Source organism: Nicotiana sylvestris, chromosome 6, assembly GCF_000393655.2.
Source record: "Nicotiana sylvestris chromosome 6, ASM39365v2, whole genome shotgun sequence".
In the NCBI taxonomy this organism is placed as follows: Eukaryota; Viridiplantae; Streptophyta; class Magnoliopsida; order Solanales; family Solanaceae; genus Nicotiana; species Nicotiana sylvestris.
In genome coordinates, this window is record NC_091062.1 from 16,356,359 (window position 1) to 16,500,537 (window position 144,179).

General features: G+C 39.9%; 2 protein-coding genes and 1 pseudogene across 2 annotated transcripts; 1 reads left to right on the top strand and 2 right to left on the bottom strand.

Annotated features, from left to right (window-relative positions):
• Positions 1-6,846: 6,846 nt before the first annotated feature.
• On the bottom strand, positions 6,847-83,777 carry LOC138870303 (3-hydroxyisobutyryl-CoA hydrolase-like protein 5; annotated as a pseudogene).
• Positions 83,778-113,277: 29,500 nt separating this feature from the next.
• On the top strand, positions 113,278-120,369 carry LOC104235047 (DEAD-box ATP-dependent RNA helicase 53, mitochondrial-like). Its single transcript, XM_009788716.2, has 8 exons — positions 113,278-113,737; positions 115,207-115,334; positions 115,524-115,935; positions 116,039-116,137; positions 116,284-116,508; positions 117,913-118,074; positions 118,689-119,128; positions 119,955-120,369. Exons 1-8 carry the CDS (start codon positions 113,342-113,344, stop codon positions 119,989-119,991), a joined length of 1,899 nt encoding a protein of 632 aa, XP_009787018.1. The 5' UTR covers positions 113,278-113,341; the 3' UTR covers positions 119,992-120,369.
• Positions 120,370-120,698: 329 nt separating this feature from the next.
• Positions 120,699-128,810, bottom strand: LOC104235048 (uncharacterized). Its single transcript, XM_009788717.2, has 12 exons — positions 128,694-128,810; positions 128,297-128,428; positions 126,900-126,982; positions 126,725-126,800; positions 126,537-126,604; positions 125,191-125,275; positions 124,699-124,817; positions 124,435-124,518; positions 123,646-123,792; positions 122,031-122,139; positions 121,832-121,951; positions 120,699-121,105 (listed from the first exon to the last, which is right to left on the bottom strand). Exons 2-12 carry the CDS (start codon positions 128,382-128,384, stop codon positions 121,032-121,034), a joined length of 1,053 nt encoding a protein of 350 aa, XP_009787019.1. The 5' UTR covers positions 128,385-128,428; positions 128,694-128,810; the 3' UTR covers positions 120,699-121,031.
• Positions 128,811-144,179: the final 15,369 nt, after the last annotated feature.

Below are 144,179 nucleotides of genomic sequence, written 5' to 3' on the forward strand. Positions count from 1 at the left end.
TTTCGGGATACGAATTTTTCTCTATGCCTCGTTATCAAACTTGTGTAATTACGATATCATGCTAAAATGAAGGAAAAGCTTAGCCTTAACATACCTATTCCCGGAATAATTTGAACGAATCTATTTCTGCGAAATACAGACGAAACTCACACTTGGACAAACTTGAAATTTTGGACAACTTACTCTACCTTTAACGTTTTTTGAATGAAGTATTGGTTAAGGAATGAATTTGTGTGACATGTTCCTGCTCCTTCACGTTTTGGTCATTCAACAGAATGTAAAAGTTGTTCTTGATCTTCAAATGAAATGTTTATCCCTTTTGATTGATAAAGCTCACAAAAATAGTCTTGATAAGACTATAAAATTTCAACGTTTGACACATGTAAAGCTCAATCAATGACTCCCCTTATACTAGGGGAGGGGCTGCCACGTTACTCTTTGGGGGGATGATTTTGTTAACCGGGTAACGTTTCGTTACCCCGTAATTAATCTATTACCCGCATAATTTAAAAATTACCAAAAATTACTTAAAATTTTATTTATTTTCAAAATACTTTATATATTACACTACCGTGGTCAAATGGTACTTTGCATGGTACTAGTTCATAATTATCGGGTATTATCGCTCGACCCGTATTTTACTCCAAATTGTCCATTTTTAACGAAACTCATTTTCTTTAATCAGTGTACCCTTTTATCATTCATAATACTTATTTATCGCTTGTTATAAATAGTGTAAGTACGTCAAGATGATCTCATCCCCACATCTACGTCGGTTAACTGAAAACAAAATTATAACGTACGAAAATGCGAGATGTAACATCAGATTCATGAGAAGAACTATCCAGTTCATGACTTGGAGTTAGCAGCCATTGTTCACGCGTTGAAGATTTGGAGGTATTATATGTATGGCATGGCATGTGAGGTGTTCACGGATCACAAAAGTCTTCAGTACTTGTCCAAGCAGAAGAAACTAAATTTGAGGCAGAGAAGGTGGTTGGAGCTATTGAAGGACTATGATATCACCATCTTATATCATCCGGGGAAGGCCAATGTGGCGGCCGATGCTTTGAGTAGAAAGTCAGCCAATATGGGCAGTCTTGCATATATTCCGGTCGGTGAAAGACCGCTTGCTTTGGATGTTCAGGCTTTGGCCAATCAGTTCGTGAGGTTGGATGTTTCTAAGCCCAGCCGTGTGTTAGCTTGCACGGTCGCTCGTTCTTCTTTATTGGAGCATATTCGAGATCGGCAGTATGATGATCCTCATTTGTATGTCCTTAGGGACACAGTGCAACACGGAGGCGCCAAGCAAATTACATTAGGAGATGATGGAGTTTTGAGGCTGCAGGGTCGAGTTTGTGTGCCTAATGTGGATGGACTCCGAGAGTTAATTTTAGAGGAGGCCCATAGTTCCCGGTACTCTATTCATCCGGGCGCCACTAAGATGTATGAGAATTTGCGGAAGCATTATTGATGGAGGAGAATGAAGAAGGATATTGTTGCATATGTGGCCCGGTATTTGAATTGTCAGCAGGTTAAGTACGAGCATCAGAGGCCTGGTGGTTTATTCCAGAAGATTGAGATTCCTGAGTGGAAGTGGGAGCGTATCACTATGGACTTCATTGTTGGACTCCCATGGACTCAGAGTAAGTTCGATGTTGTGTGGGTTATTATTGATAGGCTGACCAAGTCAGCACATTTCATTCATGTGGCAGTCCCCTATTCTTTCGAGAGGTTAACTAAGATCTATATCAGGGAGATTGTTCGTCTTCATGGTGTGCCCGTGTCTTTCATTTCGGATCGAGGTACACAGTTTACCTCACATTTCTAGAGAGCAGTTCAGCAGGAGTGGGGCACATGGGGTTGAGTTTACAAAAGTGTTTCATCCTTAGACGGATGGGTAGTCCGAGTGGACTATTCAGATTTTGGAGGATATGCTACGAGCTTGTGTCATTGACTTTGGAGGCTCGTGGGATTAGTTTTTTCTCTTAGCAGAGTTTGCCTATAACAACAGCTACCAGCCGAGTATCCAGATGGTTCCTTATGAGGCTTTATATGGTAGGCGGTGTCGGTCGCCGGTTGTATGGTTTGAACCGGGAGAGGCTCAGTTGTTGGGTATGGATCTAGTACAGGATGCCTTGGACAAGGTCAGGATTATTCAGGATAGGCTTCGTACAGCTCAGTCCAAGCAAAAGAGTTCTGCCGACCGTAAGGTTCGTGATTTGGCATTCATGGTCGGTGAGCAGGTGTTGCTTCGGGTGTCGCCTATGAAGGGCGTGATGAGATTTTGGAAAAGGGGCAAGCTTAGCCCTAGGTTTATTGGCCCGTTTGAGATTCTTGATCGAGTGGGAGAGGTGGCTTACAGACTTGCGTTTCCACTGAGCTTATCAACTGTGCATCCAGCGTTTCATGTGTCCATGCTTTAGAAGTATCATGATGATCCATCCCACGTGTTAGATTTCAGCACTGTCCAGTTGGACAAGGACTTGTCTTATGAGGAGGAGCTGGTAGCCATTCTATACCGGCAGGTTCGTCAGTTGAGATCAAAGAGTTTCCCTTCTGTTCGTCTTCAGTGGAGAGGTTAGCCTGCTAAGGCATCGACCTGGGAGTCCGAGTCCGATATGCGGAGCCGTTATCCCCATCTTTTCCCCGACTCAGGTATATCCTTCTTATGTCTGAGGCCTTAAAACTACCTTTTTGTCTCACCTCGATTTGTGTGCGCAGTCCGGGCGCATATCTGGAAAACCATTATGTGAAAATCTATGAAAAATGATAAAATTTGCCTTTAAAATAAATTTAAGTTGACTTCGGTAAATATTTTGGGTAAATAGACCCGGACCCGTGATTTGACGGTCCCGGAGGGTCCGTATGAAAATATGGCACTTGGGCTTATGCCCGGAATCGAATTCCGAGGTCCCAAGCCCGAGAAATAAATTTTTAAAGAAAATTATTTTCTGGAATATATATATATATGAGTTTTTGAAAATGAAATATGTTTGAATTTGATGGTATATATATATAAGTCTTTGGAAATGAAATGTGTTTGGAATTGATGGTATCGGACCCGTATTTTTGTTTCGGAGTCATGTATAAGTCTTATATGTGATTTAAGTTGAGCCTGTAAAATTTGGTAAGAAACGGAGGTCATATGACGTGATTCGGAACCTTATTTGTAAAATTTGAAAGTTTGGAAGTTTTTGAGATTTTCTTTGATTTTGATGCTAAATTCATAGTTGTTGATGTTATTTTGGTGATTGGATTGCACGAGCAAGTCTGTATGATGTTTTTGGGTTAGTGTGCATGTTTGGTTTGGAGCCCTGAGGGCTCGGGTGAGTTTTGGTTAGGCCACAGAGTGAAATTTGGACTTAGGAATTTCTGGTATGTTGTAGGTCTGCAACACCCGAGCCCGCAAATGCGAATTCTTATCACAAATGCGAAGACGACCTAGGTTGCCATGGGTCACAAATGCAACGTATTTATCGCAAATGCGAATGTCCCTTCGCAAATGCGAAAATGCCCTGAACTCCCCAGTGTCGCAAATGCGACAATCCTATCGCAAAAATGAGTTCGCAATTGAAAACGTTAATCGCAAATGCGATGACAGCAGTCTTCTAAATGGTTCACAATTGTAAACCCTGGTCGCAATTGTGACATCTGCAACCTGCAAATTCATAACTTAGCCGAAAATCTTTCATTTTTCAAACCCTTTCAAAACCAAAAGCCCTTTGGACGATTTTTCAAAGACAAGTACTTTTCCAAATCGATTGTAAGTCATTTCTAACTTGTTTTCTTCGATCTTTAACATCTTTTCTTATGATTTCAACTCAAATCAAAGGTTTTCATGGGGGGAAATTGGGTGTTTTGGGTAGAACCTAGGTTTTTAAAATTTTGGAAATTTGGACCTCGATTTGAGGTCTGATTTCAAAACAAATTATATATTTGGGTTCATGGGGGAATGAGTAATCGGGTTTTGGTTTGAACCTTAGGTTTTGACCATGTAGGTCGGGGCGATTTTTGACTTTTTGGGAAAAACTTTAGATGACCTATTTTCATGCATTGGAATTGATCCATTTAGCATCTATTGATATAGTTAAGTAACTTGTGGCTAGATATGAGCGAATTGGTGGTGAAATCGAGAGGTAAAGCGGTAGTTGAGACTTGAATTGTATTCGTGGCATCGAGGTAAGTGTTTGGTCTAACCTTAGCTTGAGGAATTAGGTGTTTTGTCCTATTTGCTACATGTTAATTGTTGAGTACGACGTATAGGAATGGTGATGAGTATCTAGATGTTGGTGTCAAGCATGCCTGTAAGTCTTATACTATGATTAATGTGACTCCGTTTGTATTGTTCATAACTTATGTGATGATTTCTATTGTTGAACAAAGCTTGTAGAAGTAATATTGGTATTTGAATATTGAAGGGCATTGGCTCAAGTTGTAAAATGAATTGTGGAAGTATAATTGATGATTGAACCTTATAGAGCATTGGCTCAAATTGCGAAGTAAATGTGAAAAAAAGAAGAGAATTATTATATTGTCTCCCTTGCCGGGATATCGTTGCTTTTAATGCTATCTCCCTTGCCGGGATGTTGATGCTTTTGATATTGTTCCCTTGCTGGGATTCGATTGTTGTACCATTATTCCCTTGCCGGGATTTTATTGTGATTTTATTTATTTCCTTTCCCAAATTGCTTTGTGATTGTTGCTTGGGTGAGGAAGAGTGTTAAAGCACGAAGGGTGATGCCGTGCATTGTTTTGGTAAAAGAGTGTTAAAGCACAAAGGGTGATGCCATGCCGCACGATGTACAATTCTGTGCCATTTATATTGATTTTATGGTGGGGACGAGAGTAAAAGCACGAAGGGTAATGCCGTTCACTTGTCCTTGGTTTTCCTGATTTTTACTGATAATTGAGTTATGTTGTCCTTTATGTTTATTTATTAATTTTCTGTTGTTACTTGATTTTATTTTGATGTTATTGATTCCCTGGCCCAAATTGCTTTGTGATTGCTGCTTGGGTGAGGAAGAGTGTAAAGCACGAAGGGTGATGCCGTGTACTATTTTTGATAGAGTGTGTTAAAGCACGAAGGGTGATGTCGTGCACTTGTCTTGATTTCCTAACTTTTATTGATAACTGAGTTATGGCTTCTCTACGTTTAATTGTTGGTTTTTTGTTGATACTTGTTGTACCCCGCAGCATGATCCCCCTATCCTATCTTCAATTGAACTGTGGTGATCCTTATATTTATTTGTTGTTCTTATATTATTATTCGATGTCCCCGCAACATGTTTTCCCCCTCCTATCCTTAACTATACATTTCTGCTTTTATTTTCCCTTTTATATGATTTAACTGCACAGGTTTATTTGGTAGTCTGGTCCTAGCCTCGTCACTACTTCGCCGAGGTTAGGCTAGGCACTTACCAGCACATGGGGTCGGTTGTGCTGATACTACACTCTGCACTGTGTGCAGATCCCAGTGCTGTAGCTTTTAGACCGCAGTGAGATTTGCTGCCTTCAATCCATTCGGAGATCTAAGGTAGTCCTACAGGCATCCGCAGGCCTTGGCGTCTCCATCTATCCTTTCATCCTGTTTCATTTATGTATTTCAGAAATAGTGTTGCATTTATTTCTCGGACCTTTTTGGTAGTATTCCTAGACCGTCTGTGAAGTTATGACACCAGTTCTTGGTAGTATTTGTTTAAGAAATTTTATTGAAAATATTTAAATGGTTTTATTTGTTTCTTCTGGTTGTTTAAATTCCGCTATTTATAAACTGTTGGTTCATAATTGTTAAACGATTAAAAATGGGAAAAACGTAAATAGTTCAAACGGTTGGCTTGCCTAGCTTTCACTAGTAGACGCCATCACGACTTCTGAGGGTGGAAAATCCGGGCCGTGATAATTCTGCACATGTTTTTCGTGTGCAGATCCAGGTACCTCCTACCAACCTCGCTTTTAGTTGCACAGTCGTTGCTACTCCGGAGGCTTCAAGGTGCATCTACCGCATCCGTAGACCTCGGAGTCCCCCTATCTCCTTGTATTGATTCTTCCTTTACTTCTTTTAGATACTGGTATGTAGAACAGTAGACAAATTCTTAGAAGCTTGTGACTTATGATGTTCCGGGTCTTGGGAGAATTTTGTGTATATTTTTAGAGTTGGTTATTGTACATGTCGAGCGGCATTTCTATCAGTATTTAATTATCTGTTGTAGTTAGCTATTAATTTTATACTTTCATTTTTATTATTCCGCAAATGTTAGGCTTACCTAGTCGTAGAGACTAGGTGCCGTCAGGACATCTTACGAAGGGATATTTGGGTCGTGACATTATGTCTACATTGTAGATCCACAACAATGTATTTTCCATTTTCCTCTTCACAATAACAAACGTTTATCATCTTAGACCTATTGTACATGTACGGAAATTATTTTTTGGAAAAATATTATTTCCACAAACACATATAAAAAAGATTTTTTTCCGATAGCAGTATCAGATATTCAGATGATACCCCTTACCAAATCGTCTTTGCCTCAAACATACGTTTCTATAAATAAAATAGAATTTGTTATCTAATAATCTCATAATGCAGATTGTCTACGACGAGTTTCAAGAGCAATTGATTGGGATATTCCTCTTTGATTCTTCTCTTGGTTAAGTTGATAATATACTGAATTTTCATATTTTCAATCCCACCTGTTGATCATATTATATGAATTATTACATAATCATATAATGTAAGGTAATTTTTGAAGCAAAAAAGAACAATTTTGAATGCTTACAAACCTGAACTCTTCTTTGTCTGGAATTTAGAGCTCCAAATGTTCTTCAAATGGCTTGAAAATCAAGTTAGAGTTGCTCATCTTTCACCTTCTCAAGAGTTGGAGAGTACCACTGAGAACAAATCAAGTAGCAACATAATTAGTTAGTTTAATTAGGTTCTTCTGTAATAGTTTAAATAAAAGATTGGACTAAATCCATTCTAATGCACTTCTAGAGTAAATAATCCATAGAACCATAGTTAGCATAATCTGTCACTTCTTTCTCATTTTACCTGGAGCCGTGGGCCTATTAGAAATAACATCTCTACCTTCTCAAGGTACAGGTAAGGTCTACCTGCACACAACCTCCCCCTACCTCAAACCCCACTTATGAGATTGCATCGGGTTTGTTTGTTGTTCTTTCTTATTTTCGTAAATCTTTGCACGACTCAATACTTCCTCCAGTCACGCAAATTAGTTGTTTTGACATATTAATTTTGTTCCAAAATATGTGACGTTTTAGAATAATTAGAAGTATTTGTTACTTTTCTTCTTCGAATTCCCATTACTGTTCAAATTAGTGGAGTGTTAATTAAGTGAAACATTTAAGAGAAACAACGGTCTAGTTCTATACTCTTATAATTAAGGCTATTAGATATCTTTCTTAATTGTACGCGATAATCTTATGATACAGATAATATGGACCGGATGTAGCATAATATATTTAAATTAGGTTGCCGATAATAACAAACATGAATGTGTGATGTAAACAGGGAACGCGATACACAAAATATTCCGCATTCATATGGGGTTCGGAGAAGGGCCACCCCCATATGGGTGTGATGTAGACAACTACCCTAAAGCAAGCATCAGTGGCTGCTTCAACGACTCTAACTCATGATCTACATGTCATACAAAAATAACTTTAGTGTTGCTCTAAGGTTCTCCTAAAGAGGAAGAGAAACATACCTTTGGAGAATTATCCTTGTTAATTGTGATAGCCCGTATGCCCTTATAAATGGAACAATAACTCAACTAATTAGATTCAAAAGGGGGATATTATTACAATTCAAATTTCTTAATACAAATAATTGAGAAATATGTACATATTTAATTACTTCATAGATATCGCTAGATATGATTGTTCTCAATATGTTTATTGAAAGTCTAAATTCTTGCTTGAGGCATTCAGACAACGTTAGTTTTCTTCCTTCTCGAATCTGAAATATTTGAGATTATACATAATTAGGTTACTTATAAGATATTACATATAAATTTTTGGAATGAATGTGGTAACCTACACTAATATAGTGCAAAATATTTATATTGTCAATGCATATAATTAAATCCTTTGGTCTTTAAAATGTATAGAAGTCAAAGCAAGTTTATTTTGGTAAAAGGTAAAGAATTACCGATCTTTTTAAGCTTCCAAGCACTGCTACAATCCAATCATTTCCTACCTTCCTGAACATGAGATAAGCATTAAATAATAAGAATTGTGGTAGAATGGTGAGTACTCCTTTTTCTTTAATCAGATGTCTCGGGTTTGAGCCTTATGTATGAAGTCGCTTTTGTTAGAGAGCGCTTTACCCCTCAATATGAGACTTTCCCGCACGAATCCGAATTTAATCGGATCCCAATGCGGGTATCGGACACCAGATAGAAAATAAAAATAATTACTAAATTTTTTTATCATCATAACGTGCAGTAAGACTGAAGAATTATCTTACAAGTGATTTCATAATGTCCTCCCAGGAATCCTTGGAAAAGCACTCATTGATTATGGAAAGCCTAAATATATATAATGCATATATAACTCAGTTCATATCAAAAGATTATATAAATAAAGATTGCATTACATTAATATAAATGTATTACTTGTTCAAGATACTTCTTTCATCTATCTCAATTTTTGTTGAGAATTCTTGAATGGCTGATCTGATAGCCTTCTCTTCTCCAGTTGTTAAGCTCAACAAGCTCTTCTCCAAGCAAACCAATTTCTAACATTCATAGAAACACAAAATACTTAAAGATGACTATGAAATTAAATTAATATAGATTTTATGTTCTTTGTACTGGCAATCAGGTTAAGTTGACCTACATAACGCATGTAATTTTTCATATCAAGCCTAATATGCATGATAACCAAAATAACGGTAGTCCGGTGCACAAAGTATCCTGTGTTTATATATGCTGGGTCCGTGGAAGGGCAACACCCCAAGGGAGAGTGATGTAGGCAGCCTACCCTGATGCAAGTATCAGTGACTGTTTCAATGGCTCGAACTCGTGAGACAACCTTACCGTTGCTCCAAGACTTCCCTTATGCTATGAATTACACTGATAGTGTAAATTCTTTACACTCTTTGTGCATATACTCAAAGAAGGAACAAAAAGTATACACTACAAAGTCAAGGCTAACATACATCTCTATTTTGGTTATCAGTTGAAACAAGAAAAGAAAAAGGTCAGAGAAAAATGAAGCTTGAACTGACATCAGAAGGAACAAAATGAGTGGCAAGTCCAGCAGAAACAATTTCTTTACCCTTCAGCTTTGCCCCTGTTAAGCCCAAGTATTCTCCTACATATACACATTATCACTTGAATATATCAACAATCCCTCCTTAATTCATCATAGAAGAAACACAAAATAGTCAAAAATACTCTCCTACGATACAAATATCTTAATTTTATCGTCCGTTATATTTTAGGTTCATTCATATCTTTGTTATTAGCAAATTCTCATTTTTGCCTCATACCTTAACAATGTTTGAAAGTAGATAGGCAAATTTGGACCATTTTTCCAGAGTTTTTTGACACGTGAAATCGATCTATCTAGTCCATGTTGGTCATCTATTAAGGTCAAGGAAAAATACAAGAGGATTTGCTAAATTTAAGTGATTGAGTACCCCTTAAGGGATCATTTGGTTGGATGCATTAGAGAAAATAATGCATGTATTAACTTTGGTATTACTAATCCCTTATTTGGTACATGTTTCAACCTATATGTTACTAATACAAGTATTAGTTATACAACCTATTTGGTATTATCCTATGCTTAACTAATACATAGCAAACTATGATATTAGCAATACCAAAACTATTAATACATGTATTAGCATGGTTAAGGATAAAATTATCCTTAAAGTCTCTTAAAACAAAAGAATATGAAGAGCATTTTTGTAAACAATTAATTATCTTAAAAATTATGCAATGTATTTTAATTTTTAATACACCACACCAAATAGTGATTAAGAAATAATCTCTGCATTGTACTGTTGTATTACTAACCCATACATTATTAATCTGTACATTACTAATATACATTATTCAATACTATTCTTATACACTGTACTAAACGACCCCTAAGTATAATAGAGGATAAATGTCACGTCCCAAACTACTCCCTAGACGTGAGTGGCACCCGGCTAACACCACCTGCCGGGCGAACCATACTTTCTTACCTTAGCCATTTATTTGCAACATTTGATTAATTAAATGAGTATCCAAATAATCTAATAACTATTATGAACAATTAATATCTCAAAATATTAGATTAAAACTCTAACCCAAATCTCACACTAGACCATGGAGCATCTAAGAGAATTACAAAAGACCTCATATGAATAAATGATAAAGACTCTTTGGACAGACTCCACGAACAATGCGGCGGCTCACCTCAATAACTTAATCAACTCTAGCGAACTCGTCGGCTACTATCACCTTCTTCACCAATAGTATATGCATGGACATGCAGGTAAGGAGTGAGTTATACGTAAATATAACCCAGTAAGATCATCGACCCGCAACTCTGATTACCTCTGGAACAAGTGTTAGAAAAACAAACACACAACGAGCACACAAATAATATGTACAAAATTTAAACACTATATAAGGTCCAAACAATTATTCAACAACAATACTATATATACCTCAACACAATCTACACTAAGGACTTGTCATTAATGACAGTGTAGAAAATTAACCAAACACCCCCAACGAGTCCACGACAGCATACACAATGCCCCAAATCTATCACGGCAGCATATGCAATGCCCCAAATATATAGCGGCGGCATACACAATGCCCCAAAATCTATCACGGCGGCATACACAATGCCCCAAATATATAGCGGCGGCATATACAACGCCCCAAATCTATCATAGCGGCATACACAATGCCCCAAATATATAGCGGCAGTATACACAATGCCCCAAATATATTACGGCAACGAAGAAATAATTTCTAATGCTCCAACGCCATAGCACAAGGCTACGCCACATCACACTACACTACAAATCACTTATTAAATAATTTTAGCTATTAAAAAAATAATATATATATTTGCGGCTAGTCAAAGACCGCCGATTTTGCCAAGTGAACGCTCGTTCCAACACATGGACCAGGCAAAAATAAAACATACTTTCAAACGGATTTAGAAAAGCAAGTACCCAAAGCTTAAAGTCTCACTTACCTCACAAATGACAAGTTTCCCAACCTTGCGACTTCTAGAACACCAACCAAACAGCCTCTAATTGACTCAATCTATCCAAAATATTAATTAACAATATCAACTATGCTAAGCAGGTTAATTTCTTATATTAGAGTACAATTTGATAATCGGCATGTGGCATGTTAACTACTCGACTAATCTTTTAGTTACATGGATATTCAAAAGCACATTAAAGCTCATTCAAACTAAATTTATTCCTAAGTAGAATATGATAGTGTCGGTTTCATAGATACATGTGAATCTTTACCTGAAGAATGAATATATCTCATGAATATATATAAATACAATTAGTCCAATATTGTATGAAGTTTTCTGGAACAGATTCCTATGCCAAGTATTCTGACTCCATAATACCAATCTTAAAGAGCTTTGTTATTATTAACTAATACTAAGGTTCTATTATAAGATTCTATGTATTTTTCCAAGGTTTTCTAAGTATATATCTGCCATGATCAGTATGTATCCAAAGTAATTCTTGTCAACATTACAAATAGCTTTAATTACCCCTAATATTATCCTAGGAACTAGGAATGTGAAGTTAATCTTATACCTGGATAGCAAATTTGAGTTGCAAAAGCACACTCAGTCTCCTAATTCCCGATTTCGACAATGCACTCCACCAAAGAGACAAATTATAGCCTTTCTTGCCAAAACATGAGCGCCACCGATTAATCTCTTATGTATATGCATTAGATAATGGCCTTACCCTCTAACTTAAGTCATTGCACGTAAGCCAGCACAGAAATAATGTGGGCCTAGCCCATTTTTTTTATCAGTATTTATTATTCTAATTATTTATTACCCAACTAATATGTGTAATATAGGCTCACTAATTATTTAATTAATCTCAATCTCACAAATAATAAGTATATCAAAATATTTTGGATTGTTACATTCTCCCTACTTAAAGAACATTCGTCCTCGAATATTAAGCAAGCAATACTCTAGAAAAGAGAGGTATGAATACCTCATCGTTAAGCTCATCTTATATTTGCATATTTACCCTACATATGCCTTTTGTAACTCATTTGGAAACTTATTAGCAACTACCACTATCCCAAGGGTCAGAATCTTTACCCTATTGTCTTAAATCATAATTAGATATGTTGAACACCTTTGTATTCATCACTTATAAAACTTTCGTATTAGGAAATTCCTCACCTATGGCAATCGCTAAGATCATAAGGAACATCAAATCTAATATCTTTTACCCGACAATTGTGCATCGCATAGTACGATACCGATCAATCCGTGCACATAATAACATTAAAGACAGACCTCGGCAACACTGGTAGATCTACTATAGTGTTCCATCCATGAACAAATATCACACATTCTCCGTATACTCTATCCACAAATATAGTCTTCTTACTAGGATCGTCACCACGTATGGCACATTAGGAGTACTAAATATGACAAAACCAGTCAATTCAGGCCCAAGTTCACTTAAATATCAATAGTTCAAACCATAATGAATTCGCAATCATCCCTCTGTCCTAACTGTGTGTGACGACCCAACCCGTCGTCTCCTGTAATTCCGTCCCATATTCCCCATTATATTCTTATTCATTCTTCAATATGTGTACTTGATGAATTTGAGTCAATTCGGATCGAGTTTGGTAGAAATTGGGACAAATAGTCTCTTTAATGAAGAATTAGTTTGGAAAAGTCAATCGGAAGTTGACTTGTGAGTTAGAGGTCTCGGAATTGATTTCCGATGATTCAGTTAGTTTCGGGGGATGATTTAAGGATTGGTAGCGCGATCGAAAGTGATTCGGATATCCGGAGGTCATTCTGAAGTCATTTGGCTAAGTATAGAAATTTGAAGGTTTTTGAGAAAAATTCGACCGGAAGTGGAAATTTTGATATCGGAGTCGGAATGCGAATCCGAAATATGGGGCAAGTCCGTAATGTCGAATGTGACTTGTGTGCAAAAGTTGAAGTCATTCCAGAATGATTTTGGTAAGGTTTGGGACACTTAGTCTCTTTTAAGGAAGCTTAAGTTGGAAAAGTCAACCGAATATTGACTTATGTGTTAGAGAGCTCGAAATGCGAATTTTATAATTCGGATAGCTTCATTAGGTGATTTGGGACTTAGGAGTGTGTCCGGAATATTTTTATGATGACCGGTGTAGAATTAAGCTTGAATTGGCAAAGTTAGTATTTTGGCGAATTCCGGTTGATAGGTGAGATTTTGATCCGAGGGTCGGAATGGAATTCCGAGAGTTGTTGTAGCTTAGTTATGTCATTTTGGACTTGTCTGCAAAATTTGAGGTCATTCGGACTAGTTTTGACGTTTTCCGCATCGGATGTGAAAGTTAGAAGTTTCAAAGTTCATAGGCTTGAATCCGATGATGATTTGATGTTTTGATGTTATTTTGGATGTTCCGAAGGTTGGAACAAGTTTGAATGACATTGTGGGAAATGTTGATATAATTGGTTAAGGTCCCGGGGGCCTCGGGTGGATTTCGTAAGGTTAACAGAATGAAATTCGGACCAAAACGAAAAAAAAAAAGAAAAGTGGTTGCAGAAGCTGTCTCTGCACAACAAAAATGCAATCGTGTAGCATACTTCGGAGGCCTATATCTTTTGATATATAAGGAATTTTGAGATTGCTCAAAAAACAAAAGTTGTATCCCTTCATGTCTAGTTTCCAGAAAGCTAAAGAAATCATAATTTGGACATCTGTAGAGAATGTTATGGTCGATTGAATATGACTGGTGGAGCTCGTTCTCCAGAATTTTCTGATTTCGGGGAGCCTAATTTAGAAGCTCATATCTAGGTATATATAAAGAGTTATATGGTGTACAACCTATCAAATTAAAGATCTTCGAGTCTAGTTTCTAAATCTTCAAACCGTTGGTCATTTGGATATTTAAACAAGGCGTTATGGGTGTTTAAACAGAAGGTATCCGACAAGGAAAATTTTTAATAGGATGTACAACTTGTATAGCACAAGTGCAAGGTACAACTCGACGAAGCACGGGCAGATTCTTTTAAACACGGATTTGGCTTATTTCTTTCATTTCTTTCATTTGGCTTGGATTATTTTGGAGAGAATTTCAAGGGGGATTTCATCAAGCATCAAAGGTGAGTTGTTTCTACTTATTTCCAAGTTAAATATATGGATTAGAGCTGAAAACTCAAGTAATTTATGGACAAAAATGGTGGTTTAGGGCTTGAAACTTAAAAGAATTAAATGGTGATTTGAGGGGTCAAATGAAATCCGATTTTTGTGAATTTGGTATGTATAGACTCGTGGAGAGATAAGGGTCGTATTGATGTAAAAATTTCTGAATTTCGAGACGTGGGCCCGGGGCTCGAGTTTTGCTAATTTCGTGATTTTCGACATTTTTCGAGTCTTTTCGATTGGGTTATATTCCCTTAGCCTATTGTAACGTATTCATTGTGGTTTTGACTACATTTGACGCGCGAAGAGGTCAATTCAAGAGGAAAGGGCATTGCGGACTAGTCTACGGTCGGTTAGAGGTGAGTAATAGATGTAAATGTTGTTCTGAGGGTTTGAAACCCCGGACTTTCACATCGTAACGCTATATTGAGGTGTGACACGCACTCCATGGTGAGTGCGGGGTCAGATACTATTGGGGATTGTGACTTGGTCCATCCCGTGTGATGTTTATACTATACTGGTGATTGATACACACACTTTATTGATATTACTGGGCTTGATGCCATGTTTGGGGCCTTGTGCCGACTTGAATAATACTTCGAGGATTTACATTACTGCTTAGCATGATTTGCATATCATTTAATTTCAGTCCAAGGTTTTAAATGCTGCCTGGCAAACTCAGCCATAATTCTAAGTGTTGAAAACTTAAATGACATTTTAAATGTATTTCGGGCTGGGAACTTCTACTTTGTAAATGCCCAAGGGGATTACTATATTATTTTCTGGACGGATTATAAAGTGACTTGAAACAGTGGCAATAATGACACCGTATGTTATACTTGAAACAGTGGTAACAATGACACTATAATATATACTTGGAACAGTGGTAACAATGACACTGTAATATATACTTGGAACAATGGTAACAATGGCACTTTGTGATATAAATTGGTCAGGTAATAATGGTTGACCGGTCAGGTAACAATGACTGACCAAGATATTGCGTTTGGGCTGTAGGAGCCCCTCCGGAGTCTGTACACACCCCCAGTGAGCGCCGTCGATGATAAATAAATATGGATGGCTCGGGCTGCACGCCGCAGTGGGTACTGGAATGTACCATCATATGCATTGCATTGCATTCATGTATTTGCCTTTATACTGTTGTTTAGCTGTTCAGTTCCATATGTTGCTGTATATTTAGATTTTAGCTTACTTTGTGTATTTACTGGATTTTCTTATCTTCGGACTGTAGTTACTTTTACTACTCACTGGGTCGGAGTACTCACTTTACTCCTTGCACCTTGTGTGCAGATCCAGGGCAGTCTCAGGCATAGTAGATCCAGTTGATCAACGGATTCCAGCATTTCGGGAATATCAAGGTAGCTGCACAGCGTTCGCAGCATTTATTTCTTCCCTCCTATCCTATCTTTTTTATTTCTGCATTATCAGACTTTGGATACACTATGTATTAGGGTGATATTTTGTATTCTAGAGGATCATATTCGTGACATCGGGTCCTAGAGAGATCATGTCGTGTATTTTGTTAAACTCTTCAGTACTTTGATCGTGAATTAATTGATATTTCCATTCGCTATTTTTGACAAATTGGGTTAAGTGTGACTAATAGTCGGGCTTGCCTAGTAGTGTGTTGGGCGCCATCACTACCGGGATTTGGGTCGTGACAAGTTGGTATCAGAGCCTAGGTTACTTGGTCTCACGAGTCATGAGCCGGTTTAGTAGAGTCACGCGGATCGGTACGGAGACGTCTGAACTTATCCTCGGGAGGCTGCAGAACCTTTAGGAAAATTTCATATTCTTGGAATTCTTATCGTGCGACTTTGTTGATCCCAAAAAAACTGAATTTTGCTGTTCTATTCTCTCGCAGATGGCGAGAACACGAGCTAATGGACAGGACGGACGACCAGCATTGCCACCTACTGAGGCCACCAGAGGCCGTGGACGCAGTCGTGGTCGAGGCAGAGCCGCAGGGGCAGCACATGTTGACCCACCAGTTGCCCCGGCATAGGATCAGGCTCCAGCTGCAGAGATTCCAGCAGCACATGGTCAGGCACCAGCTGTGCCTATTGTTATTCCGGGTCTTCAAGAGGCCTTAGCACAGATCTTATCAGTTTGCACTGACCTGGCTCAGGCAGTTTCAGCTACCACTGCAGCAGCTACTTCACAGGCAAGGGGAGGTAGTCAGACCCCCGTTGCTCGCACACCTGAGACGATAGTGCAGAGATTACAGACCCCAGAGGCACCACCAGTACATCAGGTTGTCCTAGTTCAGCCGGTTGCCCCAGTTCAGGAGGTTATGGTCCCAGTTATGCAAGACGATGAGCAGCGTCATCTTGAGAGATTCAGCAAACTTGCACCTCCTCCTTTCAGTGGTGCTCAGGGCGAGGATGCCCAAGGTTTTCTAGACAAGTGTAGACGCATGCTGCGGATAGCAGGGATCTTGGAGACTAGCGGTGTATCCTTTACTACTTTTCAGTTCTCAGGTGCAGCCTTTACTTGGTGGGAGGCATATAAGCGGCGTAGGCCGGTAGGTTCAGCGCCCTTGTCATGGCAGGAGTTCTCCACTCTCTTTCTGGAGAAGTGGGTACCGCGATCTTAGAGAGAGCAGCGGTGCAGGCAGTTTGAGTATCTTCGTCAGGGAGATATGACCGTATCTCAGTACGAGGTGAGTTTTTCAGAGTTAGCTCGTTATGCTCCATGGATGGTCCCGACTGATCGGGAAAGGATTAGGAGGTTCGTGGATGGGCTCATTTATCCCATCCGTATCCTGATGGCTCGAGAGAGGATTCTGAGCCATACTTTTGAGGATGCAGTCGATATTGCCCGAGATATTGAGGCAGATCGTCCTCAGGTGAGAGAGGAGAGGGAGGACAAGAGGCCTCGTGGATTAGGTAGTTTTAGTGGTGCTCCGTCTAGGAGCCAGTTTCAGCAGAGCAGGGGTCGTTCTTATAGGCCTCATCAGTCGGCTCGTTCCGAGTATCGAGGGGCATCTTTAGGTCGTGGTCATCAGGGATTTCAGCAGGGTCAGTCTTCTTTGGGTGCCCTTCCAGCACAGAGTTCATCACATGCTCCTTCAGTCCAGGGTTCTTCGGCACCGAGTGCATCAGCTAGTCACTTTGGTACGAGGGGTTCCTATCAGTTCCCTTATCCAGCGTCGGGTAGTTGTTATGAGTGTGGAGTGTTTGGTCACATGAAGAGGCATTGTCCTCGGCTTCGTGGCAGTCAGTCTCAGCAGAGGGGCCAGTCCTCATCTTCTGCACCATTTACTTCAGCACCCACTCAGTCAGCTAGGGGTGAGGGTCATGCATCTAGAGGTCGCCCCAGAGGGGGAGGTCGATCGGGCAGTGGTCAGGCTCGGTTTTATGCTATCCCAGACCGAACAGATGCTCTTGCGTCAGATGCTGTTATCACAGGTATTATCTTAGTCTGCCACACAGATGCCTATGTCTTATTTGATCCCGGATCCACCTATTCTTATGTGTCTTCATATTTTGCTCGTTATTTGAGTATACCCCGGGAGTCTCTTGCTTTACCTGTTCATGTGTCTACCCCGGTGGGCGATACTGTTATTGTGGATCGTGTGTATCGGTCGTGTATTGTGACTATTAGGGGTCTGGAGACCCGAGTTGATCTATTGCTGTTGAGAATGGTAGATTTTGATATTATTCTGGGCATTGACTGGCTATCTCCGTGTCATGCTATTCTAGATTGTCATGCTAAGACAGTTACTTTGGCTATTCTGGGTGTTCCGAGGATCGAGTGGCGTGGTATTACTGATTATGTTCCTAGTAGAGTAATTTCTTTCTTGAAAGCCCAACATATGGTTGGGAAAGGCTGTTTATCATATTTGGCCTTCGTGCGTGATGTGGGAGCTGAGACTTCCAGTATTGATTATGTCCCAGTTGTGAGGGACTTTCCTGATGTATTTCCTGCAGACCTGCCGGGCATGCCGCCGGACCGGGATATTGATTTTGGTATTGACCTGGTGTCGGGCACTAAGCCCATTTCTATTTCGCCATACCGCATGGCACCAGCGGAGCTAAAAGAATTGAAAGAGCAGCTTCAGGAACTCCTAGAAAAGGGGTTTATTCGGCCTAGTGTGTCCCCGTGGGGTGCACCTGTGTTATTTGTGAAAAAGAAAGATGGCACAATGAGAATGTGCATTGATTATAAGCAGTTGAACAAGGTAACAGTGAAAACAAGTATCCTTTGCCTCGCATTGATGACTTATTTGATCAGCTTCAGGGAGCGAGGGTGTTTTCTAAGATCGACCTTCGTTTGGGTTATCACCAGTTGAAGATCATGGATTCAGATATTCCTAAGACTGCCTTCAGGACTAGATATGGCCACTATGAGTTTCTAGTCATGTCTTTTGGGCTGACCAATGCCCCAACAGCATTCATGCATCTAATGAACAGTGTATTTCGGCCATATCTGGATTCTTTTGTCATTGTATTCATTGATGATATTCTGGTATACTCGCGTAGCCAGGAGGAGCACGCCCGGCATTTGCGTGTAGTGTTGCAGAGATTGAGGGAGGAGAAACTTTATGCTAAATTCTCCAAGTGTGAGTTTTGGCTAAGTTCTACGGTATTCTTGGGACACATAGTGTCCAGCGAGGGTATTCAGGTTGATCCAAGGAACATAGAAGCAGTGCAGAGTTGGTCTAGACCGTCCTCAGCCACAGAGATCCGGAGTTTTCTTGGGCTGGCAGGCTATTATCGTCGGTTTGTTCAGGGATTTTCATCCATCGCATCGCCCTTGACCAAGTTGACTTAGAAAGGTGCTCCATTTGTATGGTCAGACGAGTGCGAGGAGAGCTTTCAGAAGCTCAAGTCACTTTTGACCACAGCTCCAGTGTTGGTGTTACCATCAGCTGCAGGTTCATACATGGTATATTGCGATGCTTCCAGAGTTAGGATTGGTTGTGTGCTAATGCAAGAGGGTAGAGTTATCGCTTATGCTTCTCATCAGTTGAAGCCCCATGAGAAGAACTATCCTGTTCATGATTTAGAGTTGGCTGCTATGGTTCGTGCCTTGAAGATTTGGAGGCACTATTTGTACGGCGTATCTTGTGAGGTATTCACTGATCACCGCAGTCTTCAGCATTTATTTAAGCAAAACGATCTTAATTTGAGGCAACAGAGATGGCTTGAGTTGCTTAAAGACTATGATATTACTATTCTGTATCATCCGGGTAAGGCCAATGTAGTGGCCGATGCTTTGAGCCGAAAGGCAATCAGTATAGGGAGTTTGGCTTACATTCCAGTTGGGGAGAGACCTCTTGCAGTTGATGTTCAGGCTTTGGCCAATCAGATGGTGCGGCTAGATATTTCTGAGCCTAGCCGAGTGTTGGCGAGTGTGATTTCTCGATCTTCCTTATATGATCGCATCAGAGAGCACCAGTATGATGATCCACATTTGCTTGACCTTAGAGATCGGGTTCAGCGAGGTGATACCAGAGATGTGGCTATAGGTGATGATGGTGTATTGAGGATGCAGGGCCGTATTTGTGTGCCCGATATTGATGGGCTTAGAGATTTGGTTCTTGAGGAGGCCCACAGTTCGCGGTATTCCATCCATCAGGGTGCCGCGAAGATGTATCAGGACTTGAGACAGCATTACTGGTGGAGGAGAATGAAGAAAGACATTATGGGATATGTGGCTCGGTGTCTCAACTGTCAGCAAGTGAAATATGAGCATTAGAGGCGGGGCGGTTTGCTACAGCAGATGGTTATTCCTGAGTGGAAATGGGAGAGAGTTACTATGGACTTCGTGACTGGTCTTCCTCGGACTTTGAAGAAGTTCGATTCGATTTGGGTCGTTGTGGATCGACTGACTAAGTCAGCGCATTTCATTCTAGTATGTACTACATATTCCTCGGAGCGGCTGGCGAGAATCTTTATTCGGGAGATTGAGCGGTTGCATGGTGTTCCAGTTTCCATCGTTTCGGATAGAGGTACTCAGTTCACTTCTCAGTTTTGGAGGACTTTTCATCACGAGTTGGGTACTCAGGTGGAGCTGAGTTCAACATTTCATCCTCAGACGGACGGACAGTCCGAGCGTACTATTCAAATATTGGAGGATATGTTGCGTGCTTGTGTGATTGATTTTGGAGGTTCTTGGGTTGAATTTTTACCACTTACAGAGTTTGCCTACAACAACAGCTATCAGTCCAGTATTCAGATGGCATTGTGTGAGGCCTTATATGGGAGGCGGTGTAGATCTCCAGTTGGTTGGTTCGAGCCCGGCGAGGCTAGGTTGTTGGGGACGAATTTGGTCCAGGATGCCTTAGAAAAGGTGAAGGTGATTCAGGAAAGACTTCACACAGCTCAGTCGCGTCAGAAGAGTTATGCGGACCGGAAGGTCCGGGATGTGTCATTCATGGCGGGTGAGAAGGTTTTGCTGAAGGTTTCACCCATGAAGGGTGTTATGAGATTTGGAAAGAAAGGAAAGCTAAGTCCGCGATTTATTGGACCTTTTGAAATACTTAGGAAGGTTGGAGAGGTGGCCTATATGCTTGCCTTGCCACCTAGTTTGTCGGGTGTTCACCCGGTATTCCATGTTTCTATGCTCAGAAAGTATGTTAGGGACCCATCTCATATATTGGATTTCAGTACAGTACAGCTAGGGGAAGATTTAACTTATGATGTGGAGCCAGTGGCTATTTTGGGTCGACAGGTTCGAAAATTGAGGTCGAAAGATATAGCATCAGTGAAAGTACAGTGGAGAGATCGGCCCATGGAGGAGGCTACTTGGGAGACCGAGTAAGAGATGCGGAGCAGATACCCACACCCATTTGAAACTCCAGGTATGTTTCTTAACTCGCTCGAGGACGAGCGTTTGTTTTAGTTGGGGAGATGTGACGACCCGACCCGTCGTCTCATGTAATTCCATCCCGTATTCCCTGTTATATGCTTATTCATGCTTCAATATGTGTACTTGGTGAATTTGAGTCAATTCGGATCGAGTTTGGTAGAAATTGGGACAAATAGTCTCTTTAATGAAGAATTAGGTTGGAAAAGTCAACCGGAAGTTGACTTGTTAGTTAGAGATCTCGGAATTGATTTCCGATGATTCAGTTAGTTTTGGGGGATGATTTAAGGATTGGTAGCACGATCGGAAGTGAATTCGAATGTCCAGAGGTCATTTTGAAGTCATTTGGCTAACTATAAAAATTTGAAGGTTTTTGAGAAAAATTCGACCGGAAGTGGAAATTTTGATGTCGGAGTCAGAATGCGAATCCAAAAGTTGGGTCAAGTCCGTAATGTCGAATGTGACTTGTGTGCAAAATTTGAAGTCATTCCGGAATGATTTTGGTAAGGTTTGGGACACTTAGTCTCTTTTAAGGAAGCTTAAGTTGGAAAAGTCAACCGAATATTGACTTATGTGTTAGAGAGCTCGAAATGCGAATTTTATGATTCGGATAGCTTCGTTAGGTGATTTGGGACTTAGGAGTGTGTCCGGCATATTTTTGTGATGACCGGTGTAGAATTAAGCTTGAATTGGCAAAGTTAGTATTTTGGCGAATTCCGGTTGATAGGTGAGATTTTGATCCGAGGGTCGGAATGGAATTCCGAGAGTTGTTGTAGCTTAGTTATGTCATTTTGGACTTGTCTGCAAAATTTGAGGTCATTCGGACTAGTTTTGATGTTTTCCGCATCGGATATGAAAGTTAGAAGTTTCAAAGTTCATAGGCTTGAATCCGATGATGATTTGATGTTTTGATGTTATTTTGGGTGTTCCAAAGGTTTGAACAAGTTTGAATGACATTGTGGGACATGTTAATATAATTGGTTAAGGTCTCGAGGGCCTCGGGTGGATTTCGTAAGGTTAACGGAATGAAATTCGGACCAAAACGAAAAAAAGAAGAAAGCTGTTGCAGAAGCTGTCTCTGCACAGCAAAAATGCAATCGTGTAGCATACTTCAGAGGCCTATATCTTTTGATATATAAGGAATTTTGAGATAGTTCAAAATCGAAAGTTGTAGCCCTTTATGTATAGTTTCCATAAAGCTAAAGAAATCATAATTTGGACATCTGTAGAGAATGTTACGTTCGATTGAATATGACTGGTGGACCTCGTTCTCCAGAATTTTCTGATTTCGGGGAGCCTACTTTAGAAGCTCATATCTCGGGGTATATAAAGATTTATATGGTGTAAATCCTATCAAATTAAAGATCTTCGAGTCTAGTTTCTAAATCTTCAAACCGTTGGTCATTTGGATATTTACACAAGACGTTATGGGTGTTTAAACAAAAGGTGTCCGACAAGGAAATTTTTTAATAGGATGTAGAACTTGTATAGCACAAGTGCAAGGTACAACTCGTCGAAGCAAGGGCAGATTCTTTTAAACACGGATTTGGCTTATTTCTTTCATTTCTTTCATTTGGCTTGGATTATTTTGGAGAGAATTTCAAGGGGGATTTCATCAAGCATCAAAGGTGAGTTGTTTCTACTTATTTCCAAGTTAAATACATGGATTAGAGCTGAAAACTCAAGTAATTTATGGACAAAAATGGTGGTTTAGGGCTTGAAACTTAAGAGAATTAAATGGTGATTTGAGGGGTCAAATGAACTCCGATTTTTGTGAATTTGGTATGTATAGACTCGTGGCGAGATAAGGGTCGTATTGATGTAAAAATTTCTGAATTTCGAGACGTGGGCCCGGGGCTCGGGTTTAGCTAATTTCGGGATTTTCGACATTTTTCGAATCTTTTCGATTGGGTTATATTCCCTTAGCCTATTGTAACGTATTCATTGTGGTTTTGACTAGATTCGACGCGCGAAGAGGTCAATTCAAGAGAAAAGGGCATTGCGGACTAGTCTACGGCCGGTTAGAGGTGAGTAATAGATGTAAATGCTGTTCTGAGGGTTTGAAACCTCGGACTTTCACATCGTAATGCTATATTGAGGCGTGACACGCACTCCATGGTGAGTGCGGGGTTGGATACTATTAGGGATTGTGACTTTGTCCATCTCGTGTGATGTTTATACTATACTGGTGATTGATACACACACTTTATTGATATTACTGGGCTTGATGCCATATTTGGGGCCTTGTGCCGACTTGAAAAATCCTTCGAGGATTTACATTACTGCTTAGCATGATTTGCATATCATTTAATTTCATTCCAAGGTTTTAAATGCTGCCTTGCAAACTCAGCCATAATTCTAAGTGTTGAAAACTTAAATGACATTTTAAATGTATTTCGGGCTGGGAACTTCTACTTTGTAAATACCCGAGGGGCTTACTATATTATTTTCTGGACGGATTAAAAAGTGACTTGAAACAGTGGCAACAATGACACCGTATGTTATACTTGAAACAGTGGTAACAATGACACTGTAATATATACTTGGAACAGTGGTAACAATGACACTGTAATATATACTTGGAACAGTGGTAACAATGGCACTGTATGATATAAATTGGTCAGGTAACAATGGTTGACCGGTCAGGTAACAATGACTGACCAAGATATTGCGCTTGGGCTGTAGGATCCCCTCCGGAGTCTGTACACACCCCCAGTGAGTGCCGTCGATGATAAATAAATATGGATGGCTCGGGCTGCACGCCACAGTGGGTACTGGAATGTACCATCATATGCATTGCATTGCATTCATGTATTTGCCTTTATACTGTTGTTTAGCTGTTCAGTTCCATATGTTGTTGTATATTTAGATTTTAGCTTACTCTGTGTATTTACTGGATTTTCTTATCTTCGGACTATAGTTACTTTTATTACTCACTGGGTCGGAGTACTCACTTTACTCCCTGCACCTTGTGTGTAGATCCAGGGCAGTCTCAGGCATAGTAGATCGAGTTGATCAACGGATTCCAACATTTCGGGAGTATCAAGGTAGTTGCACAACATTCACAGCATTGATTTCTTCCCTCCTATCCTATCCTTTTTATTTCTGCATTATCAGACTTTGGATACACTATGTATTAGGGTGATATTTTGTATTCTAGAGGCTCATATTCGTGACACCGGGTCCTAGAGAGATCATGTCGTGTATTTTGTTAAACTCTTCAGTACTTTGATCGTGAATTAATTGATATTTCCATCTGCTATTTTTGACAAATTGGGTTAAGTGTGACTAATAGTCGGGCTTGCCTAGTAGTTTGTTGGGCACCATCACGACCGGGATTTGGGTCGTGACACTGTGATCCCACATGTCTAATAAACATAATCAATAATAGTAGGCTCCCTCACTTGGGTAAAATTATACTTTTCTAGTTATCGCATCACTTTATCGATATTCAAACTTTCTCAACTCATGTAGTACAAGATACAACATCATGGAAATTGTCAGAACTGAACACTAAATTCAATAATATTTGTGTTAATTCTTTTCAAGTATTTCAACTCTTTGAATTGTCTATCTCTTTTGTATACGGCGCACGACAGTCTCCATACTATACGTTCTACCCTTATTTTAATAGCTAATCATGCCACTACTCGCTAGGTTTCATACTCGCCCTTTTACTATATTGGCGCATTAAGCGTTATACTTAAGTCTTACTTTCTCCCACATATCAGAATTCATTAAGAAACCCCAAGTAGAATATGTTGTACCTTTTACATCACATAGTCCCTCTATTAAGGTCATACTCAATGCACTTAAATTAGAATAGTCATACCATAATTGCACATAACATTACCATCACGATATCACTAGTAATATCATCACTTCAAATGACATTAAGCTTAGACGATAAGCATCTTCCTCATAATATCTTTCACGCCAAGTCTAACTCTAGAGGTGTTGAAGCTATTGTTACCTAACACATCTTACTTCTGCGTCCAATTCTTTTCTTCTCCAAATCGAACTCATAATATCGAGTTGTATCCACAACTTTGAATATTGAACACGTCGCTCTCAAGAAGAAATGAAATCCTTAGACTACTTTACAATTCAAAATATTTCAACATTCAAAAATTTGACTAACTTTCAAAACTAAATTATTATTTTTTTTTTTTGAATTTTTTTTGGCACACGTTCCTTCGAAAATAGAGTTATCCAAAATTTTAAAGCAAGTAAAATATCAACTATCACCAATGTGCATAACATTTCATGTACTCAATACTACTGTCAATCGCCCATATATTGTAAGAAACTTCCAAATCAATTGTGTTATCTAGCAGAGGAGGATACACGTGGCTTAGCCATTTTCTAAAAGGACATTCTAAAAATAAACTCGATTCAGCTTAACGCACGAAAGAAGAAAACATCCTAAATGTTTAGTAGCCTTAAGCTCATAAGTATGAGCGCCTACATGCCCATGGGCAAGACTCTACTAGACACTGCTCCATGACCTGGGACTTAAAGCCTAAGCTCTGATACCAACTTTGTCCCGTCCCAAACTACCCCCTAGACGTGAGTGGCACCCAGCTAACACCACCTACCAGGAGAACCATACATTTTTACCTTAGCCATTTATTTGCAGCATTTGATTAATTAAATGAGTATCCAAATAATCTGATAACTATTACGAATAATTAATATCTCAAAATATTAGATTAAAATTCTGGCCCAAATCCCACACTAGACCACGGAGCATCTAAGAGAATTACAAAAGACCTCATATGAATAAATGATAAAGAATCTTTGGACAGCCTCCACGAACAATGCGGCGGCTCACCTCAATAACTTAATCAACTCTAGCGAACTCGTCGGCTACTATCACCTTCTTCACCAATAGTATATGCATGGACATACAGGTAAGGAGTAAGTTATACGTAAATATAACCCAGTAAGATCATCGACCCGCAACCTTGATTACCTCTGGAATAAGTGTTAGAAAAACAAACACATAACGAGCACACAAATAATATGTACATAAATTAATTACTATATAAGGTTCAAACAATTATTCAACAACAATACTATATATACCTCAACACAATCTACACTAAGGACTTGTCATTAACGGCAGTGTAGAAACATAACCAAACACCCCCAACGAGTCCACGACAGCATGCACAATGCCCCAAATCTATCACGACAGCATACACAATGCTTCAAATATATAGCGGCGGCATACACAATGCCCCAAAATCTATCACGGCGGCATACACAATGCCCCAAAATCTATCATGGCGGCATACACAATGCCCCAAATATATAGTGGTGGCATATACAACGCCCCAAATCTATCACGACGGCATACACAATGTCCCAAATATATAGCGGCAACATATACAATGCCCCAAATATATTACGGCGGTGAAGAAATAATTTTTAATGCTCCAACGCCATAGCACAAGGCTACGCCACATCACACTACACTACAAATCACTTATTAAATAATTTTAGCTGTTAAAAAAATAATATATATATTTGCGGCTGGTCAAAGACCACCGATTTTGCCAACCGCACGCTCGTTCCAACACATGGACTAGACAAAAATAAAACATACTTTCAAACGGATTTTAGAAAAGCAAGCACCCAAAGCTTAAAGTCTCACTTACCTCACAAATGACAAGTTTCCCAACCTTGCGACTTCTAGAACACCAACCAAACAGTCTTCAATGGACTCAATCTATCCAAAATATTAATTAACAATGTCAACCATGCTAGTCGGGTTAATTTCTTATATTAGAGTACAATTTGATACTCATGCATATGGCATGTTAACTACTCGACTAATCTTTTAGTTACATAGATATTCAAAATCACATTAAAGCTCATTCAGACTAAATTTATTCCTAAGTAGAATATGATAGTGTCGGTTTCATAGATACATGTGAATCTTTACCTGAATCATGAATATATATAAATACTATTAGTCCAATATTGTATGAAGTTTTCTGGAACAGATTCCTATGCCAAGTATTCTGACTCCATAATACCAATCTTAAAGAGCTTTGTTATTATTAACTAATACTAAGGTTCTATTATAAGATTCTATGTATTTTTCCAAGGTTTTCTAAGTATATGTCTGTCATGATCAGTATGTATCCAAAGTAATTCTTGTCAACATTACAAATAGCTTTAATTACCCCTAATTTAATCCTAGGAATGTCACTACCTCAACTCCGGTCACGATGGCGCCCAACACATTGCTAGGCAAGCCCGACCATTCAACAACATTAATCCAAATTCTTATTCAGATTATAGATAAATATCACAGAGAATTTACTAAGTCATTACATTCAAGTGTATAATTAATAATAAAATCTGCGGAAGTTCAATTAAAATACCACACCATAGCCCAACAGAATCCGGTGTCACGAATATGAGCCTCTAATACAGAATATCCACCTATTACAAGTCTGTCTAGGAAAAATACGGAATAAAAGATAGAGATAGAGGGGAGAGATCAAGGCTGCGAACGCCATGCAGCTACCTCAATACTCCCGGATACTGCCTGCTCAGCTAAACAATTCCTCACTTAGCCTGTGGTGTACCTGGATCTGCACGCAAGGTGCAGGGAGTAATGTGAGTACTCCGACCCAGTGAGAAATAAACATAAATAAAGGCTGAGAATAAGAAATCATGAAAAAATACAAAGTAAACTATAACTGGCAGTTTAGAACAACAAATAGTGAAGCAACAAGTCAATTAAATCAGAGTACCAAATACTGAGACATGTATGATCGATAAAAACAAATGCATGAGTGCAATGTAATGCATATGATGGTACACTGTGACGACCCAAGGGGTCATCACCGTAATTCTTCCTTGTTCCGTGCTCCCGAGGCCTTGAAAACCTCGCTTTTAGTCGCCTCGATTTGCATGCGCAGTTCGGGCTCGTAGCCGGAAAGTTTTTTTTTGTTAGAATATGTGAATTTTGTGAAACATTTGATGAATTTTGGTATTAATATGCATAATATTCACTTCGGTCAACATTTTGGATAAACGGACCCGGACCTGTGATTCGACGGTCCCGGAGGGTCCGTAGAAAAATATGGGACTTAGGCGTGTGCTCGGAATCAAATTCTGAGGTCCCAAGCCCGAGAAATAAATTTTTGAAAGAAATTATTTTTCTGGAATTTGATATGAAAATTTGAAGTGAAAAGGAGTTAGAAAATATAGGTATCGGGCTCGTATTTTGGTTCCGACGCCCGGTACAAGTCTTAAATATGTGTTAAGTACTATCTGTAAAGTTTGGCTAAAAACGGACGTCATATGACGTGTTTCGGACTAAAAATGGAGAATTTGAGTTATGAAAGTTGAAGAAAGAAAATCATGTGTTTGAGGCTTGATCCTATGTATATGATGTTATTTTGGCGATTTGATCGCACGAGTAAGTCTGTAAGATGTTTTTAAGGTTGTGTGCATGTTTGGTTTGGATCCCCGAGGGCTCGGGTGAGTTTTGAATGGGGCCCGGGAGGTCTTGGACTTAAGAAAATGCAGGTTCAGGTGTTGCAGACACCAGCGCGGCCGCGGTCATTTCCGCGCGGTCCGTGATGGAGCCTCGCGGCCGCGATGCCTTTCTGTGCAGTCCGCGATGCCTTTCTATGCGGTCCGCGTGGCTGAGTCTGAGGGCTAGGGTTTTAGGTTAACCAGCGCGGCCGCGCACCAAAACAGTGCGGTCCGCGCTGGAAGGGTTCAGAAAAGCCCCAATTTTTCTCCCACTCGGCACGGCCGCAACACATTTATGTGCGGTCCGCACCAGGTCCTCAGAAAGGTATACAAGTTCGGAAAATCTCAGTCATTTTTCACTTTTCAAAAACCCAAAACCTAAGAGGCGATTTTCCAAACAACTTTTCTTCTCCAAAACGATTGGTAAGTGATTTCTAACTTAATTTCTTTATTCCTTAACATCTTTTAACATAATTTCAACTTCAAATCAAAGATTTTCATGGGGAAAATTGGGTGTTTTGGGTAGAACCTAGGTTTTCTACAAATTGAGAAGTTGGACCTCAATTTGGGGTCCGATTTAAAAACAAATCATATATTTGGATTCATGGGGGAATGGGTAACCGGGTTTTGGTCCGAACCTCGAGTTTCGACCACGTGGGTCCGGGGGTATTTTTGACCTTTTTGGGAAAAACCTTGAAAAATCTATTTTCATGCATTGGGGATGATTCATTTAGTAATTATTAATGTGATTAAGTAACTTATGACTAGATTCGAGCGGATTGGTGGTGGAATCAAGAGGTAAAGCTATACTAGAAGCGTGAGTTGAGTTTGGAGCATTCGAGGTAAGTGTTTGTTCTAACTTTGGCTTGAGGGAATAGGATTAGGATGATATTTGCTACTTGCTAATGTGGAGTACGGTGTATAGGCATGGTGACGGTTATCTATGCACCGGAGTCTAGCATGACCGTGAGTCTTGATTGCTTTTAATTCGAATAATGTGACACAAGCTCCTTGTTTATTTGATAAGTTTCATATAATGTGAACGGTTGAGGAAGAATGATTTAAAAGGAGAATGTGTTGTGAATACTCCCTTGCCGGGATGTGTAGACTGATATATATATTCTCCCTTGTCGGGATATTTTGGGCTGTTAGTTGTACCCTTACCGGGTTAAAGGTATTGAGTTGTTATTCTCCCCTGAAGGGGTCTACTATATGAAGTCAGATATTATGAACTATATTATGGGATCGTGTGGCACACCGTCCACTTATATATGATATTATGGGATCGTGTGGCACGCCGTCCACTTATATATGATATTATGGGATCGTGTGGCATGCCGTCCACTTATATATGATATGAATTGGGATCATGTGGCACGCCGTCCACTTGGTTGTTGGCCTCCGTTGCCAGTGACATATTGTGCACTGTGATAAATATGAAATGGGAATGGGTGGTATGCCTACCACGTGGTATATGGAAATAGGGATCGTGTGGCACGTCGTCCACCTATATATTGTTAAAAGGGATCGTGTGGCACGCCGTCCACCTATATATTGTTAAAAGGGATCGTGTGGCACGCCGTCCACTTATATACTATATTATGGGATCGTGTGGCACGCCGTCCACTTATATACTATATTATGGGATCGTGTGGCACGCCATACACTATATATATATATATATATATATATATATCATGGAAACCGGAGTTTCTTCAGTTTATTTCTGATATTTCATTTTTATCTATTACTCCCCGATAGCATGTCCCCTCCCAGTTTTACTTTGTATTATCTTGTTATTGTTTTCTTGCACTTGTTGTATATATATCTGTACAGGTTAATTGTGGTAGGTATCGTATAGCCTAGTCACTACTTCGTCGGGGTTAGGCCAGGCACTTACCAGCACATGGGGTTGGTTGTGCTGATGCTACACTCTATGCATTTTTGTGCACAGATCAGGGAGCAGCTTACGGACCGCAGTAGTAGGACTTCTGGGAGATATCTTCAGTCCAGGGACTTTCGAGGTAGCCTAGCTGGCATTCGCAGGCCGAAGTCCCTTTCCATGTTTTTCGTTTGTTTATCTTGTATCAGACAAACATGATGTATTTTCCTTTCAGACATTGATTGTAGTATTCTGTAGTAGTCCGTGAGCTAGTGACACCAGACTCTGGGTAGCATTTTGGTTCAAACTTCCGCACTTTTGGTTCTTAATTGCTTTAGATTTAAAGCCTCCCGCTTAAATTTTGTCTCGTTTATTATATTGTTTGGAAGAAAGCAGGAAAAATGTTTTATATATTTGGCTTGCCTAGCTCCGATAGTAGGCGCCATCACGACACCCGATGGTGGAAAATTCGGGTCGTGACAAGTTGGTATCAGAGCACTAGGTTACTTAGGTCTCACAACTCACGGACAAGCTCAGTAGAGTCTGAGGGATTGGTACGAAGACGTCTGTATTTATCCCGCAGGGGCTACTGAGTTAGGAAAACTTCACCTTGTTCATTCTTGTCGTGCGATTCTGTTTCTCAAGTACTGATTGTCTTTCCACTCTGTTCTTTTGAGATGGTGAGGACACGTGCTTCCTCTTCTACCGTGCAACAGTCTGAGCCCCCAGCAGCAGCCCCTATTAGGGGCAGAGGGCGAGGCCGAGGCCGGGGCAGAGCTCAGCCCCGAGCAGCATTTCCTGCGACGGAGCCTCAGGTCGATTTTGAGGAGGAGGTTCCGGCCCCAGCTGTTCCAGTGGGCCCAGCTCAGGTCCAGAGGGTTTCATAACCACTCCAGTGCTTTATGACGCTTTGGTCCGACTGGTAGGCTTTATGGAGGGCATTTCTAGAGCGGGTTTGCTTCCCGTAGCTCCAGCCACATCTCAGGCTAGGGGAGGAGTTCAGACTCCTGATACTCGTACTCCAGAGCTGGTAGCTCCTCAGGCTCAGGTTCCAGCAGTTCAATCGATCCATGTTCAGATGGCCATAAGTGCCGGTAGTGAGATTTCATTTCAGGAGGCGGCAGATGGTGCCCGCCGGATAGAGATGGCACTTGCTCAGGGAGGTAGTCATGGGTCTGATAAGAGGCCACGTCATTCTGGTAGATTCAGTGGTACCTCGTCTGGAGGTAGGGATTCTTATGGTAGAGGCCATCCTTCGAGGCACTTTCAGTCAGCTCTCCAGGCTTCTCATGGTACACCAGGTGGTCGTGGTTCTCAGCCGCAGTATTCTGACCAGCAGCTCTCCAGTTCACCATCAGCACCTATCAGTGCACCACCACTTCGTTATTCTCAGCAGCCGAGGGCTTGTTATACGTGCAGCGATGTGAGTCACATTGCCAGATATTGCCCTCGAGCTTCTAGTAGCTCGCAGCAGCAAGGTCCTCTCCCGATGATCCAGGCACCAGTTGCCCCACAGCCTGCCCAGCCAGCTAGAGGCGGGGGTATAGGACATAGAGGTGGAGGTAGAGGTCTTAGAGGTGGAGCTTCGACCGCTAGAGGTAGGGGTCAGCCAGCAGCAGATCGTCCCAGGGATATGATTCAGGGAGGTGGGGCCCAACCCCATTGTTATGCTTTGCCAGCAGGCCAGAGGCTGAGTCGTCAGATGCTGTAATTACAGGTATTATTCTGGTCTGTGATAGGGATGCTTCTGTGCTATTTGATCTTGGATCTACGTATTCATATGTGTCATTCTATTTTGCACCCTATTTGGTTATGCCTAGTGACTCGTTGAGTATTCCTGTTTATGTGTCAACACCGGTGGGTGATTCTATTGTGGTCGACCAAGTTCATCGCTCTTGTATCGTAGTGTTTGGGGGTCTTGAGACCTGTGTTGATTTGTTGCGTTTGGACATGGTCGACTTCGATGTTATATTAGGGATGGATTGGTTATCCCCGTACCATGCTATCTTGGATTGCCATGCCAAAACCGTGACCTTAGCCTTACCGGGTTTACCCCGCTTAGAGTGGAGAGGGACTTCTGGTCATTGTACCCACTGTGTTATCTCGTATGTGAAGGCTCGGCGTATGGTCGAGAAGGGATGTTTGGCCTACTTGGCGTATGTCCGTGATTCTAGCGCGGAGGCCCCTTCTATTGATTTCGTGCCCATTGATTGGGAGTTTCCTGAGGTTTTCCCTTTAGGCCTGCCGGGTATGCAGCCCGACAGGGATATCGACTTTTGTATTGATTTGGCCCCGGGCACTCAACCCATTTCTATCTCGCCATATTATATGGCCCCACCGGAGTTGAAAGAGTTAAAGGAACAGCTGCAGGATTTGCTTGAGAAAGGTTTTATTAGACCCAGTGTTTTACCTTGGGGCGCACCGGTGTTATTTGTGAAGAAAAAAGATGGTTCGATGAGGATGTGCATTGATTACCGGGAATTGAACAAGGTTACAATTAAGAATAAGTATCCACTGCCGCGGATTGATGATTTGTTCGATCAACTTCAGGGTGCCAAGGTATTCTCAAGATAGACTTGAGATATGGCTACCATCAGTTGAGGATTAGGGCATCCGAGATAGCAATCCGCACTCGGTACAGGCATTATGAGTTCTTGGTTATGTCATTTGGGTTGACCAATGCCCCAGCAACCTTTATGGATTTGATGAACCGAGTGTTCAAGCCTTACTTGGACTCATTCGTGATAGTCTTCATTGATGATATTTTGATATACTCCCGCAGTCAGGAGGAGCATGAGCAACACCTCAGTGTGGTTCTTCAGACCCTGAGGGATAGTTAATTGTATGCTAAGTTCTCAAAGTGCGAGTTTTGGATGAGTTCGGTCGCATTCCTGGGTCATGTCGTATCAGCGGTAGGTATTCAGGTAGACCCGAAGAAGATAGAGGCAGTCAAGAACTGGCCTCGACCAGCTTCAGCTGCGGAGATTCGGAGTTTCCTGGGGTTAGCAGGTTACTATCGTCGGTTCGTGGAGGGTTTTTCATCCATTGGAGCCCCTATGACCAGATTAACCCAGAAGGGTGCCCAGTTCAGGTGGTCAGACGAGTGTGAGGCGAGCTTTCAGAAGCTCAAGACGGCTCTGACTACGGTACCGGTATTGGTTTTGCCCACAAGTTCAGGACCATATACGGTCTATTGTGATGCATCCCGTATTGGGCTTGGTGCGGTATTGATGCAGGGAGGCAAAGTAATTGCCTATGCTTCGAGGCAGTTGAAGATCCACGAGAAGAATTATCCGGTTCATGATCTCGAGTTGGCATCCATTGTTCATGTCTTGAAGTTCGGGAGGCATTACTTATATGGCATGACGTGGGAGGTGTTCACGGACTATAAGAGTCTTCAATATTTGTTCAAGAAAAAAGGAGTTGAAATTGAGGCAGAGGAGGTGGTTGGAATTGTTGAAAGATTATGACATCACTATCTTATATCACCCGGGAAAGGACAATGTGGTGGCCGATGCATTGAGTAGAAAGTCCGCCAGCATGGGTAGTCTCGCTTATATTCCAGTCAGTCATAGATCGCTTGCTTTGGATGTTCAGGCTTTGTCCAATCATCTTATGAGGTTGGATATTTCTGAGCCTACCAGAGTGTTAGCTTGCACAGTTGCTCGTTCCTCACTATTAGAGCGTATCCATGAGCGGCAGTTTGAGGATCCCCATTTGTGTGTCTTGAGAGACACGGTGCAGTGTGGATGTGCCAAGAAAGCAACCTTAGATGATGATAGTGTATTGAGATTGTAGGGGCGAGTTTGTGTGCCCAATGTTGATGGGATTCGAGAGTTGATCTTAGCGGAGGCCCACAGTTCTCTATATTCTATTCATCCGGGCACCGCAAAGATGTATCAGGATCTGAGGCAGCACTATTGGTGGCGTAAGATGAAGAAAGACATCGTTGTGCATGTGGCTCGGTGTTTGAATTGTCAGCAGGTTAAGTACGAGCATCAGAGGCCCGGTGGCTTATTTCAGAGGATTGAGCTTCCCGAGTGGAAGTGGGAGAGGATTACTATGGATTTTGTTACTGGACTTTCGATGACTCGGAAGAAGTTTGATATGGTTTGGGTTATTGTTGATAGGCTGACCAAGTCAACGCATTTTGTTCCTATTGCAGCCACTTATTCGTCCGAGAGGTTAGCCGAGATTTATATCAGGGAGATTGTTTGCCTTCATGGGGTGCCGCTATTTATCATTTCGGATCGGGGTACGCAGTTTACCTCGCATTTCTAGAGGGCGGTTCAGCGAGAGTTGGGCACCCAGATTAAGTTGAGTACAGCATTTCATCCCCAGACAGACGGTCAGTCTGAGAGGACTATTCAGATTCTTGAGGACATGCTCCGAGCCTGTTTCATTGATTTTTGGAGGCTCGTGGGACCAGTTTTTGCCGTTAGCAGAGTTTGCCTACAATAACAACTACCAGTCCAGCATTCAGATGGCTCCGTATGAGGCATTGTATAGTAGGCGATGTCGGTCTCCAGTTGGATGGTTTGAACCGGGGGAGGCTCGATTATTGGGTACGGATCTGGTTCAGGAGGCCTTGGACAAGGTCAGGATTATTCAGGATAGACTTCGTACAGCTTAGTCTAGACAGAAGAGTTATGCAGACCGCAAGGTCAGAGATGTTGCTTTCATGGTTGGTGAGCAGGTATTGCTCCGTGTATAGCCTATGAAGGGCGTGATGAGATTTGGGAAGAAGGGCAAGCTCAGCTCTAGGTTCATCAGTCCATTTGAGATCTTTGATCATGTGGGAGAGGTGGCTTATAGACTTGCCTTGCCACCTAGCTTGTCAGCTGTGCATCCTTTGTTTCATGTATCTATACTCCGGAAGTATCGCGGCGATCCATCGCACGTGTTAGATTTCAGCACTGTCCAATTGGACAAGGATCTGTCATATGAGGAGGAGCCGGTGGCTATTCTAGACCGGCAGGTTTGACAGTTGAGGTCGAAGAGTTTTCCATCGGTACGTGTTCAGTGGAGAGGTCAGCCTCCTGAGGCATCGACCTGGGAGTCCGAGTCCGATATGCGGAGCCGTTATCCTCATTTATTTCCCGACTCAGGTACTTCTTTCTTTTGTCCGTTCGAGGACGAACGGTTGTTTTAGAGGTGGAGAATGTGACGACCCAAGGGGTCATCACCGTAATTCTTCCTTGTTCCGTGCTCCCGAGGCCTTGAAAACCTCGCTTTTAGTTGCCTCAATTTGCATGCGCAGTTCGGGCGCGTAGCCGGAAAGTTTTTTTTTGTTAGAATATGTGAATTTTGTGAAACATTTGATGAATTTTGGTATTAATATGCATAATGTTGACTTCGGTCAACATTTTGGGTAAACGGACCCGGACCTGTGATTCGACGGTCCCAGAGGGTCCGTAGAAAAATATGGGACTTGGGCGTGTGCCCGGAATCAAATTCTGAGGTCCCAAGCCCGAGAAATGAATTTTTGAAAGAAATTGTTTTTCTGAAATTTGATATGAAAATTTGAAATGAAAAGGAGTTAGAAAATATAGGTATCGGGCTCGTATTTTGGTTCCGACGCCCGGTACAAGTCTTAAATATGTGTTAAGCACTATCTGTAAAGTTTGGCTAAAAACGGACGTCATATGACGTGTTTCGGACTAAAAATGGAGAATTTGAGTTATGAAAGTTGAAGAAAGAAAATCATGTGTTTGAGGCTTGATCCTATGTATATGATGTTATTTTGGCGATTTGATCGCACGAGTAAGTCCGTAAGATATTTTTAAGGTTGTGTGCATGTTTGGTTTGGAGCCCCGAGGGCTCGGGTGAGTTTTGAATGGGGCCCGGGAGGTCTTGGACTTAAGAAAATGCAGGTTCAGGTGTTGCAGACACCAGCGCGGCCGCGGTCATTTCCGCGCGGTCCGCGCTGGAGCCGCGATGCCTTTCTGTGCGGTCCGCGTGGCTGAGTCTGAGGGCTAGGGTTTCAGGTTAACCAGCGCGGCCGCGCACCAAAACAGTGCGGTCCGCGCTGGAAGGGTTCAGAAAAGCCCCAATTTTTCTCCCACTCGGCGCGGCCGCAACACATTTTTGTGCGGTCCGCGCCAGGTCCTCAGAAAGGCATACAAGTTCGTAAAATCTCAGTCATTTTTCACTTTTCAAAAACCCAAAACCTAAGAGGCGATTTTCCAAACAACTTTTCTTCTCCAAAACGATTGGTAAGTGATTTCTAACTTAATTTCTTTATTCCTTAACATCTTTTAACATAATTTCAACTTCAAATCAAAGATTTTCAGGGGTGAAATTGGGTGTTTTGGGTAGAACCTAGGTTTTCTACAAATTGAGAAGTTGGACCTTAATTTGGGGTCTGATTTTAAAACAAATCATATATTTGGATTCATGGGGGAATGGATAACCGGGTTTTGGTCTGAACCTCGAGTTTCGACCACGTGGGTCCAGGGGTATTTTTGACATTTTTGGGAAGAACCTTGAAAAATCTATTTTCATGCATTGGGGATGATTCATTTAGTAATTATTAATGTGATTAAGTAACTTATGACTAGACTCGAGAGGATTTGTGGTGGAATCAAGAGGTAAAGTTATACTAGAAGCGTGAATTGAGTTTGGAGCATTCGAGGTAAGTGTTTGTTCTAACTTTGGCTTGAGGAAATAGGATTAGGATGATATTTTCTACTTGCTAATGTGGAGTACGGTGTATAGGCATGGTGACGGTTATCTATGCACCGGAGTCTAGCATGACCGTGAGTCTTGATTGCTTTTAATTTGAATAATGTGACACAAGCTCCTTGTTTATTTGATAAGTTTCATATAATGTGAACGGTTGAGGAAGAACGATTTAAAAGGAAAATGTGTTGTGAATACTCCCTTGCCAGGATGTGTAGACTGATATATATATTCTCCCTTGTCGGGATATTTGGGCTGTTAGTTGTACCATTGCCGGGTTAAAGGTATTGAGTTGTTATTCTCCACTACAGGGGTCTACTATATGAAGTCAGATATTATGAACTATATTATGGGATCGTGTGGCATGCCGTCCACTTATATATGATATTATGGGATCGTGCGGCACGCCGTCCACTTATATATGATATTATGGGATCGTGTGGCATGCCGTCCACTTGGTTATTGGACTCCATTGCCGGTGACATATTGTGCACTGTGATAAAGATGAAATGGGAACGGGTGGTACGCCTACCACGTGGTATATGGAAATAGGGATCGTGTGGCATGCCGTCCACCTATATATTGTTAAAAGGGATCGTGTGGCACGCCGTCCACCTATATATTGTTAAAAGGGATCGTGTGGCACACCGTCCACTTATATACTATATTATGGGATCGTGTGGCACGTCGTCTACTTATATATGATATTATGGGATCGTGTGGCACGCCGTCCACTATATATATATATATATATATATATATCATGGAAACCGGAGTTTCTTCTATTTATTTCCGATATTTCATTTTTATCTGTTACTTCCCGATAGCATGTCCCCTCCCAGTTTTACTTTGTATTATCTTGTTATTGTTTTCTTGCACTTGTTGTATATATATTTGTACAGGTTAATTGTGGTTGGTACTGTCTAGCCTTGATACCAACTTGTCGCGACCCAAATCCCGGTCATGATGGCGCCCAGCACACTACTAGGCAAGCCCGACCATTATTCAACACTTAACCCAATTTATCAAAAATAGCGGAAAGAAATATCAATTAAGCAAGATTAAAGTACTGAAGATTTTAACAAAATACACAATATAATCTCACTAGGACCCGGTGTCACGAATCTGAGCCTCTAGAATACAGAATATCATCCTAATACACGGTATATCCAAAGTCCGATAATGCGGAAATAAAGAGATAGGATAGGAGGGAGAAGATCAATGGCTGCGAACGCCGTGCAGCTACCTCGATACTCCCAGAGGCTGGATCTGCTGATCAACTGGATCTACTGAGCCTGAGACTGCCCTGGATCTGCACACAAGGTGCAGGGAGTAAAGTGAGTACTCCGACCCAGTGAGTAATAAAAGTAACTACAGTCCGAAGATAAGAAAATCCAGTAAATACACAAAGTAAGCTACAATCCGAATATACAGCAACATATGGAACTGAGCAGCTAAACACCAGTATAAATACAAATACATGAATGCAATGCAATGCATATGATGGTACATTCCAGTACCCACTGCGGCGTGCAGCCCGAGCCATCCATATTTATTTATCGTCGACGGCGCTCACTGGGGGTGTGTACAGACTCCGGAGGGGCTCCTACAGCCCAAGCGCAATATCTTGGTCAGTCATTGTTACCTGACCGGTCAGCCATTGTTACCTGACCAATTTATATCATACAGTGCCATTGTTACCACTGTTCAAGTATATCATCCAGTGTCATTGTTACCACTATTTCAAGTATATCACACAGTGTCATTGTTACCACTGTTTCAAGTATATCACACAGTGCCATTGTTACCATTGTTTCAAGTCACTTTATAATCAGTCCAGAAAATAATATAATAAGCCCCTTGGGCATTTACAAAACAGAAGTTCCCAGCCCGGAATACATTTAAAAATATCATTTAAGTTTTCAACACTTAGAATTATGGCTGAGTTTGCAAAACAGCATTTAAAACCTTGGACTGAAATTAAATGATATGCAAATCATGCTAAGCAGTAATATCAATCCTCGAAGGATTTTACAAATCGGCACAAGGCCTCAAACATGGCATCAAGCCCAGTAATATCAATGAAGTATGTGTATCAATCACCAATATAATATAAACATCACACGGGATGGACCAAGTCACAATCCCCAATAGTATCTGACCCCGCACTCGCCATGGAGTGCGTGTCACGCCTCAATATAGCGTTACGATGTGAAATTCCGGGGTTTCAAACCCTCAGAACAGCATTTACATCTATTACTCACCTCAAGATGGCCAAAAGTCTACTCCGCGATGCCCCTTTCCTTTCGAATCGACCTCCTCGCGCGTCGAATCTTGCCAAAACCACAAGTAATATATTACAATAGGCTAAGGGAATATAACTCAATCGAAAAGACTCGAAAAATATAGAAAATCATGAAATTTGCAAAACCCGAGCCTCGGGCCCACTACTCGAAAAATTACGAAAGTCACATCACCGGATTCCTCGTCTCGCCACGAGTCCGTACTTATAAAATTTACCAAAATCGGAGTTCATTTGATCCCTCAAATCACCAAATCTTATTTTCAAATCCGTAGGCCTAAATTCTCAATTTTTCTACAATTTTCATGCTCAAATCCATATATAATTGATGTACTTAACTCAAAATAGGTGGGGATAACTTACCTTCACATTGATGATGAAAATCCCCTCTTGAAGCTCCCCAAAAATCATCCATACTTTGAAGAAATGAAGAAAAGTGAGCTAAATCCGTGTATAAAAGAATCTGCATGTGCTCGTCGAGTTGTACCTTGCACTTGTGCTATACAAGTTGTACATCCTATTAAAATTGTTCCTTGTCAGACACCTTCTGTTTAAACACCCATAACGTCTTGTATAAATATCCAAATGACAAACGGTTTGAAGATTTAGAAACTAGATTCAAAGATATTTAATTTGATAGGTTGTACACCATATAACTCTTTATATATCCCGAGATATGAGCTTCTAAAGTACATCGAAAATTCTGCCGAAATTGCTCCAGCAGACCTTTTCGATCCATTGTAACTTTCTGAGATGATATCCAAATCGCGAATGGTTTAACTTTCCGAAAACTAGAATGTATGGGATACAACTTCCTTGTTTTGCACTTTTTCGGATTTCTTATAGATTATAAGATATGAGCTTTCAAACTAGACTACTCGCACCTAAAATTTTCTGGGCACGACAGAATTTTCTGCAATTTTTCCTAAGTCCGAAATCACTCCGAGACACCTCCGAAACACTCCTGAGCCCTCGGGGCTCCAAACCAAATATGAACACTGACTCTAAAACATCACACGAACTTGCTCGAGCGATCAAATCGCCAAAATAACATCAAAATCAATTATTTGAGCCTTAAATCCAAGAATTCTTTCAAATTTCATAAACTTTCAAATTTTCCAATTTAAGGCCGAAACTCGTCAAACAACGTCCGTTTGTAACCAAACTTCACAGGAAGCGCTTAACCAACATATATGATCTTTACCGACCGTCGGAACCAAAATATGAGCCCGATACCATTAATTTATGATCAAATTTCATTTTCATTTTCCTTAAACATTTTCAGAAAACAATTTCACAAAAAAATTCATTTCTCGGGCCTGGGACCTCGGAATTCTATTTCGGAAACAAGTTCAACTCCCATATTTTTCTATGGACCTTTCGAGACCGAAAAATCACGGGTCCGAGTCCGTTTACCAAAAATGTTGACCAAAGTCAACTTTAACAATATTAAATATCAAAAAAATTCAAATTTTTCCCATAATTCATATATTTCAACACAAAGATATTCCGAACACACTCCTTAGTCCCCAAATAACCTAACGAAGCTATCCAAACCATAAAATTCGCATTTCGAATCCGATATCAAAATTTCCACTTCTGGCCAAATTTTCTCAAAAACCTTCAATTTTCTATCTTTAGCCGAACGGCTCCAAAATGACCTACGGACCTCCGAATTCACTTCCGATCGCGCTCCCAAATCCAGAATCACCATACGGAGCTACTCCCAGTCTCGGAATCCCAAACGTACATCAATAACACTGAAATTCATTTTAAACCAAACTGATGCAATTTCTTCTAAAATGCTATCTTCCACAATAGGCGCCAAAACTCTCCCGGGTTATCCAAAACTCGATCCGGGCATATGCCCCAGCCCAAAATCATCATACGAACCTGCTGGAACCTTCAGATCCCAATTCCGAGGTTGTTTACTCAAAATTCTAATCCTAGTTCATTTCTTCAATTTTAAGCTTTCAAAATGAGAATTTCCATTTAGATTTGACTCCAAACTTCCTGAATTTTAGTTCTGACCATACACACAAGTCAATATACCTGAGATGAAGCCGCTCATGGCCTCAAACTGCTGAATGATGCACCGGAGCTCAAAATGACCGGTCGGGTCGTTACAATCTCCCCCACTTAAACATACGTTCGTCCTCGAACGTGCTGAGAACTACACTGAAGTAGTCTGAAATCACTTGTTTAACACATCATGCACCTTCGCATGCTACCACTACTCCGTTGAGCACATTAGCTAGATAATTCTGTAGATATACTTATTTATTCAAGCAAATAAGCCATTAGGCCCAATTCCAACATCCTGAATTTCCCTGCCAAGCCTGTTTCCATCATACGACTACCATATCAATCTCCACACGCTGTACCCAAACATGACTGCATAACTTTGCTGAATTTACACTTTGCATCACTTTACTCATAGAACCACAATAACATTCTTTAAACATAATAGTCGAAATTCCACGAATCTGATGCTCTCATTAATTGCATCTCATGATCTACACAGGTCTTGCTCTAGTTTTTTTTTCAACACCTATACGACTGAAGAGATGTGCCAAAATTCACAGCCAACTGCTGAATCAACAATTCATTGGACCTACACTCCTGACAAGTTCCATTACCTTGTCCCAAACCAAAGAATGATCTTTGCTCTATAATATACTTCATATAATCAGTTTGCACTGACCCCAAATCTAGTAACCTCGTCTCACCCAGTACGAACTGCTCAGGCAATAAGCCACCTCAGACATAATCAAAAATCCCACAAGACGCCACAATGTGCCAGTATGCTATCAATTCGAATGCGATACAAAAGGAAGGCGAACTCTAGAAGGAACTACTCAACTCGCACACTAACATAGACTTCCTCAGAAAACAGGGAAATAGAACACACAAAAGCAAATATGGGCACTGAACTGAACATCACACTGTTGCGGCGTGCAACCCGATCCAAACAACATACCCATGGCGGTGTGCCACCCGATCCACATATAGAACTCACATAAGGAGATATACGTCGAGCTGAATAGCTCATCACATCAAAATACCGAATATCGGTCATAAACACACTAAGGTGCATAATATCATTCCCAAGGAAACATATAGCGCTATAGGCTACAAACTCAAGCACAACTGAGGTGCGATACATGATCTAAGTCTCATCCTGCTCATATAACATCACCGCTGAGCGGAACCTCAACACATAAGGAATTTACCAAGCCGTCTCACAACTCATACGGTGCAATATATCTTTACATGAATTAACTGACCACGAAATAAGACTGCGACTATCCTTCCATAAAGAGCGCATTGCTGAAATAAACACAACTGGCCTGACGTAAGGCTCACTTCCACATTTAAATCTATCCACCGACCTCAAGTCGATCCTGATCGTGCCAAGCTAGGCCAATAATCTTTCACAGGTCCATAACCCAATAAACAGAGTGCCCTCCAGGCATAAATTCTCAAATGGATGATATTACCAAAATCCTCATACTTGGTTTAAATTTCTAATTAATCAAGTGACTACATGTCACACTTATACAATATTCCTGTGGGACAAGCTCCCACCATCTTCCGAAATAATTAACGGGTCTGCACATCCAAACCACCGGCTGCACTAACGCTGAAAAGCGATCAAGAATCCCTAACCAGGATGCAAAGCCTTTCTCACAGAACACCGACCTCAGGTGATACTGACGTCAATACCCATCTTACTCAAAACACTGAAACTCATATACTGCTCATCCGAGATCGTGACATCACAGCCATTGACCAAACTACAACCTTGGTCCTTACTTCAAATTTCATACCACTCACTGTACCTCACGTGCCAATATAAGATAGACGCGATTTCCATCACAACTCTGGAACCGCCGATAGGCTAATACTTCATCATATAAGACTTTCCATTTAACTCACTTCAGGAGAACTATAGCAGCATACAGGCGAATCCTCATAATCGTCGAATATGCTAATCTCTAAGTAGTTGTCCAAGCCACCATAACACTTTCTGGGATCCGCCTACTCATAATAGGCCCTAACAAAAGAATGCTTCAGAATAACATCAATCACTGCGGCCGACAAGCCTCACATGCATAACTCGATCACGCTGAACGAACCGATCACTGACACCAGTATACCAACTCAACTATGGCTAATCAATCTACTTCCTTCCAATTTATCCTTGATTGCCTTAGAAATAATAATATCTCCCTTTAACACCTAACTTATTTCAACCAAACTCACCCCGAGTGACCTTAAATCACGAGACCATGCTGTCTCAAATACCATGACCATTTCATGTCTCTCAAATGCTACACCGCAAGTCAAAACATCATAGAACATTCTGTGCCTTTCTTCATAAGCTGCTTCAAAAGCTTGACTCTTAACCGTACTTATAGACTCAAAATCATTAGGCACCACACTTTACCTCTTGAATTAACTAGGACCGCTATTGAGAGCCACCCAGCTCTGACTTGGCCCCGAATGCAACCAACTCTACTGAATTTTATAACATATGAATACCCTCTCGATAAAGCACCTAGAGGGATCACTTCCCTCGAAGCCTGCACCTATACGAGGCATAAATCATGAATCTTCCCTCAAGTCTGAACATGAGCCAATAAGGCTAACCATAGCATGCATCCAACAATTCATTTACTCAAATTACCACTCATGGTCCTTTTCCGTAGCTGCAATAACCCACCAATACGCCAATAACCAGAATTCACGCAGGTAATAAACCGTGCAATCAGCTAATCAACAGCAAGCTCCCCAACTTGGCTCGAAGCCATAGATCACAACACATATACTCTATTGTTGTCGTAATATCATGGTGAGATTAAACTCACTCCATCATAAGCTCGTGGAAACAAGAATCATCTGGAATTTTAACTCTTCTGCAATTCTTGCATTTACTCACACAACAGTTAAGCCCACTCTCTAGGCGACCAATTTTTTTTTTAAGTCCTAAATTTTTCAAAAATTTCGGCAGAGCCTCCTTTGTAATTGGTCCTATCCACCTGCCAGAGAATCACCAAAACCATCCTAACAACACATCCACAACTTGACAAAGCATCACAATGCATATCAATTACATAAATCTAAATTGATACATGGACATGCGTTGCACCTATTTGAATCATAACACATAGAAAATACCCTTCAACCCTCCATTATTGGGCTATTCAACCAAGTAGGAACATATTCTTCCTTTAATATTTTCGACCTTCAAGGTGGTCTCCTTGACTCAACGATTTCGTCATAATACATTTACGGAAGCGATCTCAGCTCCCAGACTTATCTAACTAGGAGACACGAAAAATATTCTTCACGCGCCCATAACTCGGGCTACTCAACAAATCACAATAAGAAACGAATCACTTAATAGTTCATCTACTATCCAGTAGGCTTCTTCGCCACTACCAAGTCGTACAAATACACCTCGCAACACTAACATACTCATCACGTGGATATCCAACCGCCATTCCGGCTAACAAGGACAATAATGAACATATGAGTTCAAAACACTTGCTCACAAAATCAGCACCTCGGTGCTCAAGCCATTGGCAAAGATTTGGCCTCAAGTCCTCCAGACTGGTCTAACTTCAAACTCACAGAGATTACACCTCGCCCCTCGATCGGCGAATCAAAAGCCATCGAGACACATCTGATACTGAGCGTCCGTTGGCGCAAACGATCACGCGGAAGGAATTTCAAAAGTTTCTTTTCAAGCTGAATCAAGGACGCACGATAAGAATTCAAGAATGTGAAGTTTTCCTAAAGGTTCGGCAGCCTCTCGAGGATAAGTACAGACATCTCCGTACCGATCCGCGAGACTCTATTAAACTGGCTCATGACTCGCGAGACCAAGTAACCTAGGCTCTGATACCAACTTGTCGTGACCCAAATCGCGGTCGTGATGGCGCCCAGCACACTACTAGGCAAGCCCGACCATTATTCAACACTTAACCCAATTTATCAAAAATAGCAGAAAGAAATATCAATTAAGCAAGATTAAAGTACTGAAGATTTTAACAAAATACACAATATAATCTCACTAGGACCCGGTGTCACGAATCTGAGCCTCTAGAATACAGAATATCATCCTAATACACGGTATATCCAAAGTCCGATAATGCGGAAATAAAGAGATAGGATAGGAGGGAGAAGATCAATGGCTGCGAACGCCGTGCAGCTACCTCGATACTCCCAGAGGCTGGATCTGCTGATCAACTGGATCTACTGAGCCTGAGACTGCCCTGGATCTGCACACAAGGTGCAGGGAGTAAAGTGAGTACTCCGACCCAGTGAGTAATAAAAGTAACTACAGTCCGAAGATAAGAAAATCCAGTAAATACACAAAGTAAGCTACAATCCGAATATACAGCAACATATGGAACTGAGCAGCTAAACACCAGTATAAATACAAATACATGAATGCAATGCAATGCATATGATGGTACATTCCAGTACCCACTGCGGCGTGCAGCCCGAGCCATCCATATTTATTTATCGTCGACGGCGCTCACTGGGGGTGTGTACAGACTCCGGAGGGGCTCCTACAGCCCAAGCGCAATATCTTGGTCAGTCATTGTTACCTGACCGGTCAGCCATTGTTACCTGACCAATTTATATCATACAGTGCCATTGTTACCACTGTTCAAGTATATCATCCAGTGTCATTGTTACCACTATTTCAAGTATATCACACAGTGTCATTGTTACCACTGTTTCAAGTATATCACACAGTGTCATTGTTACCACTGTTTCAAGTATATCACACAGTGTCATTGTTACCACTGTTTCAAGTCACTTTATAATCAGTCCAGAAAATAATATAATAAGCCCCTTGGGCATTTACAAAACAGAAGTTCCCAGCCCGGAATACATTTAAAAATATCATTTAAGTTTTCAACACTTAGAATTATGGCTGAGTTTGCAAAACAGCATTTAAAACCTTGGACTGAAATTAAATGATATGCAAATCATGCTAAGCAGTAATATCAATCCTCGAAGGATTTTACAAATCGGCACAAGGCCCCAAACATGGCATCAAGCCCAGTAATATCAATGAAGTATGTGTATCAATCACCAGTATAGTATAAACATCACACGGGATGGACCAAGTCACAATCCCCAATAGTATCTGACCCCGCACTCGCCATGGAGTGCGTGTCATGCCTCAATATAGCATTACGATGTGAAAGTCCGGGGTTTCAAACCCTCAGAACAGTATTTACATCTATTACTCACCTCAAGATGACCAAAAGTCTACTCCGCGATGCCCTTTTCTTTCGAATCGACCTTCTCGCGTGTCGAATCTTGCCAAAACCACAAGGAATATATTCCAATAGTCTAAGGGAATATAACCCAATCGAAAAGACTCGAAAAATATCGAAAATCTCGAAATTTGCAAAACCCGAGCCCCGGGTCCACTTCTCGAAAAATTATGAAAGTCACAACATCGAATTCCTCGTCTCTCCACGAGTCCGTACATATAAAATTTACCAAAATCGGAGTTCATTTGACCCCTCAAATCATCAAATCTTATTTTCAAATCCCTAGGCCTAAATCCTCAATTTTTCTACAATTTTCATGCTCAAATCCATACATAATTGATGTACTTAACTCAAAATAGGTGAGGATAACTTACCTACACATTGATGATGAAAATCCTCTCTTGAAGCTCCCCAAAAATCGTCCATACTTTGAAGAAATGAAGAAAAGTGAGCTAAATCCGTGTATAAAAGAATCTGTCTGTGCTTCGTCGAGTTATACCTTGCACTTGTGCTATACAAGTTGTACATCCTATTAAAATTGTTCCTTGTCGGACACCTTCTGTTTAAATACCCATAACGTCTTGTATAAATATCCAAATGACAAACGGTTTGAAGATTCAGAAACTAGATTCAAAGATATTTAATTTGATAGGTTGTACACCATATAACTCTTTATATATCCCGAGATATGAGCTTCTAAAGTTCATTGTAAATTCTGCCGAAATTGCTCTAGCAGCCCTTTTCGATCCATCATAACTTTCTGAGATGATATCCAAATCGCAAATGGTTTAACTTTCCGAAACCTAGAATGTATGGGCTACAACTTTTGTGTTTTGTACTTTTTCTGATTTCTTATAGATTACAAGATATGAGCTTCCAAACTGGAGTACTCGCACCTAAAATTTTCTGGGCACAGCAGAATTTTCTGCAATTTTTCCCAAGTCCGAAATCACTTCGAGACACCTCCGAAACACTCCCGAGCCCTCGGGGCTCCAAACCAAATATGAACACTGACTCTAAAACATCACACGAACTTGCTCGAGCGATCAAATCGCCAAAATAACATCAAAATCAATTATTTGAGCCTTAAATCCAAGAATTCTTTCAAATTTCATAAACTTTCAAATATTCCAATTTAAGGCCGAAACCCGTCAAACAACGTCCATTTGTAACCAAACTTTACAGGAAGCGCTTAACCAACATATATGAACTGTACCGGGCATCGGAACCAAAATACGAGCCTGATACCATTACTTTCTGATCAAATTTCATTTTCATTTTCCTTAAACATTTTCAGAAAATAATTTCACGAAAAAAATCATTTCTCGGGCCTGGGACCTCGGAATTCGATTCCGGAAACACGTTCAACTCCCATATTTTTCTATGGACCTTTCGAGACCGAAAAATCACGGGTCCGGGTCTGTTTACCAAAAATGTTGACCAAAGTCAACTTTAACAATATTAAATATCAAAAGTTTTCAAATTTTTCCCATAATTCATATATTTCAACACAAAGATATCCGGACACACTCCTTAGTCCCAAATAACCTAACGAAGCTATCCAAACCATAAAATTCGCATTTCGAATCCGATATCAAAGTTTCCACTTCCGGCCAAATTTTCTCAAAAACCTTCAATTTTCCATCTTTAGCCGAACGGCACCAAAATGACCTACGAACCTCCGAATTCACTTCCGATCGCGCTCCCAAATCTAGAATCGCCATACGGAGCTACTCCCAATCTCGGAATCCCAAACGGACATCAATAACACTGAAATGCATTTTAAACCAAACTGATGCAATTTCTTCTAAAATGCTATCTTCCACAATAGGCGCCAAAACGCTCCCGGGTTATCCAAAACCCGATTCGGGCATACGCCCAAGTCTGAAATCATTATACGAACCTGCTGGAATCTTCGGATCCCAATTCCGAGGTCGTTTACTCAAAATTTCAATCCTAGTTCATTTCTTCATTTTTAAGCTTTCAAAATGAGAATTTCCATTTAGATTTGACTCTAAACTTCCTGAATTTTAATTCTGACCATACACACAAGTCAATATACCTGAGATGAAGCCGCTCATGGCCTCAAACTGCTGAATGACGCGTCGGAGCTCAAAACGACCGGTCGGGTCGTTACACTACTTCGCCGGGGTTAAGCCAGGCACTTACCAGCACATGGGGTCGGTTGTGCTAATTCTACACTCTGTGCATTTTTGTGCATAGATCAGGGAGCAGCTTACGGACCGCAGCAGTAGTACTTCTGGGAGCTATCTTCAGTCCAGGGACTCTCGAGGTAGCCTAGCTGGCGTTCGCAGGCCGAAGTCTATTTCCATGTTTTTCGTTTGTTTATCTTGTATCAGACAAACATGATGTATTTTCCTCTCAGACATTGATTGTAGTATTCTGTAGTAGTCCGTGAGCTAGTGACACCAGACTCTGGGTAGCATTTTGGTTCAAACTTCCGCACTTTTGGTTCTCAGTTGCTTTAGATTTAAAGTCTTTCGCTTAAATTTTGTCTCGTTTATTATATTGTTTGGAAGAAAGCAGGAAAAATGTTTTATATATTTGGCTTGCCTAGCTCTGATAGTAGGCGCCATCACGACACCCGATGGTGGAAAATCCGGGTCGTGACATACACTCTAGTACCCATTGCGGCGTGCAGCCCGAGCCATCCATTTATTTATCGTCGACGACGCTCACTGGGGGTGTGTGCAGACTTCGGAGGGGCTCCTACAACACAAGCGCAATATCAAGCCATCTCGTGGAATCAAATCTAGGCCCTCGGCCTCATATCAATCTCAGTATAATCAACCAGGCTCTCGGCCTCAATATCAATGTACTCAACCAGGTTCTCGGCCTCAATATCAATGTAATACTGTTGCGGCGTGCAGCCCGATCCATGCTCAGTCCAGAAACCGTCATAAACCCCTTGGGCATTTGTAAAACAGTAGTTCTCAGCCCGAAATATCATTTAAGTTTTTAAATCTTAGAAAGATGACTGAGTTTGCAAACAGTATTTAACACTTTGGACTGAGGTCAAATGATATGCAAAATATGTGAAAGCAGTGATATCAATCCCTGAAGGATTTAAATAATTGGCAAGAAGTCCAAATGTAACAATTAAATCCAAGTAAGGATGATTCTAAATTTAGTTCAAGTAGAAAACACGGTAAAAACATCTCTCGGGACGGACCAAGTCACAATCCCCAATGGTGCTCTACTCCACGCCCGTTATCCGGCGTGCAAGTCACCTCAATATAGCGTTACGATGTGAAATTCCGGGGTTTCAAACCCTCAGGACATCATTTACATCAATTACTCACCTCAAAATGGTCAAAGTCTAGCTCGCTATGCCCTTGCCTCTCAAATTACCCTCCTCGTGCGACGAATCTGCCCAAAATCTCAATGAATATGTCGCATTATGCTAAAGAGACAATACCCAATCGAAAGCAATCGAAAAATATCAAAATTCACGAATTTGACAAAACCCGAGCCTCGGTCCCACATCTCGAAAAAATCAGAAAATTAACATCACCGGATTCCTTGTCTTGCCACGAGTCTATACATACCAAGAACTCCCAAATCCGAGTTCAAATGACCCATCAAATCCTAATTGTTTGGTTTCAAAATTCAAGCCCTAGTTCTTGATTTGTAGGCTTATATTTCATGAATCTCTAGGTGGAATTCACAATAAAAACGAGTTCTAAGTCCAAGAAACTTACCTCAAGTCGTTCCCCCTTGAATCCCTCTTTAATCTCCACCAAGAAGCTCTCAAAATGATCAACCATGGAGGAAAAATGACCCAAAATCGTGGATGAAGTGTTTTATAAACTCACTGTCCAGAATTTTTCGGAAGTACTGTTCACGCGTGCGGTTACTGTTCACGCGCGTGGTCACCGTTCACCCGCGCGGTCACTGTTCACGCACGGTTACTGTTCACGCTGCTAAAAAAAATACATCAGCAGCCAAAGAAATTGCAGCACTTTTTTTTACGAAAATGGCTCTAACTCCATCATACGAACTCGGAAGTCAATGATTCTTATTCCTATGAGTCACAAATAATGATACGAACATAGTCCTTCAATCGAAACTCGATTCGGAGCTCGTTTGCTCAGTGCGATATCCATTTCGCTCGTTAAATAATTAACTCATGTTTCGTGTCAAAAACCCAATCGCGACTTGATGAAATTAGACCAAACTTTCCAGGTCACTCCTATAATTTATTATTTAAATTCCAGAAATCTCGAAATAAAATTTCGATCTCTAGAACTAAAAATGGACCTTTGGATCATTACATGCTTATACTCAAACGGCAAAAATCTTCCAAAACTTATCCGAGCCTCATGGGACCCCGACCAAACATGCCAACATAATTCATAACATTATTCAAACCTCTTCCAATCATCAAAACACCTCAAACAACATCAAATTACCCAAAACTCATCGAATTCAAGCCTAATTTTCTAAAAACTTCCGAAATACACTTTCGATCAAAAATCCGACCAAACCACGTCCGAATATTTTGCACACATATCCCAAATCACCTAATGAAGCTACAACAACTCTCGGAATTCCATTCCGACTCTCGGATCAAAATCTCATCTATCAACCGGAATTCGCCAAAATACTAACTTCGCCAATTCAATCCTAATTCTATACCGGACTTCCAAAATTACTTTCGATCACACTCCTAAGTCACAAATCATCCCCCGAAGCTAGCCGAATTATCGGGATTCAAATCCGAGCCCTCTAACACATAAGTCAACGTCCGGTTGATTTTTCCAAAACAAACCTTCCTTAAAGAGACTAAGTGTCTCATTTCCTACTAAAACCAATCCAAATCAACTCGTTCACACCCAAAACTGATAATGAAGCATAAAAATATAGGAAATGAGGAAAACGGAACGGTAACTCACAAGACGACGGGTCGGGTCGTCACAAGGAACTAGGAATGTGAAGTTAATCTTATACCTGGATAGCAAATTTGAGTTGCAAAAGCAGACTCAGTCTCCTAATTCCCGGTTTCGACAATGCACTCCACCAAAGAGACAAATTATAGCCTTTCTGCCAAAACATGAGCGCCGCCGACTAATCCCTTATGTATATGCATTAGATAATGGCCTTACCCTCTAACTTAAGTCATTTCACGTAGGCAAGCACAGAAATAATGTGGGCCTAGCCCATTTTGTTTATCAAATTCTAATTATTTATTATCTAACTAATATGTGTAATATAGGCTCACTACTTATTTAATTAAACTCAATCTCACAAATAATAAGTATATCAAAATATTTTGGGTTGTTACAATAAATTAAGTTTTTCATATAGTAGACCGATAAATTTGGATCTTTTTCCTAGAAGAAAAAGAGCTTATTTTATGATCACTTTTATTTTAGGTTCATTCATACATGGGCGTATCTAGGGGGTTCCATGAGGCACGTGAACTCATGCTCCCCTCCCTAAATTATGTATAATAATTTCAAAAGTAGATGGGCAAATTTGGACCGTTTTTCCAGAGTATTTTGACACGTGAAATCGATCTATCTAGTCCATGTTGGTCATCTATTAAGGTCAAGGAGAAATACAAGAAGATTTGCTAACTTTAAGTGATTGAGTAACCCTTAAGGGGTCGTTTGGTTGGATCCGTTAGAAAAATAATGCATGCATTAGTTTTGGTATTACTAATCCCTTATGTGGTACACGTTTTCAACAAACCTATATATTACCAATACAAGTATCAGTTATACAACCTAATTGGTATTATCCTATGCATAACTAATACATAGCAAACCATGGTATTAGCAATACCAAGGCTATTAATGCATGCATTAGAATGGTTAAGGATAACATTGTCCTTAAAGTCCCTTAAAACTAAAGAATATGGAGAGCCTTTTTGTAAACAATCAATTACCTTAAAAATTATGCAATGTATTTTAATTTTTAATACACCACACCAAATAGTGGTTAAGAAATAATCTCTACATTAGTACTGCTTATATTACTAACCCATACATTATTAATCTTTATATTACTAATACACGTTATTCAGCATTATTCTTATACACTGTACCAAGCGGCCCCCAAGTATAATAGAGGATAAATTAAGTTTTTCATATAGTAGACCGATAAATTTGGATCTTCTTCCTAGAAGAAAAAGAGCTTTTTTTATGATCACTTTAAACATATACATACATACATACATACATACATACATACATACATACATACATACATACATACATACATTTATGTGTGTGTGTCTGTGTGTGCGCGCGCTATTTGAATGCTTACCAAGTCGACCAGGAAGTCGTGAAAGCATATATGAGAAGCCACAATCTGGAAGGTATCCTAATCTTGTTTTCGGAGTTGAAAAATACTATGGTATCAATGAAATAAAAGTTAGATACTATGACAAATCTCCTACATATGATATTAAAGTCAGAATTGCATGTATGCGTATACCAGCAGATTTTTCATTGACAACAGAGAACTTCATTGGCAGCATTAAAGATCCACCTCCCCATACACATTCCATGAAGAAGAGCAACCTGTAGTATATCAACAGTTAGAAAGGGCAAATTCTTTATGACGAGTTAATTTTACATATGATCATTTTACTTTATCTATTTATAACAATAAAATGATAAAATTACATTTGTTACATTAAAATAAATAACCTTTATTTACTATTTGTAAACTGATCAACAAATCTTACCAAGTAATAGTAAAGTCAAAACTATGTTTTCTCACATTAAAGAAACTGTTATGATAAATATCACATTATGTTGGATGTCTACTCTTCTTTCATGATCTTCATCTCAAATGTTTAATGACATATTTTGTATGTTCAATGCCATATTCCATGACATATTTTCTTCACTTTTTATGCCTATATAAAGGTCTTGTAATAGATAGGAAAATACACACAATTGAAGAAGAAATAAGAATCTCGCTTCCTCTCTCTCTATATCTCTTAGTTTGTTTTTGCTTGTTCTATATTGTTATTTTGGGTTATATTTTATAACACATTATCAGCATGAGACTCTACCATCTCAAGAAGATCTTTGAAAAAATTAAGATATAATTTTTCTCAAATTTGTATTTTTTTAATTATGTCTGATATTATGAAAAGAAAGTTCGTTGCCCTTGAAATTTCGGGCAAGAACTATATGATATGGGTATTGGATGCTGAAATCCATTTAGATTCAATGGGTCTTGGAGACGCTATTAAAGATAAAGATAAGGCATCTACCCAAGACTGTGCTAAGGCCTTGATTTTCTTGCGCCATCACCTTGATGAAGGGTTGAAAATTGAATATCTCACAGTAAAATATCCACTTATTTTGTGGAATGGTATAAAGGAAAGATATGACAACTTAAAGTTGGTCACTCTTCCACAAGAACGATATGGTTGGGCTCATCTTAGGCTCCAAGACTTTAAGTCTGTTTCTGAATATAATTCTGCAATGTTTAGAATTACTTCTAAGTTAAAACTCTGTGGAGATAATATTAGTGACTATGATATGCTTGAAAAACGTTTACAACGTTTCATGCCTCCAATATGATCTTGCAACAACAGTACCAAGAGAAAGGCTTCACAAAGTACTCTCAGTTGATTTCTCTTCTACCTGTGACTGAACGAAACAATGAATTGCTTATGAGAAATCACGAAAATCGACCCATTGGGTCTACACCATTGCCTAAAGAGGATGAGGTGTATTGCCATTATGAAAATCGTGGAAAAGGTCCTGGCCATATTCATGGTCGTGGTCGTGGCCATATCCAAGGAAGAATTTTTCCTGGTGTTAATCATCCTCCAACGAAAAATAACTTCCAAAAATGGAAAGGGAAAGATGAGAAGCGAAATGCAAATGATTCAGAAACTAAATGCTATCGTTGCGGTGGAAAAGGGCATTGGGCAAAAATTTGTCGCATACCAAAATATTTGGTTGAGCTTTATCAAGCATCTCTGAAGAATAAAGATCCTGAAGCCAATCTTATCTATGACAATGAATTTGACATCACCCACTTGGATGTGCCAGATTTTGTTTGAGCACCCTGATGAAAAAATAAACCACTTGATCGGTGATGGATCTGTGGTTAGAGATGATTGAGAAATTTAATTTTTATGCTTTCCTATTCATAGTATGTAATGAATAAACATCTCATAATTTTTATTGCACAATTCTTCTTATGTAGTTCTTAATAATATTTTTATTTCTGAAATTTTATAAATTTCACAAACAAGGAGTAATATCCTATTAATTAGTATTCTAGTCTCAGTGATCTTTTAACGATTTTAACTTTCCTTTACGTTGCTTTAATTCTCTTTAAGAAAAGATTTACAAGCACTCTGGAACAACTTTTGTTACTTCACCCTCAATTGTTTTTTATGAGTATGTTATTTTCTTACACAGATCAATTATTTTTCATACAATGTGTAGGAAAATGCAAATAATTTATAAATGTAAATAAATTTGTTGTAGTTGTATTAATCATATGTGTACTTGTATTATTTTTGTTGCGTAATTATTTGTATAATAATTAGAATTTGCTAGAAAATGCATTAAAGACTGTTATTGAATTATTGGTTTAACTTTATTTCTTTTCCATTTTTTCTCTAAAAATACTAATATTTATTCATATACTTCTTTTGTATGTCAAACTATGGGAATCAAATATGGATATCTTTTAAAGCAAACTTGGATCAAATTTCAATTGTAAAAGTATTTGCTTAATTGATTCATCTACGACACATACAATATTCAAAGAGAAGAAATATTTTTCTCATTTAAGTATGTGTAAGGCAGATATTACTACAATTTCTGGTAGTAGTAATCTAATTGAAGGCTCTGGAAGAGCTACTATAACTCTGCCTAAGGGAACAATAATTATCATAGAGAATGCAATGTTCTCCTCCAAGTCCAAGAGGAACTTGTTGAGTTTTAAAGATATCCACAGAAATGGATTTCATATTGAGACAATAGATGAGAATAATATAGAATATCTCATCATTACCAAGAATGTCACTGGCCAGAAAAGAGTTATTGAGAAGTTTCCATCTTTATCTTGTGGCTTGTATTGGACAAAAATTAGTGCAATTGAGGCACATTCTACCGTAAACCAAAAGATTACTGCTTCCAATACTTTTGTACTTTGGCATGATCGATTGGGCCATCCTGGATCAATTATGATGAGATGAATCATAGAAAACTCAAATGGGCATCCATTAAAGAATTAGAAATTTTTTTAAATAATGAATTTTCTTGCACTTCTTGTTATCAAGAAAAGCTAATTATAAGACCATCACCAACAAAGGTTGGGATTGAGTCCCCTGCGTTTTTAGAACATATACAAGGGGACATTTGTGGACCTATTCACCCACATAGTAAGTCGTTTAGATATTTTATGGTCTTAATAGATGCATCTTCTAGATGGTCTCATGTATACCTATTGTTATCTCACAACCTCGCGTTTGCAAAATTAATGACACAAATAATCCGATTACGGGCACAATTTCCCGACAATCCAATTAAGTCTATTAGACTTGATAATGATGCTGAGTTTTCATCCCAATCATTTAATGATTATTGCTTATCAATTGAGATAAAAATGGAATATCATGTAGCTCATGTTTACACTCAAAATGGCCGTGCAGAGTCTTTAATTAAACGTCTACAATTGATAGCAAGATCGTTACTCATGAAAACGAAGTTGCCCACTTCTGTTTGGGGTCACGCCATTTTGCATGCAGCAATGCTAGTTCGTCTCAGACCGACAAATTATCACAAATATTCCCCGTTGCAATTAGTTTTGGGTCATGAACCTAATATATCTCATCTAAGAATTTTTGGATGTGTTGTATATGTGCCTATAGCACTCCCATATCGCACCAAAATGGGTCCCCAAAGAAGGTTAATATATGTTGGGTTTGAATCGCCCTCCATTATTCACCACCTTGAAACATTAACGAGAGATTTGTTCACTGCTCGTTTTGCATATTGTCGATTCGATGAGGCATTTTTCCCAAAATTAGGGGGAAATATTAGTGAAACCAAACTTGAAATTTTGTGGAAAAATACATCATTGTCTCATCTTGATCCACATGCCTCTGTGGTACAAGGGATTCCCAGCATCTCGTAGAAAAAGAGTATGTAATGTAGAATTTGAAGAAGAGTATTTGACTTTCATTATTTTTATTTCGTTTTTTAAAATTGGAGTAGTGTGACTATGTTACTATTGACAGATTTCAATGCCATAAGACGTATCAATAGTTTTCTATTCTAAATAGAAAGAAAGTCAAATTTGTCTAAATACTAGACATAAGGAAGCAGGGGATAAATGCGGGGAACAAAAAATTCTAGGAGGGATTATTTGTCTTCCTAGTCTTCGACACAAGAAAGGGGTGTAGAAAAATCCTTTTTTCTTGTGTCGAAACGAAAGAGTAATGATTCTTGATCCTGTTTGTTAAAAATTCCTAGTCTTGGTTTCGATTTTGGACAATCTTCTAGTGTCACAGCTAATGAGTCAAAATCACGCCTAAAACGTGGAAGACCATTAGGTTCTAAGGATCGAAATCCTAGAAAAAGGAAAACAAATGATCAAGATGACACTACGAAAGAGTCTCATAAAGAACCTCACGATTTAACCAATCCTAAGATTCATGATGAAATCAATGAGCCTGAGACTCAAGAAAATAAGGAACTATCAATAAATCCAGTCGATATTGAGACAAATTTGAATCAAGTGGATATAGTGGTGGATTACATCTTTGCATATAATGTTGCATCTAGCATTATGCAAGAAAGTGAGGATCTTGAACCTCAATCTGTTGGAGAATGTCGAAAAGGCTTGATTGGCCAAAATGGCAAGAAGCAATCCAATTAGAGTTAAGTTCACTTGCAAAACGTGAAGTATTTGGGCCTGTAGTCCAAACACCTAATGGTGTTAAGCCTGTTGGCTCTAAATGGGTCTTTGTACGCAAAAGGAATGAGAAAAATGAGGTACAAAGATATAAGGCACGCCTTGTTGCACAAGGATTTTCACAAAGGCCTGGTGTCGATTATGAAGAGACATATTCTCCTATTATGGATGCTATAACATTCCGTTATCTCATTAGTTTTGCTGTCCATGAAAAGCTTGACATGCATTTAATGGATGTAGTTATAGCCTACCTTTACGGCTCACTTGATAATAAGATATACATGAAAATTCCTGAGGGATTTAAAATGCCTAACGCACAGAATTCAAAGTCCCGTGAAATATTTTCAATCAAATTGTAAAGATTTTTGTATGGTTTAAAGCAATCAGGAAGAATGTGGTATAACCACCTTAGTGAGTATTTATTAAACAAATGTTATATAAATGATGCCATTTGTCCATGTGTTTTTATAAAGAAAACAACATCGAAATTTGTTGTACCCTCCATATATGTCGATGACATAAACCTTATTGGAACTCCTACAGAACTCCAAAAGGAAGTTGATTATTTAAAGAAGGAATTCGAGGTGAAAGATTTCGGAAAGACAAAATTATGTCTCGGTTTGCAAATTGAACATTTGACAATGGAATTTTTGTTCATCAATCTGCTTACATAAAAAAGGTATTGAAATGTCACGACCCGGATTTCCCACCCTCGAGAGTCGTGATGGCACCTACTAATGCGAGCTAGGCAAGCCAATCCTTAACTGCTCACTTCATTAACAATTTCTTCTTTTAACAATTATCAGTGATAACATGAAAGCAACGGAATTTAAATGATTATGCGGAAGACATAAATTAAAGAATACGAAACCATAATGCGAGAATCAACATATGCCTTTACCCAAGAACTGGTGTCACATTACTCACGAACATCTAAGAGTACTAAATACAACCGTTTGAAAGAAAAAAAATATAAGTTGTTTGTCTCGAAATATAGGAGATAACAGACTGGAATAAAAGATAGAGAAGACGCCGGGCCTGCGGACGCCTGCAAGGCTACCTCGGTGTCTCGCTGGACTGAAGGCTGACCCCCGTGCTACTGCTGCTGTCCAAGACCTGGATCTGTGCAAAAGATCACAGAGTGTAGTATCAGCATAACCGACCCCATATGCTGGCAAGTGTCCAGCCTAACCTCGGCGAAGTAGTGACGAGGGTAGGACCAGACTCCAAATAGACCTAGGCGGTTCATATACATATATATATATATATAGCGGAAAAGAGATACAGAAATAACCAGTCAATGTGGGAGGGGGAAACATGTTGTGGGGAGGTAATAGTTTCAAATAGAAATCCTCAATAACAGAAAGAAGCAACAAAGATAGGATATCAACAAGAATCAAAAGTCAACAATTTGCACTGCATCACCCTTCGTGCTTTTACTCTCATTCTCACCAAAACAATACACGGCATCACCCTTCGTGCTTTATGCTCTTTCTCACCCAAACAACAATCACAAGGCAAATAGGTTAAGGGAATCTGTAACCTCGAAGTAAATAAAATAACAATAAGTAATGAAAGAAACAACATAACTCGGGTATCAATAAGGAATCGGGAATCAGAAAAATGCATGGCATCACCCTTCGTGATTTTACTCTCGTCCTCACCAAAACAATCATATAATAAAAATATGCACGGCATCACCCTTCGTGCTTTTACTATCTTTCCTCACCATTTAATCAATAAAATCGGCACGGAATGGTACATCATGCGACACGGCATCACCCTTCATGCTTTAACACTCTTCCTCACCCAAATAACAATCACAAACAAAGGGACAAGGAAGTAGACAAATAATGGTAGAAATCCCGACAAGGGAATACAATTAAGGGGATAAATCCCGGCAAGGGAACACAATTAAGCAGTTAAATCCTGGCAAGGGAACACAATTACGCAATTAAATCCCGGCAAGGGAACAATATCAATGTTTTCAGCTTCCCTGCAAGGGAGATAATCAACAAAACAACAAACATCCCGGCAAGGGAGCAATTTAATAATTCTTTCTCTTTCTTTCACTTTTACTTCTCATCTCACTTTACCACCTGAGTCAACGCTCCATAGGGGTTCAATCATCTCGTATACTTTTACAATTCGTATTATAACTCGAGCCAACACTCCTCGAAGTGCAGGGATCAAAATTTCTTTCACATGCTTGTTACAATATATAGAAAATCATCATTAAGGAATGGAAGATACAACAAAATCATAATATTCGCAATATAAGGACTCACGGTCATACTAGACACCAACGTATAGATACTCGTCACCATGCCTATATGTCGTACTCGACAATTAGCACGTAGCAAATAAGACTAAACTCCTAATCCCTCAAGCTAAGGTTAGACCAAACACTTACCTCGAAGCTTTGAACACCACTCAAGTCTCAATTATAGCTTTACCCCTTGATTCCACCACCAATCCGCTCGAATCTAGTCACAAGTTACTTAATTACATCAATAAGTGCTAAATGAATCAATCCCAATGCATGAAAATGAGTTTTCCCAAAGTTTTACTCAAAAAGTCAAAATCACCCCCGGGCCCACGTGATCGAAATTCGAGGTTCGGACCAAAACCAGTTTACCCATTCCTCCACGAATCCAAATGTATAATTTGTTTTGAAATCGGACCCCAAATTGAGGTCCAAATCCCCAATTTTTAGAAAAACCTAGGTTCTACCCAAAACACTCATTTCCCCCCATGAAAATCTTTGATTTTAAGTTGAAATCATGTTAAAAGATGTTAAGGAATGAAGAAAATGAGTTAGAAATCACTTACCAATCGTTTTGGAGAAGAAAAGTTATTTAGAAAAATCGCCTCTTATGTTTTGGGGTTTTGAAAAGTGTAAAAATAACTGAAATTCACGTGTATTTATACCTTTCTAAAGCCCCCTATGCGGACCGTCCTAAGCCGACCGCGGCCGCAGAACACCCACCGTGGACCATGCAAAGCTGACCGTGGCCGCGCTGGCCCTTCCTGAAGACCTGCAGACTTTTGCCTCGCGCGGACCGCGCTAAGCCGACCGCGGCCGCACAGCACCCACCACGGACAGCGCAAAGGCGACCACGGCCGTGCTGGCCCCCCCGCGGTTATTCCTCGCAGGCCCCGCTAAAGAGTTAAGAGGCCTGCAATATTTTTCCTGAACCTGCAACATCTGATCTTTTAAGCCTACGGCATCCCGGAACCTACTCGAAACTCGCCCAAGCCCTCAAAGCTCTAACCCAAGTATGCACACTACTTCAAAAACACTCTACGAACATATTCGTGTGGTCAAATCATCAATATAACATCATGAACATCGAATCAAGCCTCAAGATCAATGGAATTTCTCAGATTTCCCTTTTAAACATCAATTGCCCAATTTGGGTCCGGATCGCGTCAAACGACGTCCGTTTTTAACCAAACTCTACAGGAGTGATTTCAAACATCTATAAGACTTGTACCGGGTGCCAGAACCAAAATACGGGCCCGATACCATAGTCTTATAACCAAATTTCATTTCTAATTCCTTAATTACTTCAAGAAAACAATTTCACTCAAAAATTCATTCCTCGGGCTTGGGACCTCAGAATCCGATTCTGGGCATACGCCCAAGTCCCATATTTTCCTACGAACCCTCCGAGACCGTCAAATCACGGGTCTGGATCCGTTTACCCAAAATGTTGACCGAAGTCAAATTTTTTTTCTTTTTAATATCAAAACATAGCATTTTTCACAGAATTTCATATTTAAGCTTTCTTTCTACGCGCCCGGACTATGCATGCGAATCGAGGCAACCTTAAATGAGGTTTTCAAGGCCTCGGAGACACAGAATTCAATTAGAAACCGGTGATGACCCTTTGAGTCATCACATTATCCACCTCTAAAACAACCGTTCGTCCTCGAACGGACAAAAGAAGGAAGTACCTGAGTCGGAAAATAGATGAGGATAACGGCTCCGCATGTCAGACTCGGACTCCCAGGTCGAAGCCTCGAGGGGCTGACCTTTCCACTGAACACGAACAGAAGGGAAATTCTTGGATCTCAACTGACGAATCTGTCGATCTAGAATAGATATCGACTCCTTCTCATAGGACAAGTCCTTATCCAACTAGACAGTACTGAAATCTAACACGTGGGATGGATCGCCGTGATATTTCCGGTGCATAGACACATGAAAAACTGGATGCACGGCTGATAAGCTAGGTGGCAATGCAAGTCTATAAGCCACCTCTACCACTCTGTCAAGAATCTCAAAAGGACCGATAAACCTAGGGCTAAGCTTTCCCTTCTTCCCAAATCTCATCACGCCTTTCATAGGCGACACTCGGAGCAATACACGCTCACCAACATCAAAGCCATGTCTCGAACCTTGCGATCTGCATAGCTCTTTTACCTGGACTGAGCTGTACGAAGCATATCCTGAATGATCCAGACATTGTCCAAGGCCTCCTGAACCAGATCCGTACCCAACAACCGAGCCTCTCCCGGCTCAAACCATCCAACCGGAGATCGACACCGCCTACCATATAAAGCCTCGTAAGGAGCCATATGGATACTCGACTGGTAGCTATTGTTGTAGGCAAAAACCGATCCCACGAACCTCCGAAGTCAATAACACAAGCCCAGAGCATATCCTCCAATATTTGAATAGTCCGCTCGAACTGTCCATCCGTCTGAGGATGAAATATTGTACTCAACTCAACCTGGGTACCTAACTCTCGATGAACTGCTCTCCAGAAGCACAAGGTGAACTGCATACCTCGGTCCGAAATGGTAGATACCGGCACACCATGAAGGCGAACAATCTCCTGGATATAGATCTCAGCTAACCTCTCGGACGAATAGGAGACTGCCACAGGAATGAAATGCGATGACTTGTTCAGCCTATCAACAATGACCCAAACTGCGTCGAACTTCCTCCGAGTCAGCGGAAGCCCAACAACAAAATCCATAGTGATCCGCTCCCATTTCCACTCGGGAAACTCAATCCTCTGAAATAAACCACCAGGCCTCTGATGCTCGTACTTAACCTGCTGACAATTCAAACACCGTGCCACATGTGCCATAATATCTTTCTTCATTCTACGCCACCAATAATGCTGCCGCAAATCCTGATACATCTTCGCGGCGCCCGGATGGATAGAGTCTCGGGAACTATGGGCCTCCTCTAAAATCAACTTTCGAATCCCATCCACATTAGGCACACAAACTCGACCCCGCAATCTCAGAACTCCATCATCACCTAAGGTAACCTGCTTGGCACCTCCATGTTGCACCGTGTCTCTAAGGACACACAAAAGGGGATCATCAAACTACCGATCACGGATACGCTTCAATAACGAAGAACGAGCGACTGTGCAAGCTAATACTCGACTAGGCTCAGAAATATCCAACCTCACAAATCGATTGGCCAAAGCCTGAACATCCAAAGCAAGCGGCCTCTCACCGACTGGAATATAAGCAAGATTGCCCATACTGGCTGACTTTCTACTCAAAGCATCGGCCACCACGTTGGCCTTTCCCGGGTGATATAAGATAGTGATATCATAATCCTTCAACAACTCCAACTACCTCGTCTGCCTCAAATTCAATTCCTTTTGTTTGAACAAATACTGAAGACTCTTGTGATCGATAAACACCTCACATGCCACGCCATACAGATAATGCCTACAAATCTTCAATGCGTGAACAATGGCTGCTAACTCTAAATCATGCACTGGGTAGCTCTTCTCATGAATCTTCAACTACCTCGAAGCATAGGCAATGACCTTGCCCTCCTGCATCAATATTGCACCAAGCCCAATGCGAGATGCATCACAATAAACGGTGTAAGGCCCTGAACCTGTGGGCAGGACTAACACCGATGTCGTAGTCAGAGCTGTCTTAAGCCTCTGAAAGCTCGCCTCACACTCGTCTGACCATCTAAACTGGGCACCCTTCTGAGTCAACCTGGTCATCGGGGCTGCAATGGATGAAAACCCCTCAACGAACCGACGATAGTAGCCTGCCAATCCCAAGAAACTCCGAATCTCTGTAGCTAATGTTGGTCTAGGCTAGTTCTTGACCGCCTCAATCTTTTTTTGGATCAACCTGAATACCCTCTGCGGATATAATATGACTATAAATGCAACCGAACTCAACCAGAACTCACACTTTAAAAACTTAGCATATAATTGACTATCCTTTAGAGTCTGAAGAACCACTCTGAGTTGTTGCTCGTGCTCCTCCTGGTTGCGGGAATATATCAAAATATCATCAATGAAGACGATCATGAACGAATCCAAATAAGTCTTGAACACTCGGTTCATCAAATCCATAAAAGTTGCTGGGGCATTTGTCAACCCGAATGACATGACCAAGAACTCATAATGCACGTACCGAGTGTGGAATGCTGTCTTAGGGACATCAGATGCCTTAATCCTCAACTGATGGTAGCCAGATCTCAAGTCAATCTTTGAAAATACCTTAGCACCCTGAAGCTGATCGAACAAATCATCAATCCTCAGAAGTGGATACTTATTCTTGATCGTGACCTTGTTCAACTGCCGGTAATCAATGCATATCCTCATCGAGCTATCCTTTTTCTTAACAAACAACACCGACGCACCCAAAGGCAAAACACTGGGTCTAATGAAACCCTTCTCAAGCAAGTCCTATAACTGCTCCTTCAATTCTTTCAACTCAGGCGGGGCCATACGGTATGGCGGGATAGAAATGGGTTGGGTGCCCGGAGCCAAATCAATGCAAAAGCCGATATCCCTGTCAGGTGGCATACCCGGCAGGTCTGAGGAAAAAACCTCAGGAAACTCCCGAACAATGGGCACAGAATGAATAGAAGGGACCTCCGCACTAGAATCGCGAACATAAGCCAAATAGGCCAAGCACCCTTTCTCGACCATACGCCGAGCCTTCACATACGAAATATCACTTCGGGTAGAATGACTAAGAGTACCTCTCCACTCTAAACGAGGCATACCCGATAAAGCTAAGGTCACAGTCTTGGCATGATAGTCCAAAATGGCATGGTAAGGTGATAACCAGTCCATCCCCAAAATAACGTCGAAATTGACCATGTCTAAAAGCAATAAATCAACACGGGTCTCAAGACTCCTAATCACCACAAAACAAGAGTGATGGACTCAATCGACCACGATAGAATCACCCACCGGTGTAGATACATAAATAGGGACACTCAATGAATCACTAGGCATGACCAGGTACGGTGCAAAATAAGAGGATACATACGAATACGTAGACCCTAGATCAAATAACACTGAAGCATCTCTATCACAAACCAGAATAGTACCTGTAATAACTGCATCTGAAGCCTCAGCCTCGGGCCTAGCTAGAAGGGCATAGCATCGGGGCTGGGCCCCACAAACCTGAACTACCTCTCTGGGACGGCCTGCTGCTGGCTGGCCTCCACCTCTGGCGGCCTGAGATCTACCTCTAGGACCTCTACCACCACCTCTAGCACCTCTACCCCCAACCCTAACTGGCTGGGCGGGCTGTGGAACACCTGGTTCCTATACCATCTCACGAGAACCTTGATGCTGAGAGCTACCCAGTGCTCGAGGGCAAAACCTGGAAATGTAACCCAGATCACCACAAGTGTAACAAACCCTCGGCTACTGAAACTGTTGGCCCTGTCGACCTAAATGACCACCTCGGAAGCTTTGAAGCGGTGGTGCACTGATGGGAGCTGGTGGTGCACTGTAAGGATGCTGATCAGAATAATGCATCTAAGAACCACAACCACCTAAAGTACCATGAGAGACTTGGAGAGCTGACTGAAAGGGCCTAGGAGGATGGCCTCTACCTTATGAATATCTACCTCTAGACGAGGTACCACCGAATCTGCCTGAATGACAAGGCCTCTTATCCGACCCATGACCACCTCCCTGTGACAGAACCATCTCAACCCTGTGGGCCATATTGGCCGCTTCCTAGAAAGTGATCTCACTCCCAGCCTCCTTGGCCATCTGAAGACGAATCGGCTGAATAAAACCATCAATAAACCTCCTCACCCTCTCTCTCTTGGTGGGAAGTATGACAAGAGCATGACAAGCCAGATCGATGAACTTGGTCTCATACTGGGTGACCGTCATGGAACCCTGCTGGAGGCGCTCAAACTGCCTCCGAAAGGCCTCTCTCTGAGTCACGGGGAGAAACTTCTCCAAAAACAACACTGTGAACTGCTCCCAAGTCAAAGATGGCGAACCGGCTGGTCTAGCTAAGCAATAATCCCTTCACCAAGTCTTGGCGGATCCAGACAGACGAAAGGTAGCAAAATCAACTCCATTGGTCTCAACGATCCCCATGTTTCGAAGAACCTCATGACAACTATCCAGAAAATCCTGGGGATCCCCAGTAGATGCATCGCTGAATGTAGAAGTGAAGATCTTGGTGAACCTATCTACCCTCCACAAAGCATCGGCGGACATAGCCGCTCCATCGCCGGTCTGATCTACTACACCCGGCTAGACCACCACAGCTGGTTGAACTGCTGGAATCTGAACCTGGGGAGCTACCTGCTATGGAGTTCGCGTAGCAGGAGTCTGAGCCCCTCCTCCAGCCTCAGAAGTGGCTGATGCTACTAGAAGCAAACTTGCTCGGGTGACACTCTTCATGAGGCCCGCCAATCGGACCAGAGCGTCCTGAAGAGTTAGGGTGGCAATGAACCCCTCTGGGACCTGAGCGGGGCCCACTGGAACTACTGGGGCCGGAACCTCCTCCTCAAAATCAACCTGGGGCTCCACTACTGGTGCTGCTGCTTGGGGCTGAGCTCTGCCCCTACCTCGGCCTCCAACACTGCCTCGGCCTCGCCCTCTGCCCCTAGTGGGAGCTGCTGTAGGGGGCTCGAGCTGCTGAGTGGTAGATGAGGAAGTGCGTGTTCTCGCCATCTGCGAAGAACAGAGTAGAAGTTCAATTAACATTTGAAGAACAAATATGCACGACAAGAAAGAACAAATATGAGATTTTCCTAACTTTGTAGCCTCCGGGGGATAAATACAATCGTCTCTGTACCGATACCTCAGACTCTACTAAGCTTGTTCGTGAGTTGTGAGACCTATGAAACCTAGGGCTCTGATACCAACTTGTCACGACCCAAATTTCCCACCCTCGGGAGTCGTGATGGCGCCTACTAATGCGAGCTAGGCAAGCCAATCCTTAACTGCTTACTACATTAACAATTTCTTGTTTTAACAATTATCAGTGATAACATGAAAGCAACGGATTTTAAATGATTATGCGGAAGACTTAAATTAAAGAATATGAAACCATAATGCGAGAATTAACATATGGCTTTACCCAAGAACTGGTGTCACATTACTCACGAACTTCTAAGAGTACTAAATACAACCGTTTGAAAGAAAGAAAATATAAGTTGTTTGACTCGAAATACAAGAGATAACAGACTGGAATAAAAGATAGAGAAGACGCCGGGCCTGCGGACGCATGCAAGGCTACCTCGGTGTCTCACTGGACTAAAGGCTGACCCCCACACTACTGCTGCTGTCCAAGACCTGGATCTGTACAAAAGAGCTTAGAGTGTAGTATCAGCACAACCGACCCCATGTGCTGGCAAGTGTCCAGCCTAACCTCGGCGAAGTAGTGACGAGGCTAGGACCAGACTCCAAATAGACCTAGGCGGTCCATATACATATATATATATATATATATATATATATATATATATATATACAGCGGAAAAGAGATACAGAAATAACCAGTCAATGTGGGAGGGGGAAACATGTTGTGGGAAGGTAACAGTTTCAAATAGAAATCCTCAATAACAGAAAGAAGCAGCAAAGCCAGGATATCAACAAGAATCAAAAGTCAACAATTTGCACTGCATCACCATTCGTGCTTTTACTCTCATTCTCACCAAAACAATACACGACATCACCCTTCATGTTTTACGCTCTTCCTCATCCAAACAACAATCACAAGGCAAATAGGGTAAGGGAATCTGTAACCTTGAAGTAAATCAAATAACAATAAGTAATAATTAGAGTGTAGTATCAGCACAACCGACCCCATGTGCTGGCAAGTGTCCAGCCTAACCTCGGCGAAGTAGTGACGAGGCTAGGACCAGACTCCAAATAGACCTAGGCGGTTCATATACATATATATATATACATACATATATATATATATATATATATATATATATATATATATATATACAGCGGAAAAGAGATACAGAAATAACCAGTCAATGTGGGAGGGGGAAACATGTTGTGGGAAGGTAACAGTTTCAAATAGAAATCCTCAATAACAGAAAGAAGCAGCAAAGCCAGGATATCAACAAGAATCAAAAGTCAACAATTTGCACTACATCACCATTCGTGCTTTTACTCTCATTCTCACCAAAACAATACACGACATCACCCTTCATGTTTTACGCTCTTCCTCATCCAAACAACAATCACAAGGCAAATAGGGTAAGGGAATCTGTAACCTTGAAGTAAATCAAATAACAATAAGTAATGAAAGAAACAACATAACTCGGATATCAATAAGGAATCGGGAATCAACAAATGCACGGCATCACCCTTCGTGATTTTACTCTCGTCCTCACCAAAACAATCATATAATAAAAATGTGCACGGCATCACCCTTCGTGCTTTTACTCTCTTTCCTCACCATTTAATCAATAAAATCGGCATGGAATGGTACATCATGCGACACGGCATCACCCTTCGTGCTTTAACACTCTTCCTCACCCAAACAACAATCACAAACAAAGGGACAAGGGAGTAGACAAATAATGGTAGAAATACCGACAAGGGAATACAATTAAGCAGCTAAATCCCGGCAAGGGAACACAATTAAGCACTTAAATCCCGGCAAGGGAACACAATTACGCAATTAAATCCCGGCAAGGGAATAATATCAATGTTCTCAGCTTCCCGGCAATGGAGATAATCAACAAAACAACAAACATCCCGGCAAGGGAGCAATTTAATAATTCTTTCTCTTTCTTTCACTTTCACTTCTCATCTCACTTTACCACCTGAGCCAACGCTCCATAGGGGTTCAATCATCTTGTATACTTTCACAATTCGTATTATAACTCGAGCCAACACTCCTTGAAGTGCAGAGATCAAAATTTCTTTCACATGCTTGTTACAATATATAGAAAATCATCATTAAGGCATGGAAGATACAACAAAATCAGAATATCCGCAATATAAGGACTCGCGGTTATACTAGACACCAACGTATAGATACTCGTCATCATGCCTATACGTCATACTCGACAATTAGCATGTAGCAAATAAGACTAAACTCCTAATCCTTCAAGCTAAGGTTAGACCAAACACTTACCTCAAAGCTTTGAGCACTACTCAAGCCTCAATTATAGCTTTACCCCTTGATTCCACCACCAATATGCTCGAATCTAGTCACAAGTTACTTAATTACATCAATAAGTGCTAAATGAATCAATCCCAATGCATGAAAATGAGTTTTCCCAAAGTTTTACTTAAAAAGTCAAAATCACCCCCGGGCCCACGTGGTCGAAACCCGAGGTTCGGACCAAAACTTGTTTACCCATTCCCCACGAATTCAAATGTATAATTTGTTTTGAAATCGGACCCCAAATTGAGGTCCAAATCCACAATTTTTAGAAAAACCTAGGTTCTACCCAAAACACCCATTTCCCCCCATGAAAATCTTTGATTTTAAGTTGAAATCATATTAAAAGATGTTAAGGAGTGAAGAAAATGAGTTAGAAATCACTTACCAATCGTTTTGGAGAAGAAATGTTATTTAGAAAAATCACCTCTTATGTTTTGGGGTTTTGAAAAGTGTAAAAATAACTAAAATTCACGTGTATTTATACCCTTCTGAAGCCCCTGTGCGGACCGCGCTAAGCCGACCGTGGCCACACAGCACCCACCGCGGACCGCGCAAAGCTGACAGTGGCCGCGCTGGCCCTTCCTAAAGACCTGTGGACCTTTACCCCGCGCGGACCGCACTAAGCCGACCGCGACCGCACAGCACCCACTGCGGACCGCGCAAAGGCGACCGCGGCCGCACGCGATTCCTCGTGGGTCGCGCTAAAGGATTTAGAGGCCTGTAATATTTTTCCTGAACCTGCAACATCTGATCTTCTAAGCCTACGGCATCCTAGAACCTACTCGAAACTCGCCCGATCCCTCGAAGCTCTAACCCAAGTATGCACACTACTTCAAAAACACTCTACGAACATATTCGTGTGGTCAAATCATCAATATAACATCATAAACATCGAATCAAGCCTCAAGATCAATGGAATTTCTCAGATTTCCCTTTTAAACATCAATTCCCCAATTTGGGTCCGGATCACGTCAAACGACGTCCGTTTTTAACCAAACTTTATAGGAGTGATTTCAAACATCTATAAGACTTGTACCGGTCGCCGGAACCAAAATACGGGCCCGATACCATAGTCTTCTAACCAAATTTCATTTCCAATTTCCTTAATTACTTCAAGAACACAATTTCACTCAAAAATTCATTCCTCGGGCTTGGGACCTCGGAATCCGATTCTGGGCATACGCCCAAGTCCCATATTTTCCTACGGACCCTCTAAGACCGTCAAATCACGGGTCCGGGTCCGTTTACCCAAAATGTTGACCGAAGTCAAATTTTCTTTTTCTTTTTAATATCAAAACTTAGCATTTTTCATAGAATTTCATATTTAAGCTTTTTGGCTACGCGCCCGGACTGCCATACAAATCGAGGCAACCTTAAATGAGGTTTTCAAGGCCTCGGAGGCACAGAATTCAATTAGAAACCGGTGATGACCCTTTGGGTCGTCACATGAAACAGTTTTACATGGATGGAGCACATCCATAAAGTACTCCGATGATTGTTCGATCACTTGATGTGAATAAGGACCCGTTTCGACCTCAAGAAAAGAATGAAGAGCTTCTTGGTCCTGAAGTACCATATCTTAGTGCAACTGGTGCACTAATGTATCTTGCTAACACTGCAAGGCCTGACATAACTTTTTCGGTTAATGTCTTAGCAAGATATAGCTCTGCTCCAATAAGGAGACACTGGAATGAGATCAAATAGATATTGCAATATCTAAAAGGGACTATCGATATGGGCTTATTTTATGGCAATAATTGCAATTCCGATCTTGTTGGTTATGCCGATGTTGGGTAGTTATCTAACCCGCATAAGGCTCAATCTCAAACAGGTTATGTGTTTACATGTGGCGGCACTTCCATATCTTGGCGATCGATTAAGTAATCAATTGTGGCTACTTCTTCTAATCATGCTGAGATAATTGCTATTCATGAAGCAAGTCGAGAATGTATTTGGTTGAGGTCTATAATACATCTTATCCGAGACAAATGTGGTTTGAAGTGTGACAAACTACCCACAATTTTGTATGAAGACAATACAGCATGCATAGCCCAATTGAAGGGAGGATTCATAAAAGGAGATAAGACAAAGCACATTTCACCAAAGTTATTTTTTACACATGATCTTCAAAATAATGGTGATATCAATGTGCAACAGATTCGTTTAAGTGATAATATGGTTGATTTGTTCACCAACCAACATCAACATTCAAGAAACTGGTGTACAAAATTGGGATGTGAAGGCTCAAGGATGTGAGTTGATGCTCTCATTGGGGGGAGTTAATACGCGTTGTACTCTTTTTCTCTTACAAGGTTTTGTCCCACTGGGTTTTCCTTGTAAGTTTTTTAACGAGGCAACCAAAAGGCATATTTCTAAACATGTGTACTCTTTTTCCTTCACTAGGATTTTTTTTCCCGTTGGGTTTTTTCCTAATAAGGTTTTAATGGGGCACATTATCTATGGACATCCAAGGGGGAGTGTTATGATAAATATCACATTATGTTGGATGTCTACTCTTCTTCCATGATCTTCATCTCAAATGTTTAATGACATATTTTGTATGTTCAATGACATATTCCATGACATATTTTCTTCACTTTTTATGCCTATATAAAGTCCTTGTAATAGATAGGAAAATACATACAATTGAAGAAGAAATAAGAATCTCTCTTCCTCTCTTTCTCTCTATATCTCTTAATTTATTTTTGCCTGTTCTATATTATTATTTTGGGTTATATTTTATAATAGTAACTGGATTTTTCTACCAATAAAATCACTAAACTTTATCCACTAACTATATATGACAGTCCGTCAACAAACCTATCCATCAAGGTAACATTAATGTTGTAGTGGATAAGTTTACTATTATTATAATGCGTAAAGTTATAAAACAAATATGACAAAAAATAATTTCGTGACCTTACAATTATAATGGGTAAGGTTTAGTTCCTTTGATGTGATAAATAATAATTTTGTGACGCTACTATCATAATAGATAATATTCAATTACCTAGTATGATAAAAAAAATATTTTACGACTTTACTATTATGGTAAATAAAGTATAACCATACGTGAAATTAACCTAATCTATGATCTCTCCATTTTTTTCCATATCATATACTACTAATTATTGAATTGTAGAGGAGCAACACACAATTTGTACCTGTGGTTTCTTGTATGTATGAATGTGTTAGCACAGCCAATACATTCTATAAATGCCTTCAATGAAAGAATCCCCTAAGAAATACAGTCAATAATTTAATAGTTTTAGATTATACAACTAAACATATTTTGTCACCCCAAAAAACTGAAAAAAAGAAGATAGTTGCTTGTCTTTCTGCCATCATAAAAATATTTCAAGTTCCCACCAGCAGAAAAAGCTCGGCCAGCTCTCTATATATTTTGCATTACATAAAACCCAATATTAAAAAAGGCTAAATATGACAATTTGAAAATTTCAAACTCAGTTGTAGATAAAAAAAAACTTGATATTAGTTAAGTAAAGAAGGGTAAAGCGATGTACCCATTAGAAACTGAGTTTCAAATCGTAAATCACTAATCTCTGACTAAAAAGGCAGCCTGGTGCACGAAGCATCCTGCATTCATGTCAGGTTAGGGGAAGGGCCACACCCCAAGAGGTGTGATGTAGGCAGCCTTTCCTGATGCAAGCATCAGTGGCTAATTCTACGGGTTAAACCCGTGACCTATAGGTCACACAGAGACAACGTTACCATTACTCCAAGGCTCCCCTTCATAAATCACTAACTTCTAACTGATTATAGAAAAAGAAAAAGAAAAAAAATAATTAAAGATGTAACGACCCGACCGGTTGAATTAAAGTGCATTTTGGAGGAATTTCATAAGTTTGATTGAAGTGCATTTCAGGGTTATCAATGTCCATTTGGGATTCTGAGTCTGATAATAGCTCTGTATGGTGATTGTGGAGTTGGGAGCGCGATCGGAAGTGAATTCGGAGGTTTGTAGTCATTTTGAAGTCAATTGGCTAAAGATAGAAATTTGAAGGTTTTTGAGAAGTTTGACCTAGAGTTTGACTTTTTGATATCGGGGTCGGATTCTAATTCTGAAAGTTGGAGCAGGTCCATAATGTCAAATATGACTTGTGTGCAAAATTTGAGGTCAATCGGACGTGATTTGACGGGTTTCAACATTGAATGTAGAAGTTTGAAATTTCAAAGTTCATAAAGTTTGGATTGGAGTACGATTCATGATTTCGACGTTGTTTGATATGATTTAAAGACTCGGCTAAGTTCGTATTGTATTTTGGGACATGTTGGTATAATTGGTTAAAGTCCCGAGGTTTCAGGTGGATTTCAGAAGGCTAACGGATCGATTTCGGAAATTTGAAGCTGCTAAAAATTTGCTGCTTTTTCTGCTGCAGCTGTTGTTTTGGACAACAATGGTGTAATCGAGGAGGCTATTTTGGAAGCTTATATCTCGAAATATATAAGGAATCTGAAACTGTGAAAAATATAAAAGTTGTTGTCCTGCATTCTAGTTTCCAGAAAGTTAAACCATTCATGATTTGGACATTTTATTAGAAAGTTATGATCGATTGAAGATGACTGGTGGAGCAGTTTCGACAGAATTTTCTGATGCATGGAGCCGACTTTAGAAGCTCATATCTCGAAATATATAAAGAGCTATATGGTGTACAACCTATCAAATGAAAGATCTTCGAGTCTAGGTTCTAAATCTTCAGATCGTTTGTCATTTGGATATTTTCACAAGAAGTTATGGGCGTTTTAACAGAAGGTGTACAACAGGGGAAACTGGTAATAGGATGTACAACCTGCACAACGCAAGATACAACTCGATGAAGCCTGGGCAGATTGTTTTAAACACGAGTTTTGGCCCATTTCTTTCATTTATTTCATTTGCCTTGGACGATTTTGGAGAGCTCAGGGAGGGATTTTCACCAAGCAACACTAGGTAAGTGATTTCTTCCTATTTTTGAGTTAAATATGTGATCTCACATGGATTTAGACATGAAAAAATAGTATAAATTTGGGATTTTTGGGAAGACCTAGAATTTGGAATTTTGAACTTTTACCTTGAATTTGAGCATGAAAATTTGAGCAAATTGTATATTTGAGTTAGTAAAGCTATGGGTAGAATTTATCTTCAAGAAATTTCGAAATCCGGGCACGTGGGCCCGAGGGCATTTTGGTCAACTTTTCGAGCGGAGTTGGGAACTTATATAATTTGAACTGTTACAAGTATTAGATTGAATTTTTATTGGTTTGCCCACTATTTGAATAGTTTTGGGGCATTGTACATCAATTGGAGTCGTTGGAAGGGCTTGGAAGCCGGTTATGGAAATTTCGGAGCGAGGTGAGTCTCCTTTCTAACCTTGTAAGAGGGAATTATCCCCATAGGTGATATAATTGGTTATGTGCTCCTATGTGTGGGGGCTACGTACACACAAGGTGACGAGAGTCCGTGCGTAGCTACTATTATATGTAAGTCCGGGTAGTCTACGACTCAAAAGCATGCTATACTTAGAATATCTGTAATCTTGTTGGTAGTTGAATTGCTTAAATCATATCGAATTGGTAAATGAATTTCTAAAAGGATTAAACTTCATTTTCTTAAATCTCTAAAAGAGAATTGGCTTTTATTTGGATAAACGTTTCCCGATAAATTCTTAATTTGTTGTTTGAGCATGTATTTCTATGTGTACCTGCGTCGCATGTATGATTCGCGAGCGGGGTAATAGATATATCCATGGTTCGCGCCGTTCGACCCTCGGCAGTGCACATTTTATATATGTTGGATCGGGCCGTACGACCTCAGCATGATTTGTGCATGCTTGTATTGCTTGCCTTGAGAGTTATTGATATTGATATTTTCTCTCCCCGACTTGAGATAATTGTTAATTAATGGATTATGAATCCGGAGACTTTTTAATAAAAAGGAACTCTTACCTGTTTCGTGACTTATTTGAGTTTAATGTTGTTCTTAATAAATCCGTGATTCATCGCATTAATAATATTATTATTGGACTACTAGCAAGTGTCGAAGTCGACCTCTCATCTCTACTTCTTCGAGATTAGAAGGGATACTCATTGGATACACGTTGTTTTCGTACTCATATTACACTTGCTGTACATTTTTGTTGCATAGGTTCATATGTGTCTAGTGGCTTAGTGGCATAGTGGCATGATTGATATGGAGACTTGTGTGAGCTGCAATTATCGAGATAACCCACAGCCAACAGAGTCTCCTTCAGAGTATTGTACTGTATTTTGATTTTTGTCCACTTGTATTCCGGACACTTACTGTATTTTACGTCATTCCCTAGTAAATGCTCATGCACTTGTGACATTGGGTTCTGGGATGATTATGGGGTATCTTGTATTAACTACTTAACATTCATATTTGATTTGAAACGATTATCTTTTACTGGTAAAATTGAAGGAAACTCATAGTTTTTAAAATTATTAAAACGAGAATTTAATTAAGTATTTTGGTTGGCTTGCCTGATAGCGGTGTCTGACGCCATCACGATCCTTAGTGGATTTTGGGTCGTGACAATATGGTATCAGATCACTAGGTTCCCTTAGGTCTCACAAGTCATGAGCGAGTCTATGAGAGTCTTGCGGATCGGTACGGATATGTTTGTACTTATCTTCGAGAGGCTACAGGGCTGTTAGAATCACTTCCCTTCTTGATTCCTCATCATGTGGTTTGATTCCTTTGAGGCTTATGCCCATGTTTCCTTCCTACTCAATCTTATGCGACGTGAAGCGCTTATTATAAATCGGGAATTGAGGAATTGTAATAGTACTACAGATGTGGTGCGGGATGTTTCTCCCTGCATAGTTGTTTGGGATATTGTCTTCACCTTGTAGAAGGTCGTTTTGTCGTTTCAGCTAAGTATCAGTATTACCTAAGGTTTTGAGATCTGGCATCAATGTTATGATGATTCGTGCGTTGCTATCGCCTAGTATTGATGTGATGGTAGGATACTTACCAATATGTTCGGGCAGTGAATGACCTAAAAGGAAGCCTACTATTGCATGATTCAAAGACTCGGTATTTCATTCCCGGTGGAGGAAAGGCAACCAGACTATAATTGTTCAGGATTGAGTCGATGTTTCTAATGTCAACGGCTCGGGAAAACATGATCTTCGAAAAAGTATAAAGTTAGTAGCAGTCCATTAGTTCAAGTGCTACCGAGATATATATATTGATCTAAGGCAAAAACTAGGCAGCAAAGGATGGGGAAGGACATGTGGGAAGTGTCATGCAGTGGTTAAATGTCTAGAAGGCCAAGTGTAAGAAGCGGAAGTCGAATAGTTGCTTAAAGAAGAGGGTCCGGCCAAAGTGGGAGAGTGGCAGAGCAGCACATGGATTCAGTGGCAGGATAACTACACCCTTGAGGACAGTTAGAGTGATTTGGGAATTTTTAGTGGACGGTGATTGGGTCTACGAGCTTAATTTGAAATATTGGCTAGCATAACGGTGGGAGATTCGATATAACGGAAAGGATCTGCTTGATATAAAGAAGGATACAACATAATTTCGAATTGGAAGATATTATCGCACATTTAGTTAATGTCCACGAGGAGTGAATGGACTTGTGCAACTGGTGGATGAGCACGAGCTCAGGATGGATTATTGGTGTCGTAGTAATTGTACCCCATGCTGCGATGTTGGAAGATATCGGTGTGTAGTCTCCAAATTTGGGGGATGTCTTCTATGAGCAGATTAGCGATCGCGTGGTTGGCAAAGCTTCGGCGAAGTATTCTATTAACTATCTGGTAAGAGGTCTAATGTGTGAATGTTGTTAGAGATTCAGAGTGTTCATAAAATGCTAAAGGAAGGATTTCGAGGAATTTGGCGGTTTAATTGCGCAAGGTCATGTCAATAAGAGATAAAGAACCTTGGTGGTTTCCAAAGTTGTGTAATAGTGGCTTCAAGCTAAGTGGGAGAGTCCCACCGCCTACGGTTGGATTGTCTGATCGCCTATTTGTGAGATATATAGTTATTAGCATATTGATGGGCTATTTCAGCTACGGGAAAAGAATAAAAGTGGTAATTTGAGCAAAAGAATTGTTAAAGTTGTGCTATGGTTGGCCTTATTGGCTCATGTTCAGACTTGGGGAAGGATTCAGGATTTATGCCTTGTATAGATGCGGGTTTCAAAGGAAGTGATTTTGTCGGGTGCTTCGTCGAGAGGGTATTCATGTGCTAGAAGATTCATGGAGTTGATTATATTCGGGGCCAAGTCAGAGTGGGTGGCTCTCAACAACGGTCCTAGTAGATTCAAAGGTTAAAGTGTGGTGCCTAATGATTTCGAGCCTACAAGTATGGTTAAGAATCAAGCTTTCGTAGCAGCTTATGAGAAGAGGCCCAGAATGTTCTATGATGTTTTGACTTGCAGTACAACATTTGGGAGGAAAATGAGAAAGGACTTTGGATTCTTAGAGGGATTATCAGAATGGGCATACCAGTTGAGGATGAGAATATGCGCACAAGGGAGGTATGAAACGGTTCATGGGATTTGAGACAGCATGGTCTCGTGATTCAGGGTCACTCGGGATGAGTGCGGATGGAGTGTACTATGTGTTGAATGGTGTTATTATTATTTCTAAGGCAATCAAGGATAAATTGAAAGAAGATAGATCGGTTAGCCATAGTTAGGCTGGCATATTGGTGGTAGTGATTAGTTCCTTCAGTGTGGTCCAGATATGCAAGCGAATTGTGACGGTACGTGCGAGGCTTGTCGGCCACCATAATTGATGTTATTCAGAAGTATTCTACTGTTATGGACTATTATGTGTAGGTAGATCCCGAAAGGGCTATAGTGGCTTAGACCACTACTTAGAGATTTGCATATTCTACGATTATGAGAATTCAACTGTGTTGCTATAGTTCTTCTGAAGTGAGTTAAGTAAAAAAAATTATATGATGAAGTGTTAATCTATTTGTGGTTCCGGAGTTATGATGAAAAATCGTGTTCTATCGCATATTGGCATGTTGGGTGCAGTGAGTGTATGGAATTTGAAGTAAGGATCAAGGTTGTAGTTCGGTTTTGACAAGGATGTTACAAGCTCGGATGAGCAGGAAGGGAGTTTCGATGTTTAAAGTAAGTTAGTATTGTCTTCCACGTCACCTGAGATCGGTGCTTTGTGAAAAACTCTTTGCATCCTGGTTAAGGATTCTTTATCGCTTATCAGCGATAGTGCGGCCGGTGGTTTGGATGTACAGACTTGTTATCTGTTACGGAAGGATGTGGGAGTGTGTCCCACGGGAAGGTCGTATAAGTGTGACATGTAGTCACTTGATTGATTGAAGAGTTAAACCAAGTATGAAGATTGTAGTGATGTCGTTAAACTGAGAATTGATGCCTGAAGGGCACTCGGTTTATTGGGTTGTGGACTGTGGAGGATTACTCCGGTCATGATGGTAGTTCTCGTGTGTTATAAGAAAAAGGGGAGTTATTATGGACCTTTGGAAGGTTATTATCTTAGTTCAGTGTGGTTTTGAATCCGCTTGAGGTATGTGGATGGATCTAAATGTGAATATGGGCTCTATATTAGGCCAGATGTGTTTATTTCAGCGATGCGCTCCTCATGGAAAAGTAACTGGGGTACTATTTCGTCGTCGGTTATTTCATGTAATGATATATTGCACCGTATGAGTTGTGAGATGGCTTGGTGAATTTCTTATGTGTTGAGGTTCCGCGTAGAGATGATGTTATATGAGCTAGATGGTCTTAAGATTCAGATCATATATCGCACCTTAGTTGTGCTTGAGTTTGTAGCTTATGACGCTATATGTCTCACCAGGGATAATATTATGCACTTAGCATGCTTGTGACCGACGTTCGACATTTTGTTGTAATGAGCAATCTGGCTCGGTGTGTATCTCCTTATGTGAATTTTATGTGTGGATCGGGTGGCACGCCGCCATGGGTATGTTGTTTGGATCGGGTTGCACGCCGCAATAGTGTGATATTGAGTACAGTTCCCTATATCTGTTTTATGTGTTTTGTTTCCCATTTTCCTGAAGAAAACTCCTATTTACTGTGTGCCCGCATCGCATGTATGATTCGCGAGCGGGGTGTCTGTTTAATCATGTTGACCGCATTGCATGTATGAGTGGCGAGCGGGGTAATTGGATTTCATTTTCAAGGTTCGTTTTCCTTTTGTATCGCATTCAAATTGGTAGCCCATTGGCACATTGTGGCTTATTGCCTGAGCAGTTCGTATTGGGTGAGACGAGATCATTGGATTTAGGATCATTGCAATCTGATTATATGAAGTATATTAAGGAGCAAAGACCACTATTTGGTTTAGAATGAGGTGATGGTTCTTGTCAGGAGTATAGACCAAATGATTTTATGATTCGGCAGTTGGTTATGAAACTCTACACATCTCTTCCGTCGTGGAGGTATTGTAAGAATTAGAGCAAGACCTATGTATGTCATGAGGTGCAATGGGAGCATTAGATTCGTAGAATTTCGACTATTATGCTCAGAGAAAGTTATTGTGGTTCAGTGAATAAAGTGGTGCAAGGTGTGAATTCAGCAAGGGTATGCAGTCATGTTTTGGTACATCGTGTGGTGATTGATACGGTGTTCGTATGTTGGAAACAGTCCTGGCAGAGATTTTTGGATGTTGGAATTGGGCTCTAAGGCTTATTTGCCTAAGTAAAAAAGGGTATATTCAGATTGATCGAGCTAGGGTGCCCAGCTGAGTTGTGGTAGCACGGGTAGGTGGTCGAGGTGTTAAATAGTGATTTCGGGCAACCCTAGCGTCGTTCTTAGCACGCTCGAGGATGAACGTATTTTTAAGTGGGAGAGAATGTAACGACCCGACCGATCATTTTGAGCTCTAGCGCGTCGTTCAGTAGTTTGAGGCCATGAGCAACTTTACTTCATGTATTATGACTTGTGCGCACGGTCGGAATTGAATTCCAGAAAGTTTAGAGTTGATTTGGAAAGAGAATTCTCATTTCGGAAGCTTTAAGTTGAAAGAACTAGCTAAGATTGGATTTTTGGGTAAATGACCTCGGAATCGGGATTTGAATGTTCCAGCAGGTTCGTATGATGATTTTGGACTTGGGCGTATGTCCGGATCGAATTTTGGAAGACCCGGGAATGCTTTGGTGCCTATTGTGGAAGTTAGCATTTTGGAGGAATTTCAAAAGTCTGGGTTGAAGTGCATTTCAGGGTTATCAATGTCTGTTTGGGATTCTGAGTCTGGGAATAGCTCCTTATGGTGATTCTGGAGATGGGAACGCGATCGGAAATGAATTCGGAGGTCTGTATGTCATTTGGCTAAAGATAGAAATTTGAAGGTTTTTGAGAAGTTTGACCGAGAGTTTGACTTTTTGATATCGGGGTCGGATTCTAATTTCGAAAGTTGGAGCAGCTCCATAATGTCGAATATGACTTGTGTGCAAAGTTTGGATTGGAGTACGATTCATGATTTCGACGTTGTTTGATGTGATTTAAAGCCTCGGCTAAGTTCGTATTATATTTTGGGACATGTTGGTATAATTTGTTGAAGTCCCGAGGGTCTCGGGTGGATTTTGGAAGGCTAACGGATTGATTTCGGAAATTTGAAGCTGCTGAAAATCTGCTGCAGCTGCTGTTTTGGACAGTAATAGTGCAATCGAGGAGGCTATTTTGGAAGCTTATATCTCGAAATTTATAAGGAATATGAAAATTTGCAAAACAAAAAAGTTGTTGTCCTTGCATTCTAGTTTCCAGAAAGTTAAACCATTCATGATTTGGACGTTTTATCAGAAAGTTATGATTAATTGAAGATGGTTGGTGGAGCAGTTTCGACAGAATTTTCTGATGCATGGAGCCGACTTTAGAAGCTCTTATTTCGTAATATATAAAGCATTATATGGTGTACAACCTATCAAATGGAATATCTTCAAGTCTAGGTTCTAAAGCTTCAAACCGTTTGTCATTTGGATATTTCCACAAGGAGTTATGTGCATTTTAACAGAAGGTGTGGAAAATGGTAATTGGCTGTACAACCTGCACAGAGCAAGGTACAACTCGATGAAGCCTGGGCAGATTGTTTTAAACACGAGTTTTGGCCCATTTCTTTCATTTGGCTTGGACGATTTTGGAGAGTTCAAGGAGGGATTTTTACCAAGCAACACTAGGTAAGTGATTTCTTCCTATTTTTGAGTTAAATATGTGATCTTACATGGATTTAGACATGAAAAATTAGTATAAATTTGAAATTTTTGGGGAAGACCTAGAATTTGGAATTTTGGACTTTTACCTTGAATTTGAGCATGAAAATTTGAGCAAATTGTATATTTGATTTAGTAAAGCTATGGGTAGAATTTATCTTCGAGAAATTTCGGAATCCGAGCATGTGGGCCCGAGGGCATTTTGGTCAACTTTTCGAGCGGAGTTGGGAACTTATATAATTTGAATTGTTACAATTATTAGAGTGATCTTTTTATTGGTTTGCCTGTTATTTGAATAATTTGGGGCGTGTGCATCAATTGGAGTCGTTGGAAGGGCTTGGAAGCCGGTTATGGAAATTTCGGAGCAAGGTGAGTCTCCTTTCTAAACTTGTAAGAGGTAATTGTCCTCATAGGTGATATAATTGATCATGTGCTCCTATTTGTGGAGGCTACGTATGCACGAGGTGACGAGAGTCCGTGCGTAACAACTATTATGTGTAAGCCCGAGTAGTCTAGGACCCAAAAAGCATGCTATACTTGGAATATCTGTAATCTTGTTGGCAGTTGAATTGCCTAAATCTTATCAAATTGGTAAATGAATTTCTAAAAGGATTAAACTTCATTTTCTTAAATCGCTAAAAGAGAATCGGTTTTTATTTGGATAAACGTTCCCCAATAAATTCTTAATTTGTTGTTTGAGCATGTATTTCTATGTGTACCTACGTCGCATGTATGATTCTTGAGCAGGGTGTTTGTTTATTTATGTTGACTGCGTCGCATGTATGATTCACGAGCGGGGTAATAGATGCATCTATGGTTCGCGTCGTTCGACTCTCGGCAGTACACATTTTACATTTATGTTGGATCGGGCCGAACGACCTCGGCATGATTTGCACATGCATGTATTGCTTGCCTTGAGAGTTATTGATATTGATATTTGCTTTCCCCGACTTGAGATAATTTTTAATTAATGGATTATGAATACGGAGACTTTTAATAAAAAGGAACTCTTACCTGTTTCGTGACTTATTTGAATTTACTATTGTTCTTAATAAATTCGTGATTCATCGCATTAATAATATTACTATTGGACTACTAGCAAGTGTCGAAGTTGACCTCTCATCTCTACTTCTTCGAGATTAGAAGGGATACTCATTGGGTACACGTTGTTTTCTTACTCATACTACACTTGTTGTGCATTTTTGTTGCACATGTTTTATATGTGGCTCGTGGCATAGCGGCATGATTGATATGGAGACTTGGGTGAGCTGCAATTATCGAGACGACCCGCAACCAGTAGAGTCTCCTTCAGAGTATTGTACTGTATTTTCATTTCTGTCCATTTGTATTTCGGACAATCACTGTATTTTACGTAATTCCCTAGTAAATGTTCATGCACTTGTGACACCGGGGTCTGGGATGATTATGGGATATCTTGTATTAACTGCTTAACATTCATATTCGATTTGAAACGATTATCTTTTACTGGTAAAATTGAATGAAAATCATAGTTTTTAAATTTATTAAAACGAGAATTTGATTAAGTATTTTGTTTGGCTTGTCTGACAATGGTGTCTGACGCCATCACGATCCTTAGTGGTTTTTGGGTCGTGACAAAAAAAATACTTACCTCGATGATAATAAGTTGTGCATTGTCATCTTTCTCAATTTTCTCGAGTTTTTGTCCTAGAACCAATGCCTTGTACACGGAAATTAAAATGTGTTTTTGTGAATGGGAAAGACGCCATTTAAAACAATTCTTGAATTAAATAATCAGATTTAAGTTCCTTCTTGCTATTTTGTAAAACTTACCACTTTTATAGAGATGACATTTAACTGGTTAGGAAGATTTAAAGTGAGCACTCTGACATGACCAACTTCCTCAGCAATAACAACCTGGTGAAAAGTTACTTGTCTTTAGTCATGCTATATAAGTTGAATATTTATTATAGTGCACACGAACATCTTAGATATATTTCACCTATGGTCACCTATTTTGTTCACTAATAAACTTACAAAATATTTTTTTTTTCATATTAAAGTAACAAAAATTTTCCATGACGATGATATGAATTGAGTTTGAAAAAAGAAGAAGTGATAATTTATATTGCCGAGCATAACTTTATTTGGGGTTGAAGCGTAATTATTATTGTTGTAAAGTATCAAACTTTTATCTATATTAAAAAAATATTTTTGCCTGCTGAAATATATTACTTTATCATTTAAAAGTTTAAGTTGTTAAAGAAATCACAAAATTACTTACTTAATTATATTTTCAACATACTGGGTTATAGTTATCCCTTGTATTGATTATAAAAGGATTTTCAATGGGGTTTATATATGACGTCTTAGACCATTCCACCCATCACCTTAAGAATTTGGTTGGATGCTCAAATGTTTTCACATAGTATCAGAATCAAACTTTTGTGCATTGCAACTTTGCATAATTGATTTCTCTTTATTTATCGCTCTCGGCTTCTCTCTCTTAATTCAAGCCATCGAGTCATAACCTCGATTTGCGTGCGCAGTCCAGTCGCGTAGCCGGAAAGCTTATATATGAAAATCTATGAAAAATGATAAAGTTTGATTATAAAATGAATTAATTTGACTTCGGTCAATGTTTTGGGTAAACGGAGACGGACCCGTGATTTGACGGTCCTGGAAGGTCCGTAGAAAAATATGGGACTTGGGGATATGCCCGGAATCGAATTCCGAGGTCCCAAGCCCGAGAAATGAATTTTTGAAAGAAATTATTTTCTGAAAAATATAAAGATTTTTGAAAGTGAAATATCATGTGAAACCTGTGGTATCGGGCCCGTATTATGGTTTCGGAGCCCGGTACAGGTTCACTATGATTTATATGTATTGTTGGTAAAGTTTGGTAAGAAACAGAACCCATTTGGCGTGATTCGGATCGTAAATGCAAATTTGATGTTTAAAGAAGTTTTGAGAAATTCCATCGATCTTGAGGTTTAATTCGATGTTCATGATGTTAGTTTGGTGATTTGAGTACACAAATAAGTCTGTAGGATGTTTTCGAGGTTGTGTGTATATTTGGTTTGGAGCCCTGAGGGCTCGGGTGAGTTTTGGATATGCCATGGGGTGCATTTTGAACTTAGAAAATTGCAGGTTTTATGCTGGTGTGTTTTAGAATGTGAAGCATGTCTCGTAAATGCGAGCCATGCATCGCAAATGCAGAGGTGGCCTGGGCAGCCTTCTTCGCAAATGCGAAGTATATGTCGCAAATGTGACACCCGCCTGAATCCCCTACAGTCGCAAATGCGAGACCTCCAGTCGCAAATGCAACTTCGCAATTGCGATTCACCCTTCACATTTCCCAACCCAGCAGAGGTCGGGGTTCGCATCTCCCATACTTGTGATCTGCAACTTTATACTTAGATGATTTTAAATCCATTTTTCATATCTTTTCAAAACACAAACTCCTTTGGGCGATTTTTCAAGAACAACTCTTCTTCCAAATCGATTGTAAGTTAATTTTAACTCATTTCCTTCAATCATTAACATCAACATGATTTCAACTTAAAATTAATGATTTTCATGGGGGGAATTGGGTGTTTTGGGTAGAACCTAGGTTTTTCAAAAATTAGGGATTTGGACCTCGATTTGAGGTTCGATTTCAAAACAAATTATATATTTGGGTTCATGGGGGAATGTGTAATCGGGTTTTGGTTCAAACCTCGGGTTTTGACCATGTGGGCTCAGGGTTGATTTTTGACTTTTTGGGTAAAACTTTGGAAAACTCATTTTCATGCATTGGGGTTGATTCATTTGACATTTATTGATGTAATTAAGTAACTTGTGGCTAGATACGAGCAAATTAGTGGTGGAATCATAGAGTAAAGCTATAATTGAAACGTGAATTGTGTTTGTGGCATCGAGGTAAGTGTTTGGTCTAACCTTAGCTTGACGGATTAGGAGTGTGTCCTATTTGCTATTTGTTTCTTGTTGAGCACAACGTATAGGCATGGTGACGAGTATCTATACGTTGGTATCGAGCATGACCGTGGGTCTTATATTGTGATTTTTATGACTTCGTTGTATTATTCATGCCTTGGTGAAGATTTCAATTTGTTGAGTAAAGCTGTGGAAAGAATTGTGACCTATGAACATTGAGGAGCGTTGGCTCCAGATGTATAACGAATTATGAAAGTATAAGTGATAATTGAAACTTTAGAGCATTGGCTCAAGCTATGAAGTGAATTGTGAAGTGAAAGTAAGAAAGAGAAGAGATCATTATGTTGCCCCCTCACCGGGCTATTGTTGAGTTGTGGTTCCCTTGCATTGTGCTCTTAATTAATATTATAGATGCTTAGGTTGATGAATCTTTGTGTTGGGTGAGGACTATGGTTATAGCTGAGGTAGTTAGGTGTTGTAACAAGTTTGGTTATAGTTGAGGTAGTTAGGTGTTGTAACAAGTTTGGTTATAGCTAAGGTAGTTAGGTGTTGTAACGAGTTTGGTTGTAGCTGAGGTAGTTAGGTGTTGTAACAAGTTTGGTTATAGCTGAGCTAGTTAGGTGTTGTAGCAAGTTTGGTTATAGCTGAGGTAGTTAGATGTTATAACAAGTTTGGTTATAGTTGTTTCTCCCTTGCCGGGACGTAATTACCTATGCTATCGAATCCCTTGCCGGGATAGCGTAGACCTTATTGATCCCTTGTCGGGACTCTTGTTATGATTGTTGTTAATATTATATGTGGATCGGGTTGCACGCCGCAACAATATTATATGTGGATCGGGGTTGCACGCTGCAACAATATTATATGTGGATCGGGTTGCACGCCGCAACAATATTATATGTGGATCGGGTTGCACGCCGCAACAATATTATATGTGGATTGGGTTGCATGCCACAATAATATTATATGTGGATCGGGTTGCACGCCGCAACAATGACATATGTGGATCGGGTTGCATGCCGCAACAGTGTTGTTATATTTTGGGATCGGGTTGCACGCCGCAACAATGTTGTTACTTATTGAGTTGGAGTACTCACTTTACTCCCTGGACCCCTGTGTGCAGATTCAGGTGTTGCGGATCCTGCTAGTGTGAGTTGAGAGCTCCTGGTAAATATCGGAGTCCACGAGGTAGCTGCTTGACGTCCGCATTCCCATGTTTCTCCTCCTTTATCATTTCTATCTCTTTTCAGATATTTGTACTAGCTTATAGACTTAACAGACTTGTATCATGACTTATAGATGCTCATGACTAGTGACACCCCGGTTAGGGCTGCGTCGGGTTGTATTTCCGCTACTTATTATCATTAAATCATGTTTTAGACTGCTTTCATGTTGTTTAACTTCTTTAGCAAGTGAATTGGGTTTAGTTGGCTGGCCTTGTCTTCACGAGAGGTGCCATCATGACCAGGCTCGGGGTTAGGGTCGTGACAAGTTAGTATCAGAGCCTAGGTTACATAGGTCTCACGAGTCAAGAGCAGGTTTAGTAGAGTTTCGTGGATCGATACGGAGAAGTCTGTATTTATCCTCAAGAGGCTGCAGAACCTTTAGGAAAAACTTCATATTCTAAAAGTTCTTGTTGTGCGAACTTGTTGATCCGAGTACTAAACTTCTGTTATTCTATTCTCTCACAAATGGTGAGGACGCGCGCTACCGGTCAGGGTGGACGACCCCCCGTACCACCAGTTGTGGCCACCAGAGGCTGAGGATGCAGCTGTGGTTGTAGTAAAGGCAGAGCAGCTAAAGCAGCTCCCCTTACCTGGCAGCAGTTCTCCGTTCTCTTTCTAGAGAAGTATGTGTCGCAGTCCCGCAGAGAGGAGCTTCATAGAGAGTTTGAGTAGTTGCATCAGGGAGAGATGACTGTGATGCAGTACGATATGAGGTTCTCCGAGTTAGCTCGTCATGCTATTTGGATGGTTCCGACAGATAGAGAGAGGATTAGGAGGTTAGTTGATGGCCTCACTTATCAGTTTTGTATTTTCATGACCAGGGAGAGGGTGATTGGTGCTACTTTCGAGGAGGTTGTGGATATTGCCCATGAGATTGAGTCTGTTCGTTGCCAGGAGAGGGAGGCCAAGAGGCCTCGAGGATCTGGTAGTTACAGTGGTACTCCTTCGAGGGGTCAGTTTCAGCTTGGCAGAGGCCTCCCATTCAGGCATGCTCAATGCCTTTCCAGCTTAGAGTTCATCTCGTGCTCCATTAGCTCAGGGCTCTTCTATGCCGAGTGCATCTGCTAGTCACTCCGGTGCAAGGGGTTCCTTTCAGTTCCCTTCTCCAGCATCTAGGAGTTGTTTTGAGTGTGGTGATATGGGTCACATATGGAGGCAGTGTCCTCTTCGTTTTGCTAGTTCATCCCAGCAGAGGGGTCAGTCATCGGCTCCAGTGCCAGTTTCTTCACCACCACCCACTCAGCCAGCTAAGGGTGGAGGTCAGTAGCCAGGGGTCACCCTAGAGGGGGAGGTCGATCAAGGGGCGGTCTGGCCCATTTCTATGCACTCCCAAGCAGACCCGATACTATTGCTTCAGATGCTATTATTACAGGTATTGTTTCAGTCTGCCATAGAGATGCTTCTGTATTATTTGATCCCGGTTCCACCTTTTCTTATGTGTCATCATACTTTGCTCGTTAGTTGGGTACGCCCCATGAGTTACTTGTTCATGTATCTACCCCGATGGGCGATACTTTGTTATAGATCGTGTGTACCGGTCGTATGTGGTGACTATTGGGGCTTTGGAGACCCGAGTGGATCTGTTGTTATTGATCATGGTGGATTTTGATGTCATTTTAGGCATGGATTGGTTATCTCTGTGTCATGCTATTCTGGACTGTCACGCTAAGACAGTCACATTGGCTATGCCGGGTATGCCATGGATCAAGTGGCGAGGTGTGACTGATTATGTTCCTAGTAGAGTGATCTCTTTCTTGAAAACCCAGCGTATATTTGGGAAAGGTTGTCTTTCATATCTAGCGTTTGTGAGGGATGTCGGAGCTGAGGCTCCCAGTATTGATTCTATTCCAGTTGTGAAGGATTTTCCCGATGTGTTTTATGTAGACCTGTCGAGCATGCCACCGGACAGGGATATTGATTTTGGTACTGACCTGGTGCCAGGCACTCAGCCCATTTCTATTCTGTCGTATTGTATGGCACCAACGAAGTTGAAGGAATTGAAGGAGCAACTTTAGGAACTCCAAGATAAGGGGTTCATTCGGCCTAGTGTGTCACCTTGGGGTGCGCCGATTCTGTTTATGAAGAAGAAGGATGGCACAATGAGAATGTGAATTGATTATAGGCAATTGAATAAGGTAACAATTAATAACAAGTATCCTTTGCCTCACATTGATGATTTATTCGACCAGTTTCAGGGAGCGAGAGTGTTCTCCATGATTGATCTCCGTTCAGGTTATCACCAGTTGAAGATCAGGGACTCGGATATTCTTAAGACGGCTTTTAGGACTCGATATGGTCATTATGAGTTCTTGGTGATGTCTTTTGGGCTGACCAATGCCCCAGCAGTGTTCATGCATTTGATAAACATCGTGTTCTGGTCTTATCTTGTCTCGTTTGTCATAGTCTTCATTGATGATATTCTGGTATATTCGCGTAGTCAGGAGGAGCACGCGGAGCATTTGAGAGTTGTGTTGCAAAGATTGAGAGAGGAGAAGATTTATGCAAAATTCTCCAAGTGTGAGTTTTGGCTCAGTTCAGTGGCTTTCTTGGGGCACGAGGTGTCCAGCGAGGGTATTCAGGTTGATCCGAAGAAGATACAGGCAGTTCAGAGTTGGCCCAGACCGTCCTCAGCCACAGAGATTCGCAGCTTTCTTGGTTTGGCAGGCTATTATCGTCGGTTTGTTTAGCGATTCTCATCTATCGCATCGCCCTTGACCAAGTTGACTCAGAAGGGTGCTTCGTTTGTATGGTCGGACGAGTGTGAGGAGAGCTTTCAGAAGCTCAATACAGCTTTGACCACAACCCTAGTGTTGGTCTTGCCATCAGTTTTAGGTTCATATACCGTGTATTGTGATGCTTCGAGAGTTGGGATTTGTTGTGTGCTAATGTAGGAGGGTAGAGTTATTGCTTATGCTTCTCGTCAGTTGAAGCCCCATAAGAAGAACTACCCCATTCATGATTTGGAGTTGGCTGCCATAGTTTACGCGTTGAAGATTTGGAGGCATTACTTGTATGGCATATCTTATGAGGTGTTCACTGATCATCGCAATCTTCAGCATTTGTTCAAGCAAAAGGATCTTAATTTGAGGCAGTGAAGATGGTTGGAGTTGCTTAAGGATTATGATATCACTATATTGTACTATCTAGGAAAGGCCAATGTGGTGGTGATAACTAGGGATTTTGACGTGTTTCATGCTCCTTCTTGCTTATGCTTTGATTATAAATTCTTACAAAATAGTCCCAAAAGGCTCATAAGTTGTGCTTGATTGCAGGTTTGATCAACAAAGTGACGAGACATCAAAGATCGGCTCAAAAGGAGTGAAACCTACACAAGTACCAAAGACAAGACACCTCAGGACAAATAGGCCTAGTGCGGCCGCACTACACTTTGTGCGGTCCGCACTAGGGAGATTCAGAGAGCTGGATTTGAAGGCATCAAAGCAGTGCGGCCGCAATACATATTGTGCGGTCTGCACTGAAGACACCGCGACTGTACTACCATTTTATGCGGTCCGCAGAAGCAAACTTCAGAGAAATGTCAAGTGCCAAGGTTCAAGCCTATGCGGTCCGCGATCGTGTTTGTGCGGACCGTGCTAGACTCCTCCACGGCCGCATTCCATTTTGTGCGGTCCGCAGAGCCTGGGTTCAGAGAGTTGATTTTTCAGAGTCTAGAGCCTAGTGCGGCCGCACACCATTTTGTGCGGTCCGCACTGACCCTGCAGGGGCATTTTTGTCCAGTTTTTCCAATTTAGTACAAATAGAACCTTTTTCCATTTTTAGGGTATCAGATATTATCAGACCTTAGCTGCGCTCGTGAGAAGACTTTTCTTAGACATTTTAGCCATTTTTACTTAGTTTTTATCATTGAATCTTTGTATTTACCTTAGCAATTAATTAATATGTCTTTATCTTCATCTATTTCTCTGTTTTTTCTCTTCAAGCATGAGTAGCTAGACCCATTAGCTAGGGTTGTGGCTCAACCCTAGTGTGGGTAATTGATGGGTGTTGTGATTTAAGGTTAGAATGACTATGGGTGTTTGTTATTTGGGTCAATTTCATGGTTTAATCATTGAATTAGTGGTTGCAAACACTAGTTTGTGCTAAGTTGACTTGGGTTCTTCATGAGAAAGGGAGCCTAAGTATCCGAAATGGACCCAATAAGGAATTGGGATGGACTCAAGAGAATTGATGGTCCTAGTTAAGGGTTAAACCTCGAGAGAGTAATACCCGACTTGAATCCCAGTTACTTGAGCAAATTTGCCTACCCTATTGGTCTTGAGAAAGTCAATTGGGCAAAATTACTCTCTCTACCGAGAGGTGTGAGAGTGGGTAAAATTATGCAATGGTTATAGCATATTCCCCAATCATGTCAATCGTGCCTTAGGTTCAATTACCCGCCAATTGGCCATCTAGGAGGATGTCACTACCCTAGTGCCTTTTTATCCATTAGATACAACTTGTAGCAATTCTCGCTTAGCATAATCTAGTTGCAATTATAATTAGTAGTTGATAATAGTAGATTATTAAAGAAAAACCCAAAAATGATTGGAAGTGATATTTGGAACAATTACACAATCCCAATCTAAATAGATACTCGACTTCTTTCCTAACTCCCTATGGAAATCGATCCCGACCCACAAACCGGGTAAAAGCTATTGCGACCTCTCTTCTTTCCTTATTTGTTACTTACTTGTTTGTGTCACTACTCAGGTACCAACATGGCTTAAAACAATGCTAATGACCCTCTTAGAAACGTGATAGCGAGGGAGGAGGTAGATGATCTTGAGCAAGATGAGGTGCCTCTTGCACCTCAATGACAATGTAGAGGCCGCAATGCCAATGCGAATCCAAATGACAATATTCCAGACCCTCCTCTGCCACCTCCAAGAGTGGCCCCCAGAGTACTTTTGAACCAGGGTTATGCAAGTGTTATTTTCCCACGCAGAATTCGGACGAGCAACTTTCAGATAACCAATGTGATGTTTACCTTACTTGAGCAGCGTGGATACTTCACGGGCACTGCAAATCAAAATGCCTACAAACATCTCAAGGGGTTCGTAGATATATGTTGGGGGAGCAAGCAAACAAATGTATCCGACGATGCGCTGAGATTGAGACTTTTCCCGTTCTCACTTCGGGGGAAGGCATTAGACTGGCTCTCGAGAGACCCCAACCATTCCATCACAACTTGGGATGAGTTGGCGGATACGTTTATTGCCAAATTCTTCTCTCCTAGTCATATGGCGGCACTTCGAGATGAAATATTAGCCTTCAATCAAAAGCCAACAAAACCTTTGTATGAGATTTGGGAGCAGTATAAAACGATGGTGAAGGAGTACCCAAATAATAATATGACCGAGGCCATGATCCAACAAACCTTCTACCGGGGCATAAATACTATAAATCAATGCATTGTTAACCAACTGGTCAGGGGCAATTGTATAAAACTTTCTTATGATGAGGCATGTGAAGTACTTGATGAAATGGCGGACACTTTTTCAACATGGCAGAGTAGAGCAAATGTGCCTCAAGGTGACCCTACGATTATCCATTTGCACAAGGAATTGCACGACCACGGGCAAGCAATAGCTGAGCTTACTTCTACTATGAACCAATTGGCTAAGGCGCAGTTGCAACAAGATCAGAATCCTCGCCAAGTGAATGCCATGGAGGGTGTTAGTATGCTTGTAAACAAGAGAAGGCAAAAGAGGCAACAAAATCAAGGAAATTCTGAGCAATTTGTTGATGAATATGATGGGTGTCAAAATGATGGTTATGATGACCAAAGTGAAGAGGTACAATATGTCAACAACTATCAAGGCAATAGAGGCAACACTTCAAACCAACAATGGCGACCCCAAGAAAATTGGGGCAATCAACAACAAGGTGGTGGCAATTGGAACAACAACAACCAAAATAACAATTGGGGTAATCAAAACAACAACCAAGGCAATTGGAATGGAAATAACAACAATTGGGGCAACAACAACAATCAAGGCGGGTGAAACAACAATGGAAACCAAGGCAACCGGGGGCAAGGCTTTCAAAGGCCCCCAATGTACCAACAACCGAACAATCCACTCCATTTCCCTTCTCAAGGTCCTAGTTCTTCTGGTAATGATATGGGTAGAATTGAAATGATGTTCAAGCAGATGATGAAGAGGAATGCGGATTCTGATGCACAGTTAGCTTCTCACAACACCTCTATCCGAAACTTGGAGGTGCAATTAGGCCAAATCTCTCAGTCATTGAATACTCTCCCGAAGGGTGCTCTACCAAGTGATACGGTAGTGAACCCAAATGGTGGGAACAATCATGTTATGGCGGTCACAACAAGAAGTGGGAGAGGCGGTGATGTGAATGCCTCTAAGCAAAAGCAAGTCGTGGATGATGATGTTGAGTTGCAAGATGACGAAGTCCCTTTGGTAGTTGAAGATGTGGTTGATGAAAATGTGAACAATGAAGTGAGGATTGATATTCAAGAAGTCGAGGTGGAAACCTAAAATGATGTGAACCCATCTAGGGAACACATAATTGACATGCCGGAGCTGATTGTGCCAAAAGCCAAGGCTCCTTTGCCAAAGCCACCTCCACCTTATCTTCAAAGGCTCGCAAAGTAGAAGAATGATAATCAATTTAAAAAGTTCATTGACATGATGAAGAGCATATCTATTAATGTGCCTTTGGTGGAGGCACTTGAACAAATGCCGGGTTATGCAAAATTCATGAAAGACTTGGTTACAAAGAAGCGTTCTATGGATTGTGAAACTATAAAGATGACTCACCAAGTTAGTGCTATAGTGCATTCAATGGTCCCGAAGCTTGAAGATCCCGATGCTTTCACCATTCCTTGCACCATTGGGAGTGCGGATTTTGCCAAGGCTCTATCTGACTTGGGAGTTAGTATCAATTTAATGCCCTACTCAGTTTGAAAAACTTTGGGTATCGGGCAACCTAGGCCAACCTCAATGAGACTTCAAATGGTGGATCGATCGATGAAGCAACCTTTGGGCATTATTGATGATGTGCTTGTCCGGGTGAACAAATTCATTTTGCCGGCCGACTTTGTCATTTTGGATTGTAAAGTAGACTATGAGGTTCCTATAATCTTGGGCAGACCTTTCCTTGCAACGGGGAAAGCATTGGTTGATGTTGAAGCGGGTGAGATCACTTTCTAAGTGGGAGATGAAAAGGTTGTTATCCATGTTTGCAAGTCTATGAAGAAACCCAATAACACCGAGGTGTGCTCATTTGTAGACCTTGTCACAACTGTGATTGTGGATGATACCAGTGCTATGATCAACGAGGAGGATCCTCTTGAGGCCGTGCTATTAAATCTTGATGTCAATGAGGATGCAAGTAGAGTGGAGTGCGTGAATGACTTACATGGGATGGGCTCTTATTCTTATGAGCCTAGAAAATTGTCTTTGGATCTTGTAAACCGGAAGACTCCACCAACAAAACCATCAATTGAGGAGCCACTAGTGTTGGAGTTGAAACCACTTCCTCCACACCTCAAGTATGAATATTTGGGCTCAAACTCTACTTTGCTAGTTATTCTTTGTTCTTGCCTTACTAACATGCAGGTTGAGGCCACTTTGGCGGTGCTTCAAAAGCGTAAAAGGGCAATTGGATGGACTCTAGCTGACATTCGGGGAATAAGCCCCACATTTTGTATGCACAAAATTATCTTGGAGGATGATGCAAAGCCTTCCTTGGAGCATAAAAGAAGATTGAACGAGGTTATGCAAGAAGTGGTGAAGAAAGAAGTGATCAAATAGTTGGATGTCGGGGTTGTGTACCCTATTTCTGATAGCTCATGGACTTCTCTGGTGCAATGTTTACCGAAGAAGGGTGGTATGAATGTGGTGACCAATGACAACAATGAACTTATTCCTACTCGGATAGTCACAGGTTGGAGGGTTTGAATGGACTACCGGAAGCTAAACAAGGTGACCCGAAAGGAACATTTTCCATTGCCATTCCTTGACCAAATGCTTGATCGTCTCGCGGGGCGTGCTTTTTATTGCTTTTTAGATGGGTACTCGGGGTATAATAAAATCTTAATTGCCACGGAGGACCAAGAGAAGACCACCTTTACTTGTCCGTATGGAACCTTTGCTTTCTCTCGGATGCCGTTCGGATTGTGTAATGCTCTGGCGACATTCCAAAGATGCATGATGGCTATTTTCACCGACATGGTGGAAGAAATATTAGAGGCCTTCATGGATGATTTCAGTGTGGTTGGTGATTCCTTTAAAGATTGTTTGAGAAATTTGGATAGAGTATTGGCCCGATGTGAAGACACAAACCTCGTACTCAATTGGGAAAAATGCTATTTCATGGTTGAAGAGGGTATAGTGTTGGGTCACAAAATTTCAAAGCATGGAATTGAAGTTGACAAAGCCAAGATAGAGGTGATTTCAGGGCTTCCTCCCCCCATTTCTGTCAAAGGGTGAGGAGTTTTCTTGGGCACGGGGGTTTTTACCGGAGGTTTATAAAAAAAATTTCAAAAGTGGTACACCCCTTGTGCAAGTTGCTAAAAAAGGATGAAAAGTTTATGTTTGATGAGGAATGTATGCAAGCATTCAAGCTTCTCAAGCTTAAGTTGACCACTACCCCGATCATTACCGCACCAAATTGGAGCTTGCCTTTCGAGCTCATGTATGATGCAAGTGACGTTGCGGTTAGGGCTGTTTTGGGTCAAAGGGTTAACAAGATATTTCATTCGGTGTACTACGCAAGCAAGACCATGAATGAGGCTCAAAGGAACTATACAGTCACCGAGAAAGAGTTGTTGGCTATAGTGTTTGCAATGGAAAAGTTTCAATCATATCTTATGGGGGCCAAAGTTATAGTGCACACCGATCATGCTGCCCTTAGGTATTTGATGATAAAAAAGACTCCAAGGCAATATTGATGAGATGGGTGTTACTACTTCAAGAGTTTGATCTAGAAATTGTGGACCGAAAAGGTAGTGAGAATCAAGTGGCGGACCACTTATCCCATTTGGAGGAGGAGGGAAGGCTTTGTGATGGCCTTGAGATCAATGATTCATTTCCCAACGAGTAACTCCTTGCGGTGTCAATGAATGATATGCCATGGTTTGCCGATGTTTCCAATTACATTGTGACCGGATAATCCTGTATGAGCTCTCTTCTAACCAAAGGAAGAAGCTCAAGCGGGATAGTTTGGATTTCTATTGGGATGAGCCATACTTGTTCAAGATTTGTACGGATGGTGTGATTCATAGATGTGTCCCGGAGGAAGAACAATTGAGTATCTTAGAGGCTTGCCATTCTTCACCCTATGGTGGCCATCACGGTGGGTTGAGGACCGCCTCGAAAGTTCTTAGTTGTGTATTCTATTGGCCAACCTTGTTCAAAGATGCGGGTGATTTTGTAAAGAGGTGTGACGATTGCCCATAGAGCACGAGGCCATGTGGCTTTGAGGAAGTTAAATCTAGAATGGGATGTTGCAGCTAATCTTCGTGTTGAACAACTCAATGAACTTGATGAATTTAGATTCCATGCCTACTCCAGTTCGTCCTTGTATAAGGACAAGATGAAGTACCTTCTTGACAAATATGCTCGTGGAAAGGAGTTCAACGTAGGTGATTTGGTTCTCTTGTTCAACTCCTGGTTACGTCTGTTTCCAGGAAAGCTCAAATCAAATGGAGTGGACTGTTTGAAGTTGTGTTTGTCACCCCGTTTGGTTCTCTTGATCTAAAGAACAAAAATGGTGAAGTCTTTAGAGTTAATGGGCACTGGTTCAAGCATTATCTTGGAATGTTTGATGACAGCCATGTGATGATGCTCCTTCATCTCAAGTGATGTGGTGGTAACATGCATCGTGCCGCGACGTTAAATCATGCGCTTCTTGGGAGGCAACCCATGTGTTTTTCTTCTTGTTTTCTTTGATTTTCTTTGTAGTATAGGATTGATTTTTGGGCTAACTAGTTGTGAGATGTTGCAGGGATTGTGTTGATGCAGTGCAAGACATAGTGAAGAAAATGTTCAGTCTCTGAAGTTGCTAGTGCGGCTGCACTACACTTTGTGCGGTCCGCACTGGTGAAGGCCAAAATGATACCTCTCTGAAGTTTGCCACTGTGGCCGCACTACACTTTGTGCGGTTCGCGGTGGACCACTATGGCCGCGGTCTATTTTGTACGGACCGCAGTGGGATACTGGGCCAAGCTTGATCATAACAGCCCAGTGCGGACCGCAGTCCATTTTGTGTGGTCCACACTAGTAGGTGAGACTGGGCCCCAGGGACTTTTCTATAAATAGACCCTGGGGACCCCCTTTTACCCTTTTCGTAATTTTAACTCTCAGAAGCATAGATCACTGTTCATCTTCCTTCTTCTTGTAATTAACTACTTACATCGATCAGTCATCACTTCATCTGACAACTGGTAACATAATTTTCCATTCTCTTATTTCAATTCTGTCAATTTCATTTTATTTTCAGTTTTTCTTAGCTTATAATTCTTGTTCCTCCCGTAATTAGTTTGCTAGCTGGGTTAGATTGGTTGTAATGTTGATTCATGAGGACTTAATGAGTTTTATGGACTGGATAAATATGTAGGGACATAAATTAGCAAAAGTTGAACTTAAAAGCAAAATCTAAGAACCCTAACTCAGTGCCACTACTAGGCACCCTATGCAGACCACAGTCACTTTTGTGTGATCCGCGGTGACCTAGTGCGGTCCGCAGTACCACTTTGTGCGGACCGCGTTGACAAACTTCAGAAAGATTACTCTTGGTCAGTGTGGTCGCACTATATATTATGCGGTCCGCATTGGCCCAGTGCGGCCATGGTACCCTTTTATGCGGGCCGCACTGGTCAAATTCAGAGGAAGGGTAGTCTAAAGCCCATCTCTGTGCGGACCACCGTCATTTTTATGCGGTCCGCGCTGGTCCCTGTGCAGCCGCACTCCATTTTGTGCAGTCCGCACTGGACTCTTTCTGCAATTATGTTGGCTTGTTCTGCAACTCATTTTGTAATGTTGTTACCAACTGATGCATAGATACTAACAAATACATTGAATGATATTTGCAGGCAATGGTTAAACAAAAAGGAAAAGGCTTCAAACAACTCGACAGAGGTGAATCTTCCTAGGGTGGAAAACAGAAAATGGTTAAACTCACTCCCCAGGCTCGTTAAAACATAAAGAACATGAGGAAGGCCATAAAAGTGGTTTACAGATCCATTAACATGTTGGGGAGTGAGTATGAGCCCTCTTAGGAGATCTCTTCGGACTCAGTCCCAGAATACATCTCGTATCCGGAGAGGGCCAGACATAGAGACACCCCTCCCTCATCACCCACTACCCAAGCACCAGGGCATGTTTCTACTGAGTCGTCTAAGGGCTCAGCAGCCGGCAGTGGTGAATACTCCACCTCCCCCATAGCTTCATTATCTAGGGAGGGTGCAGACAGAGGTGAGTAAGAAGTTCAAGGGGATGAGGAGGTAGCTGAGGGTGGTGAGCCTCAGGTTGGAGGCGTTGCCCGAACTAGAAAACCCGAAATTTGGGAGGATAGGTTCATGAGCCAAGTGGCGTACCACAAATTTAGGGAGTGGTGGCCGGTGAGAAAATTGATACCGGAGCAGAGTTTTATTGACAGAGATCTTTTACCCCACAACCTTGACGTGCATAGACAGTTCAGAACGAGAGTGGGTTGGGAGCACTTCTTCGATGACTGCGTGGATGCCAATGAACACTTGGTCAAAGAGTTCTATTGTAATGTATCCCACATCGTAAAGGGTTCCAAAATGACCAAGGTTTGGAACCTCAAGGTGTTGTTTGACGGGAAGTCGCTCAATGAATACCTGGGTTTCAATGAGGAAGATGAGTCTCTTTATATGGCAAAGCTGAAGATGGGCGAGGAGGTCCATCCATGGTTAGCTCAGTACCTGGCAATCCCAGGTACCGTTCCGGAGTGGTTGACTGTTGGGATCAAAATACTACGGAGGACCCTAAACTTTGAGGCGAGGGGCTAGGAGACATTTGTGTGCAACCGGTTAGACCCTACTACCCATGACCAGACACTTCCTCTCCACTGGGCTGTTTTGGTTGCGATGCTTTGAGCCGTAAGGCAGTGAGTATGGGAAGTTTGGCATATATTCCAGTTAGGGAGAGACCTATTGTCGTTGATGTTCAGGCCTTGGCCAATCGGTTCGTAAGGTTAGATATTTTGGAGCCCAGTTATGTATTGGCTTGTGTGGTGTCTCATTCTTCCTTATATGATCGCATCAGAGAGCGCCAGTATGATGATCCGCACTTGCTTGTCCTTAGAGACAAAGTTCAACACGATGATGCCAGAGATGTGACCATTGGCGATGATGGGATATTGAGGATACAGGTCCGGATCTGTGTGCCCAATGTGGATGGGCTTCGAAAGTTGATCCTGGAGGAGGCCCATAGCTCGCGGTATTCCATTCATCCGGGTGCCGCAAAGATGTATCAGGATTTGAGGTAGCACTATTAGTGGAGAAGAATGAAAAAAGATATTGTGGGATTTGTAGCCCGGTGTCTCAATTGTCAACAGGTGAAATATGAGCATTAGAGCCAGGGTGGCTTGCTCCAGTAGATGGTTATTCCTGAGTAGAAGTGGGAGAGGATCACTATAGACTTTGTTGTTGGACTTCCACGGACTTTGAAGAAGTTCGATGCTATTTGGGTGATTGTGGATTGGCTGACCAAGTCTGCGCACTTCATTCCTATGTGTACTACCTATTCTTCAGAGCGGTTGGCAGGGATCTATATCCGAGAGATTGTTTGCTTGCATGGTGTCCCAGTTTCCATCATTTCAGATAGAGGTACTCAGTTTACTTCGTAGTTTTGGAGGGCCGTGTAGAGAGAGTTGGGTACTCTGGTGGAGTTCAGCACAGACTTTCACCCTCAGATGGACGGGCAGTCTGAGTGCACTATTAAGATATTGGAGGACATGTTGCGTGCTTGTGTCATTGATTTCAGAGGGTCATGGGATCAGTTTCAACAGCTTGCAGAGTTTGCTTATAACAACAGCTACCAGTCGAGTATTCAGATGGCTCTAGATGAGGCTTTGTATGGGAGGCAGTGTAGATCTCTAGTTGGTTGGTTCGAGCTGGGTGAGGCTAGGCTATTGGGGACGTACTTGGTATAGGATGCTTTGGAGAAGGTGAAAGTGATTCAGGAGAGGTTTCATACAACGCAGTCGAGGCAAAAGAGTTATGCTGACAAGAAGGTTCAAGATGTGTCCTACATGGCTGGTGAAAAGGTTCTGTTGAAGTTTTCGCCCATGAAGGGTGTTATGAGATTTGGGAAGAAAGGGAAATTGAGTCTGCGGTTCGTTGGGCCTTTTGAGGTGCTTTGGAGGATTGGGAAAGTGGCTATGAGCTTGATTTGCCACCCATCTTGCCGATTTAATTGACGAATCTTTGAATTGTTTTCGATTTCAAAACCTTTTGATACCTTTTGATTCAATTTGCCTCTGATTTCCATTAGAGAATTGTTAGTCTAATCTGTGACTCTTCAAGATTTTTAAGGCTTAAATGAACATGTAGAAACTTTAAGGACCCGTTTGAATTAGAAAGGTTAGGTTAGAACCTGAAATAAGTAGCAACTTAAAGGGTAAAAAGGAGGTTTTTCTTGGGTTAAAATACAGATATTTCTAGAAAAGTGTACAGTTGTCCTAGCTATTAAAAATATTCTGAAATATAGGATAGTCGTACCAAGGGCTGTTAAAAAGGACTGTACTATTATTCTTTAGGATAAGGAATATGCTAAAAATGCTCTCCCCTTAGGCAGCCTATATATAGTCTCTATCTTTATGAAAAATACAGATTTGGATAGACATTTTTTAGTAAGGATTTACTGCAAAAAGAATCATTCCTCTTCTGAAAAGTTCAAGTTTTCAGAACTTTTTAGAAAAAACTTTTATTTTCAAAAAGGTTGAAAATGACTTAAAGAAAGGCATTCTCTCTGGTTTCTTTTGGTTAAAAGTTCTGAGTTTTCAAGGGCTGAATTTGGCTTGCTGGGTTGTTTTCTGTTGTTGTTGCTTCCTTCTCTTTGGAGTTTCAATGCTGTTCTAGTGACCACCATTTATTCTCTTTTCTTGAATCCTCTTTAGGTATGTAATCATGCTCACATTATGAAATGAAGATATTTGTCTAAACTTGAAGTTCTTCATGAATATGTATGTATGGTTGAGGGCAATGTGTGTTTATTTATGTCAAGCTTGTTTGGTATTTTGGGATGCATTGCAATAGCATGAAAAATGATATTAAAACTGGTATCAATAGCCTTGATTCATAGTAAAACACTTAGTTGAGATTTTTGTTTATAGTTCTTTAAGTAATATTTTTCTCTTCCTCCATCTGATTTCCTCACTTAAATATCTCTTTCTGTTCTATTTTTTCTTATTTGGTCATGAGCTATAACCTGTTGGTTAAGCCACCAGTTGGTTGGATCAGTTGGCTTAGAAGCTTTAAGGTGAGATTTATATGTTAACAAAAGAAGATGAAGCTGCTATGGACAAAGCCATGTTCAAAAAGAGGCAAGGATCTTCTACTAGTATACAAGTCTCTAATAGTTTAGTTCGAGATTTGGTTAGCAGATTAGTGTTAGTTTAGCTTGTCATTTAGAATTTTTATTTCAAGAAAACAGTGGCATAACAGAAGGAACCTCTATTTCGGTTGGGATGACATATTCGGTACCATAAACCAGCATGTAGGGAGTTGCCCCGGTTGATGTGCGAACTGTAGTGCGGTATCCCAACAAAGCAAAGGGTAGCTTCTCGTGCCATTGTTTGTGGTTTTCTGCCATTTTCTTTAGTATCTTCTTAATGTTTTTGTTTGGCAGCTTCTATGGCTCCATTCATCAGAGGTTTGTACACTGTGGAGTTCTTCTGCTTGATTTTGAAAGTTTCACACATGGCTTTCATCAGATCATTGTTGAGATTGGTAGCATTATCAGTGACAATGGACTCGGGAATTCTGAATCGGAAAACAATATGATCCTTGACAAAGTCTGCGACGACTTTCTTGGTTACAACTTTGTAGGATGCGGCCTCTACCCATTTTATGAAGTAGTCAATGGCCACTAGAATAAACCTATGCCCGTTTGAAGCAGTGGACTCAATCGGATCGATGACATCCATTACCCAGGCGGCGAATAGCCAAGGTGAGCTTGTTGCATTGAGCTCATTTGGCGTCACTTTTATCATATCATCATGCACTTGAGATTGGTAGCATTTTCGGACATACTGGATGCAATCTGTCTCCATAGTCATCCAAAAGTAACCGGCCCTAAGTATCTTCTTGGCCAAGACAAAACCATTCATATACAGGCCGCAAGTCCCGGCATGTATCTCCTCAAGTAACATAGAAACCTCTTTTGCATCGTCACATCTTAGCAATCCCAAATCAGGAGTTCTTTTGTAGAAGTTTCCCCCGCTGTTGAAGAAATGATTGGACAATCTCTGAAGTGTGCGTTTCTGAGTATGGTTCGCATGCTCCGAATATTCTCCTTTTAACAAATACTCCTTGATGTCATGGAACCAAGGTTTTCCATCCGTCTCTTCCTCGACATGAGCATAGTAAGCCGGTTGATTATGGATTCTCACTGGGATGGAATCAATGAAATTCTTATCTGGATGTTGTATAATGGATGACAAGGTGGCCAAGGCATCGACAAACTCGTTCTAAATTCTAGGAACATGCTGAAATTCCATCTTCGTGAACCTCTTTCTCAATTCTTGTACACGGTGCAGATATGGGAATATCTTGGAATTCTTGGTGGCCTATTCTCTTTGTACCTGGTGCACAAGCAGATATGAATTACCGATTACCATCAGCTCCTTAATATTCATGTCGATTGCTATGTTGAGACCTAGTATACAGGCTTCATACTCTGCTATGTTGTTGGTGCAGGGAAATCTAAGTTTAGCAGACACCGGATAATGCTGGCCAGTTTTCGATACCAAAACCTCTCCAATGCCCACTCCTTTGAAATTTGCAGTTCCATCAAAGAACATCCTCCAACCATCGTATGCTTCAGTAATGTCCTCTCCTACGAATGACTCTTCTTCATCAGGAAAATACGTTTTCAAGGGTTCGTATTCTCCTCCCACAAGATTTTTAGCAAGATGGTCTGCCAATGTTTGTCCTTTGACAGCCTTTTTAGTTACATAGACGATATCGAACTCACTTAACAGTATTTTTCACTTGGCTAATTTCTCATGTTTACCGTGAAAATGGTAATAATAATCAAATTTGTTGATGGGACTGCAAAAATACGTGGTCTATTTTTATGCTAGTTGTTAGAGCAGTTGATGCTAGATATGTGAAGCTTAACGGCGGAATTACGAACTAAAGCAGAATTATAATCAAACCGAGGGGCTAGCCGTCCGGGCCTCGAGATCGGTGCCTGAGCTCGGGCTCGAGCTATCGGGGCAACCAGGAAGGGACTAATAGTTAGAATATAATTAAAGGAGGCTCTTTATGGCCGATATCAAGCAATAAATGAAGAACAAGTATGAAAGTAATAAGCAATAACGATAGCGTCGAGAGAATATGTTAGAGAAAAAAGAGAGAGAGAGAGTTGTTATTGATCTTGTGTAGAATAGTTGGAGCAACAACAACCTCTTACAAAGTGATGGGGATCCCCTTTATATAGGAGGAGAAATATAGCATAGTACATAATGCATTAATTGTAAAGATACGGAGATGGGACGACTAGAGATGATACCAGACTTTGCCGGTGCTACATGCTCGCCTTTGGGAATTCCCCATCCTCGGCATTGTCGTTGGGTCGAGCGTAAATGAACATCGAGGGAGAGAACTCGACCGCAACCCCATAGCCTCGAGATCTCGACATGACTTCCCGAAACCCCTTAATGATGAAAAATTGGACCCTCCGATTTTATCGTATACAGATAGTCTCCGTGTTTCTTGGAATAAAGTAATATGAAACGATTTTGAGTTGTCGTTCCAAGGACATCATTTTCGTGATGTCAGCCGATAAGAGCATTAAATGCCATGTTCTAGAAAACCGTGCAAGGGTCACTATCAAATATGATAAATGGGGAACCCACGAACTGCCATTGGCTCATCCTTTCCACTGCCCAAGCAGTTCCTATAAATACATCGACTATTTGATAATCCTCATCTTCGTAGCATCTTCAGATCCACGAGTCCATACTCATCTTCTTTTACACTATTCCATCTTGCTTTCTGATAGGGAACTTCACCATTGCATTGGCTAGGACTTCTAGAACGGTTCCCTAGCGAAATGAAGCTACATCTTCATCTCGGTCGTCTAAGGAGAAAACCAAAATGGTGCCCACCTTGGAACAATGTACTCCCTCTAAGCTTGATATGTCAAAAGATTTTACCGCCGATACCATTTCATCCACGCTGGGTCAATGTGAACATGTATACCAATACATTAGTGTCGTGACCAACATCGAAACAGTGAAGACAGACTGTCGATGGGGAGAGGCAGTGAAGGTGGAAATTCCGGCCCCGATTAAAATATAACGGACCACAAGGTCATCTTCCTTTATGTGTATACCTACCCAATCACCTTGGGTCCCGCTGAGTCCTCTGAATCTTCTCCCAGAAATAGATTCGGTTATCCTTGATTTTTGTGACAAATATCAAGTGACGCACGGCCAAATCTATCCCGTTGTCTGGAGGATAGTATTGATGCTTCGTCATTTGACCAAAGGGGTTGCAGGTGAGGTTTTTACCCTCAACTATTTGATCAGGTTGTATAGCCCTCGATTTTACCGAGGCTTGATTAGGCTCCATCATCGATCCAAAAAATCCTTTTTCTCGAGCATCGACGAGGGAAAGGACCGAGGATAGATGAGCAAGTTCGTCTGGGTGAGGACTTTGGACATCATCCCGGCCCGGAGGATGCCTTTTCCGGAGAGATGGAACTCACAGCGTAAATGATTCTCCCTTAACCACATTTTGTAATTTTCTTCCCTTTCCCAAGAATGATGACTTCTTAGTCGCTTTGCGCAACGGCTGCTTGGTTCCCCAAGGCGGTTTCCGACTTGTCGGGTTGGATCAGACGGTTGGACCTCGCGTTTCCGTATCATGAAGACTGACCTGGCCAAGGAATGATGGGTGGCTAAGAATCATGGTAAAGCTCTTTTGCTGTCTATGTCTTAGATTTGCGCTGCTGCGTTTCTCCCTACACCTTTTGTTCTAACAAACTACGGTTGTCGTGCTTGTACAGGTCTTGGCAAAAATATGGAGATGAGGTCACCCCCTGGTGGTGGGGCAGAGGCTTCGGAGCCCGGCAAGGATAATAAGAGAAAAGTCAAGGCAGTTGTCGTCCTTTCTACAACAAAGAAACCCAGGTCACTCGAGCATCGAGCCGCTGCCGGGACCTCTGCTTCAACTTCAGGGGTAAATCCTGACACCGAGGAAGAGGATGATGATGAATGTCAGTTAGCACGGAGGATGAGGTCGAATGCGAGAGCCTCGCTGGTGCCTCAATTGGAGGCTGTTGAGTCTGGAACGGCTGACTCCGGTCGGTCTCGTAAATCGGAGATCCTTGGAGAGGGTGTTAATGTGGCCTTAGATAGCACAACCGGGTTTGACGCAGTTTCCATTGGGGGGACCGCTGCCATCGATCTTGAAGGATCGGGGCCTGTCACACCTCCGTTTTTACACCCCGAGGGTATATAAGGGAGTTTTTCCAATTAAAGTGACATTAATCAAAATGGGATTAATTAATTTATCAGAGTCGCCACTTGGAATAAATTATTTGGTGTCCCAAGTCACCGGTTTATTTTAAAATCCCAAATTGAAGAAAATTTTATTTTTTAAAGTCCGCGAACCAGAAATTCTAGATAAGGAATTCTGTTAACTTGGGAGAAGGTATTAGGCATTCTCGGGTTTCGTGGTTCTAGCACGGTCGCTTAGTGATTTATACTTTGCTTAAATTGTTAGCTACTCATTTTTAGGACCTATGTGCATTTATCTTTTTACCGCTTTTAAATCACTTGAATTATGCATAATTAAAGAATTGAGATATGCGTACGTATACTATTTTATTTTGGTGCATCAAAATCATGTCACGCGAACGTGTCCATGATTAATAACGCTTTTGTTGATTTATTAAGAAAGTTTGGTTGAAGTTGCGCGAACGCATCCCTCCAGTCTTTTTAGAGTTAAATTTACAATTATATTACGCGAACATATATATAATCGCAATACTAATCTAAATCGGGCCTAAAGCAAACTACAATGGTTCAAATTAATAAGAGGTTTGCGAGGGCCATGGAAAATTTAATAATGGCACACCTCGATCTTAAAGAGTTATTACTAATTATACGAGGGCCATGGACTTAGAGGTTTTAAAACATGGCACACCTCAAATGGTTTTGGAAGAAAAAACTTATTAATTAAGGGCATCTAGGATATTCCTATTTGAAATTATTTAAGCTTAAAAAGGGCTAACTGATTATGAAAGGTTTTAAAACTATTTTGGGACAAGGGAAATGGGCCAATAACAGCCCACTAACGGATAAACTTCGAGAGCTAAAATTTGGGCTCACAATTGGCCCAGAAGTTAGAAGCCTAAGATACAATTGCGGGTTCGGTGGACAAACAGCTCATGTTGGGCTTATATTTTTAGGTGGGCCAAGTTGTGCATTGGCACCGGCTGGGCCTATCCACCTTTTTCGCATTTCTAGCTATGGTATACATAAATCATGAATTACAAAAGAGCTTCCTTTACGGATTAAAGAGATTCGAATTTACAATCACAAAATTGAATGTTAGTCACGATACAACTATTTGCAAGCATAAACTATTCATGGCTAGACTCAAAATGTATAACTACTTGTTCATAAGAGCATACAATAAGAAATCAGAGGCATGGTTTAATAGGGCCGAATCCAGCCCAACTCTAAACAAAAGAACATTTGTCAGGTTTGAGGAAATGGGATAGGAGCTCAAAGTCCATTTGGGCCTGAAATTGAGCCCCAAAGGCAAAGAGTGAACTCAAATAAAGGCAGCCCAAACACGACTTTGAACAGGTTGCCTTGGCTTGAACCTTAACCAAGTCCAAACCAAATACTCAAATCTCTAAAAATCCAGCAAGAGACATCTTAATTCAATAAGTGTTGTTCATAGAATTATACCTTAAACTTACAAAGAACACACACTTAGGCACATTAATTGCAGCCTAGCCAGTGAAATGTAAGTTGGAATTTACACGGTAAAAGAATCATAATTTGCACTAAGTACATAATTGTAAAAAATCATATAAATAAGCCAAATATAACAGTTGAGCGATCGTGCTAGAACCACGGAACTCGGGAATGCCTAACACCTTCTCCCGGCTTAACAGAATTCCTTATCCGGATTTCTAGTACGCAGACTGTAATACAGAGTCATTCTTTTCCTCGATTCGGGATTAAATCGGTGACTTGGGACACCCTAAATCTCCCAAGTGACGACTCTAAAAAATAAGCGAACAAATCCCGTTCGATTGTCCTTAATTGGAAAAACTCCCTCGGCGCTCCTGCGGGCGCAGGCCAAAAGGAGGTGTGACAGTACCGAGTATGTAAGGAATGAAAATTAGTAAATAATAGACGTGAGAGAAACATGGAGTAAAAAACTCGACATGTAAGTCTGAATAGCTCTGTGAATCCTTTGATATTTAAAATATCATACATATGCGTATAAATACCATACCATGCATGAGTATATGCGTTCATAACATCATCAAGCCTCTGAGGGCATCCCATCATATCATCTCGGCCACTATGGGCAAATCATCAACGTATACTAGCTGATCAGGTGATGGTGTGTATATAACACCATAACCTTTATACATATCCCATATACATATACATATATATATACGCGTATATAACGCTATCTGGTTGTGGGTCAATGTGAATGAATGCAATACATGAGAAGTATGTCAAAAAAATCTGTCGGAGTGTTGTAAGACCATTTTGCCTCTAATTAATATCATGAAATAGACTTTATCAACTTATATAATTTTTGAGACCCATGAGCAGACAATAGAATAATAAGACTTATGGGAAAATAAGAATATACACATCTCTACCATTTCTACGAATAGAGTAATTTATGGAAGTTGTGCATTTGCTCGTTTCGCTTGTGTCGTGTAGATCATGCCAAAAAGAAAGAAAGGATAGTCTTAATATACCTGAGCCGATTCTCTTGACAATCCGTCTAACATACGTCAATTGAAACAAAAACGTAACGGCGGATCAAAGTAGAGAAGAATCCGTATGATATTCTTGAGAAAGATTGCACCATACTCCCTTAGAATCACAAAATCACATTGCTATTATGATAAATAGTTTCGTATGAATTTTTGGTGAAGAACTTCATGTTACATTTGTAACATTATCTTACTGAAGCTATATTTGAATTCTCACCTTATAAAAATGGAGATGTGATTCATGTCTTTAAGACATAATGGTCCTATTTTCTTTAAATGGTATATGATTCACATTAGAAGACTTTGTCAAATTCTCAAATCTTCATATATATTTAACTTAAGAGTCATTCATAGGGATTGGGGGGTGCTACCACGTGGGGAGGGTTGGTCTTAACCAAACATTTCTTAATTAAATGGTTAATCTCCCATTAACCAATAATTAATCAATTACCCACATAATTAAGAATCATCTCAAATTACATAAAATAATACTCGCTTTTAATACACTTTATACACCTTACTATCACGGTCATGTGGTACCTTGTATGGTACTAGTCCATAAATACTGGGTATTTTAACTCGGGCCGTATTTTATCCCAAATTGCCAAACTTCGACGAAACTTATTTTTTTCGATTTGCTTACCCTCTCACCTTTACAAATTTACTAATCCCTTATTTGAAATAGCGTGATACTTATAATCCCAAAATAAATCTCACTCCCGAACTTATATCGATTAACTTGCGATGAAACTTTAACATACGAAAATGCGGGATGTAACATCTCATTTCCGATATTATATCAATTTACTTGTAGAGTACTTCCAAGTACGAAAACATAAGGTGTAACATAGGATTCCAAGACGGTAGTGCAGCTGACATACTCGGTTCTGGACGCAAATAGCTACTATGAGGTAAATACGACTAACTTGGTCTAGGACTAGAGGAATGAGATCATTGATTATATCGAACACAGGAAGTTGCCCTAAGACTCCAAGGCATCCCGAGCATTGCACGCCAAAGCAATGCGATATAGCTTCAAAGGAGGCCAATTGTATAAGAAATCTTTCCAAGGCCCGCTGGTTCGATGCTTGGGAGCGTCCGAAACTAATTATGTTATGTGGGAAGTCCACGAAGGGATATGTGGAAATCATTCAGGCGCAGACTCCTTAATACTAAAACTGATAAGGGCAGGATACTATTGGCCCCGAATGGAACAAGACGCCAAAGCTTTCATGCAAAAATCCAATAAGTGTCAACGCTACTCACTATTGGTACATCAACCAGTAGAATTATTACACTAAGTTCTATCTCCATGGTCGTTCATGAAGTGGGGAATGGATATTGTTGGACCACTACCGCCGGCCCCTAGGCGAACGTGAGGTGATGGATTTCTTATGTAGATTTGGAATACTAAAAGAGATAGCCTGTGATAATGGGCCACAGTTTATAGGCGCAAAGATCACAAAATTTCTTGAAGAGTCAAAAGAATCACATCGTCGCCCTATCATCTAAGCGCAAACAGTCAAGCAGAATCAACGAACAAAGTGATTATACAAAATCTCAAGAAGAGGTTGGAAGCAGCCAAAGGTAAATGGCCTGAGGAACTGCCTGGAGTGCTATGGGCATACCGAACAATGGTCAAATCAAGCACAGGATAAAATCCTTTTTCCCTTGTGTACGGAGCAAAAGCTTTAATACCGGTTGAAGTAGGGGAGCCCATCTTGAGATATTTTCAAGCAAATAAAGAGAAAAACAACAAAAGCAGTGTTAATCAACTAGGAGCTACTCGATGAACGCATGGACTTTGCGTATATAAGAATGGCAACCCAAAATCAGAGAATAAAAAGATATTATAATTGAAGATCCAACCTTCATTATTTAAAAGTAGGAGACTTGGTTCGAAGAAAAGTAACTCAAAACACCTGAGAACTCATTGCAAGGAAGCTAGGTCCAACCTAGGAAGGCCCCTTACCGGGTTTCAGTTGTCACCGTGAAAGGTCCATACAAGTTGGAGAATCAGAATGGAGAAAAGTTGCCAAGTAACTGGAATGTGGCACACCACAAGAGATATTATTGCTGATGAACATCACTTGTACTAAAAGTTTGTGTTGCACTCTTTTTCCCTTCGTTCAGTTTTTTTCCAATTGATTTTTTTCTAGCAAGGTTTTTAACAAGTCAGCAACAGAAAGCATACTACGAAGAAGGTTTCTACAGCAGCAATAAGTCCTTTAATAGCAAGGCACACAAGCAAAGAACCAATACGGAGCGGTTAGATAATATTTTGCTCGGTAGCAAAATTCCCACCGGGAAATTAAGTTTGCTATCAAGCAGAGGTTACCCGACTGTTCACAAGTGCAAACCACTAGGGGATTGTTAGATAGTGTTTGGCTCGATAGCATAAATTTCTAAGGGGAAGTGAAGTTTGTTATCGAACTGAAGGTTATCTAGCAATGCATTAGTAGAATCCTTGAAGATGCAAAACTTCCAGTGTTCCAATTCACTTCTTTCTCATTCGAACACTGGGGGAATGATATAAGGATATGTCAACAATGACTGCCACGTTGACTGGGAAATGAAAATCGGAAACATAGTTGTATCGTCGGGACAGGGGACTGCGCAGCCAGCCTCGTAGAAACATGTTGTACAAGTTAGCCACAAGAAATGACAATCTCTTTTTAGCATAGAGAATGCTCATGTACTTTTTGAAAATGAAAGGAATAAAGTAAAGTCCTTTTGTTTCTATCATGTTTCTTATCTGAACGATGAATTGATTTTGTCATTTGAAAGTTAAACAAGTACTTCAAATTTTAGTGCCGTAATGAACAAGAGACTTCCTCTTCAAGAGCACCGTAAATATAAGAGGGCCCTCTCTTATAAAAATTCTCACGATAAAGGGTTGATTTTGGAAGGACTTGTGCCCGAAATCCAAATGCTTTAGGGGGAAAATACACCTAAAACTTACATAATCAGATGCAAACAGCAAAACTTGCGCAAAACACTTAAGCAAAAAAGAATGCAAAGATTAAAACTTGCATAAATGTTCAAACTAAAAAACGCAGAAAGACTCATGCAATACTTGAGAAAAAGATGTTTTTACTCACAGTAAATGTGCCAAAATGGCACAGGTACAAAATTTGGGAAAACAAAGTAAAAGCTAAACTGCTGCATCTCCATAACCCAGAGGAAGAGAAGCATTCGTGCCCCTAGAGGAAGTAGGTAGATCTGCCGCCGATTCGATATCTTGGCCTTCATTTTCTTGGCCCTCAACATCATCACCTTCTGCGTCCTCTCCAGTTCCCGAGAACTCAGAACTGGAACCAGAAGAATCGGTAGCATCAGGCGTGACCGAAAGACCTTTTTTTGCGGCTAACTCCAACTTAAGGGCCTTAGAAATTTTGGCGTCAAAATCTGTGACACCCGCTTTGGCCTCTTCCAAGGTTTTTCTCATCATACTGGGGATGGTTATTCGCTCCGTCAAATCAGGAGCAATAATGTCTAAATCTTGCCAAATGCAATCTTCCTTCACAACAGGAATACTGGAAGGACGGATGGAAGAAGGATATCTGCCAACGACCCATGTACAGTTAGTAGAAAGAAACTTCTCTTCAAAATCTTTGGTGGTAATCAGGCTCTTTGGGACAATGGTACTCACTGTAGGGGGACCGTCATCGTCAGCTTTGTCTTTGTTCTTTGAAGAACTAGGTTTTCTTGAAGAGGATGCTATTTCTTATTAGTAAAAGAGTTTTATCTCTCAACGAAGGAAGTTGAGGAAAGGTTGAAGTCAGAAGATGAGTTGAGTAAAGGAAATCTTAGAAAATTTAGAGTGTTATGAAGTGTAAAATTAAGGAAGTAGATGCGTATAAGTAAAGGTTTAGGCGGCTAAATTCGTGGCCATAATTACCTCGATAACGACAAAAGTTATGCTGAATCATGGGATGACGCGTATTCAGGGAAATAAATTCGGAGTGACGTGCGTCTAATCAATCGTCAGAAGTCTCTCAGAGGGGATCAATGAAATTCCCGCCAAAAGGAACGTTTCTACCAACTTCCTGGTAACACAAAGTTATGTCACCAGAAAGCAGGGGGAATATGGTAAAATATGCTATGCTAAATAATTGTATAAGAACGTGACACGTGGAGCCAAAGGCAAAGGATAGCTGAAACCGAAGACAACTGTTCCGTTTGTTACCAGAAAGAATGATTCTCATAAAGATGCAATTAATGTCTGTTACCCGGTAGTATTTAATGGAGAATATTCTATAGCATTTAATACACTACTCGTTACAAAGAATTTATCATTCATGCCTGCCATTACACATTCTTCAATGGCCCTCATAACTGACATTAAAGAAGGGCATGATCCTAGGACCCTGTTCCCTAGGTACAACTATAAATTGTGAGCTCTATTATCATTGTAAGGGAGGAATTTTCTGAAAAACTTATGCTATAATCTATGCGAAACTTTATACAATTTTACTTTCTGACTTTTTGATTTCGTTACTGTTGTGCCCGGAAGCCTTGCTCCTGGAATTACTGTTTCTGCTATTTCATCTTCATCTCAAGGCTAAGTATTGCGTATTTCTTCAATTCTTTTATTATTTCAGGATCGAATTAATTCACTTGTCTAAAAACCGCTTATAAATTCAACTGTATTATTTTACGGATAAACACTTAGTATCAGCCAACATGAAAAGGAACCAATTACAAAATCTAATGATAAAAGTTAGGAAATTAAACAAACGAAATAATTATTTTTGTGTAAAGAGGGAATCTAAGCATGCAACACTTGACAAATCTCATAAAAGAGGGTAAGATGTGTTTTAGTATTATGATCCAAGATATAAATGGCATCGAAAAAAAGTAAAATAATAATAATTGAAAATAAATAAAAAATAAAAATTTGATTACGATAATCGAGAATAGTCTAACTAGTAAAAAAAAGATCTCAAGAGCCCTAGATGAACAACTTAAGCAACAATCAATAAGGTACATACTTGATCGTCCAAAAAATGATAAAATTGAATCCAAAAATAAAGAAGCTAGAAGAAGATTATCTTCAAGAATATCAATTCTTATAAACAGTCAAATTCGAATCAAGAGGGCCAATTCTCCAAAAATAAAATTTTCACTCTAAAAAAATAACACAAAAATTTTCAAATTAGTGGTAGCTTTAAAAAAAAGGAAGAAGTTGATGGTGGTTTACGGCTGAGGATAGTGATAATACTAGCGGTAAATGGTGAAAATGTAAGATCCACATAAAAGAATCTAACACGTGTTTTATCATGTCAGCACGAGGTGTTCAAAAGATGCAATATTCTTAATTGGAGGTGTCTATTTGATCACTAACTAAATTTGAATGTTTAACTGAAATATCGTGCCAAATTTAAAGGGCTATCTAAGTATTTCACCTTATACATGCGATCATTTTGAATGAACTCCAAACTTATGGGACTGTTTTGATCTTTTCTATTTGATACAAACCCCCTTCCACCCGCATATAAATCTTCCCTAGGGGGCTTATCGCTTAACGCTCTCTCTATTCTCATAAACCCTACCAAAAACCTTATCACCAAAGGGAAGAAAATGGCTTCCCTCTCCACTCCTTTAAGATACAGCAAAATGAATAGTCTTTTTCTACTAAGAAACACTTCATCTTCACTAACCTCAAAAAGGGTCACCTTAAATTCACTTTCCCATATCTTTACTGATAAATTCATTCCAAGAAATGGGCTTAAAGTTTCACAAATTCACAGCTTTACCACTTCTGTAACTCCATCAGCAGCAGTGTCGAATTGGGTTAATGGTAATTTTGGGTATAGTGTGAGGGCATTTAATGTGGCTGCTACTGCGTTTGTAGAATTAGAAGAAGAGTGTGATGTTGATAATGGGGTTGGGCTTGAGATATCAAAGCTGGGTATTTCTGAGGAAATTGTTTCTGCTTTGGCACAAAGGGGAATTACTTCTCTTTTTCCTATTCAGGTGTTTTTATTGAACTGTTATAATTTATTGTTATGTGACAAAAAAGACAGCATTTTTAGCTACTAATTTTGCTATATTAGTGTGTCTATTGATTGATGATATTCAAAATTCTATCTGAAAAAAATAGCATTTTTAATAGCCGTGGTGTCCGGCCCAGTTAATTTATGTGTAACTCGTCCGCCAAGGCTTGGACAAATGGTGAAGAAATCACGTAGTGTTTTTGCCTTAAAAAAGACAGCATTTTTTACTCTTAAGTTTGCTATATTTTGTGTGTATTTCATTGATGGTATTCAAGATTCTATCTGAAATAAAAAAGACGGCATCTTTAGCTCCCAATTTTGCTATATTTTTTGTGCTTTATTGATTGGTGGTATTCAAGATTCTATCTGAAAGGAAGAGGACAGCATTTTTAGCTCATGGTTTGCTATATTGGTGTATTCATTGATGGTATTCAAGTTTTTTGATAGAAAGAGTAGAGCTTAGACTTAGAGGGGTTCTCTGCACATGGGTCATTTCCGTCTGAGGAAAAAAGCATTTTTAACTCCTATTTTGATGTAAATTTGTGTGTTGATTGGTGGTGTTAACATATTTTTTTGAGAGAAAAGGGTAATTTAGAATATGAGGCTCTCTGCGCATGTGTCATTTGTTTTGGAAAAAGATAACAGCATTTGTACCTCCTAATTTTCTCTCTGTGTGTTTATATTTTATATAGAAAAGAGTGATTTGGAATTAAAGAGGGTTTTCTGCACATAGGTTTTATGCGGCTGTTCACTTCATCACAGTATTAATGCAGTTTGCACTAAAATTTGTACAAAAATCTGTCCAGGATTTCCTATGACTTCCACGAGGTCTTGTTTTTGCATTGGACAGTCTGAAGAAAGGGAAATGACTTGATGGAGGACACTCTCTCTGCATGTGAAGTTATTTAGGACTGATAAGTTAAAGCAGGCAATGGCATTAAGCCGATCGTTTAGAAGATATTGTAGTATATTCTTGTAAAGAATGTTGAGGTGTCAGGTGGGGAAGATCGTTCCTTACTTCTTATCGTTGTCGTTTTTTTGGTGAGCTTTCTGTTCAGAGTTTTGGTCTCCATATGCTTAGATTAATTTGGTCATATAGTGCAATGCAGGCCCTTAAACGCAGTGGCGGAGCTACCTTTAGTGAAGGGGGTTCAGTTGAATCCCCTTTGCCGAAAAATTGCACTGTGCAAAAAGGGTAAAGACAAATTCTTTTTTATACATAAACTATTGAATCCCCTTGACAAAGGTTCATATCTTAGGTGTGACGTTTTTACATTTTTTAATGCTCTTACTGAAGTTTTTGGCTTCCCTACTGCATACACACAAATGGGGGAAACTTAAGTTTGTCTTTCCAACCTACATATTTTCATTTGGTTTTGGTTTCTAATCAATTGAAAATCTGCGGAACAATTTCTGATTCTAGAATCTTTTCATTTTGGTTTGTATCAGAAAGCTGTTTTGGAACCAGCAATGCAGGGGTCGGACATGATTGGCCGAGCTAGAACTGGAACTGGAAAGACACTAGCTTTTGGCATTCCTATCATGGATAAGATCATCAAATTCAACAACAAAAAAGGGTTGTTCACTCTGTTCTTCTTTGTAGAATTTATTTTAGTAATAGTTAAATATGGTAGTAGCATTGAATATTATCACATCGTAAGTTTGTCAGAGAGATATTGATGATTCTTTATTTGATTCTGCTTATTTGTTGAGAATAAGAAATTCGTTAAAATTGAAATTCTTTTTGGTTATTCTAAACTATACAGACGGGGAAGAAACCCTTTAGCATTGATCTTGGCTCCCACTAGAGAACTTGCACGCCAGGTGGAGAAAGAATTTTATGAATCTGCTCCCGGTTTGGATACACTGTGTGTTTATGGTGGTGTCCCCATTCAACGCCAAATGAGTACTCTTCAAAGGGGTGCAGACATTGTTGTTGGAACACCTGGTCGAATCATTGATCTGCTGAAGAGGAGGTCCTTAAATTTATCAGAAATCCAGTTCGTTGTTCTAGATGAAGCTGATCAGATGCTTAATGTGGGCTTCGCGGAGGATGTTGAAACCATTCTTGAAAATGTTCGGCAGAAACATCAGACGATGATGTTTTCAGCCACAATGCCAAGTTGGATAATGAAAATTACCAACAAGTTCTTGAAGAAGCCAATTCACATTGATCTTGTGAGGCCGCTTTTCTCACCATGTGGACAGGCCTTCTGTCTTATTTTTATTGAGTACCCTAGAGGTTTTTATGCTAAATAATTATGTGTAAATGTGTGTGCAGGTAGGGGATTCTGACCAGAAATTAGCCGATGGCATTTCCTTGTATTCAATTGCTTGTGAGATGCGTCAGAAACCAGCAGTTCTTGGACCCTTAATATCAGTATGAATCTATAACCTAAGTCTCTTTTCAGTTCTACTTCATATCTAACCTATTGATCTAGTGTCATTGCATGTTGTTGCTATCCACCTAAGGAGTAAAATGATTTCTTTTTTTTTTTCAAGACTGAGCATCTATTTGTTCTTCAGGAGCATGCAAAAGGAGGCAAGTGTATTGTGTTTACCCAAACAAAGCGTGATGCTGATAGATTGGCGAGTGCAATGCAAAAAACTTTGAGATGTGAAGCTTTGCATGGGGATATCACGCAAAGCCAGAGGGAGAGAACTCTGTCCGGTTTCCGACAAGGTCAATTCAATGTATTAGTGGCCACTGATGTTGCTGCTCGAGGACTTGATGTACCTAATGTTGATCTGGTTGGTCTTTCATTCTTTTAATTGCCTGATTACTTAACAATGCTTCAGTCATATCTCATTCCTTGCCTTCCCTTCTGTTTCCACTTTCTGAAGGGAAAAAACGGGGAAGGAAAATATAGCTGATCTGATAAGGAGCATTTTGTGTGCTCCGATAACTCATCAGTATGGGACAACACCATTCACACCTTTCTAGAATCCAGCACATCACCTATAATACCGGCTTGCATGTTTATGGAATCTTAGAAAGTTTAGGACACAAAATCTAAATGAAATTTATGCTAAAACATATAAGCAGTGCAACATGGATACTTACGTGTTTTAGGATCATGTAAAAGGCATTGTATCTTGAGATAAATTTCACATGTACAGAGTGGACAGCCAAAAAAAGCACTTTTGAATATCCTTTGAGAGACAAACCGACTATTTGTTAAGAATATAAGTAAATATTTTATCAACGAGAGAAATGTGCACCAAGAGAGTGCTACAATGTCTTGACAAAAGCTGTATGTCTAGTGAGCTCAAAAGGCTGTGAAATCCTCTTGGCCATCTACCTTTTCTAGTTTAAACCAAAAGTATGAGGCTTATAAGCATCTACCTTTTATTCTGTCTAATCAGAGCCAACCCCTCGAATTCTTCCCGAAATTTTCACTTTCAGACTGGCGAGTGGCTTCCAGATCAATATTAGTAGCTCTTCCTCTAGGCATCCCTCCAATGCCAGCAACTCAGCTGTCGTTCGAGGCATTATCCACTCCATTCCCAGTAAAGATAGGAATGTTTCCGCTGTTCATTAGTTATTTTGCAGTGCCATAACAGCTAGTCACTGCTTCCTCCCTTGTTTCCCACTTGAAGCATTGCTTTACATGATTATCTGCCTCATTTTTGACTTCGCCTTGTGTCGCAATACCTTGTTTGTGCCACTATGTGGAGAAAGCATACTCTAGTAGGATGGTATAGCATGTCAAACTTGCCCAATTTCTCACCAATCGGACATGTATCATCAGGTTAATCAAATGATTTCCCAGAATTCATTGAGTTTCACAAGCGGCTGAATTACAAGAACAAAGCTCTGATCATTAGATTCTCTTCTGAAGTTCACAATTCAGCTATATTCTTTACCAGCTATACTAAAACCTGAGCAACAGAGCATTCTGTTTAGTAACTCTATGTTGCTATGATCCTTCAAAATGCTGTCGCGTCCGTGTCGGATCCTCCAAAAAGTCATGAATAGCCATGCAACTTTTCATTCGGTGATTATGCAATGACTATAAGGAAAGCTACCCCCCCCCCCCCCAAACAAAAAAAAAGAGTAATGTGTTCATACCTTAAGTTTTAGAGTGTTTTCTTATTTCAGTTTGCTTTTTGTCTTTTGCTATCTGAAGTTAAAGTAGAGATTTTGGTGCTCAGGTGATACATTATGAACTTCCGAACTCTTCAGAGATCTTTGTTCATCGATCTGGTCGAACCGGACGTGCTGGGAAGAAAGGAAGTGCCATTCTCATGCATTCCTCAAAACAGCACAGGGATTTGAAAGGTATTGAACATGATGCCGGGTGCAGATTTACTGAGGTAAGGGTGCTTATACCTTACAGTTTCACTTTTAAAAATCCTCATTCATATTTGTTGACATTTTCACTTATGGAGAACTGGAGGATGCAATAGATGCATGTTGAGCTACTATACCTGTTAGAGTAGATTGTTATACTTGTGTTCTGGTACTCGCATAATGTTCTGGTACTCGCTATGCAGATTCCTCTCTTTTTCTACGCATTAAAATATTTCAATTATTAACTTTTTAATTACTTTTTTCTTCTATCTATATCACTGGTTATTTAAAGTTAAACTATATGTATAATCCAATTACGGGATTATCTGAATTGGAAAAGAATGCTGAAAATCGAATTATTTGTCACAGGATCCACTTATATCAATTTTCTAATTAGGGACACAAACTTCTTACTTTACACTACCTTATCAGAGACTTCCTATTTTGAACCAATCTTGCAAGGAGTTGCAATCATATTCCTTTGTCAAAACATTGCATTTGTGATATTCTTTGGTGCTTCTAATTTTCTTGAATTGCTGAAGTCGAACACGAGCCAGTTGGAATATTCTATATACACTGGTGTACAGAATTATTATCTCATCGAATTATTTTCTCTGCATGTACTTGCTGAAAATAGCTCCCAAGTATTAAAGTAGAGGCTGGAGCAGCAGACATGTATAGTGACATGGGCAAAGGCAGCGACCGCTTTGGCTCCTATGGAGGCACCATGCGTAGTCGATCTGGTGATTTTGGTGGAAGTCGTTCTGGTGGCTATGGAAATAAAGGCAGCAGATTTGGTGGAGAAGGCGCTTCATCTTCTCGAACAGGTGGATACAGTGGAACTGGTTCTGGAAGATCAGGGGGTGGCTATGGTGGAACTAGCTCAGGCAGCTCAGGAAAGTTTGGTGGTTCTGGAGGATCAAAACGTTTGGGTGGTTTCCGTAACTTTGGTTCTGGCCGTTCAAGTAGATTTGGAGATTCACAGTCTGACCGCAATAACCGTTCAAGCCGTTTTGATGACTTCGGAGATGGCAAGGATAGTGGTGATCAGAGTTCAGGGAGGAACTCCATTTCAAGGCAAGTTTCATTCTTCTTTCTTGATTAATTTTAAATGGATGTGCTTAACGGTGACTTGTATACTCCGCAGAAGCATCTTCCAACAAGTGTAGATACTTTAACCACTGAACACAAAATGTTGAAAAGAAGATTAAAAAATACTGAGTCTGTAGGATGTTACGCTCGTAATGGGTGGTTTTTATAGGGTCCAATACAGTGGCGTAGCCACATAGAGTGAAGGGGTTGAACACCGTTCATTGGAAAATTATATTCCCTCCGTTTCAATTTATGTGAGCCTATTTCCTTTTTAGTCCGTGCCAAAAAGAATGACCCCTTTCCTTATTTGGAAACAATTTACCTTTACAAAATGATTTATAGCCACACAAAATATATTTGCCTCATTTTACACCATAAGATCAAAAGTCTTCTCTCTTTTCTTAAACTCCGTGCCCAGTCAAATGGGTTCACATAAATTGAAACGGAGGGAGTACTATGTATATAGGCCAAAAATTACTTTTTATAAATATATATTAAACCTTCTAACACCTTTTGCAAAATTCCTGGCATCGCCACTGGTCCATTATGCACGTATTGGAGGGAACTAACATTGTTGATGTGACGCTATTAGGGCCATATGCATGTAGTTGTTTTGTCTACTATGCTGTATTTCATTATACATTGGAGAGGAAAAGTTAATTGGGGGTAGGGTGGGACGTTAAGTGAAAATCTGATCCATAATACCACAGTCAAAAAGTTGTGATAATGTCATGCTGCCTCCATCATAGGAGGCTCCTTAGGTTTTAACTTTAGGATTGTGTTCTCATGTAATTTGCTTTGGTTGGTTCAGGAGGCGTGCCCCCTGGGACTTCTCCATTAATAGATGAAGGTGCAGCTGAACTCCGGCTCTGAATCGTGTGTATTGATTACAAAGGTGCTGTATTTAGAGTGCAGATGATACAACTCTTTACTATATTTGAAGTCCATATAAATAGCACTTCAGTATCCACTTGGTCTCAAAAGGCACCCACGCGATCTATAAAGGAATGTTCTTCGCTGTGTTTATGATTTTTTCATCTCAAGCTTGAGATGCATCAATTTTGCCAGAGCTCATGAATGGTACTAGGTATTACTTATTGATGTTCTTGATGTTCTGTATTCAGTTTCTATAAATTCTGTACTAGCCTAGCCTTTGTAAAACTAACCATTGTATGTTGGACGTACTGAATTCTCATATCAATAGGAGAAAAGGTTCACAGTGGAAAGTGTACTTTGAGTTTTTCTATTCTATTGGAATACTGACTATTGTGCTGTATAACTTTATGCTGTGTGAATCTTTACGCTCTCGGAGAACAAATTAGCTACAATTTATATTGTTATCATGTCAAATTATGTGTGAAAATAACTTTCCTAGAAGCATTTGATTTTTTTCGGCCTAAAACTGTTCGGTAATATTTATTTCATGTAGAATAAGAATGCTCATTCAGCTGGAAAAACTATTTTCACTCAGCCAAAATCGCAGTTAGAAAAAAGGTTGACATCAATTTTAGGAAGTGAATGTACTCTCAATACCACCTTAAGCACAATGGCTGTATTAAAGCACAAAAGTGGTCAACATACTCATTTATGATAGTTCTCAACTACGTGAACAAAAATGAGAAGAAATGTTTGAAACTTTGAGCGACGTCTCAGATTTTTGTTACATTGACCAGTGAATGAATTTTTTCTTCTCAACCAGCTAGAATAAACTTGGGTATAGTAGGGTATTTGTTCTAGTGCTACCAAAATCACAAGGATAAAGAGAGTTTATGTTCTCGTGTACATAAACCTGCTGTTGATCTGCTTTGTTGGCTAAAGTTCCTGCCCTAGTGCACCAGTTCTGTAATTTAGCTTGGCTGAACATATCAGTAGTGCAATGTCTCCACGTTTATCGCACAATAGTTCTGCTATTTTTCTCTGTAACAGCTTCAAGAAGCTTGTACATCCATCTATCTAGCATGCCTATCACAAAACGAATACTAATATGTCAGTGTGTTTGAATGTAGAAGATTTCTGACTGAGGCTGAGTAACAGTTAAATTTCTTCTTCAAGAAACAATTTACAGGGTAAATGCCAGTCAAGAAAAAGATTTTAAGACGCGTACACCAAAAGCATTATGAAAAAGTAATTCATCGATTCTTAATTAGTAAGACACTTCTTAGCTCGAGCGTAAATAAAGAGAAACAATGACAGTCCCAAATCTATCACTGCCATAACATCAGCAAAAAATTCTGTATCGCACTTGATAGCAAGAATGATATATAACCTAGTCGCTTCCAGATGTTGTGGTCTATAAAAATATCAGCAAATGATCACAACCAAAAAAAAAAAAGGTTTAAACACAAATTCCTCGCATGATAACTGGGAAAAAGAGATCCGAATACTTGAGACTATTGGAGAAGGATTTCCCCCTAGGAGTTAGCATTCAGCTCTTGATATATGGGTGGCGAGGAAGAATAAAAATAAGCCCAAGTTCCACAATTTCTCACAACAAAAATATTGCTTACACTTTTTGTACAACTTCGGAAATGATTTTTAACTTCTTCAAGATATTCAAGTCAAGAGCCTTGAATTCAACTATATAAGGAGTATTTCGAAAAGAAGAATAAAATGAATTAGCAGGGACTTATGCCTTATTAGTGGGGTTTCACCTTATCTAAATCCTACAGCTAAGTGTTAAAGACAAACCTGTTAAGGCAAATGTCCCACCCAAAACTGCACAGAGCCGAGTGATAAGGTGCAGAAAACTACGACGTTCTTCTCTGATGGTCACGGTAATTGGTGATAAATCATATAAGAAGTATACAGCTGCATATAGTGACAAAAGACATCCAGTGAACAGCGAAATACAGCAAGAGGAAAAGGGAAAAGGGTAGCTTAAACTCACCTGGCCATGTCCGATCAAACTCATTGATGGGAGAAAAGTACTCCGTCACAGAAAATTGATTAGTTGGTAAAACTTCTTTTGATATATACCTATACTCAGTTGGAACAACCTACATGACAAAAACCAGAACATCAAAATATGGAAGCACAAGAGCACATCCAGAAAAAAAAAGTCATTGTGACTCAAGACTTATCTTTTGGCCAAAAGTTCACAAGGAAAAGTAAGCGAACCAGGATGCATGTTTCAACTAATGTTCCTTGTCAACACTGTTAGATTGTTTGAACTGTCTCATCTAAGTCTAAGCTTGTTAGAAAGGAGACACACTAATTTTTTAAGTCTACAATATGCTCACCCACGTCCAGACTTGATTTTTTTCTTGAGCCACATACATGGAAATAGTTTTGTCAAGGAGCAGCAGTGAGACTTGAATCCAAGCCCTCTCTCAATTTTGTAAATTCTCATCGAAGAAATTAAGTCGCTAGAGAGGAAACATTGTTTATTTTAGCTTTGCAACATACAAATCCCTAAATGGATTAAAAGGGGTTGGCCTACTGGAGAGATCTTTCACCTCCAACCATGAGGTTACTGGTCCAAGTCATCAAGGCACAAAAAGTGGAAAACCCCACTGATGGCCCATGGGAAGGGAGGTTTCGGTCGGGTTTAACATTTCAAAAAGAAGTACAAATCCACTAAAAGTTTTTAACACGTATGGTATGCTGAAAAAAGATTTCGATGCTCAGGGTAGCTGGTAGCATGAAAAAATTCCCCCTAGTCATAAAACCGTGGCGTTAAACGGAAATAATAAAAATAGACACTGTTAACAGTGACATATCCCAATCCCAAAACAATTGCCACCTTGCTTTTTCAGTTGATAGTGGATTTTTTTCCCCGATGAAGTTGATTGTGGATATAACTATGTCTAAAGCAGCAAAGCGGTGAATGTATGCACTATTTCGATGATCCAGCGAGTAATTTTTTTGCAAGGAGTATTAAAGCTAATAAAGCAACTTTGGACGGCATACTTCATGCTATGTAATTATCCAAGAAGGTGCAATTTCATGATTCCTTTTCTTCTCTCATTTTATTTTTATCAGTAAAAAGCTATAATACAATTCATGCTATGTGATTATACAACAAGGTGCCCTTTCATGATTCCTTTTCTTTTTTCTTTTTTTTGAATTGGTAACTATTGTATATATTATAAAAATCAGTACATAGGTGCCCTTTCATGATTCCTTTTCTTTTTTCTGTTTTTAGGATAGTAGGTTTGATGCCATTTTAATCTTTAAAAGCCAACAATTGCAGATATTTAGCCTTGGTGGAGAACAAGGATAATTAGGTCCCTATTATAAAGGAAAAGGATGCAGATTTACAGACTCTAATTCAAGTTAGATCTCATATACCACAACATAACCCAGACAAATAACTCAAGTATGCAACCATAAGTACAAGTTTATTCATCTCACCACTTTAAGAAAAATGGTCATGGGTCCTTACTAAGAGTAAAAAAAGAAAAGAAAGAAAGTATGTCAAGGCTATGTTTGAATGCTCTAAGAGTTCAAACTAAACACTGGATTAGATCTCCATAACTAACAATGAAGGCTATACCACAAACCTTAATAAAATATTTGAATGTGCCACTTGCTCCACGCAGAATTCGCGATGTTCCATCAAGCGGGTTATGAATACCTGGATATTTGGGCCCAAATGACAAATCATGGATGATATGGCTTACATTGACATGAGTAGACCCTTCAAAAATCTGCATTTTCAAAAGATACAAATAAGAGTGAGAAAATAAACTGGTAAGAAAAGAGAAAGCAAGGATCCTTTAGATGCCTCTGTAACATGCAAGCTTTGAGAAGAGCTTGATGTACTTCAGAACAGGGATTAAAATAAAAATGAAAAAATTTCTGCACTCAGACCCTTAAGAAATGTGGTATTCCTAATTTCTCTATACCTGTTTCACAAGCTATCTAGGAGCTCGTTGTACAACTAAATGATCATAGATCAAACCACAAGCAAAATTTAAAAAGTAGCTTCAGCACAATCTTCCTTTTGTCATGCACCAGTACAAAATAACTAGCAAGTTTTATTGACAAAGCAGAACTTCCACTTTAGTTCAACCACCTATATAATATGATATAACACCAAAAGCCGAAGTAAAAAACTGTCTTAAAATCCTTTGGGAGGGTTACTGCCCCAGTTTCTTAAATGAAATCGTTTTAGCATCTTCCAACTATACCGTCAAAATTTTACGGATTATAACTTCTCAGACTATTTAACCTGATAGCTGATACCTTAGAATAGAACAAAGTTCAATGGAGTATACGCATTTTCCAACAGTAATCGTGTATGTCCATAAAATCTACAAGAAGAATTATAAAATATCAACAGAGCTGACCATTTGAGCAACAAAAATGTTCAATCCGTGAACGGATATGTGGAAATTCCCAGCAACCCGCTGGACATCCAATACACCATACACCTGCATGGAACAATGTAATCATCAGTTAAATGCAACACCGCCATCACTTAGTTAGCCGAAGTGGCAGTAGATTTTAAGGCCCAAAGAGAGAAAGATATTGAGAGAGAGAGGGAGAGGAGGGGGGAGGGGGGGGGGTTACAAATACGAGAACAAGCATAAGCAGAACTGCCAAAAACATACCCTGCATCCTTCCCCAACAGTCATTGCTTGCTTAACCTTCTTGATCATATTTTCAGATTCTTCATCAATGCCCTGAAGATGGATCTTATCCGAATCTTCTTGATGGTCTTTGTGCACATCTGGTAAAAATTATTTCTTAAAACAATGTAATCAATACATAGGAGATTAATACTCAAATGTGTTATGCAAGTTAGAGCTCAAAATAATCAACTGATATATCTGTATAAACGGAATTTCTCAAGTTATTAGTTTTTTGGCAAGTTGGATCCATTTATCCACTGCCAGAAAAAGAGAATTTGATAAAAGTCATTGAGGTCCAACAAAAATAAAATATATTTGTCAAGAAATTTACATTAACATGATCGAGGGCCAAGGTCGCACTAAGCAGGTTTAAAGCATAAGCATACAAGCATTTAACTTGGACTCGGATAAGGAGAAGCAGACAGTTAAACTAGTGCTACGACCCAAAGGCAGAAGAACCAAAGACATTACCGTGTTTATGAGCTTCGTGTTCCTTCTCAACAAGGTCTGACAAATATTCGGTGCCAATGATATGGCCATCACTGTTTAAGCGAAGCTGCAAAACTTTCAACCTTAATTGCCAAAAGGGCATGGAGAAAAGGATATGCATGGGCATGCATATGCTGTAGACTGCATGTGAAAATAAATGCCAATTCGAACAAAAAGAAAATTACATCATCCACTACTCCTATAATCTAGGAAACAGAAGACAAATAACAAATTTCTTCATCGTTCATCCTCTCTTTCAGTTTTACAAAGTTTGCAAAGAGAAATTCAGTAAACTAACAGAATGAAACCAGGAAGGTGGGGAATGCTGGGGTAGGTCTATTCAGATTTGTAAGTTTAGGACTTCCAGAAGCTCTAGACAGCTAATACCAACTACCAAGTTAAGAAAGAGTGAGAAATGTTGGGTAAATTACACTGACATTCCTAATTGTCAGGTTACAATGAGAGACCAGGTGATAGAGAATCATAATAGTTGTCCTAAATATTGTCAGACATCAATTTTTTCTTAGGAAACCACAGTAGGGTTGCAATTTACTAGTATAAAGCCTCTACCGCCTCTCTCGTCTCCATATCTACACTACACCAAGAATATTGATGTTTTGGACAAACCTCACACCCAAAAAGTTTCTTGTTAGTATTGCTAAGAGTTCCTAAAATCTTCTACTCAAACTAGCTTAAGCTATTGACAACAAATATGAATTGTTAGCGGGAAATACAAGAAAAGTAAAAAGGTCAATCTTTTAACATATATCTCTTTTGTGTTGGTAAGTTTTCCTTTTCGCCTTTCACTATTAAGAGAAATTGTTTTGCAGTATCAATACTACTTAAAGAAGTTACTAATCAATGTAATTTTAGAAGGTAGGAGGAGGATAAGTAATTATGACAAACTAATGGACATAAAAGTATTACCCATAATCTAAAGCTTGGCACAGCCCCCCCAACCACGCAAAAAGATAAGAGAGAAGAAGAAAAAGAATTGCTACATGACAAACTAAAAACAAGTTAACAATATTTTTGACTGGAAATGCACCAGAATAATCTGTGTTGACTACTGTAGCTCCAATAGCATGACAACAAATACATTCAGCCCATAAAATTTAGTCCATTTAAGGTGTAAAAGTTTATCGATTAGAATCCATAACTAATTATGATCATAATCTTCTTTTTTTCTTTGAAACAGTAAGAAACAAAATTTACTAAAACTAACAACTAAAGGTGTTATGCATTACCCTGTACTGCAAAACATGGTCATTTTGTTTTCAGTTTGATTGGCAGCGAAAAATTTTCATCAGTCACAGTAGACCAATTACCTTCCATATGTTTGTATCAAGATCTACTTCATGCTTCCCCGACATATCAATAGCATCCACACTTAGAACTACCAAAAAGAATAAACTGATCAACCGCTGAAACATTACGAGCAAAATATTAACTGAGAAAAGTGAAACTCGAATTAGAATAAACAAACATGGACAGCAAGTAGAAAATATTGTCCTACCATCACAAGGTAAAGAGGGGAATGTCATATTTATGTGAATGGGAAGAGTTTCTCCACGTTTCAAGTCAACAGCCATCTGCACAGAGCGATAGAGGAAGTCAAAGCACAAACTTACTTCAAATGAGCTAGATTAAGCTAAACCTGAAGAAAGTTACACTAAGGAGACGTAAAATACCTGATGAACCGTATCTATATTAAGATAGTAACTAAGTTCATGCAAGAATAATGTTGCCATGATAACCAGACCCACAACCGAAACTGGTAAAGAAAAGAAGGAAAGAGTAAAGTTAGTAAAAGAATCAAACCCAAGCAAAATACAGACAAAATAAGCAAGAAATTCTACATGTTCATTCAAAAGTAATGCTAATCAGTGAAAAGTTAAGAGTGGATTGTTCATCGCAAAGCTGGGCTATATGTAAAACAGATAACTCAAAAATATTTAATGGTTAGCACAGTCAGGTAAAGTTAAGTTCCAGTTTTCACCTACATAGACATTGTAGCATGCACCATAGATAGGTTGCATTCTCGTAACCCTTTACTTTACGATATACTCCCTCCTACAATTTATGTGTCACCGTTTGACTAGGTACGGAGTTTAGAAAGAAAGGAAGACTTGATATTGTGTGGCTATAAATCATCTCATTAAGCGTAAAAGAACTTTAAAGTGAAATTATTTCTAAATATAGAAAAGTGACATTCTTTTTGGGACAAACTAAAAAGGAAAGAGTGCCACATAAATTGGGACTGAGGGAGTAGTTATCTTTTTCTTTTGTTTAAAAGTCACATCATCACGATAATGAAGAGAAAAACAATTGCGGAGGGTGGCAGAAAAAGATATTCCCACATTAAGAAGTGGAAGTTGTGCTACTCAACAATAATAAATTGTCTTGGTCATTTCATGACTAAGATAAAGAAAGTAGTTCCAATATCTGATACTCGCATATGCTTAAAACCTACGCTTCAAACTAGTTCAGGTTTCAGATGAAATCCACCTAAAATCAGCTCAAAACTCTCCAATATCTAACTGATTTTTTCTCATCTTTTTGGAATTAGCTCCCTCGGGTATCAAAAAAATAAAAACAATTGAGAATGAATACAAAGAATCAATCAACAATACATCAATGAACTATACCTCAATCTTAGGTTAGTTAAGATTGGCTATAGGAATCCTAATTGTATCCGTTCCACTCAATACAGGCCCATTTTATACCCCAAAGAAGAAGCAAAGGAATAAAAAATGATTTAAGTTATATACACCGATAGTGGTAAGTTCAATTTAACTGACCGCAGGGATCCCCTCCTGCTTACCCACCCACCGTAAACGATTACTACCAGACTCGGAATGCAAATGAGATGAAAAAGACCATCATTGGGGCAAACGATATACTAGCTTCGGTTATGGCATAACCAAATAATTCTTTTGCCAATGATGGATTTCGTGCCACGGAATGAATCGAGGAACTACGGACGTTTTCGAAGAAGATTTACCTGTTATTGTGAATCAACTTAACCTGATGGTGTAAAAAATCTATACACTGACAATGCACAAAACTAAAGGTTAAGAATGAATACCGAGGGCGCCAGACTTGGTTTTCTGCAACAAATGATCTTCAGCACGTGGAAATGCATCAATAGCTCTTAATGCTTGCTTCACTCTCATCTTCTTCTTTTTTTCTCTCCTTTTATTCCCAATATTTGATAATGCTGTTCAAATTAATCAAGCAATCAATTAACAATTGAACTATGCGTAAACATTTTGCTCTAATCAAGCTCAATTCATTAAAACCCCTAGCTTTACTTGTAAATAACTACGTCATTTCAAATTAAGACTAATTTAGGAAATAAAATGACCGTATGAAGCTAAACTTCCATCATTTTTCATTTTATAAGAAATTGAAATTAATTAATTTGCAATACCCAATGGACCAAACGCTGTTAAAATTTAGAGAGAGAGAGAGAGAGCGTGCACCTGTAAGGGAGAGAGACGAGAGAGAATGGGCCTGGAAAACAAGAATCCGATCTCCGATGGAAATTCAGAAAATAGGAGGAAGAATAAGAGATTCAAAAAGTGACTGTTTATTTCATGGGCCCTTTAGTGGACTACGGTTTTGGGAAAATGATATTAAATAGTTCATAGCCGAAAAAAAATTATTTTTATATATTTTTAGATTTATATATATACATTTTTGTGTTACATATAAAAATTATATAAATTTTATATATTTTTGCGACTTTCGAATATAAATAATTTATATCGCCCGTAAGCCCAATTGAAATGTTGTGTGTTTGTGTGATTATTTCTCACCTTTTAATTCCTCCCCCTATAAATAGAAGTTATAAAGTTAGAATACCTCGAGACTTCCTAAACTTGACACGTTTTCCCCGTGAACTTGGCCATTTGATATAATGATATCTACCAAAATAGATGGTACATTCTATAGGCACATTTATAGACCAACAATATTATATGTGATGAATATTAGATAGTTAAAGTCCAATTTATCCATGGTTAGAAGATAGTTCTTATTAAAAATAAAAATATAACATATTCATTATCATTTACTACCCATGATTAATAGTTATTATTGTAATATTATAACTGATCTTTTATTAATATTCATACAAAATCATCTTTGATTAGCTATTAATGACTTTTGAATTCTTTTGTTCAAATTATTATTATTCGTTAGTAATAGCCTTGAATGGCTTTGGAAGTTACAAAACATTAAGATTTGTTTTGTAACATCTTTTCTTATTAATTCTTTAGTTTTTAATGCCATATATGTTGGAGCATTTTAGCTAGCCATTTGATGAGATGATTGTTCTTATCTATAAATTCTCAAGTTCTTTTTACTTTCAAGAGGGTGAAAAAGCAATCTGCTAATTTTCTTCTTTGTGCTGAGTTTTTTTATTCAATCTTTGTTGTTTCTGCTCCTAGTTTGTACTAGAAGAGCTTGTTGAATCCTGGGGGATACGCCTAATTTTATTTATCACGGTGCAGGCGAAATATCCTTAAAGACATTGTCCTTGACACGCCTCAAGCTAAACTTTTGTTCTCCATAATCATCCAATATTTTCCAATAATCTTAAGGATATTTCCACGATGCTATGAAAAATATCAATTTTGGAATCTCCAGAGTAAAAGATGATAGATGAACAATATTATTATTATATTGGCATATATCGTTGTTGTTGGTTATACTTTGGCATGCACTTTTGATAAGTTGTTATTTCAATTTCGTACACTGTTGTACTATGAAGATCAAAACGCACCACAAAATTAAGGTATGTTATTTCTAGTATTTGAATGTGCCGAAGCCTACATAAATGTAGACTGTTATTGTTATCCATTTTTGAAAATTTTGATAGCTCTAAGATAGTGGGTTTAAATTGATTCTTCAATTTCAACAAATTAGTTTTGAATTTGGAGTGTTATAAATAAAAACACGATTGATTCATGTCAAATAAATTTGACGGATCTTTTTGATGGAAGGGAAGATGATGATTAATGTGTTAGATTTTGTAAACTCTTCTCACCATATTTGAATGTTTTACATATATTTGCTAAAGCATTTTACAATATATTTAACAGCTTTTGAGCTCTTGAATTTTGACGAATCTGCATTTATGTTTACAAACAAATTGTATTTGCCGAATTATCTTAATTATTGAGTCATGATTTTTAGGAATTCAGCCTGAGTATATGTGTTCCTAGATCATTGCAGGTCCCCTCCGTATTAGTTTGATAGAAATAATAGATAAGACATTCATGCTCTTGTGACATTTTGGGTGAAACTATATTATTAGCTTGTTATTTATAAATTGGTGGAACTCTTTATGAGTTGTGGAAATGGTATCTTCTTAACTTGAAATTTTTGAAAATGTGGAGGACCATGGTGTCCTGAGTTATCTAGCTTGATCCTAAGAAGAGAAAAAAAATTGTTTATTAAAATTATAATATTGAAACCTTACAAAAATGAGATTTTTTGTGGAAAATTTTTTGTATTGGAAGATAAAATAAATTGTTGTATTTCTAACTTCGAAAAGTTATGCTGATTTGGGTCTCTTAGTCATTTGGGTAAAGAAAATCATTGAATTATGACCCGTTTCTTACTGATTTGAGATATTTTTATAATTAAAGTTGCTTCTGTATTTAGAAAATTTTCTTTGGTACTTGACTACGGAAGATACAAAAAGAAACTAAATTCTTATGTGTTGAAAGATAGTTCAAAAGGCACTTGTACAGAAGTCAAGTTATATTTCATTTGAGATGATTTTATGCTTTATTTGAGAAACACTATAAGTTAGTATTTTGTATGTGGATTTTCCACTGTATTAGAAAGATACAGTGATGATATTGAATCCGTGATTCAGATGAGAAAAAACTAGCTAGTTGTTGTGTGATCACCTTTGGTGGGTGTTATGATATTAAAATTGTCTGGCAGTGAAGCTGATTAAGCAACCTATTGGTGTGTATTCTACTAGGAATTAAACCGACAATGTTTGTGTCGATGAATTGGGATTACCAAGGTGCAATAGCCATTGTAAGAAAATAAATTTTTCAATGGGAAAAGTAGACATATTTTTTTAAAGATATAATGTCATAAAGCAATTGCTTAGAGATGAGAAGTTTTTACACATATTATGTGTAGTCAAAAGAGGATTTGGCCGATCCTTTGACTTATAAGTGAAACATCGTGGGGTTGAGACTTTTGCCAATTTGAGATGTATCAACAATGATGGTAACCCAACCTATGTGATTGGAGATCCCATGAAGTAGGTTCATATGGGAAATAACAAGCCATTAGTTGATCAAATGTGCACTATTAAATTATGTCTCTTCCTATGGTGTGTGTGTGTATACAGTGCAAGACTGCAAGGAATGTGAGGTTGAGTTATTAAACTCTTAATCCAATAATCCATAGCCTTTTATAGGTGGTGTATTGTGCTGCAGAATATACTTGATGGATGGACCTATATGAGTGTGGAGTGGGGCCGCTCCTATGAAATTTGTAGCAAAAATTTCTAGAGCACTCACGAAAACCAGGCGCGTGCATGGCCTATTAGCGCAAAACCGCGATAAACAACAAAGTGTGTGGGGGTATAATGTGATAGATAATACACTAAACTTACAAGAGAATTCTTGGTTCATAGAAGTTTTAAACTTCACCAATTATTCTGTAAGTTTAATCTTATTTTATCTAGGTCTGGTTCATAGTCCAAGAGACACCAGATTCGACGCATTATGCTCATTTGTGAAAACCCGGCAAAATTTCTTATTTATTTTATTTTGTGATATTATTTTTGAGATATGTGGGAGATTGTTAGAAGATAATTCTTATATCTCAAAAATAAAAATATAACATATTCATTATCATTTACTACCCATGATTAATAGTTATTATTATAATATTATAACTGACCTTTTATTAGCATTCATACAAAACCATCTTTGATTAGCTATTAATGGCTTTTGAATTCTTTTGTTCAAATTATTATTATCCGTTAGTAATAGCCTTGAATGGCTTTGGAAGTTACAAAACGTTAAGATTTGTTTTGTAACATCGTTTCTTATTAATTCTTTAGTTTTTAATGTCATATATGTTAGAGCATTTTAGCTAGCCATCTTATGAGATGGTTGTTCTTATCTATAAATTCTCAAGTACCCTAATTTTATTTATCACGATGTAGGCGAAATATCCTTAAGGACATTGTCCTTGACACGCCTCAAGCTAAACTTTTGTTCTCCATAATCATCAATATTTTCTAACATCCATAAGATGCACGTTACAGTGATACGGATACTAAGATGAATATGTTCATACAAGAATAGACAAGATTATAAATGACCATATTCATCAAGTGCATATAAAACGATAGAAGATCATTTGAGATGGTATGGCTATATCGTGTGTTTGATCGCCAAATACATTGATTCATCAATGTGAAATAATAACTAGTGAATGTATTATAAGGGGACAAGATAGACATAAATTCCCATTGAAGGAATTTATTGAATGACCTGTAAATTAGAGGAATCCTTTCATACTTAGTGAAAGATGGGACTTAATGAAAGCAAAAAAGTACATGTATAAAATACATGTTAGTTGGAAATACATTTTAGACATTTTAGCAATTTATTGTATGTCCAATGACTTTTAGGAGTGGTTTAGCCTTTCAAATAATATAGAGAATTTCTCATACTCACTATATGTATTTGAATAATATTGAGATGAGTTTTAATAGAGTACGAAAAATTATATAGACGGGTCCTATTCTTTTATAATTACAATTAGAAGAAATGACTATTCAATTATCGTATAGAGTAAAATCAAAAAAAAATTATCCCTTGTGACAACTTATTATTTTAATAAAAAAAATAATTTTATAAAGATATATTTGTATATGGTCGAAACTGGATTCGTCCATTGTATGACCAGCCTTGGTTGAAACGTGACAGGTTAAAGCTCGAGTCTGGATTATATCGAACCAAGGCGCGAAGTTAAATCATTGAGCTCGTGACTCCAGGACCGAACAAGAGTGAGGGAACTTTGTCAAGCCAAATAACGGAAGGCCGAAATATCCGGGACCAGTTGTAGATCACTGCAAAAATCTCGGCACGTATCAAGGAGAAACCGATCAATTAGAAAATCATGAGATTGGTTACCTTTCATAGAATTGTATCAAGAGTAGGACTCCCCTACTATATAAAGGGAGGTTCGATCATTTGTAAAACACATTGTAATATGCAGCAAAAAGCAATACATTATTATTTCTAGCTCTTATCATCTTGTTATTCCGTTCTTACATTAGTTGAGGCATTTCTTGGTTCGAGGGTGATCAAACTCAAAGTCCAAGGCTGTTTAATTTGTGTGGTTTGCATTTATTCTCTTATCATCAATTTCAATATTAATCTGTTTTCTTAATTTGTATCAAGTTATATCACGTATCCTTAAAACAGCGTATAAATTTAATTGTTATCCGATTTTAAGGGTAAACAGTTTGGTACTCACCGTGGGGCTAAGGATAATAGTGATTACCTGGTACAAGTTTTCATATACACATTATTTTACACTTGTTCTTTGGAGTATCTTTGATTCCAGGACCAAAATGTCGAACTCTCAGTCAACACCCCGACAATTTGACAATGATTTCGGCCACCACAGCAAAAATGATAACATAGCACCAGGGAACGACGTACCCCTGATTGGCCTCGATGGAGTTCGGGTTGTAGATCCTATCGACGTCAGCTCACATGTAGCCATCAATGCAAATTTGGCCATCGATCCCAAGGGCAGCGTCCGTGGGGATGTTCGATTAGCCGCTCAAAGCACACATGGCGGCGAAGATGGTGGGATCAGTCTGCGGGTGGTCTTCAAAATGTTGCAGGCTCAACAGGCAGCGATAGCCCAGCTCCAAAACCAAAATCACCCACCGAGTAGGATCGAGCCTGAGCCGTCCCAGGAAGTTGTCCGCAAGGTCAAATTGGTTTCAAGAAAATCGAACGAAAAAGAATTAGAGACCAATCCTGCAATTATAAATATGCTCGACGAACTGATAAAACAAATTGAATCGGGGGAAAAGAAGATTGAGGCAAACGACAAGAAAGTGAAAACTTACAACTCCAGGGTCGATTAAATCCCGGGGGCACCGCCGATATTGAAGGGTTTGGACTCCAAAAAGTTCGTACAAAAACCTTTCCCTCCGAGTGCGGCTCCCATGCCAATCCTCAAGAAGTTCCGCATGCCCGAGATTCCTAAATATAATGGAACGACCAATCCGAATGAGCATGTCGCCTCTTACACATGTGCTATAAAAGGGAATGATCTAGAGGATGACGATATTGAATCTGTCTTGCTAAAGAAATTTGGAGAGACCCTGTCAAAGGGAGCTATGATATGGTACCACAATTTACCACCTAGTTCTATTGACTCATTTGCTATGCTTGTAGATTCTTTCATAAAGGCACACGCTGGGGCCATCAAGGTTAAAACCGGGAAGTTGGACCTTTTCAAGGTAAGGCAGAAGGACGACGAAATGCTCAGATAATTCGTGTCTCGATTCCAAATGGAATGGATAGACCGACCATTGGTCACTGATGATTGGGTTGTTCAAGCTTTCACCCAAAGACTCAATGTTCGAAGCTCGGTGGCTTTGCAGCAGTTGAAGCAGTATCTGATAGAATACCCGGTTGTTACTTGGGTCGATGTGCATAATCAGTATCAATTACAAATCAGGGTCGAAGACGATTAACTTAGGGCTCCTTATAGGTCCGTTTATCCTATTAGATCCGTCGATAGAATCAAGAGGGATATTGGTCGAGAACCAAAGTTGAACAGAAATCGATACCAGCCATATAATGGAGATCGTAGGAGCAGCGGATCTCGGCAAAATTTTGTACGAAATGAAAGGAGAAGTGATCGAGGCCAAAGCTCTCAAGGGCTCATGAGCAAGAACGACTTCGACAGGCCTATCTGACCTAAAGAAGCACCACGATTATTAGAATACAACTTTAATATTGATGCAACTGCCATCATATCGGCTATCGGACGCATCAAAGATACCAAATGGCCTTGACCTTTACAAACCGATCCAGCCCAAATAGATCCCAACAAATGTGCAAATATCATGGCACTCATGGTTACAGAATGGAGGATTGTCGACAATTTAGAGAAGAAGTAGCCCGGTTATTCAACAACGGGCACCTTCGGGAATTTTTGAGCGACCGAGCCAAGAATCATTTTAGAAACAGGGATTCCAATAAACAAAACGAGCAAGAAAAACCTCAACATGTCATTCATATGATCATCAGAGGGGTCGATGTTCCTCAATGTACAATTTTAAAGCGCACCAAAGTATTAATCACGAGGGAGAAACGGACTCGAGATTACATACCAAAAGGAACCCTATCTTTCAATGACGAGGGTGCAGAAGGAATCATGCAGCCCCATAATGATGCACTGGTGATATCTGTACTCATGAATAAAACTCGAGTTAAATGTGTGTTAATTAATCCAGGTAGCTCGGCCAACATCATTTGATCGAGGGTCGTAGAGCAACTCAGTCTATAAGACCAAATCGTGCCTAACGCCCGAGTGCTAAATAGATTCAACATGGCTTGTGAAACTACTAAGGGAGAAATAACGTTACCGGTAAACATAGCCGGAACCACCTAGAAAACCAGGTTTTATGTGATCGAAGGGGACATGAGGTACAACGCCCTGTTCGAGGGACCATGGATCCACAACATGAGGGTTGTGCCCTCGACCCTTTACCAAGTATTAAAATTTCCAACACTAGAGGGGATTAAAACGATCTATGGGGAGCAACCCGCTGCAAAGGAGATGTTTGTCGCTGATGAAGTAATTCCGATATCAACACTCTCATCGACAAAGGAGCCAGGTTCTAAAGCAAAACAGGAAGCCAAATAGCAATCACTGATTCCAGCCTCGACCCAATCGGACAAGCAGGGGACTGATGAAGATGATGATTACGGTGTTCCTCGATCCTTTATAGCTCCCGATGATTCCAACACTACCAAATCAACAATTTAAGAGTTGGAGCAGGTCATACTAATCGAACATCTACCCGATCGAAAGGTATACCTGGGCATAAGGTCAACTCCCGAACTCAGAAAAAAACTCATTCAATTTTTATAGCTAATATGGATTATTTTACTTGGTCCCATCTCAACATGGCCGGGATCCCACTGGAGATCACTACTCACAAGCTAAACCTGGACCTGAAATTCCATCTGATCAAGCAGAAAAGAAGACCCCAGTTCGAGATCAAGAATGCTTTCATCAAGGACGAGATAACTAAAATCCTTAAAATAAGGTCCATCTGGGAGGTCAAATACCCGAAATGGTTAGCAGACGTAGTAGTAGTCCCTAAAAAGGGGAACAAACTGAGAATATGTGTGGATTATAAAGATTTAAATAAGGCATACCCTAAATACTCTTTCCCACTAACATCGATCGCATGATCGATGCCATGGCCATCCACGAGATCCTCAGTTTTTTCGATGCCTACTCCAGGTACAACCAAATGCGGATGAACCCGGATGATCAAAAAAAGACCTCCTTCATCACTAAGTATGGCACATACTGCTATAACATAATGCTATTTGGATTAAAAACGCATGTGCAACTTACCAACGCCTATTAAACTGAATGTTCAAAGAACAAATAAGGAAATCCATGGAAGTTTACATTGACGATATGTTAGTTAAGTCCTTGCGAGCAGAGGACCATTCAAAACATTTGCAATTGAAGAAGTAAAACATGAAGTTAAATCCAAAAAAATGCGTGTTCAGAGTTGGATCAGGTAAATTTCTCAGGTTCATGGTGTTCAACCGAGGAATCGAGATCAACTCCGACAAGATCAAAGCTATCGGGGATATCACGGTAATGGACAATGTGAAGGTCGTGCAAAGGCTAACCGAGCGCATTACCGCCCTGGGCGATACATCTCGAAGTCCTCCGATAAGAGCCATCGATTTTTCTCATTACTGAAAAAGAAAAACAACTTCACATTGACCCCGGAATGCCAATGGGCCTTGGAAGAAGTTAAGCGATATCTATAGAGATCGCCACTTCTTTACACACCGAGGGCAGACGAACGACTATAATTGTATTTGGTAGTATCAAAAATAGTGATAAGTGGAGTCCTAGTTTGGGAAGAACAAGGTACGCAATTTCCAATTTATTATGTTAGCAGAACATTAGGTAAGGCCGAAACTAGATATCCTCACCTAGAAAAATTGGCGCTCACTTTACTAAGTGCCTCTAGGAAACTGAAACCATATTTTTAGTGCCATCCTATATTTATTGTGAAAACTTACCCATTGCGAAATAAAATGAATAAACCCGAAATCTCAGGGCGATTGGCCAAATGAGCCGTAGAGATCAGCAGGTACGATATTGAATATCAACTCGGACAGCCATTAAGTCTCAAATTTTAGTAGATTTCATGGCTTACTTTACGCCAGCATTAATACCCGAAGTCAAAACAGAGTTGATAGTAAACTCAGGGACATCATCTAGAATCTAGATCCTCTTTATGGACGGTGCCTCAAACGTAAAAGGGTTCGGACTTGGCATCGTACTGAAGCCACCCATATTCAATATAGTTAGACAATCCATTAGGACTGTGAAACTGACTTACAACGAGGCCGAATATGAGGCCATGATTGCAGGTCTCGAACTTGCCAAAAGTTTGGGGGCGGAGGTGATCGAAGCTAAGTGTGACTCCCTCCAAGTTAATGGAACGTTCGAAGTTAGAGAAGAATGAATGCAAAGGTACCTAGATAAGTTACATGTAACATTACACTGGTTCAAAGAGTGGACGTTGCAGCACGTACATCGAGATAAAAATAGTAAGGCCAATGCCCTTGCAAACTTAGGATCGTCGGTCTAAGAAGACGAGCTCAACTAGGGGGCAGTCATACAACTCATGAGGTCGGTAGTAGAAGAAGGTCACGCCGCAATAAATTCCAGAAGCTTAACTTGGGATTGGAGAAATAAATACGTAGAGTATTTGAAGATCGAGAAACTTCCCTGATCCAAAAGAATTGAGGGCCCTGCGCATAAAGGCAGTCCGATTTAGCTTGTTCGAGGACAGAACCTTGTTCAGAAGAATGTTCGATAGCCCGCTAGCAATATGTCTGGGACCTAGAGATACCGAGTATGTTCTGAGGGACGTTCACGAGGGTACCTGTGGAAATCATCCAGGCACCGAATCATTGGTTCAAAAGGTGATCAGAGCTGGCTATTACTGGATCAACATGGAAAAAGGTGCGAAGGAGTTCGTACGAAAATGTGACAAGTGCCAAAGATATGCTCCCAATGATTCACCAACCCGAGGAACTACTACATTCGGTCTTGTCACCATGGCCATTCATGAAATGGGGAATGGATATCGTCGGACCTCTTCCATGGGCATCGTGTAAGGCTCAATTTATCTTATTTATGACTAACTATTTTTTTAAGTGGGTTGAAGCACATGCATACGAGAAGTCCAGGGAGAAGGAAGTCACCGACTTTATTTGGGACATTATATGTCAGTTCAGGATGCCATCCAAAATTGTATATGACAACGAGAAACAATTTATCGGTAGCAAAGTGACCAAGTTTCTCAAAGATCATAAGATCAAAAGAATCTTATCGACACCTTATCACCCTAGTGGGAATGGAAAAGCCGAATCTACCAACAAAACCATAATCCAAAACCTTAGGAAAAGGTTAACCGACGCCAAAGGAAAATGGAAGGAGATCCTGCACAAAGTCCTTTGGGCATATCGCATGACCTCGAAGTCTAGTACCGGGGCTACTGCGTTCTTATTAGTTTATGGTGCCGAAGCTCTAATACCGGTCGAAGTCGAGGAGCCAAGTATCAGATTCCGATATGCGTCAAAGGAATCAAATGACGAGGCGATGAATACGAGCCTGGAGCTATTGGATGAAAGGCGTGAAGCAGCCCTTGTTCGATTGGCTAGTCAAAAGCAACAGATCGAGAGGTATTATAATCGAAGGGCCAACCTTCGATATTTTAATATTGAGCACTTAGTGTGAGCACGTGATTTTTGCCATACGAGAACTACTCCCAAAAATTCAGAATAAAATGATTTTGTGTTGTTTGTGATTTATTTGTATTTTGTCTGTGCATGTTTATTTCTACTTTAATTAAGAAAAATACAAAAATATGTGTTGCATGTGCATTTAGGATTTAATTTTACAATTAGGAATTAATTAAACAATATTTGGATTTGCGAGAATGAAAATCACAAAAATGTGTACTTTGCATTTTTTGGCGTTTAATATCAAATTGTGTGATTATCCTTGTATTTAGTTTTGTGTGATAATTATCATTGAGGGTTAATTAGTATTTTTCTAAGTTAATTTTGGCTTTACAATTTATTTTGGAATTTTTGGTAATTAGGAATTAAAAAGAAAGTAAAAGGAAAAAAAAAAGAAACAAGAGAAGAAAAGAAACTCGGACCAGGCCAAGTTCCACAGGCCCAATACCACACCCCCGACCAGGCCCAAATCGACGCCCTTTTACCCGGTCCAATTAGGCTGGCAATACGAATGTCCAAACGACGTTGTTTTTGTCACGATCAATCTGGGCCGTTGATCTAAATCCATCAACGGCCAAGATCATCTCTCCTTACCCATTCCTATACCCGCCACGACCCCATTACTACTAAACGACCCCGTTTGGTTTAAGGGAATTAATCTGGACCATTAGTTCCCATCATCCAACGGCCCAGATTAATCAACTTATTTTTGATATACCAAACATCCCCCTACTCGTCTCTTCAGAAACCAAAAAACACACCACCCCGACCACCGTTCTCCGCCCTACCGGAAATCGCCTCACAGCGGTTCCGATGGCCCAAACAGCCCCAAAATTACACCATAGCCTCCCCACGACGTCCTCTTTCCAAATCCCGAACTAGTTTTCTTCCAATCAGTACCATACGCTTTGAATTTTCAATCGAAGATCAGTCCCAAAACCCTAGTTCGTCCGTTTGACCCAAAGTTACACCATTGAACCACCTAGCTACCCTCGTCCCAAATCCCACCCCAGTTCTATCCGAATCTTGTTAGAGCCTTTCGAATTTCAAATCGAAGGCAAACCCTAAAAGAACCAAACTTCAGATTGTGTACGGAGTTAAAAATTTGAGATTTAACCGACTTTAGTCGAGTGTTCTCAGTCGAGAACACTCGATTAAGGTCCGTTTTGGCTTCAAAATTTCAAGACGAAGTGTCGACTGAAACAGATTGGGTTTGGTCTGAAATTTCGAGGTATTTCTTTTGTTTTCCTTTTTCTTTTGTTGTTGTTTTATTTTGACTGATTAATTCGTCATTTTTGTCAAGTAGTTCTTCCTTCTCTTTCGGACCTTTTTCTTGGTCCAATTTTCTTCCGTTGATTAACATATGGTATAAATAGTTTCGTCGATTAATCCGTTCATGTTTGTAGTTTAGTAGTCCTCGTCAAGATATTTGATGTCGATTGAATCATTTTGTGATCCGTATATTCTAATATGTGGGTTCATTTTGATAAAATTTTCGCATGAAGTATCCTACTGCATATTCGTTGAAATTATATGTGTGTGCGTTTTGACGACTTTCCTACTGTTTTGAGTTCAATTGATGATTGTGTTTAGTGATTTGGATCTACTTGTTTATTCTGTTAAGTTTCTTCTGATATGAATCTGGCCTTGTTGAATTGTCCTAATGTTGTTGATTGGGAGTTAGTTTCATGTGTTTAATTAGTCAATTGTTAGGATTTCTAACTTAGTTGAATTGGTTATAGCTGATGGATTTGGTACAGATTGAAAGGGGTTGAGGTAGGATAGTTCAGGACATTCAGGAGGGTAGTTTGGTATTTGAGAAGTTTGAAATGGTTAATGAGAGTGGTCTGACAATAAAGGTACCAATATAACCATTAAACTAGTGTATTGTCCCATAATAGTGGGATGGGAATCAATAATAGTATGAGAGGTTTATTAGGAGTAATTAAAGTAAAAAGTACTCATAACATGTGAATTAATTATTGAAATGGGACATATAGTAGTGGGGAACAAGGGAATTAAATAAAGAAAAGACAAGGGTAGTGGGGAACAAGTGAATTAAAAAGAGAACAAAACATGTAGTAGTGGTTGAGGAATATCATGGGCAGAAATACTTTCTTAATTAGCTTAATGCTCCTAAGAGCTGGAAAGTTAATAAAGTTTGGCTATAAATGAGAGGAACTTTACACAGTTTAAAAGGGGGTCTCTTTTAGAATCAGTTTTTTTAAATAAAGGAGTGAGCTAAAGCATGGATATTCTTTGAGAGCTTGAAAAAAATAGAGAATTGAAGAGCATAAGAGTGATAAACTGGTTCTTAAAATTGAGGACCTACTGTTCCATTAAAACCTGAAGTGAAATTCTTGACTTTTAGTTACTGAGTTATATTTTCCAGTTCAGTTCGGTGTACTGAAGGGTTTGAGATTCACTGGTTGATTTCCTGTTGATTTTGGGGTTCAATTAGTTGCTTGGGGTTATTTGTTGTTGTTGTTTGGTTTCACAACTGGTTCTGGGCGGTGGTCAAGTGTTTATTCTGGTTTAAAACTGGGTTTTGAGTTGTTCTGATTTCCAAGCTGCTGCTGCCGGTTACCTGCTGTTGCTGACCCCTTTTCCTCTTCTTATTGTTCTCAAATTTCCAGGTATTTGCTTCTTTCCTGATGTATTGGTGCTGATTTAAAGTGGAAATGCAAAAATGGAAAACGCTTACCTTTCTTGCCTCTTGAACCTTACCTGTTTGGACTCCATGTACTAATGCCTAAATAGTTTAGACAAAATAGCTTAATGTAGTGTAGTTCTGATTTGTATACAACTGTATAACCGGACCGAAATCAGAAATAGACGTTTGGACCGATTAGCTGGTAGATTGGTGATAATCGCCAACTTTGACGTAGTATAGTTTACTTGTGTAGTTTAAGTTCTGGAAAATTAAAATAGTTCGAAGCATGAAATGAATTCGAGGGTTATGATTTTATCTTGTAGTAACAAGCAGAAAATGAACAATTAATTAGGACATGAACAGTAGTTCAAGGCTATTAATTAGGATATGGGTATCAGTTTAAGGGAAGCATTACGACATTTGTTTTCAATAGTAAGTTCAGTAGTTCAGCGTTAAAATCACGGATATTTGAATATTGATCTAGTAAGGTTCATTTGAATCAATCAATCAGTTGCATCGTATTTTGGCAATACCACGTTTCCAGCTCGACTTAAACGACCCCAAACGACCCATTTGCATAATTTGAAGTAATCCCAGTGATCATTTGCTCAATTGGAATCAAGGCGGGGATTGACAGTCCACTTCGGATAGTTTGGGCCTCCGTGCCATCCCAAATGGCCCAGGTCTTGCTCTTGATTACATGTTCATATGGACCTGGGCCCAGGCATAGGTTTGGCCTGCCCTTTTAAGCATATTCGAATAACTATTCTTTGTATGGTTAAGGATCAAAAATTCAAATGACTTTTTGAACCCCAAATGTAGTAGTAGTATTAGAACTAATAATAAAATTAGGACTTTTCCTTTTATTTTTAGAGACAAATAAAATAGCAATTCATAGTCGCTTTTAGGTTTGCCCTTTTAAATAATAAATGAGACGAGCCTCGCCAAACAAAATACATAAATTGCGGGGCCCTCAATAAATGGTTAAAATAAAGCATTTAGAATTCGGGATGAGCCGTTTGGTGAATTTCACGGCCCTCCCCAAAGATAATAACGCGCAAGTCACTTTAGGCGCGCTTTAAATAATTTACTTTCTTAAACTCGGGTGCACATTTATGTGACCCAAATCCAAATCTCAACGGAGTCGAAATGTATCCATAACCACGGGTGCATTGATGTGACGTGGTTCGAGATGTGTTTTCACGACGTTGCAATTCTCTTAAAAATAATAATAATCATAAAAACGGTAAAGAGTTAAAATTTGCACATAGGTTCATAATTGTCAAAATCAGATAAATAAGCCGAATATGACAGTTGAGCGACCGTGCTAGAACCACGAAACTCGGGAATGCCTAACACCTTCTCCCGAGTTAATAGAATTTCTTATCCGGATTTCTGGTTCGCGGACTGTAATATAGAGTCAATCTTTTCCTCGATTCGGGATTCAATCGATGACTTGGGACACCATAAATCTCCTAAGTGGCGACTCTGAATCTGTAAATAAAATCTTGTTTCGATTGTCCTTTAATTGGAAAAAACTCCCTTACGCCCCTTGCGGGCGCAGGTAAAAAGGAGGTGTGACATCTTTGGTGACTCTGCTGGGGACCAGGAACCCAGTACTTCTGGTTCAGGGTTCCAGAATTCGAGCTCAGAATAATTGTTATAATTGGCTTTATTTATTATCTGATTTTATTACCTGTTTGGGCCTAATGCGCTAAATGTTGCTTTTACCGCTTTGATATTATTTGAACTATATAAACTGCTACGTAACCCCTCTCTTCTCTCTCCTGAGGAGTGCACGCTGGAGGTGACTTCTTTCTGTTAGTGTCATACCCCAAAATAGAACGAGGATTCGGAGGAGTTGCATAACCGGATGATCTTTTGGTTACCGATACACGGCTCCCATCCTCGGCTCGAGTTGTCCGCTCGGGTAAGCCAGGTCTAGAACAATACACCAAGGCATTAACCCCAGTATAACAAAACCTCATGCCGGATCCCTAGTAGGAACGTTTGTGTGCATCATATGCATTTTTTGACTTAGGGGACTCAACACAGGGGTTGGGTCCGTCTAGGACAAGCAACCTGAAATAAAATGACCATCATGCTGCATCCTATTTGTTTTACGCATTTATTTGCTTCAAATTTGCATGCTGACCGGCTTCTGAAAATACGGGAATATCGGAAAAAGTGGGAAAAAGAGAAAAAGAAATTTAGCAGCGTAGAGA

What these genes read in the sequence shown, in the direction of transcription:
- LOC104235048 (XM_009788717.2), bottom strand. Translation starts at nt 128,384, where the DNA reads ATGAGAGTGAAGCAAGCATTAAGAGCTATTGATGCATTTCCACGTGCT. An exon ending in AACCAAGTCTGGCGCCCTCG is followed by an intron (nt 126,983 to 128,296) that starts GTATTCATTCTT and finishes TTTCTTTACCAG; the next exon opens with TTTCGGTTGTGGGTCTGGTT. An exon ending in ACACGAAGCTCATAAACACG is followed by an intron (nt 124,818 to 125,190) that starts GTAATGTCTTTG and finishes AATTTTTACCAG; the next exon opens with ATGTGCACAAAGACCATCAA.
- LOC104235047 (XM_009788716.2), top strand. Translation starts at nt 113,342, where the DNA reads ATGGCTTCCCTCTCCACTCCTTTAAGATACAGCAAAATGAATAGTCTT. An exon ending in CTTCTCTTTTTCCTATTCAG is followed by an intron (nt 113,738 to 115,206) that starts GTGTTTTTATTG and finishes GGTTTGTATCAG; the next exon opens with AAAGCTGTTTTGGAACCAGC. An exon ending in CCGGGTGCAGATTTACTGAG is followed by an intron (nt 118,075 to 118,688) that starts GTAAGGGTGCTT and finishes TGCTGAAAATAG; the next exon opens with CTCCCAAGTATTAAAGTAGA.